Genomic DNA, 112,745 nt, shown 5'->3' on the forward strand with positions numbered 1-112,745 from the left:
TTATTATAAGGCGGGACAACGATATTGGCCACGGGCTACCATACACTCCAAAGCAGCAGAACCACACTCGTACATCTTACTTACATCAGATGCAAAAAAGATTCGTCGGACCCGTATGCATTTACGCCCACGTCGCCAACATGAGTATGACCCAAACCCCAAGCAGTCAAATGGCAAGAGCTTAACGGAATGTCCTCAGAACTCAAAGAACATACAGCCAGTCACGAAAAAACCAGTGAATGACGAGACAGGCTACCAAGGAGGTAACGGTATTATTACAACAACACAACCACTAATTCAAGACTCTTTTCAAGCACCTGTGAGGCCGAGGACTGACTGGGAAGAAATTGGTCAGAATCGATACGCACAAACAGGCCGTCGAGATACCTCTACAACATCAGTGAGACATCACCCACCTACCCTAGAAAGGTCGATTGTACCTTTAGTGCCCTCTATGCAACCAGATCGTCACCTACACGATGACGGCCCTATTCTACAAGAAATTCCAACTAAATCATTGACTACACGTATCGAACCACGGAGTAATGCGGACACCAGCGCATTGCCAGCAATACCGCAACGTCATATACTACCATCGCCGTTTCCGTCAAGATGCCCTCCATTCACACAACATCCAGAAACGAACAGCGGAGAAACAGAAGTAACTACTCGTTCTGGCCGTATAGTCAGGAAGCCTTCGAAATTTTTATAAAAAAAAAGGAAGTTGTAATATTTGAGTATCGCGCCTTAAACTACTTAGTGTAATATTTATCGATAGATGGCGCTCGGAGAGTTACTATTTGACTTCCGTTTCCGGCTTCCGGTTTAAGTGATATATATAGCCTTGTAAAATATGAGAATGGACTCTCTCCTTCATAACTATGTAATAAAGAAATGCTTTTATAATTGAACTGGCTCGTTATACTTCAAAACACATGGAAAATAAATTCACAAAATTATCGTTGCTCATAACTCTGTGTAATCACTTGGGTCTTTGATTTTCACAACTTCAAATACTTCAAGAACGTTCAAAACATCATCTGACAATATAGTTTTTACGGTATGAGTTTGCAATTCATTCAAACAATCCTTTAGCGAAAAAGAAGTTTATTAGTATTAAAATAACTAAATAAAGATCGGTTGACATTAAAAAACCTAAGAGGATGAAAGTGGACTCGGTGAAAAGGTGCGTAGTCTTCATCTCCCTATATAAAATATTGACTCAATTACCTTAAATCCCTCATTTAAACTTAGTTTAACTACATTTGAAAGAACTTCAGCTGCACTTTTGATGAAAATCTCTCCAGTACTGAGTAAAAACTGATGGTTTGTTTCCTTTGGGGACTTTGGGGTGTTTGGGCATTCGTCCTACAATTTCAAATAACTATTAGTAATTATATCTTAATGATTGGGTTTAACATTTATAGTTACCATCGTTTCTATTCTTTGATAGAAAACTATAGTTGTGCTCTTTTAATAACTGTTCCATTAATATTTCATAAATAAAACCGAGCACTACGTTCAAAATAATAAATACTAATTCGTTAGAAACAAATAATCTTTCCTGCGTGTTCAAGATTCCAAGCTGGAGAAAAGAACCAAAGCAGACTTATTAGCAGACGAAGATTTGAAAAAGTTGAAAATTTTCCACGCTAGTTGTCAGTTTTTAACTATGTCCAAAAGTTTGAGGTTGCCAGTCATGCTGCCCTGCAATTTCGACTCCAGAAGTACACTTTTATCCTCCTAGCACAACCAAGGTTAAAATATTTGGAGCTGTAGTTGTATCGACAAATGGGGGTATCAATTTTTACAAGAACGTTTGTAAATTAATTTTTAAAAACTTATTTGGCAATTGATTTAACAAAATTTACAAAAGCACACAACCTACTCTGAAACGAAGATTCCTTTTAAAAAATTAAAACAATGGGATAAACCATTCTTAAGTTAAAAATTCGCATAAAATAGTTGATTTTGCCATAGCGTGAAGCCCATTAGAAAATCCCATAGCATTTGGTTGAAAAACGGGTTAATTTTTCCATAGCGTTACGGTGGGGGAAGGATGAGGTTTTAATGTTAAAAATTTATCAATTTTTACTCGATTTAAAACAATAATCACGTTTAATCTATGTTTATAAAATTCAATAAATTTGGATCAAAATTGATCCGTTTTGAAGTTTTTGTCAATTTTGAAAAATATTGCTTTTTAACATCCATTTTATCTTTTTCCTATTTTTTTGGGTTTTTACTCAATTAAGTCAATTTTTACTCATTTTGATCAAATTGACCAAATTGTATTTTAACCTGATTAAATTAAATTTCTTAAATAAATTTTAAATTTTTTTTACGTTTTTGAAATTTTCAAAACAAATTATTTTTAAAACTTTTTGAAAAGCCTTCAGATTCCCATGTTATTTTCAATAAAAAAGTCCCAATCAATGTTGTCAAAACCGTTTTCGTTTGCCATGGCAAAACAAAAGCCCGTAGCAACTTTTCCCTTGCAGGTTTTTCAAGTTACATGGATGTGTACATTATATCAACAAAATCGGTGATTATCACCTCGGGTCGTCTCCTTGTAAGTTTAATAAGCTTGTGATCGGTGTACATATTAAAGTGAATAGCCCTTTAGTCCGTTCATCTTTTACACCAGAGTATTCGTGTACCACGTTGGTTTATTGGAAAAAGAATGAATCTTCGGGAATGCTTTGTTAGGCTTAATCTAGGGAAATGTTTAACTCAGAAACCCTTTATATAAGAGATCAGATAAAATCGTAACGTAAAACAGTTTTAATTAAAAATAATTCAACATTAGTGTGCAATAGCTTTTCAAAAAAAAACGGCGGAAGAAATATTAGATTGGCCTAAGCCTCAGGCTCCAGTTCCGAATCTTCGAAATCCCCTTCGTCTTCCACGGTCGCCTCCTGGTATTGCTGGTATTCACAAATTAAGTCGTTCATGTTCGACTCGGCTTCGGTGAACTCCATCTCGTCCATTCCTTCCCCTGTGTACCAATGCAGGAAAGCTCTCCTTTTGAACATAGCTGAGGATTACACAAATCAAAATAAGAACAAGTCTGTAATTTTGTTCAATAAGTATGGCACCATTTACAGGAAATGTTTACTGAGAGCTAGAAATAACAAGAATACAGCGTACTGCCAATATGATTATACCAAATAATGTTCAGAACAACGACAACTGTTTTTAAACCTAAATTTATAGGTCAACCCAAATCCATAAGTTTAGCAATTGAACGAAAACCACGAAATCATTTTGTATAAGATGATCCGCGAGTTTCAAACAGTTAGGTATGAAATAAAAAAGCATTTCTACTTACCTGAGAATTGTACACCTATACGCTTGAATATTTCTTGTATTGCCGTAGAATTTCCGACAAATGTGCCCGACATCTTAAGACCTTTCGGGGGGATGTCACACACCGCCACTTTCACGTTACTAGGAATCCACTCGACGAAGTAGCTTCAAGAAAACTAATATTAACGTCAAAGGAAATAGAACAACTGCATGAGCCTTTGTCTGGCACTAATATAGCTCGTATCTACCCCTTCTCTGAATCGAAGTTCAGAAAGCGCACTTTGGGCGCCAAACACAGTCTATAACTGTAAAAGGGATAGTATGGTATACCTGCTGTTTTTATTCTGAATATTAAGCATTTGGTCGTCAACTTCCTTCATGCTCATTCGTCCTCTGAACATCGCAGCGCAGGTCAAATACCTTCCATGTCGAGGATCGCAAGCCACCATCATGTTTTTGGCATCGAACATCTATTGGTTAAATAAAATGGTTAACTAAAACCTGTTGGGCAGTCGATTCTCCAAATAAGGAAACGAAACCATTTAGTGGGATAGATATTTATCAAGATAATCATTGCTTTAACAAATGAATGCCTCGGTAAATATCTAGAAAAATCTCATTTGAAAAGCAACAGTTCATGAACAATGTACCTGTAAAGTTAACTCCGAAACCGACATAGTTTTATAACCTTGACTTGTCCTCGCTGTGAGAGGAGCAAAACCCGGCATGAAAAAATGGAGACGCGGGAAGGGTACCATATTCACTGCCAACTTGCGCAGATCCGCGTTGAGTTGGCCTGGGAACCTCAAACAGGTGGTTACGCCGGACATTGTCTGCGACACCAAGTGATTCAAATCGCTGTAGCTGGGGTTGGATAGTTTCAGAGTACGGAAACAAATGTCGTAAAGGGCTTCGTTGTCGATGGTGAAAGTTTCGTCCGTGTTCTCCACCAACTGATGCACGGAAAGCGTAGCGTTGTAGGGCTCCACCACGGTGTCCGATACCTTTAAAACAAGGAACAGCGCGGCTTTAACGAAGATGAAGTAAATTTAAATAAACCTACTTTTGGTGACGGGACGACCGAAAACGTTGCCATGATTCGATCGGGATATTCTTCTCTTATTTTCGACACCAGCAGAGTCCCCATTCCGGACCCGGTTCCGCCACCCAATGAGTGGGTCAATTGGAACCCTTGAAGACAGTCTACACTTTCGGATTCTTTGCGAACAACGTCCATTACGTTATCCACAAGCTCGGCTCCTTCTGTATAATGACCTTTAGCCCAATTATTACCAGCTCCACTTTGACCTTGAGGATATACAAAAAAGTCATGGGAAAAATAATGAATTTAAATAGCTACGGTTAACAAATCCTTCAACCGCTCGTTTCGGCGATGTGTTATTCACACAAGTCGTGTGCAGGGAGTAGGAAAGGTAAAATTACCTTGAACCAAGATTTAAAAGGTTATGTAACCAATTATTTTGAGAATAGATAAAAGGTGAGAAATTTCAAATTATGAACAGTGGCATTTATTGTTATTAGAACAGGGTCACTAATCTTAGTGAAGACACTGTTCAATCATTGCACTCTGCACCATTCACTGCACGGCGGCTCAAGCTACGTGGCCCTAAATAAAGTTTAAATTTGCAGTATTAACAGATTCTTAATTTAAGGTCTTGAATCCCATTTTTATGAACCCCCTTTTCAAAAATGAAGGAGGTGCACTGCACACTTTCCGACACTTAGGAATATGGATTAAATAAGACCAGCAATACGAGAATAGTACCGACTGCATATTTGGGAGTTGTGTTTTGAAATCCAATTAAATGCTTTTTATTTGTATGGTTTAGTCTGAAAGTTTTTCATTTCACATCTACCACACGGTCCCAGATCAAGTTGCTTTAAATATGTAACGTAGAAAACTACGTTACAGTTTGAAAATTAACTAACCATGAATAAAATTGTCTGGCCTGAAGAGCTGCCCGTAGACTCCGGAACGTACGGAATCCATGGTGCCAGGCTCGAGATCCACAAGAACGGCCCGTGGCACAAATCTATCAGCTGAAATTTTTAAGTTGAAATTTAGTTTGTTAAATAATTGTTTTGCAAATTGCTAAAAAACTGATACTGAATTTTAACAAGAAGCCGCTTGAAACTACGCTACAAATTATAGAAGTTAAGTGACAAAAAAAGACATATAGACCTATTATTTTCAAATAATTAAACATTTAATGGTCTTTCGGACTAAGTTTAAATAAAAGGTTATCAAATATTTTTCATGCGATGTTATTGATTAAAATCAACGAAGTCAAATTTATAATCATTTAGCGACTTATTACGATCAAGTAAAAGATATGAACCACTAAAAATAACTGATAATGGAAATCAAAGAACTGAAGTATCAGAATTAAAACAATAATATTCTCAATTAAAATTCTTTAAAAATGCAATTTAATTAATTTAAAACGGCACAGTTACCAGAGGCCTCGTTGTAATAGACGTTGATCCTCTCCCTTTGCAAATCCGAAGTTCCCGTGTACAGTCCACCGGGAGTAATTCCGTGTTCTTCGGATATTACTTCCCAGAACTAAATTTAGTTCAATCAAATTAATTATAAAATGGTTCTATTTGCTATAAAACATCCGCGATGCAACATTTAATATTTCTTAAAATCTTTCCAGAGGTCTTAAAAATATTTAACTGAGCTATACTTTTAAATTCAATATAAAAATTACGCTAATGAAGGGGAGGTAGCATAGTAATTTATATTTTAGGGCTGAATCGCCATATTTGACTTGCTTTAGGTTCTAAAACGGCTAAACGGGCCCTTAAATAGGAAAGGTGATCCCCTTACATGGTCTACTTAGCCTAACTTCCATGGAATGGCTACTACTAGCGACTTCAAATTTATCATTCGGAGCCCATCTTTCTTGAAATATACAAACCACCAATTGGAGCCAAATCCCGTTTGTAACAAATATTTTCTCTTTTAACTCTTAACGCATCAGTAACATTAATAACATAATTAAATTACATTAATATGAAGGTTATTTAATTCAATGAGATAGTCGAAGGACATTTAATCGAATTAATAATTGAAATGTTTCACCAGCAAACTTATAATACCACTGAAAATACCCGAGTAATTAACCTTCCCATTATAACAATAGAAGAAACACTACAGCGTTATCTAAGCGAAAAACCGGATATTCAGGTTAAGGTGGCGTAAGACCAAGGTACATAAACTTAACAACGACATTTTCGTACCTTCGATCCAATTTGATTTCCACACTGTCCAACTTGCACATGCACGATTTCTCTCATTTTGAAATACAGAGTTTAACAAATAAATGTGGCGCGAAAATAGAGAACTTATTTATTCTAATGGCCCTTCGCGGATAACAGAATAAAACGAATGAACAATGCCAAAACCTTTTATACCGTCCGTAAAAAAATGAACTAAGGTGGAACGTTAAAATGACTAGTTGCGTAATTTTTTACTGATAGTCATATAAAAAGTATAGACTGCAAAGTTTGATTAGACATCATTGAGAAGTTAAAAACGATTCAGTCGCCGTTGACTGTCACGGAAAAATTTACGCTTCTTCAAAATTTTATTAAAAATTAGTTTTATCATTTAAGTTTTCTTTTTCGTAGGTTGTTTTTAACCAAATCCGCGGGTTAGGTATTTTTTCTCATTCCCTAAATTTTAGGGGGGGGGGGGTTCTCAAAGGAGGACCTATTCCCAGAAATTGATAATTGGGTCCCTAGATCCCACAGGTCGGGGACGCGGGCCAAGTTTCGCGAATACCTTAGTTTAAGTGGTTTCCCCCTTTTGAAGGTCGAAGTGTAGTCCCCTTCCTTTTGTTAATAGAAACTATTTTCTCAGGAATATCCCCAATAAAAAGACCGTGCCGATGGTCAAATAATTTACGTCGATGTTTTCCTTTTTTTGAGTGTTCGCGATATTTTTGGAAAAGCGTAAAAACTTATTTCTCTGTCCAAAATCAAAAGACTCGAAAAGACCAGATTGCCTATAGTTGTAAATCTTAAATTCCAACATGCCAAATAAAAAAAGCCTGCCATTATACATATATGCCATAAAGCCTTTCGCGCTATCATCTACGAAGACCCATCGTAAACCTAAAAATAATATTTTTTCAAGTTTACCTCCATAATTATTCAGCATCCCGTCATAATTGTTTTTTTAGAAGCTCGTTATAAGCGATTGTAATGGGTGGGACAATTCAGTCCGCTCGTCCATTTGATTAATCAGGTGCCAAAGTAGAAGATCAGTCTTGGTGAAAGAGTACGTCGAAAACGATGAATTGCAGTTGATACCCCGTCGAATAAGTCGTTTCTTTAAACTGTTATATTTATATTTTTATTGAGTCATCTAGCTCAAATTTTATTACTTTGAAATTTAACTGGACCGACGGAAACTTTCCAGGTTTTTGCTCTCTCGTCAAGCCTCCCAGGCCTTGCTCTCTGACTCGACTCGTCTCGTCAGATCTTCAACTCTCTCTTTTTTGTCAAGTCTCCGGGTTTTGATCGCCAAGATCATCCGGGCACATTGGGTCATGAGTCGGTCACACCAATCGCTGACCGTGGGGAGGTTTTGGGTAACCAATCCGAACAAGAGGTTACAATTAGAAGTTTAAATTTATGACGGAGCCGGGAGTAGTGGCTCACTCCTGTAATCCCAGGCGTCCGGGAGGCAGAGTTTGAGGATGGCCGTGTGAGGACGACCACTAATCCCCCAACGGGTGGTTGTCATACTTCCGCCACGGGTGTTCCAACCCTATCCCCAAGTATCCCCCCGTTGGCGTGGCCGTAACACATATCTCGCACCTGATTAATCAAATGGACGAGCGGACTGAATTGTCCCACCCATTACAATCGCTTATAACGAGCTTCTAAAAAAACAATTATGACGGGATGCTGAATAATTATGGAGGTAAACTTGAAAAAATATTATTTTTAGGTTTACGATGGGTCTTCGTAGATGATAGCGCGAAAGGCTTTATGGCATATATGTATAATGGCAGGCTTTTTTTATTTGGCATGTTGGAATTTAAGATTTACAACTATAGGCAATCTGGTCTTTTCGAGTCTTTTGATTTTGGACAGAGAAATAAGTTTTTACGCTTTTCCAAAAATATCGCGAACACTCAAAAAAAGGAAAACATCGACGTAAATTATTTGACCATCGGCACGGTCTTTTTATTGGGGATATTCCTGAGAAAATAGTTTCTATTAACAAAAGGAAGGGGACTACACTTCGACCTTCAAAAGGGGGAAACCACTTAAACTAAGGTATTCGCGAAACTTGGCCCGCGTCCCCGACCTGTGGGATCTAGGGACCCAATTATCAATTTCTGGGAATAGGTCCTCCTTTGAGAACCCCCCCCCCCCCCCTAAAATTTAGGGAATGAGAAAAAATACCTAACCCGCGGATTTGGTTAAAAACAACCTACGAAAAAGAAAACTTAAATGATAAAACTAATTTTTAATAAAATTTTGAAGAAGCGTAAATTTTTCCGTGACAGTCAACGGCGACTGAATCGTTTTTAACTTCTCAATGATGTCTAATCAAACTTTGCAGTCTATACTTTTTATATGACTATCAGTAAAAAATTACGCAACTAGTCATTTTAACGTTCCACCTTAGTTCATTTTTTTACGGACGGTATAAAAGGTTTTGGCATTGTTCATTCGTTTTATTCTGTTATCCGCGAAGGGCCATTAGAATAAATAAGTTCTCTATTTTCGCGCCACATTTATTTGTTAAACTCTGTATTTCAAAATGAGAGAAATCGTGCATGTGCAAGTTGGACAGTGTGGAAATCAAATTGGATCGAAGGTACGAAAATGTCGTTGTTAAGTTTATGTACCTTGGTCTTACGCCACCTTAACCTGAATATCCGGTTTTTCGCTTAGATAACGCTGTAGTGTTTCTTCTATTGTTATAATGGGAAGGTTAATTACTCGGGTATTTTCAGTGGTATTATAAGTTTGCTGGTGAAACATTACTATCTCATTGAATTAAATAACCTTCATATTAATGTAATTTAATTATGTTATTTTTGTTACTGATGCGTTAAGAGTTAAAAGAGAAAATATTTGTTACAAACGGGATTTGGCTCCAATTGGTGGTTTGTATATTTCAAGAAAGATGGGCTCCGAATGATAAATTTGAAGTCGCTAGTAGTAGCCATTCCATGGAAGTTAGGCTAAGTAGACCATGTAAGGGGATCACCTTTCCTATTTAAGGGCCCGTTTAGCCGTTTTAGAACCTAAAGCAAGTCAAATATGGCGATTCAGCCCTAAAATATAAATTACTATGCTACCTCCCCTTCATTAGCGTAATTTTTATATTGAATTTAAAAGTATAGCTCAGTTAAATATTTTTAAGACCTCTGGAAAGATTTTAAGAAATATTAAATGTTGCATCGCGGATGTTTTATAGCAAATAGAACCATTTTATAATTAATTTGATTGAACTAAATTTAGTTCTGGGAAGTAATATCCGAAGAACACGGAATTACTCCCGGTGGACTGTACACGGGAACTTCGGATTTGCAAAGGGAGAGGATCAACGTCTATTACAACGAGGCCTCTGGTAACTGTGCCGTTTTAAATTAATTAAATTGCATTTTTAAAGAATTTTAATTGAGAATATTATTGTTTTAATTCTGATACTTCAGTTCTTTGATTTCCATTATCAGTTATTTTTAGTGGTTCATATCTTTTACTTGATCGTAATAAGTCGCTAAATGATTATAAATTTGACTTCGTTGATTTTAATCAATAACATCGCATGAAAAATATTTGATAACCTTTTATTTAAACTTAGTCCGAAAGACCATTAAATGTTTAATTATTTGAAAATAATAGGTCTATATGTCTTTTTTTGTCACTTAACTTCTATAATTTGTAGCGTAGTTTCAAGCGGCTTCTTGTTAAAATTCAGTATCAGTTTTTTAGCAATTTGCAAAACAATTATTTAACAAACTAAATTTCAACTTAAAAATTTCAGCTGATAGATTTGTGCCACGGGCCGTTCTTGTGGATCTCGAGCCTGGCACCATGGATTCCGTACGTTCCGGAGTCTACGGGCAGCTCTTCAGGCCAGACAATTTTATTCATGGTTAGTTAATTTTCAAACTGTAACGTAGTTTTCTACGTTACATATTTAAAGCAACTTGATCTGGGACCGTGTGGTAGATGTGAAATGAAAAACTTTCAGACTAAACCATACAAATAAAAAGCATTTAATTGGATTTCAAAACACAACTCCCAAATATGCAGTCGGTACTATTCTCGTATTGCTGGTCTTATTTAATCCATATTCCTAAGTGTCGGAAAGTGTGCAGTGCACCTCCTTCATTTTTGAAAAGGGGGTTCATAAAAATGGGATTCAAGACCTTAAATTAAGAATCTGTTAATACTGCAAATTTAAACTTTATTTAGGGCCACGTAGCTTGAGCCGCCGTGCAGTGAATGGTGCAGAGTGCAATGATTGAACAGTGTCTTCACTAAGATTAGTGACCCTGTTCTAATAACAATAAATGCCACTGTTCATAATTTGAAATTTCTCACCTTTTATCTATTCTCAAAATAATTGGTTACATAACCTTTTAAATCTTGGTTCAAGGTAATTTTACCTTTCCTACTCCCTGCACACGACTTGTGTGAATAACACATCGCCGAAACGAGCGGTTGAAGGATTTGTTAACCGTAGCTATTTAAATTCATTATTTTTCCCATGACTTTTTTGTATATCCTCAAGGTCAAAGTGGAGCTGGTAATAATTGGGCTAAAGGTCATTATACAGAAGGAGCCGAGCTTGTGGATAACGTAATGGACGTTGTTCGCAAAGAATCCGAAAGTGTAGACTGTCTTCAAGGGTTCCAATTGACCCACTCATTGGGTGGCGGAACCGGGTCCGGAATGGGGACTCTGCTGGTGTCGAAAATAAGAGAAGAATATCCCGATCGAATCATGGCAACGTTTTCGGTCGTCCCGTCACCAAAAGTAGGTTTATTTAAATTTACTTCATCTTCGTTAAAGCCGCGCTGTTCCTTGTTTTAAAGGTATCGGACACCGTGGTGGAGCCCTACAACGCTACGCTTTCCGTGCATCAGTTGGTGGAGAACACGGACGAAACTTTCACCATCGACAACGAAGCCCTTTACGACATTTGTTTCCGTACTCTGAAACTATCCAACCCCAGCTACAGCGATTTGAATCACTTGGTGTCGCAGACAATGTCCGGCGTAACCACCTGTTTGAGGTTCCCAGGCCAACTCAACGCGGATCTGCGCAAGTTGGCAGTGAATATGGTACCCTTCCCGCGTCTCCATTTTTTCATGCCGGGTTTTGCTCCTCTCACAGCGAGGACAAGTCAAGGTTATAAAACTATGTCGGTTTCGGAGTTAACTTTACAGGTACATTGTTCATGAACTGTTGCTTTTCAAATGAGATTTTTCTAGATATTTACCGAGGCATTCATTTGTTAAAGCAATGATTATCTTGATAAATATCTATCCCACTAAATGGTTTCGTTTCCTTATTTGGAGAATCGACTGCCCAACAGGTTTTAGTTAACCATTTTATTTAACCAATAGATGTTCGATGCCAAAAACATGATGGTGGCTTGCGATCCTCGACATGGAAGGTATTTGACCTGCGCTGCGATGTTCAGAGGACGAATGAGCATGAAGGAAGTTGACGACCAAATGCTTAATATTCAGAATAAAAACAGCAGGTATACCATACTATCCCTTTTACAGTTATAGACTGTGTTTGGCGCCCAAAGTGCGCTTTCTGAACTTCGATTCAGAGAAGGGGTAGATACGAGCTATATTAGTGCCAGACAAAGGCTCATGCAGTTGTTCTATTTCCTTTGACGTTAATATTAGTTTTCTTGAAGCTACTTCGTCGAGTGGATTCCTAGTAACGTGAAAGTGGCGGTGTGTGACATCCCCCCGAAAGGTCTTAAGATGTCGGGCACATTTGTCGGAAATTCTACGGCAATACAAGAAATATTCAAGCGTATAGGTGTACAATTCTCAGGTAAGTAGAAATGCTTTTTTATTTCATACCTAACTGTTTGAAACTCGCGGATCATCTTATACAAAATGATTTCGTGGTTTTCGTTCAATTGCTAAACTTATGGATTTGGGTTGACCTATAAATTTAGGTTTAAAAACAGTTGTCGTTGTTCTGAACATTATTTGGTATAATCATATTGGCAGTACGCTGTATTCTTGTTATTTCTAGCTCTCAGTAAACATTTCCTGTAAATGGTGCCATACTTATTGAACAAAATTACAGACTTGTTCTTATTTTGATTTGTGTAATCCTCAGCTATGTTCAAAAGGAGAGCTTTCCTGCATTGGTACACAGGGGAAGGAATGGACGAGATGGAGTTCACCGAAGCCGAGTCGAACATGAACGACTTAATTTGTGAATACCAGCAATACCAGGAGGCGACCGTGGAAGACGAAGGGGATTTCGAAGATTCGGAACTGGAGCCTGAGGCTTAGGCCAATCTAATATTTCTTCCGCCGTTTTTTTTTGAAAAGCTATTGCACACTAATGTTGAATTATTTTTAATTAAAACTGTTTTACGTTACGATTTTATCTGATCTCTTATATAAAGGGTTTCTGAGTTAAACATTTCCCTAGATTAAGCCTAACAAAGCATTCCCGAAGATTCATTCTTTTTCCAATAAACCAACGTGGTACACGAATACTCTGGTGTAAAAGATGAACGGACTAAAGGGCTATTCACTTTAATATGTACACCGATCACAAGCTTATTAAACTTACAAGGAGACGACCCGAGGTGATAATCACCGATTTTGTTGATATAATGTACACATCCATGTAACTTGAAAAACCTGCAAGGGAAAAGTTGCTACGGGCTTTTGTTTTGCCATGGCAAACGAAAACGGTTTTGACAACATTGATTGGGACTTTTTTATTGAAAATAACATGGGAATCTGAAGGCTTTTCAAAAAGTTTTAAAAATAATTTGTTTTGAAAATTTCAAAAACGTAAAAAAAATTTAAAATTTATTTAAGAAATTTAATTTAATCAGGTTAAAATACAATTTGGTCAATTTGATCAAAATGAGTAAAAATTGACTTAATTGAGTAAAAACCCAAAAAAATAGGAAAAAGATAAAATGGATGTTAAAAAGCAATATTTTTCAAAATTGACAAAAACTTCAAAACGGATCAATTTTGATCCAAATTTATTGAATTTTATAAACATAGATTAAACGTGATTATTGTTTTAAATCGAGTAAAAATTGATAAATTTTTAACATTAAAACCTCATCCTTCCCCCACCGTAACGCTATGGAAAAATTAACCCGTTTTTCAACCAAATGCTATGGGATTTTCTAATGGGCTTCACGCTATGGCAAAATCAACTATTTTATGCGAATTTTTAACTTAAGAATGGTTTATCCCATTGTTTTAATTTTTTAAAAGGAATCTTCGTTTCAGAGTAGGTTGTGTGCTTTTGTAAATTTTGTTAAATCAATTGCCAAATAAGTTTTTAAAAATTAATTTACAAACGTTCTTGTAAAAATTGATACCCCCATTTGTCGATACAACTACAGCTCCAAATATTTTAACCTTGGTTGTGCTAGGAGGATAAAAGTGTACTTCTGGAGTCGAAATTGCAGGGCAGCATGACTGGCAACCTCAAACTTTTGGACATAGTTAAAAACTGACAACTAGCGTGGAAAATTTTCAACTTTTTCAAATCTTCGTCTGCTAATAAGTCTGCTTTGGTTCTTTTCTCCAGCTTGGAATCTTGAACACGCAGGAAAGATTATTTGTTTCTAACGAATTAGTATTTATTATTTTGAACGTAGTGCTCGGTTTTATTTATGAAATATTAATGGAACAGTTATTAAAAGAGCACAACTATAGTTTTCTATCAAAGAATAGAAACGATGGTAACTATAAATGTTAAACCCAATCATTAAGATATAATTACTAATAGTTATTTGAAATTGTAGGACGAATGCCCAAACACCCCAAAGTCCCCAAAGGAAACAAACCATCAGTTTTTACTCAGTACTGGAGAGATTTTCATCAAAAGTGCAGCTGAAGTTCTTTCAAATGTAGTTAAACTAAGTTTAAATGAGGGATTTAAGGTAATTGAGTCAATATTTTATATAGGGAGATAAAGACTACGCACCTTTTCACCGAGTCCACTTTCATCCTCTTAGGTTTTTTAATGTCAACCGATCTTTATTTAGTTATTTTAATACTAATAAACTTCTTTTTCGCTAAAGGATTGTTTGAATGAATTGCAAACTCATACCGTAAAAACTATATTGTCAGATGATGTTTTGAACGTTCTTGAAGTATTTGAAGTTGTGAAAATCAAAGACCCAAGTGATTACACAGAGTTATGAGCAACGATAATTTTGTGAATTTATTTTCCATGTGTTTTGAAGTATAACGAGCCAGTTCAATTATAAAAGCATTTCTTTATTACATAGTTATGAAGGAGAGAGTCCATTCTCATATTTTACAAGGCTATATATATCACTTAAACCGGAAGCCGGAAACGGAAGTCAAATAGTAACTCTCCGAGCGCCATCTATCGATAAATATTACACTAAGTAGTTTAAGGCGCGATACTCAAATATTACAACTTCCTTTTTTTTTATAAAAATTTCGAAGGCTTCCTGACTATACGGCCAGAACGAGTAGTTACTTCTGTTTCTCCGCTGTTCGTTTCTGGATGTTGTGTGAATGGAGGGCATCTTGACGGAAACGGCGATGGTAGTATATGACGTTGCGGTATTGCTGGCAATGCGCTGGTGTCCGCATTACTCCGTGGTTCGATACGTGTAGTCAATGATTTAGTTGGAATTTCTTGTAGAATAGGGCCGTCATCGTGTAGGTGACGATCTGGTTGCATAGAGGGCACTAAAGGTACAATCGACCTTTCTAGGGTAGGTGGGTGATGTCTCACTGATGTTGTAGAGGTATCTCGACGGCCTGTTTGTGCGTATCGATTCTGACCAATTTCTTCCCAGTCAGTCCTCGGCCTCACAGGTGCTTGAAAAGAGTCTTGAATTAGTGGTTGTGTTGTTGTAATAATACCGTTACCTCCTTGGTAGCCTGTCTCGTCATTCACTGGTTTTTTCGTGACTGGCTGTATGTTCTTTGAGTTCTGAGGACATTCCGTTAAGCTCTTGCCATTTGACTGCTTGGGGTTTGGGTCATACTCATGTTGGCGACGTGGGCGTAAATGCATACGGGTCCGACGAATCTTTTTTGCATCTGATGTAAGTAAGATGTACGAGTGTGGTTCTGCTGCTTTGGAGTGTATGGTAGCCCGTGGCCAATATCGTTGTCCCGCCTTATAATAAACTTGGTCTCCTGGCTGAAACTCGAATGGAATAGGATTCTGCAGTGCTTTTTGAGTCTGAATCATAATGCCTTGTCTCTGGTGCAGTACCTCACGAATCTTTCGAATTGGATAATCTGGCTGCAGGGTAGTCTTGGCGACGGTATTTGGAGTTCGTAACTGGCGGCCCATGAGCATCTGTGCGGGGGTAGGCAAACGACCAATAGGTGTAGAACGGTATTCCATTAATACGTAATGTAGATCTCGGTCATCTTGTTTGGCTTTGATCAATAGGTTTTTTATTGTCTGTATAGACCTCTCAGTCATACCATTAGATTTAGGGTAGTATGGACTGCTGGTAAGATGTTGCACTCCCCATTCTTTTAAAAATTCTTTAAATTTATACGAACCAAAGGGCGGCCCGTTGTCCGATATTAGTCGTTGAGGAGCCCCATATCTCGCAAAATGTGGCCTTAAAAATCCTATGACGGCCTCAGCTGTTGTTGTGCGCAGCTCCTTCGCCTCTATAAATTTAGAAAAATAGTCAACGAGTAAGATTAATTTTGCACCTTCGACTTGAAAGAGGTCCGTCCCAACGGTTTCCCAGGGAAGCTCAGGCACTGGGTAAGGTTGAATCGGAATGGCTGGATTAGCAGGGTCTCTTTTCCGACATATAGGGCAGGCACGAACAAAGTCGGTGATGTCTGTAGTTATCTGTGGCCAGTATACATGCAACTTTGCCTTAGCTAAACAGGCTTTGACACCTTGATGAACTGCGTGGTGTTTTCTCATAACTTCTTTCCGCATGATAGTTGGTATGACTAAACGGTTGCCCCGGTAGATCAGTCCATCAGCCTCGTGCAGCTCCTCTTTAATTGGCCAATAAGCAGAAACGTCCTTAGGCACCTTTTTCTGCGAAAAAGGCCAGCCATGCTGAATATAAGTAGACAACATTTGGTGTGTTGAATCTTCTTTAGTCGAGTTCTGTAGAGTTTTACGTTTCTGTTCTAAAAGAACAGTTAAAGCATGTATGGCCACATGGGGCCCTTCCATTTCCTTGGTATCCATGATCATGTGTGCGAGGGGCGCACGAGAGAGCGTATCTGCTATTGGAAGTTTGCTTCCTGGAACATATGAGAGTGTGAAATTATAACGCATTAAACGTAAAACCATCCGCTGTAGGCGAGGCGACAACATATGCATAGGCTTATGGACGATAGAAGTAAGCGGTTTATGGTCAGTTTCTATATTTACGAGTCTTCCAACTATGTAATAGTGAAACTTTTCACATGCGAATAAAACTCCCAGAAGCTCTTTCTCTATTTGCGCATAATTTTTCTGGGTCGGGGTTAGAGTGGTCGATGCATATTCTACTGACCTCTGGTCTTGTAAAAGTGCCGCACCAATGCCGTTCGAACTTGCATCAACAGTAATCTTGCACGGACAATTTGGGTCGAATATTGTGAGAATTGGAGCGCGTGCTATTAAATCTTTCAGAGAGTCGTACACGATTTGGATATTGGAGTCCCAGATGAACAGAGCGTCTATCCGTAGGAGAGCTCGAAGTGGTAAGGCCTGTTCAGAGTACGAAGGTAAAAATCTAGTAATAAAGTTCACCACACCGAGAAAACGTTGGAGGGCCTTCTTGTCTCCAGGTGGTGGGAGGTCAACGATCGCTTTCACTCTATCAGGGTCGACCTCGATCCTTTCAGGGGTGATTATATGACCCAGGTACTTAATTCGCTGCACAGCCAACTGTATTTTCTTGGAGCTGAAGGTCAAGCCATTCGTACGAGCTCTTTCCAATATTCGTATAAGTAGTTTGTTATGTTCAAGGGTAGTACTTGCGGTAAGGAGGAAGTCGTCTGTGGAAATATAAGTATTTTTAAATCGCTCCGGTGGAAAAAGCTGATGCATATCTGCTGAAATACTTCTGTAACTGTACATATCCCATATGGGAGGCGGAGGAATCTAAATGTACCAAAGGGAGTAGCAAAAGTGCAAAGGTAAGAACTTTCCTCCGTTAATTGTACTTGCCAAAATGCACTTTTGGCATCGAGGACTGTAAAAATTTTGTTTCCATGCAAGTCAGAGAATATTTGTTGGCCAGTCGGACTTGGAAAATGTTGACGCTTTATTGCTGGGTTTAGTTTCCTTGGATCTAAGCAGATTCGAAGGCCCCCTTTCGGCTTCCTTTCCACGACCATAGGGTGAACCCATGCAGTTGGTCGTCTTACAGGTGTAATAATACCCTCATGCAGCATACTTTGTAACTCTTCCAGAACTGGTTGTTGAAGGGCATTTGGAAGTCGATGCGCAACCGAAATAGAAGGAACTGCGTTATTTTTAAATTTAATATTGTACTTAACCGGGAGCTTTCCAATCGTGTCAAATACGTCTCGAAAGTCATGTATTATTGTTTCTGGGTCTTGTGTTGGTAGGACCCCACTAGCAGACGAAGCATGAATTGAAAGTAGTTTGTGAGAAAAATCTTCACTATAAATAGCAGCCAGGGAGTGAGCTCCAGTGAAGCGGCATAATGCTGCCCAGTGGCCTTTGCGAGAACAAGCGTGACAAATCGATTCCGAGGCTGGACAATGGCCCTGTCGGATGTGCTGTAATCCACAATTTAGGCAACGTATTTGAGGACCTCGGAAAATTGGCGCACGATGATACCTTCGAGGAGTAGACAGCGACCTAGCCTGTCTGGAACCAGTAGAGCTAGGCGGAACATACGGACGACTATATGTGGAAGGAGCCAAGGTAAGCCGTGGACGAGATGGCAAAGGTAAGCGATGTAGTACATGTGGTTGGAAATGACGAGGTCCGTGATATAACGCATCCACACCAACAGCAGTACTCGGTGTGGGACCACGCAACAATTGAGCATGACTTGTAGAGGTCTCATCAGCTTGACAAAGAGCTATGGCCTGTTGAAGAGTTAAATTTTGTTTAGAAAATAGTATTTTCCGCAGGTCTTCTTTGTATATTCCAGCGAGTATCTGATAACGAATCAGCGAATCCGTAAGGGTACCAAATTCACAATTCCGTGCCTGTGTACGAAGATCAGTCAAAAAAGTGTCAAATGGTTGGCCTTGGTTTTGTTTGGTGTGAAAAAAAAAACGTAACGATGAGAGTTAGGATTGTTGTATGGTTCGTAGTAAGCATCGAATGCAGCATATATATCTTCTAAAGCAGGGTGCTCTTGACCCACATGGTTGGCAATATGTAAATTATCGTAGATCTTACGGCCAGCCGGGCCTATAGTGTATAAAAAAGTGGCTACTTGCGTGTCTCCCTGTTATTTAGCGAGCTTCGCAGCAGTTGCAAAAATCTTGAAATTGTCTTTGTAATCTCTCCAGGCAGCAGCAGGATTGGAACCAGTCGGATCGAAGTGGTCAGGGCCTCGAAATTAAGAAGAGGAAAGTGACGACATGACGAGTAAAGGTGTAGTCCAGAATGCAAGCAGTTTGCAGATGAGAGGGGAACTTCTGACACTATGAAGTATAACGAGCCAGTTCAATTATAAAAGCATATTTCTTTATAACATAGTTATGAAGGAGAGAGTCCATTCTCATATTTTACAAGGCTATATATATCACTTAAACCGGAAGCCGGGAACGGAAGTCAAATAGTAACTCTCCGAGCGCCATCTATCGATAAATATTACACTAAGTAGTTTAAGGCGCGATACTCAAATATTACATGTTTCAAAGTAGAGGTGCTGACTATACTCATTTAATTAGAGAACCCAAAAATAATATGAAAATTTTAATTTCAGGGTTTTGAGTTGCTGAGCAATACTGAAAAATATCAGTTAACGCAATGCTTTTTAAGAAGGTTTCTTAATGCATCATTAATTAAAGTGGTGGAAATAGCATCTTTGGCAGCCAAGAAACCTGAAGAAAATAGCAAGCATAAGCTACCACTGTTAACAAATAAACAAGCTTCGCAAAAAGAACGTTGTGTAATCCATCACATTGGAGGCTACATAGCTAGGGAATTAATTTTGGCATATAGTTTGAGGTTGCCAGTCATGCTGCCCCGCAATTTCGACTCCAGAAGTACACTTTTATCCTCCTAGATCTTATTAGCATTTAATAGAAATAATGGGTCCCACACTACTTCATTTGGGCAGTCGCGAAGGAAAAGGGTTTTCCTTTTTTGGCTCTTATTAAGCAATCGTGAAGGTAAAGAATTTTCCGTTGTTGGTCCTTTACTATCTACAAAATGTAAATTGCACACATAATGATGCGATTTTAGAGTTTCCACAGTAATAAACTCACGGTTAATAATTTTTATCCATTTTTTGGTTACACTTAAATATTTATTATTCCTACCAGGTTTAGGAACTATGTAAAAAGTTATATTCCTATGGCACCTAGGATCACTACGGCAATTATCAAAGCAGCAGTATTTCCCCATTACTAATACCTAATATTAACTACAATTAAAACGCATTCTACTTAAACTATTTAAAAAATCATATTGAATTTCTTTTGTCTATTTAAAAACCGTTACTGCACTAGTGACTTTTTTTTACTGCCTGCAAAATTCAAAATTCCAAAGCAGACAAAATTACAAAAAAAAAGAGTTGCTCTGGTTGTTAGAGTCCGTATTGGGGGAATACAATTTTCTATTCCAGGTTGCGTAATCCTCATCCTCCTAGGGTTGTGTAGCCTCTATTGATTATGTCTCTACTCTATCATAAAAAAATAAAATGGCGTATCGCCACAATGCACTAGCTCGTGTTTTACCTAAGCCTTGGCTTACACTTCGATTATTAAAATTTTTGTACTTTCCTGTTTGTTATCCGTGCGTGGTCGAATGGTTAAATGTGAGATATCTGCGGTAAATGCGGTTGAGGGATAAAGGAGTTCGAATCTCATCAAAAGTGAATTTATATTTAAGATTTTAATTTGATAATACATATTAATTTATATGTTGTTTACCTTATCTATACAAGACGAATTCATATTATTTTAATTATTATTATTATTCAGTGGCGTAAACAAGGGGGTTTTCGAGGTCCAGACTCCCTGTCCTTGGACCTAGCTTTGGCTGTACTACAATTTCACCCCCTTCTCGACCCCCTCTTAACATTCACATACTTAGACCCCCTTTGTCGAATTTCTAGCTACACAGTGTTGGGAAAAATTCTTTAATTTCGGTATTTCAAAAAATACTGAATAGTGAAACGATAAAGTATTTAAAATAATAAAATACTAAATATTCCTACGGTAAATGATTTAAAATATAATACTAAATACCCACATCATAAAGTATTTAAAATAAATAAAATTCTTTATTTTTGTATTTTAAAATACTAAAATACTCAAAATGCTGTGATTTCTTGAAAAGCGGTAAAAATGAAAGACTGTTCGAAAGATTGAAAATATTCCACTTTTGTGCGTGATCTAAAAGGCAGATTGTCTCGTAAGTCTAGAGTCGTCGCTACTCCAACGCCACCACGTGCGATAAACGGAATTTTTCAGCTAGGCTAATAATAATAATCTTCCTTTCGCAATAGAAACAAGACTTTTCTAAGGAGCCTATTCAACCGAATCCCATTTAAAAGAATTTTTCTAGAAACCATTTCAATTTATAGCCATGGTATGATTTTTCTTAAATGTCTGAATTTATGAGTTTCAAGGATATAACAGGGTACGTGACGAATTTAACTTTTTACAGACTATAGTACACTTCACTTTAGAAAATAGGAACTTGTAGGTCATCCATCACACGGGACGTTTTAAAACTAATTAATTGGGAATATTTTTGCGGTATTTTCAAAAATTTATTATTGTTTGTATGCAAGTACAGAATGTAATTTTTTGGGGGTGAAATACAAATTATTGGCTGTTACTGAACATCACAATGAATATTGTACCACGGGTTACATGCTGTCACATTGAGTAGTATAAGATAGGTTAGGTTAGGTTAGGTGACAGGGGTTCCCGGAAATAGACTGCTTTTGTTCTCCACCCAAAGCCCCTGTTTTTATACCTCCTACGAAATTTTTTGATATTAGTAACTAATAAAATAGCTCTTCGTCAGTTTTACTTCGCCCAATTTTATTGTTTTGGTAACACATAAAGTATAAATTGAAATCAGGCCAATTTGGCGAGTTTTTCGATCGCACGGGAATCGATTGAATGGGATTCGGTCGAATGGGCCAGGAGCGTTTCTAATGCAGTTAAGTGCATATTTCTTAACGTTTTTAACTGGTAAAAATTAGAGATACCAATGCCCACCTTGCCCCACCCGAATGACATCCCTGTACATATGATACATTCTGTAACCCTTCAGGTTCATTTTCCCCCGCATACTTAATTTTTTTTTATTTATCTGTGTTTTAATTACTTTTGTTATTACATATTTCCCCGCACTCTTGACCCTCTATATTGACAGTTATTGTTAAGTATGCTTTAAGCCCCCTATATCAAATATCTTAGAATTCAAAGACCTATTTAATAAAAACTAATTCCAGTGTTAAATATAATTAAAATTAATGTTAAACTAAAAAACCTAAATAACTTTTGAACGTTACATACAAATTAAATATAGTTTTTAAATCTTATAGAACTTAATCAACCCCCGCTTTAAAATTAAAAATTAAGATAATTAATTAAACAGTGTACCTAATAAAAATTATAAACTAAATCCCTGCCTTCAGAAATGTTAAAATTAACACCCTTGAGTCACTACCAGACACCCAGTCTTTAACAGCTGCTAACACCTTAGACCAAACACCTCAGTCAGTTGTAAATAATCAGGAAAGGTTAAATGTAATTTTGGACTCAATACTTTCCGAAATGGTAGTCAAACTGTTACAAGATCATCAAGATGCCCAACTTGCCATTGCATTTTCCAATCATTAGGAAAATGCAAATATAATTCTTATTTGCATTCACAACACTCTAGTACCTGTTGAAAGTCTGATTGATCCTGAAAATCTTTACCCTGGTGTCACATCAATTCCACTTTCTAACCCTAAAACAAAATCATTGATATGTCAAATCTTTCAAAATAAAACTGGTGCTAATTATTAAATACTTATCTTAAGCTTTAAGATTGATTTTTTCACTTTTCAAATATATTATCATCCTTTCATACGCATTATTTCAATCTATTTATATTTTGTAAACCACTCTATAAACTCATTGTTCATTATGTACCTATTTCATTTTTCACAGCTGTTATTTTTTTTAAACTCTAATCAGCTGCCTTTTTTATCTAATAAGAAGCCTCCATCTACCCACCAGATTTTGTTTCGAAAAAAAGGCGCCCATTTCGAATTTTTAATTATTCTAATAAATTAAAATGTTTTCTTTTAAAATATTTTTTTTATTGGCGAAGAGCAATTAAATTACATAGGAAAATATATTTGAAAGTAATCGAGGAATAACATATTATTGAACCAGTAAAAAATAACTCCAATGATTTTCTTATCTTGTGATATTATTCTTTGTTATTAGATAAACTAGAGTTTTTAGTTCCAAAAAGAGAATCCTTGACCACGTGATTTCATTATAAGCAAATTTGTTCTACAAGTATGGCCCCAAGGCTAAAGTTAATTTTAAAAATCAAATCAATTCGTAGAAAACTGAAATTATTCTTGATGTAAATTTCTTTGTCCATTCAAGTTTTCCACCAATTGATTTAAAATGTGATTAGCCCGAGCATGTAATTGAGCATTAGTGAGTTGACATGGGGGATCCTGTTCGCTTAGGCCATCTCGTTCTTCTACCATTGCCTCGGGCATTGCCACACCCTCATCAAGGTAGAAATTGTACAAGATGACACAAGCGAATACAAATTTGCAAACCTTATATCTGGGGTATACAGCAAATTGCCTCCGTAATCACTCAATGATCCTTGATACTGTGGATCTCTCCACCATGTGGTGATGATCATTGGCCGTCACCCACTGTATACTTCTAGTCTCGTAAAAATGCAAGTAAATGAGTATCTATAGAAAATACCAATGATTAGAAGTGGCAACATATGAGCATTAAAGAGCAACACAAGGTGGGAAAATGTTAAAAGAAAAAACTATTTTACAATGTTTTACACTCCGTTATTTGCCCTATGCCAATTTTTTAACCTCCGATGGTACATCTCCCAAAAACTGACCCTATACACCAAATTTTATCTGGTTTTGTGTTGCACCCCTAGTTCACGAAAGGGGTGAGGTAACTTCCTTCCCAGATAGTTTCTTCAACCTATGCCCGATCGCTTTTCTTACTCATTTATTAATCAAAAACTTAGCCTAGATGAAATATCAGTTTTGAGTATGAAAGAGTAGGATTAAAATATGTATTCCAAGAGGTTGTACAAAAGTTAACAAAAGTGTTTGTCATATAACCAGTGATAAAGCACATAATAATAGTTAAAAATTTTTGCATAGTGATAAAAAAATATATTCCTACCTGGGAAGCTGCAGATACTGGTCTCAATGTTTCATGGTCAAGGTCGGGCCTTAACTCTTCCAAACTCCGCCATTTTTGTTATCAATATTTCGCGTCGTTTACGCCTTTACGAGACCTCCTGAGCACTCGTAACTTTACGAGCGAAAGTATCTCGTAAAGTTACGAGCTTGTTTTCTCTGCACACCATTTTCGCGAAGTAAATTGTAAGTTCATTGGCCACGCCCACTTCCTCGTAAATTTACGAGGATTGTAAAGTTACGAGAGTGAAAAAACGTCTCTGCGCCGGGCCCTTAATCTTTAAGGCAAGGCTAAAATTAAATCCCTCGCATAATAGTGCTAATGAAAGTGTTTTTCTCTCTGTCAAATGACCGTGGTGCAATACAGATCTTTCCCAAAACTTTAACGAGCTATGCGTGGAACAAAAGACAAGACCAGCAATATTCCCTCAGCTCACAGCAACCCCATGAAACCAATTTATTTTTGTTTTCAACCACGCCCAACAAACCCCAGAACAAAACCGAAGGACAGTGCTCCAAAAGGTCCGAAGATTTTGAGATTTCTGACAGCCCGAGGAAAGAAGAGTCTGATTCGGTCCGCAGAGAGAAGCCATGTCAAAATCAAACCACTATTCTCAGGCTGCACATTACCATAACGCTGAAAGTCGTTGACCGCTCGCGTTACTCTGCTTACCGAGGGTATCCTATTTGAATGCCGGTCTCCCTAAAAATGGCAATCACACAGGGTTGAGAAAACGATGCTTTCAATATAACAAAAACAAACTTTTGAAATAAACCAACGTTTAAACTATGGATTAAGCCACGCTATACCCTCCTAAATTCTTAGTAAAAGCACGAATGCGCATAGAATTGAAAATGTATTTTGGCTTGCCCAACTTGTTAATTTTTAACGACGTGTGTTTGAGTGAAAAATTGATATTTTTAATCGAACTAACGATATTCGTACGTTGTTGATGACGCTCTATAATTTTCTCTTTGATCTAGCACCTAGTGGTAAAAAAAAATTATATTTTGAAAATTCTTTATGCACCATTATGCTCAAAATGCTACGCAATATTCAACGGCACCTGCCATTGAAAACTCTTAGGATATGCGTCGCTGCGGCGAAATTACTTGGCGCCATTTTAATTTCCTTTATAAAGAATAAGTGTAACAAAATGCATATTATATGTAATTTTGCCCCAAATCAATCAGAAAATAGATGGGAAAATTACATAACGAATCATAAGTAGCATCAGAGATCAAGGTAACGGTATGGACTGCAGCATATGGACCCTCCATCTCTGAAGTGTCAAGAGTTGTGTGAGACATCGGTGCTCTAGAAAGGGCATCCGCAATTTTCAATTTTGTGCCTGGAACGTAATTCAAAGCTAAGTGGTACCATAGTAAACGCATAACCATTCTCTGTAAACGAGGTTAAAGTAGTTACATTGGTTTGTGAACTATTGCGGTTAATGGTTTATGGTCCGTTTCAATGTTCATGTGCATGCCCACAATGTAGTAATGAAACATTTCGCATGCGTAAACTATACCAATTAACTCACGTTCAATTTGGGCATACCGCCTCTGAGTCTGGTTGAAAGTCGTCGACGCGTATTCTATAGGTTGTTCATTTTGTAAGAGAGCCGCACCAACGCCATGTGCACTGGCATCAACAGTGATCGTGCATTGTTTCCCAGGATTGAAAACTGTGAGAACAGGAGCTTTGGATATTAAAGATTTTAGAGAGTCATATATTACTTGAGCATTTGGTGTCCATACGAAGTCAGTTCCCTTTTTAAGTAATTCCCTTAAGGGTGCAGCTTTCTCCGAATATGAAGGGAGGAACTTCGTGACATAATTCACCATTCCGAGGAAACGCTGTAGAGCCCGTCTGTCCTGTGGCGGTTGGAGCTCAGTTATAGTCTTAATTTGCTCAGGGTCCATTGCTATTTGGTCTGGGGAAATAATGTGACCCAGATATTTTATCGTAGGGACAGCAAGTTGTAGCTTCTACTTGCTGAACGTTAGATTCGCTTCCTTAGCCCTTTGCAAGACACGAGTAAGCCTGTGATTGTCTTGCGGGATGTTCATGGCTGTGATGAGAAAGTCATCTGTTGAGATGTATGTACCTCTAAATTGTTCCCTGGGAAAGATCTGATGCATCACCTCCTGAAAAACGTCTGAGGCCGAACATATGCCATATGGCACACGACCGAAGCGGAAAGCCCCGAAGGGAGTGGCAAAGGTACACAGATGTGAACTAGCCTCAGTCAATTGCACCTGCCAAAAGGCACTCCTGGCATCTAGCACAGAGAAGATTTTACAACCGTGTAAGTTCGAGAATATCTCTTGTGCAGTTGGTAATGGAAAGTGTTTCCGTTTTATCGCCGGGTTCAATTTTCGAGGATCCAGGCAAATTCGAAAACCTCCTATAAACAATCCCCGAGGTTAGCTGCCCCATATATTAACTGTAACGAAGATCCTAGATATAAACAATCCCCGAGGTTAGCAGTCCCCTATATTAACTTAAGTCTTTTCGATATTAAACTTCTCCGAGACCATCCTTTAAATTAAATATCCCCGAGGAAAGTACTTGGTCGGAAGTGATAACGTGCTGTAGCATGCGGAAGCGAATAGGAAACTGATTGTTGTACCTAACTTAGAGTGTTAGGCTGTTTGCTGCGTCTCATCTATTTATATCTGGTACAAAGCATCTCCGTGACTTACACTTTTAATAACAAGTTCGCCAAGAAGGCGATAATATTATTTCGTGACCATATTCCATTTAAGCAAATATTACTTCTGGCCATACACGTCTTCGATAAGAAAGTGCCACACTTATTTATTATAACAAAAGCAGTTCTCCGAACTGTAAAAACTGCTTAGAGCTCTTACCAGTTAAGGCCTTAAATGTGCAAATATTACTTTTAATCTAATTTTATATCTACATTTATTTAGTATTGTAGTAAACCATACATTCAGGCGCGGACTTGAATTACTTCTGACCATACATGGTTTTGATAAGAAAGTGCGAGACTTATTTATTACTTCTGACCATACACAGCTTCGATAAGAAAGTGGCACACTTATTTATTACTTCTGACCGTACACGGTTTTGATAAGAAAGTGCCACTTTTATTTATTACTTCTGAGCATACACGGGTTCGATAAGAAGTGCCACTTTTATTTATTACTTCTGACCATACACGGCTTTGCAAAGAAAGTTCCACTTTTATTTAGTACTTTTGACCATACACGGTTTCGATAAGTAAGTTCCACACTTATTTATTACTTCTGGCAAATACACGACTTCGGTAAGAAAGTTCCACACCAGGCCTTTAATCACGCTATCGCAGTGTTGTGTACACATTTCATTAGCGAGCCTAAACGCTGAACATCTTACGAAAAGGGGGAAGACAATTATCGAATTTTCCCCTTCCGACGGCAGTAGGTGCAAAAGCTCTCTCTTCTCTCTCCGTGGTGTGTTATTCCAGTTAAGCGATACAGCTCTGCGTGATTTGAACCTGTAAGTGCGACTTTGTCACCACTACTAGGTAACTGTGTCTCATTTTCGTTTTCTCCGCACCTTTCATACAGAGAGGTTACTTCGTTGGACTCTCTACTATTTTAAAAAGAAAATTCACCTTTCTCGAGCCCTTACGTGTACTAGCAGTTAACCTCATTTATTTTCTCCGTTTTCTCCGCAGAGCTTTTTTATAGGTTAACCGATACTGCTCTTCGGGATTTGGAGCAGTAAGTGCGCCTTTGCGACCACTACAAAGTGACGGATTTACAGTTTTCTCCGGCACTTCTCTTTCAGAGAGGTTACCCGTAGACCTCTCTGCAATGTCGAACGGTTCTCTCTCGCCTTTACGGGCACTACTAGCTAACCATCTATTTATTCCACTATTGAGTAAACTCAAAATTTCTTGCCCCCCCATATAGAGGGTCACGAAATAAAAAGGGAGTTGGATAGAACCTTTAAAGGAGAGTTCAAGTGTCACAGATCGGACACCATTTTGAGAATACAAATACACTACTAATGGGAAACCACTTAAAGGGTGTTAAAGGTAAGTTAAAATAGGCCATTAAATGGGATAAAATACACCTTATTAGTGTGGTTTTTGACAATCCTTTAATTGCTGAATTAGTTATTAATTATCACCCTATACGATATTATTTAATACAATTTAAGTTATTATTTAACACCCTTTAGGTTATTATTTAGCACCCTTTAAGTTATTATTTAACACCCTTTAATTTATTATTTAACACCCTTTAAGAACTTATTAAAGACCCTTAAAGTTATAAAAGTACACCTATTGGTGTTCAAAAACCCCCTTAAAAATTTTCTTTCGAAATTTTAATAAATATGGAAACATTTTTTTTTACGTGATTAACATTAATCCTAGCCTCTGGCCCAATTTTGATGTACCATTTTAATCAAAAACCTCTTTTTTTCAAAAAACCTTAAGCAAGAATTTCTAATTTCAGAGACTATCTCAGGAACCGGATCTCAAATTGTATAATAAATTAATTTAAATTATTGGGTATGAAATAAACTGGTGAGCTATTTAATTGACTCTTCGTAGAAACACGTAATTCCCAAACCCAGCTAATCAAAGGCGGGTATTGAAAGCAGGAAGACCCTTTTCAAAGACGAATGGAAACCTGTTTTCACCGCGAATACTACAATCTTCGGCCGGTATTTCACAATAGCCAGAAATTATCCTTTCTTCTACCGCCTTTTTCCGTAGCCTTCAACTTTCAAGTTCGTTTATAACTCAAGTCATGTTGGGATCTTAACGCGTTAAAGTTTTCACCGATCACTTTGGAAAAGGCCGCATTTATTATAGTTTCATAAAACTATGAAGGTTGTAATATTTCAATTTTTCTTATGTTTTTTTCTACAACTGGGTGTCTCAAACAAAGTCAATCAGAGTAAGTAACATTTATTTTATTGACTTTCTATGATAATTAAAGCAGGAAATTATTTGATTTGATGGTGGTTTTGCCATCAATTTTTAATATGAAATTATTTTATTCCCATACATACGCGTTTTTAGTTCCATGTTAAGCTCTTTGATTATATCTGACTTTGCTGATCAATATTAAAGCAGGCTTCTATCCACCTAAGTAGACCATCATTTTAACTGTACGGATAACAAAGTAGATAAAACACGTTCCATTCCCTTTCTCTTATCTGATCAGATAAAATGTTTTAACGTGATCAGCTGCTTAATTATCAAGTTCCTGTCTGCTACAGCTTTAAGGAATAATATTGCATTGTCTTATTAGTTAATAATAAAAACTTTTAGACGCACGCTTTTTTTATTTCAGGCTAAAGTTACTTTTTAATAAACAATCCCTTACTTTAAATAAAGCTTACGTTTACTTTATAATCTTATATAAATTCAGGTAAAGAAAACGGTTGTTTATTTTATGTTTTATTGAAATTACTGTGTCCGAGCTTCAGATTTGGTTAATCTAATTTTGCTACCGTTTGAAAAAAAATCTAGATGTTATTGTATAAAAAAGAATTTAAATCGTTTTATATAAAATTATTAAAAAATAAAGTTTAATAAGAATATTTGATTAAACATTTAAATTATCAAGCAATATTCATAATTGAAGTTTACAATTAGTCTGAATAAAATATGAAACACCTAACGTCATCTCTCTAAATGTCTGTACCACCTTTTTGCACAGCTTAGGAGGGAAACACTGCTTCGATAGCATAAAATGAAAACTTAAAAGGCCAATAATATAATTGTTAGTAAAAGACCGGTCGTATATTATTATTACTGATTATTTATATCATTTAAACCACTTTATTTAGTGCAGGGCTTCTATACTTCTTGATTTCGCTTATATTGTGATCAAATAATGTGAAAAGTCTTCGAACGTTTCCTTTAAAAGATACCCTGATCTAATTTTGTCAGTTTTCTTTCAGATTCATACTTCGATAAACGATCTCGCAGATGGATTTTTCCTGATGACGATAAACCCTCAACAACCGACGTCGGTATTAACGCTTGCCATCAGGATGAGGGCCAATGTGTGCGTTTCTCATCTTGCCGAGCTCGCCCTTCAACACTGTCGGTTTGCGAGTATATCGATTCAGAACCAATAGTATGTTGTCCGCATGATGTCTTGGAAAAGCCCAAATTTCAGAAGCTTGTTGTTCCTGGTAAGAACAGTCTTTGATGATCTCAACTAATGCCATTATGAATAGCATAAAACAATAAAGCCTCTTAGTTTTTCCCTTTGCATTATTGATGTACTGGTGTGAGTTACTTCACTAGCATGAAGTCGTTTGCATGAGCTAATTTGAAATTAGTTGATCTTAAAAGTTTGTATTCTAAACAGGTTGCGGAGTGAAATTCGCTAAGAGTGTTGGTGGGCCGACTCTGTCTTTCATTCGTCGACGATCACTGTACGCAGTAGTCGGAGGAAGGGTGTCTTTGCCAAATTCTTGGCCATGGATGGTAAGATTACACGGATATTAGTTTTGGGGCTCGAGCTGACTTTGGAGAATGAGTATGTTGAGACAATCCTCGGGCATCACGCTCGAATTAATTCCCGTCACAAAAGTGGGAAGGAGAAACGTTACCGGCTTGCGCTTTAGTCGCAAGACGAGAGTGGCTTGGAACCAATGAGATACCGGATTGATTTGATTTTAATTTTAGAGGTAAATAAATTAATGTTAGAGCGTGAGGGAAATTTAGTGCGACCCTTACAAAAAATTATGGCTGTATATGGCTGCTGGTCTGAAATTTAGCTGCAGTTGGTCTGCAATGAACTGAAATGGAGTACAGTCTAATTACAGTCCAAAACGTTACCTGCAAAGTAGATGGAATTGTTTGGATTTACAGTTGAGATTTCAAAAACAATTGAGACTAGTAATCGAGCTACAATCACAGATTTTTGACTGCAATAACACAACGTCTGTAATGTGACTGTAATTAGGCTTCAAAAAAGTTTAAAATTGCTATGATGAATTCTGCAACTTGACTGTAAATAGCCTACAAATGAAGTCTTAGTATGAGCTTTAATATGACTCAAAGTTGGCTGCAAAATCAGTTCCTATATTATTAAAAGATTTTGATGGCTCACAAACGACTGTAATGAAGCTGCATTTGCAGATTATAAAACTGCGAGCATTAAATTAAATAATGTTATGTTGTATTTCTTAAAAATCACATTTGCAAACAATATTGAAAATAATGAACAAGTTTCATAAAAGCTTATTTTAAAATGAAATAATAATCAAATTGAAAAGAAATATTCAATAGTAAAAATTTACTTAACTGGAGAAGAACTAAAAATTTATTGTATTCAAAAGCTGCAATTCTACTACATTTTAACTGTCGTGGTGCTGAATTGCGACTGCAATTTGACTACAGAATGACTGTAATGGGACTGCATTTGCGTTGAAATGTTACTAATACAAGTCTGTTTCTTTACTTCATTTTTACTGTAAAGAGGCTGTTATTTATCTGTAACTGAACTTTCACAAAACTGTAATGAAGTTACATTTTGCTGCTGTAGTCTGTAAATCGCAGACTGCAAAGTGGCTGAAATTGATCACTTTTCAGCCAAATAACAATTCCCTTACACACTATTTACAGATTACAAAAGAATGGTTTTGGCAGTCTGTAATATGACTGTCCTGTAGCTAAATTGCAGCGATGAAATTTTTGAAACATAGTCATAAAAATGGATTCTTGGTATGTCCGGAGCTTACGTTATTAATAACGTAGGCACCGGACATACTAAAAGAATAATTAACCCATGTAGTGGTAGAAGCAATTACTAAATATTATTAGGGTTTCACTTCAAAGGGTGAGGACAATCTGGGGTACCAATATTGGGTTTCAGGCTCCTAGCCTGAAATTTTAATCGACTATTGAACGTCCTACTGTTTACTCTCTTTAATTTCAAAAGAACTTTTCATTTTGCAGGCAGCTCTTTTCAGGAAGACGAGTACGAATTACCGATACCATTGCGGAGCCTCAGTTATCAGTGAGCGTTATTTATTGACCGCTGCCCACTGTTTCGCTGGAGGAGGGCGATCCCGGTCAGTCTCATTTTATATATTACAATTTGGATAGTTCTTTTAAAGGAATCAGTTTAATTAATATTTTTTCTTCGATTAAATAAAGGCACGGTCACACGATAGTTATAACGTGTTATCAAACAAGTTGCGAAAATTCTTGTTGTTAGCTCGTTTTGCCGCGGTGGTTTGGAAGAAAGTAAGAAACGCGTAGTGGATACAGAATTATCTAAGTTCAATTTTTGTTATTCAACAGGGTACATGAAGAACAAAATGTGATTGGATTTTTAATGGTATTTAAAAACAATCTTAACGTTAGTTATTTCTAACACCATTTACACCTGGACTGCAATGAAAGTAGGCGTTGTTGTTAGGCTAGTGTCACCGCTACCCCAACGCCACCATCGTTATTTAGAGGCAACTATCGTCCACAAGGGAATTCGGGCTGAAAAAACGAGTTCACTTCGCGCTCCTTTCGTTCATAGCGTCGCCCTCCTCTCCCGACATTTTACTCGGTCGCCGTCGTGACCAATTTTCGCCCGTTATTTACGGCGTCAAGGCTTAAGTGGAAACCACATGGCAAAGTTTATTGAAATTCCACCTAAAACGTTTTGGGAACTTGTTGAAGGTATGTTTAATTATGAATTATTAATGCGACGAGCACACATAAAATCGTTTAAACTGGTTGTTCGAGTATCGACTCTCCAAATCTTTCTAACCTACCACAAGCCTTGACCTACTTATCACATTGGCACGTTCCAGTTTTACACTGGGAAACTTAATTAACTTAATATTGTCTTGAATATACCGCTTATCGTTTTTGCATGCACCATAAGAGCACCGAATAGCTGGCATTATTGTTGCCTAGGGCCCTAGGCTTAACCACTTAACGGCCGAGAAGTTGCAGACCACCGAAAATGTATTTAGACCCCCGCTAGAAATCAAGAGAAACCCCGAGTCCGAGAAAAACAGCGGAAGAGAGCGCGAACCGTTCGCCTCCTAAAGAAGAGAGATCAAAAAAGGGGGGATTGCTGCATGTTTGTGGATACCTTTCGCGGATTTTCTCCACTTGGTGGTGTTTGTAGCGGACACTCTAAAATCGGAGTTATAACGTTGGCATTGTAGTCCAGGTGTAAATGGTCTTAGGTTATTTAGAAGGCCACCGATTTCAAAGGTGTGAAAACAAATCAAATTTGTTTTTTTTAAGCGTTTGGGGAACATGTAACGTGACCTTTTAGATAATTAGTCATAATAATAATAATAATAATCAGCTAGGCTGATACCCAAGGCACCACCTTAGGCCCAAGTCATCTAGCGACTTATAATGCCTTTAAACAGGTGGCCGGGTTACAATGCGTAGGAGGGTGGTGGTGAGCCCTTCATGCCACGCGAGCCAACAGCTCCCTACACTAACTATTACCGTTAACCTCTACAAGTTTTTATGGGAAGGGAAAAACGAAGAACTCGGGGAAAACCCCTTTAACCAGTGGGGAGAGAACTTTCAAAACTCAACGCAGAAGGAGTAGTTCCGAGTTTTCACCCAGTGCCACAAACTGGGATCGAACCCGGCTCTTCTTGCTGCGAGGCGAAAGCGCTAACCTCTCCGCCACCCCATTATAGTTTTATATTGTACACCTGAATCGTTGAAATTATTTTTAAATACGATTTTACTAGACATCTACTGATTTCAGTAATCGTGTAGTGAAGATGCTTGTTGTAATCTCGGTTCGGCTGCACTGGTTTGAGAAGAACGCGAAGAAACTTCGGCCGGAAGTTTATTGATATTTTTGTGTCTAGCCAGGGTACACGAAGAATGAAAAGAGTGATTGAACGATACTACAACAATGACCAAAAGCCCATATAGAACCGCTATATAACGCTTTATCCAAAAATAGAAGCTTGCCATCCTGGCGAATGGCTAGCTGCATAAAAAGCTGAATCCATTACCGTTGAAAAAATATCCATTCCCATCCCTTTTCCGTAAAACAATTTGTATATTAACCTTTCTTATTCCATTGGGCATAAAGTTAAAAAATTTCTGCCCATTGCAATTTATTTTTGTAATTCCATTTCCCGATTAAATTTTTTGGTATACTTAATATGATTAACCCCTATTCCATGGTTGTAAATGGTAAAACCGTTTTCATACAAATGCCGTATTTTCTAATATTTCCGCAAAACATAATATCGTAATTGTAAATGTAAAGGTAGTATTCAGTGCCTTGAGAATTTGGTGTAATAATTGCGGCGTAAATTCAACAGGGTTTTCTTAAGGTTTGCACAGTGACTTGTGCAGCAGAATCCTCTTTGAATGGATAAACTAAATGATACGTTCCCGGTATAGGTGCACGCGTCCCAATTTTGCATTCTTTGGTAGAAATCGAGGCACCTACAAACATTTTATCCTAAAAAAACAGTGAGCAGCACTACTCGCGGTCAAAACATAAATTTGGTTGGAAAGTCCAACGTTATTCTTCTTTTAACTTAATGTCGTTTCAGAAATTACCAAGATTACAAAGTTCGTGTCGGAGCTCATGATCGTAACAACGGGACGATGCTTGCACTGTCCCTGATCATAATTCATGAAAGCTACGACAGGAGAATGCACTACTACGACATAGCCATTCTCAAAACAAACGATGATATTCTTTATTCAACTTCCACTCGTCCAGTCTGTTTGCCGCCTAAAGGTCTCACCCCGCCTGCAGAGGACAACGCCATTGTTACCGGATGGGGAGATACTTCCTTTGGTAAATATCTTTATCCAAAAATGAAAAGATGGTAACTAGTCCAGTTGTAGGCCATTAAGACACTAGTTCTTGTCAAAGATGGTCGGAAGTTTCGAGCGTTATTTTGAATTTCCATTATCTATACACCATCTGGCTAGATCTGCCCAAATGCCCAAATCCGAGGAACCTACTTAAAAACCAACCTTAAATCAGAAGTTTCAGAATCACCCAAAATTCTGGTAATTTCAAAGATAATAGAATCTCCAGACACCTCCAAAGGTTAGGATCTAACGAAAAGTTAAAGTTTGATTAGTTTTATACCAGTCGAAAAGTTCTCGCAGCTCGTCAGTCTACCGCAAGAAATTATCAAAAACACATTGTCTTTGAGCCACGATAAATGATATTGGATCTAATTAAATCTTTATCTTCAGTCCTAGAATTTGTGCATGAAATAATATTATTTTCGATGTGTAGAAGATAAGCCTACGGTGGTTGCCTCGCTTGCCTTTCTCTACGTCCATTTATGGGACTCCATCTAATACAATTTGCAACGTCTTGGGATAGTTCCTAACGCGTACATACGCCCGAATTACCGTCTCATTAAAAAGCACATCGAATGTAAATAGATGAATGACCTACTAGGAAACGACGTTGTTTAGTTTTTACATAAGCCTGAGTTGCCGATCCAATTACAAGCAAACCGACTGCAAATAGATATGTTACCGTCTCTTAAACAACGTTGGCCCGTTTTACCACGAACACTACTTCTGAACTCTATCAATTTAATCAATGATATTTTGCTTAAGGTAAACGATTTTTAGAAAATAATTGGTGTTCTATCAAAATAGAAAAACAAATCACACTAGCCGTATAATCGTCTGAGTGATGACGCTTGACAAGGGGTCTCGTACCCGAAAGCTCGCAATGTAAATAAAAGAAAATATGTTTTTATAAAACAATTATTCTTAATTTATTTTAAACACGCCATGAAGTATCCGTCGTCGTATATACTTTTCCAACAAATCACACTTATACCTGCTAGTCCATGCAGTCCTATTTACATAAATCACATTAAAGTTTAAATGAAATGAAATAGTAAACAAAACGCAATGCATATCTTTCGACTTATTTTTTAATTATTCAAATCGAAAATATAAGATTAATTAAATAATTCGTGTATTTAATATGTAAATGAGGCACGAACATGCATATCCAAATAATATTTATGATATAAATAAAGGAACTATAAAATAAAAAAAAATCGAATGTTATAATAAATTATAAAGTACCCATTATTCAAATCATTGTCAAAAAACTCAGTTCTCTTAAAAGTTTTAACTGTAGTTCAAATCAGAGTTATCACCCTCGTCTTCCTCGTTTTGTTTTTAATCACGATTATTTTACGAACTCTTAACTTCCTGTTCTTTTAACTCCAGTTTCTTTATGTAACCCCTTCTGTCTAAAGTGTGTTTTACCTAAGATTTAATAACTTCTTCAATATTAAATAGCTTCACGATATTATGGCAATGGGCGAAAAGCTTCTGCATTCAATAGATAAATCTTTCAGTTAGAGGTAAATTTAAAAAAAATTTAACCGAATTCCCACTTATAAATGTAATTTAGCTAGTCACTACATTATGAATCAAAGCTTGAACGTTATTGGTATATTTTATTGCTTTAAACTTGCTTCCCTGCTAGTCAAAACAAGGCCTACTTTCAATTCTATTCCAATCCTCAACTTATAAGTATATTATCTTAAATTACAATGAAATGTCAATGAAAAAGCTTACCTAAGAAGATTATCTTGATACTGTACAATTTATCTCTAATAGTTACGAAACGGGACCAAAGATGGCGCTCCGGTTGTTGTTTTAAAAATTTAGTCGTTTTAAAGTCAGCAAATGAACTATAATTTTCAGTCAGCTTTGATTCGGCATACTAACTCTAAAAGTCCTAAATGCGTTACTACCTATTTCGTCCCTGAAACGTTAATGACTTTTTAAATCGGCTTTTGGTCTTCGACTCCAGACCGACTTTTCAACTACAACCTGACTCCAAAACGACCGGCTGTGCTACAGGGGGGGGGGGGGGGGAGGGAAAGGGAAAGAGGAGATATTCGAATTTCGAATTTAAACCCCTTGTCTATGTTCAATCACCAAATCGTTATTTAACTCAATATAAAAACACAAATACACAAAATGCAGAAAATTATTATTGTCTTTCATTTATAGCGAGGGGAATCATTTTATCGCTGCGTTTCTCGTGATGGTTAGGCCACCATTTGGTCAGTTATTATCCGTATTTAAATTCTATCGGTGGGGATTTTAAACGTAACAATAATGCTTTCTTTGACCATAGATTCATTAACAAAATTATTTCTCACGATTTATATACCATAGCATCCTGTCCGGCATTTTAGCTTGGATGAGCGAGTACAAAACAAATTGTAATAAATACTACAATTAAGCGAGATAAACTTAATATTTAACGGAAAATGATTCTCAAATGATAACGGCGAGGGTAAATATGATTGTTAAAAAAGGTTGACCTAGCAGTAAAAACATACGAAGCGGAATGAGCTCTAAACCTCGAGGGGACCTATTTTAACATTTCCTCTTTCAATAGCTTGGGATTACACCTTTTACCAAAGAATTTCTCTCTACGCTTTACTGGCTATTTTTGTTTTACGATGACAGTTTGTCCCGTTTTAAATAAGGATTAAAATAAGGGTGTTCTTATGACGATGACGAACTTTTTACACGTTGGCGAGGGCGTAGGTACCGTGGAGTTTGGTCTGAAACGTCTAGTTAGACGAGGGAATCGGGCTATTTCATCAGGCTTTCTTATGTTGAGGTTAACGGTAATAGTTAGTGTAGGGAGCTGTTGACTCGCGTGGCATGTAGGGCTTGCTACCACCCTCCTACGCATTGTAACCCGGCCACCTGAATAAATGGCTTTAAAAGTCGCTTGATGACTTAGGCCTAAGGTGGTGCCTTGGGTATTAGCCTAGCTGATTATTATTGTTATTTTTATTATTATTATCTCGGAACTGCTACATGTAGGTAGTCAGTGACCAACAGGCGGCGTGAGGATGGAGAAGACGTTGCTTTTCCCCGATTCATGGGTGCTGTAACTAAGATTTTTTGATTGGAATGCTCTGGTTAGCGATGAGAATTTCGTTCGTGACATTGCGCGAGGGTTTCAGAGAGGGGTTTTTTCATTTAAGTTAAGTTAATAACAAATTCGAGCGCGACTTTATCGTGCACTCTATTATCGTCAGCTTTCATGGTTTCGACATGGCTTTTCTCACACTCGGACTGTCGGAAGCTTCTCGCCGCAAATAGAAAATCAGAATTCTGAAGTCTTGAGGTTTCTCGTACGGGTTTGTTCCCGGGATTGTTGGGCGGAGTTGAAAACCAAAACCAATTCGTGATTACACTTTTTACAGGGCTCATTGGTTACTTTTGAACTTATGTCTTGTAATGCTACTGATGACGTGGTTTGATCCGGGAAAATTCTCTCGTGGTTGGCTCTACGTGGTTGTGGGGGTTGAGAGGGTTTCAGGGCTACTTGTAGTGTTGTTTCCTAACGGAAACGTCTGGGTGCACCCTTGACCCTGCAGGATGCAGGATTACCTTGTGGTAGGTCTGAAGCCCGCGAATATAAAAATGGTTTCATAGGATCGCTGTGAGCTGAGGGATTTTAGCTGGTCTTGTTAATTAAGTTAACGTTAATGGCCAATACTATGTAACAAGTGGGAAGGCTTTAGTTTTTATACCTTAGAATTCTAGGACTTTTGTTATATTGAATTTTAGGAATACCCAAAAATAACTATCAGTAAATAGCTAAACTAGTTCCGTAAATACGCACAACAAAATGGTCAAGACCAGTTCGTTTTTACTCCTCGAGTGCTTGTTAACTATTGGTCAAGAGTGCGGGAGAATAAGCAACAACAAAAGTAAATAACACCAAAATGTAAGTATGTGGGGGAAGGTGAACCTGAAGGGTTTCAAATTATCAGATTCAATGAGAGCCCCTACAAACAAATTATAAGATTACCCTTAAACATTTTGGGAGCCGCCACTGATGGTGGAGAGGTTATCAACACTTTGCATTCCTGCTATAATATATTATTTTTTTTAGGTGGTAAAGACAGTAAAGAGTTAAAAGAAGCTCGGCTGAAAATATTCTCCAATCCAGAATGTAACGAATCTTACAGGACTCTTAAGTCAAGCGCGACCTTACCAAACGGAATTACTGGAAACATGATTTGCGCCGGTGACCGAAGCGCAGCGAAGGACGCTTGTCAGGTAAGGAAGCAAAAGAACAACAATGACTTTGAAACGTGTTTCGTAGAACCTTAACTCGGGCTAACGCGAACAGTTAATTTTACCGAAATTTAGTATAGTAGTGTAATTATAGCAACGACTTAATTTCTATCTTCGCCTAATTTGTCTAAATAACGAAAATTGGTCTTAAACAAAACCAAACTATAAATAAATGGCTAAGATTTCAAGTTTTAATACATTATAAATGCAAAATACTTTTTGAGGCGATGAAATGATTGTTTTTAAAATCCCTATTTAGAAACTGATCCTTGTAGATTCCTTGTACAGCCCAAAATGCGTATCATTAGCGTTACACTTTCCACAACCCTTTACGAATAATGTCCAGTCTATATAGAATGTGACAATATGTGATTATTGTGCAACGTAAGTTAAAAATATTTCAAACCTTTAAAATAATTTTAAATCAAAGAGTTTACTTAATGTATCAGCTCATTTATTAAGAGTTAGTAGTAACGCTTTGCAAGACCTTATAGTTTTTATTAGCTTCGTCCGAAGAAACTGTTGTAATAAATAAGTAAATTATTGAATGGAAGATATTATGCTCAAGCACGGTGATTCACTCTTACCTCTACCTCTCTTTGAGATACGGTAATATCAAGAATGTATTTATTTAAACTTGGGGATAATGACAAAAAATCCACCCGTCGCATCATAAGGCGCATCCCAAAGGGTGCTAGAACTACGGCCTCCACGGTACTTTCGACGGTTTTAAACAGAGTATGCCGCGAAAACTCACCGGAATCTTGGAAGGCCTTTTCTGCTTTTCCGCCGGTTGTTTTCAAGTTCCCGTCAGTGGCGTAGCGTGGGTCATTGTCGCCCGGGGCGGAATCACAATTCCAAGGACGATAGGAAGAGAGGCGAAGTAGAAGGGATGAACGCGCCAAAATCATCCTTGTAAAAAAGGGCAATTTTTCCGCCCTCCTAATGGTGGCGCCTGGGGCGGTCCGCCCCTCCGCTCCCCCCTCGCTACGCCACTGGTTCCCGTAAAGTCCGACGCGAAACCAGTGTCTCTTGCCGCCTCGGTTAAAGCCAATATAAAATCTTTTGATGGGAGTTCGGCCATCCCTTCCGTGCCGCTAAGCCGAAACTTTCTCGTAAGCAGGGCACCAAGAAGAACGACATCGGCAAAATCGTTGAAGCTAATTTGGCAGATGGGGATGTCAGTGGTGCAGTTCGGGTCGTGTCCTCTGAGGACTCCTTCGCTCCCAACGACTCATCCACTCTAGACATCCTTATTAGCAAGCACCCCTCCGGCTCGGGCCATCAGGATTTATCATACGAACCCGACGATATTTCATTTGTCCAACCTCACGACGTGACGGATTCTCAAGTTCGTTCTGCGATTATGGCTTTCCCGAAAGCCTCGGCGGCTGGTTTGGACTGCTTAAGTCCTCAGCACTTCCAGGATTTGATTGGGCCCGGCACCGGTCCGGTTGGCGATTGTCTGCTAAAATCTCTCAGCCGCACTTGCAACCTTATGCTCTCGGGAAGCGTCCCATCCGAGATCTGTCCGGTTCTATATGGGGCTTCTCTTTGCGCCCTCAAGAAAAAGGATGGCGGGATCCGTCCCATAGCTGTTGGTTGCACCCTCCGTCGGCTTGTCGCGAAATTGGGCTATTCTCATATCATGCCTACTCTGGGCCCTCTCCTACGTCTGAAGCAGTTAGGTTTCGGTATTCGCAGTGGCGCTGAGGCAGCGGTCCACGCCGCTATTCGTTTCGTAAACCATAAGCATGGCAACGCTAAGGTCTTAGTCAAGGTGGATTTTCGTAACGCGTTCAACATGGTTCGTCGGGTTCGCCTACTAGAAACCGTTTACAACGAACTCCCAGACCTTTATTTGTATCTGCGTCAATGCTATCAGGCTCCCTCCCATCTTGCCTTTGGGGAGGCGCTGATTTCCTCCGAAAGGGGCGTTCAACTGGGTGACTCCCTGGCTCCAGCGCTTTTTTTGCCTAATCGTCGACCGCGTCGCCTCTCGTAGGACATCAGAGTTCAACGTCTGGTACTTGGATGACTCCTCTCTAGGCGGCAACCCCGACGCGGTCCTCGCTGATCTTCGTGTACTTCAAGAATTGAGCACAGAAATCGGCCTCGAGCTGAATCCGTCGAAATGCGAACTGTTGATACATTATCCAGGTGATTTAGACGAAGCCCACTACAAATCCATGTTTGCACCAGTTGTTCCGGGAATTGCAGTTATCAGTCGCGACAAATATGTACTCCTAGGCGCTCCTCTCACGGATGAAGCTATCTTCGACTGACTGGCTACTTAAACGAGAGCTTTGACAACTATGGTCACTAACCTCGAACACGTTTCCGCCCATCACGGATTTTTCTTGTTAAAGAATTCCTTGGCGATCCCAAAACTTCTATATCTACTCCGGAGCTCCCTGGTTTGGAGGGACGACGTTGGCCTTAACCATTTTGACAATACTCAACGCCTTGCGCTCCAGGAAGTCACCAACACTCTTCTAGAATTGGGCGGTGCCCCGTGGGTGCATTTCTCGCTCCCCGTTTCCAAGGGCGGACTCGGATTCCGACACGCTTCGGACCTAGCCCTTCCTCTCCTCTTTTTAGAGTGTCTCCGATCTAGTGCGCGACATACTCCCTGTGGATATCTCCGTTTCCGAAGATTCAGTATTTCGCGACGCCCTTCTCCAATGGGAGATTCGCGCTTATTCTCGTTTACCGTCTCCCGACCTTTGGCGTCACCAGCGTACTTGGGAAACCCCTTTCGTGGATAAATCGGTCGCTTTCTTATCTGAACTCGCTTCCGGCGACAGGGAACAGGTCCGGCTTCTCTCCGTGAGCACGAAGGAATCCGGGTGTTGGCTGAACGCTTTACCGTCCCCCTCGCTTGGTACGCTGTTGGATGACGACTCTTTTCGGATAGCTGTTGGTCTCAGGTTGGGTGCCCCGATCTGTGTTCCACATTCATGTTCGTGTGGCAGCCACGTCGATTAATTTGGCTCTCACGGGTTAAGTTGTAAAAAGAGCTCCGGCCGTCTTTCTCGCCATGCCACTGTAAACGACATTCTGAAACGCGCTCTTGTTTCAGCCGGGGTCCCATGCCAACTGGAGCCAGTGGGCCTGTCGCGCGATGATGGTAAACGGTCCGACGGTTTAACTCAGGTTCCGTGGTCTGGAGACAAATCGTTAATTTGGGATTTTACCTTACCGACCCTCTCGCCCCGTCTTACTTGGCTTCTTCTTCTTCGGCCCCTTTCTGGGCTGCAACCAGGGCTGAAATAAAGAAGAAAAACAAGTATTCCGGCCTCGAGCATCGCTACATTTTTAAGCCCGTTGTCGTGGAAACTCTCGGTGCGTTTGTCCGCGACGGCCTAACCCTGGTACATTCCATCGGTCGCCGGCTTCGCTTAGCAAGTGGCGAGATCCGTTCCGTCGGGTACCTCAAGCAACGGATTGGTATCGCCATCCAACGCGGAAACGCGGCTTCGGTGCTGAACACGTTCCCTCCCGGGGCCTCCCTCGAGGACTTTCTATCATCTCTTTAAATTTCTTGTAATTACTTCACTATTTGTTCAATAAAATATCCGTGTTCTTTTATGACAATGTTAAGACTATCCTTGAACATCATTGGATAGTTTTCCCCGAGGGAAAACGACACCGGCACGAGCTTCACGCGTCAGTTTTAAGGAAATATTAAGATATCGGATTAATTTGATAGAGCGTGAGAGGGATTGGACGCAACGCTAAATTTGGTCTCCCTAATAATAATTGAATAATTCTTGGTTATACAAAAATGTATCTTTTTCAGGGCGATTCCGGTGGTCCGCTAGTGTATTATACCGATGGACATTGGACTCTGATTGGTATTGTATCATTTGGCCACGGATGCGCGCAAGCTGGGTTTCCAGGTGTGTACACCAAAGTGTCGTCCTTCTTGGATTGGATTGCGTCGAAAACGCAAAACATCGACGGTTCCGCTAGAATGGTCTAATTCGTTACTCTCATTCCAAGTAAATCATATTTTTCAAGTTTACTATAGGTATTTACCACGTACACTCGGATCAAAAAATCTTGACGCCTGACTATTTGGAAATGGAATTTACGGTAATTTATTTTGTTTAAGAGCTAGAAACGTGATCTCCGGTTTCATTGAAAGAGTTGGATGACCCCTACCATTTACAACATATTTTCACTTTGAGTAAGATCTATTGTTTGACCTACTATCACCTAAAAATTAGAAAACTAAAAATGTTTGAAAACTTAAGTGCTCGAATTTCATGTTCCTAAGGGTCAATTTGAATAGGAAAAGTGTCTGAAAATAGTCAAAAAGGTTACAGCCATGCAAAGATTTTACGGAAATTGGCTTGAAATTAATATCAAACTGACTAACACCAGCACATTGTTTAGGTAAGGGGTTAAAAGTGCGACCAAGTAGCTAATCATACTTGACACATAAATGTTAGAAACCATAAACATCAGGAACTGATTAATTTACTATAACCCTTTAAAATTATTTCATAAATCCAATATCGTGGCCTAAAATCTAAATTCATGTACAGTGTAACTATAACTCAAATTTAAAAAAGATACGTGAGTTTTCCTTTTTGTCGCACAAAATAGGAATAATATTTATGGTTTATCTTTAAGGGGTTTATCTCTCTATTTTTTACCTTTATAGTTTCATTTATTATTTTATTTATACGTTATAGTAAATTAATCCGTCCCAGACGTTAAGGCTTAACATTGATATAACAAGTTGGCAAGCCAAAATATACCTCTCCTCGGAAGAGTTTTTAATTTCAGTGAAGCATAACTGTATCCGTGGTTCTGCGGTAGAACGCTCACCTGTCGTGCAAGAGGGCTCGGGTTCTGACGTGTCGACGTCTTTATCTTTTCATTTTTTTTATCAATGTATAAAGTTCGTTTTTATTCCCCAAATGAATGGTATATAAAGAAAAGTACAGCAACCCTAAAGCACTTCTGGCGATGTAATCTAAATGCATAGTTCCTCCTTTTTTGTAAATAAATATGTTTTAATCGTAACTTTCGCATAGTATTAATTTTCTCTACAACTTCGAACTGCATGATACAACAATAGCGACGGGATACGGGATGAACCAATAGATTAGATTTTGCTGTTCCTGCTGACGACTGCTACAACTGCTAGTTCTTACTGAAGATTTCTACAATTAACAACATCTTCAGCACTACTCAAGTAATCATGCCTTCTACCGGAACATTTCAACAGTTTGATGGATCTAGTGAAACATGGACCTTATATGCAGAGAGAATGGAGCTGTATCTGAAAGCGAACAAAATTACTGATGAAAACTTAAAAGTTGCGACATTACTGACATTACTTGGACCGAAGACATACGCCTGCCTGAGAAGCTTGGTAAGCCCTGCGAAACCTGCAGATAAACAGTACGACGATTTAGTCACCATACTCAACAATCACTTTGATCCTGCACCATCTGAAATCACCGAACGCATCAATTTCGGTAACCAGAAGCGAGCTAACGGCGAATCAGTTGCGACGTTTATTGCAGAATTACGTCGGCTAGCCAGATTCTGCAACTTCGGGACTAATCTCGATACGATGCTCCGAGACCGATTAGTAGCTGGAATCGAAAACGAAGATATACAGGGACGATTTCTTCTAGTACCAGCAGCAGATTTAACGCTACAGAAAGCCATAGAAATTGCCATAAGTATGGAGTCCACTGCTAAAAACCTTTCAATTCTGAAAGACAAGCCAACTACAGCTGAACCAGAACAGATCAATGCACTTTCCTCCAAAGCTACTGGACGACGTGGTAATAAATTCCAAAGTAGAAATTCTAAACCCGTTTATCGTTCTAGAAATCAGTGCTACAGATGTGGAAAGCCTGACCACCGAGCCGACAAATGTGAGCACATGAATACCCATTGTTCCTACTGCCAAAAGAAGGGTCATTTGGCTCGCGTATGCTTATCTGCGGAACGAGACAAGAGAAATAAGAATGACAACAATTTCGAAAAACCAAAGTACCACAAACTACACTCCTTAGAACAAGCGTCAAACCAGTCCGGAAGCTCGACTCACCAGGATAGTAAGAAGAATGACTCTAATGAATACTCATTATTTCAACTTACCACACTAGACCCAACGCCGAAACCATACCTATACGAGTTTCAAATCAATGGCGAGAAAGTTACCATGGAGCACGATTCCGGAGCTGCCTACACAGTAATGTCCGTCGAGACATATCAGAAGCTTGGAGAGAAAACCAATTTACCAGATTTGCTACCAGCGCCCACGACACTTCGATCTTATACGGGATTTCTTGTTGAAATCAAAGGATATGCCATAGTCAATTCTACTTACCAGAACGTAAGCAAGTCTCTTCCCCTTTTAATTGTCTCTCATCCTGGTTCAAGCTTGTGTGGCCGAAACTGGATCGAAGCCTTCAACCTAGCTCCACGACAAAATCGTATACACTGGACCACTTCCGACTCTACCGATGTCCGTATTAATGAAATACTAACGAGGCACAGTAAACTGTTTTCACCTGGTTTGGGAAAAATCAAGGGAGTTCAAGTTCACCTGCATAGACAAGGCGACGTCAAACCTCGCTTTTACAAACCGAACTCTGTACCGTTTGCGTATCGAGAAAAAGTTAATAGCGAATTAGACCGACTTCAATCCGATGGAATCATAGAATCAGTTGCAACGTCAGAATGGGCTGCACCGATTGTCGTCGCGCTCAAGCCAAACAACACAGTCAGAATATGCGGAAGTTTCAATCTTACGGCCAACATAGCTACATCTACCGAGCAATATCCTCTGCCAAAAATCAACGAACTCTTTTCTAACCTAAACGGCGGTCAACGTTTCACGAAACTTGATCTCAAGGATGCCTACAATCAAATAGAGCTTGATGAAGAGTCAAGAAATCTAGTGGTAATAAATACTCAAAAGGGACTTTTCAGATATACCAGATTTCCGTTCGGAGTCTCATCAGCTGCTGCTGTATTCCAAAGACACATGGAACAAATTCTTGCCGGTATTGAAAGAATAGCAATTTTTCAAGACGACTTGCTTTTGACTGGTAGAAGTGATGAAGAACATATCAGGACCTTAGAGAAAGTTCTCTTTCGTCTGGAAAATTCTGGAGCAAAGTTGCGAAAAGAAAAGTGTGAGTTCATGGTCGAGTCAGTCGAGTACCTGGGACACGTACTTGATGCTCAAGGTCTACACCCATCGCAGAAACACCTGAAGCCTATTACTGAAGCGCCGATTCCGAAGAACCTTCCTGAACTTCGCTCATTTCTGGGACTTGTAACGTACTACGCTAAATTTGTCCCAAATATGTCTACATTATTGGCACCGCTCTACAAACTTACACGCAAGGGTGAAGAATGGATATGGGACTCTAGTGCTGCAGATTCCTTCCGTCGAGCCAAGGGAGTTTTAACTTCGCATTCTGTTCTAGTGCACTACGATCCAACTAAGCAAATTACTCTTGCTTGTGACGCCTCACCCAGTGGAGTTGGAGCTGTTCTTTCACACGTTGAACCTGATGGCCATGACAGACCTATTGCCTTTACCTCACGAACTCTAAGCAAAGCCGAGCAGAACTATAGCCAAATTGAAAAAGAGGCTCTCGCTCTAATCTTTGGGGTTACCAAATTCCGTGAGTACATTCTTGGAAGAAAATTTACATTACTTACAGACCACAGTCCACTTGCTACTCTACTGAATCCTGCAAAACAAATACCTACCACAACTGCTGCGAGAATTCAAAGATGGGCAATCACATTGGCTGCCTATGACTACGTTATAAAATATCGACCTGGTTCCAAGAACGGAAACGCAGACGCTATGAGTCGACTACCATTACCGACACCAGATATCATTCCACCGCAACCATCTGAATATATTATGCTACTTGACGCCTTGCGCCAGTATCCAATCTCATTCAAAGACATTGAACAAGCTACTCTATCCGATAACACTCTATCTCAAGTTCTGAAGTTCATCGAAGACGGTTGGCCACGGAAATCTCCGACTGATGACATGAAAGCCTTTTTCAGTCGTCGAACAGAATTGACTTCAGACTCTCATATTATTATTCGGAATAATCGAATTTTTATTCCGAAGCAGTTTCGATCTACTATCTTAAACGAGTTGCACGTTGGACACTTTGGCATGACCAAGACAAAACGACTAGCCAGAACTACAGTCTGGTGGCCAAACCTCGACGCTGACATCGAGAAATTAGTTTATTGTTGCCATGAGTGTCAGCAACGAGCAGCGATGCCTCCGCAAACAACTACTCATTGGCCTAAAACTTACTTTCCTATGGAGCGAGTACATGTTGATTATCTAGGACCTATTGGCACCAACATGATCCTGGTATTTCAAGACACGTATTCTAACTGGTTAGAAGCTATTGCAGTCAAATCATGTTCATCGCAAGTTACCATTGACGTTCTCCGAGACATATTTTCACGTAACGGACTACCTTCTTGCCTCGTAACTGATAACGGTACGAACTTTACCAGTAACGAATTTGTCACTTTCACGAATCGAAATGGCATCAAACATTTGACAATAGCACCCTACCATCCGCCATCAAATGGACACGCGGAAAAAGCTGTCTCAACCATCAAGAAAGGACTTGCAAAAATTAAAGAAGGTACTATAAAATCACGCCTAGCTAAAATATTGTTTTCTCACAGACGTCTGCCAAACGAGGAAGGATATACACCCGCCTCGCTGTTTCTCAATAGAGAACTCCGTAGCCGATTCGACTGTTTACGGCCTCCACTGAAAAGTAACGAGCGAGAAAAACAAGAAAACATCAACAGTTCCTTTAAACAAGGTGATACCGTCTGGACTCGAAACTACGGTAAAGGTCCAAAATGGTACGAAGGTACAATCTTAGCGCCGATTGGAAATGCAATGCTCTCGATTCAAACACCTGCCGGAAACCTGAGACGACATGTCAATCAGACAAGACTTCGTTCAATTCCTTGTTCAACGACGGCGAGTAACAACTCTGGTCAGACAGTCGTGAATACCAGCGTTCAAGTTTCAAATCAGCCACAACCAGACAACCCACCTGATCCAGTACCCAGAGCAACGCATCAGCCTCCACTTCCAAATTCTAGCCATCACCGCGCCGTAGCAGACATAAAGACCGCCTCGGTTCCACAAACACCTAGACGGTCATCCAGACAACAAAGGAAACCGGAAAGACTTCAGTATGACTAAAATTTTCTTGGGGAGGAAATGTGACGTGTCGACGTCTTTATCTTTTCATTTTTTTTATCAATGTATAAAGTTCGTTTTTATTCCCCAAATGAATGGTATATAAAGAAAAGTACAGCAACCCTAAAGCACTTCTGGCGATGTAATCTAAATGCATAGTTCCTCCTTTTTGTAAATAAATATGTTTTAATCGTAACTTTCGCATAGTATTAATTTTCTCTACAACTTCGAACTGCACGATACAACAGGTTCGAATCCCAGCCGATTAATAAATTATACTACACCCAATGACAAAAAGAGGGCGCTTTTGGAAAAACCTTTTCCCTAAATCTAAGAAACTGGGTACGCAGTGATTACCCTTTGCCCCGCGTTCGCAGGCCTGACAGACAGACAGACACGGTGGTTGTATAACCCCTCCTCGGGTACAAAGTCCCCTTGGAGAGGTAAAAAGTTAGATTTGTTATTTTGCCTCACTTTTAACACCTTAGCTTAAAATGTGCTAGCGTTACTCATTTTTAAACTAGTTTCAAACCAATTTCCGTAAAATCTTTGCACGAATGTAGCTTTTTAAAAAAAATTTCAGACACTTTTGCAAAATTTTTAAATCAACGTTAAGGAATATGAAAATCGAGCACTTATATTTTTCAACATATTTCGTTTTCGCGTTTTTAGGCAATAATAGGTCAAACAATAGATCTTACCAAAAGTGAAAATATGTTGATGGTAGGCCTCTTCCAACTCCATCAATGAAACTGGAGTTCACGTTCCTAGCTCTTATTCAAAATAAATTACTTAAACTTTCGTTTCAAAATTATCACGTGTCAAGACTTTTCGAACAGAGTACGTGTATATACGTTTGGTATTTACCACACTTTTGGTCGTAAGAATAGTTGGCACTCACTGAACCACTGTCATTTTCTGTGGACCTTTAATAACAAAATAAATTTATAAATAATTTCATCATGGCATTGCATCAGGATTGATAGTATTAAAAGAATGCATGGTTTACAAAACGTTTGTTGAAGACTGTTTTTTTTTAATTATTTGCTTAAGAAACACAAAAGTATTTTGTATATTTTATTGTTAGAACTAAAATACTTTCTTTGAATTAGGATATCAATTTAATTCAATTTTATACAATTATTTAACTTTTATATAAAAATAAACCGTGACCATGGTAACGGGAACAATTTCACACGACAACTAATATTTAAAAGAAACGTGGAATTACCTAATTTACCCTGTTACAGTTTGTCGCGACTAACTTGCTAAGAATAACTCGACCTCATATTAAAACTCAATCAACAATTTAATCAACTAAAACTTAAATTAAAAGGAGAACATGATGAGTACGGAAAGAGAACTGACCCCGATTACAAAACTTCTTGCTTATATACTACTAAATTTGTTCTTTTTTGACAATTTATTACTTATGCTTATCCAAAAAAGTTCTTTATCGCTTTTCTACGGTTTAACTTTATTTTTTTTTATAAAAATTTAAGTTCAGTCTGCAACACAGCTATAGCAAATTCTATGGGCGATTTTTGGCAATTTGAACAAGCGAAATTGATATACCTGTTAACTTTGTTTACCCTTTACTAAACAAATAAATCCAAGCTCACCAAGCTAGAACTGATAGGAAAGCTATCCCAGTGTTACAACATTCATTCACTTTAAGCGACGTTATTTTCTCAAAATTTAAAAAATTACATTAATTTATCTTTTTTCGATTTTCAATGTAGGGTTAACTGGAACGTGTGTCAATGAAACGACCTTTCCGAAATTCAAGCCTTCACTCGGAGCCAAAAATTTGAAGTGTTGTATTAATGTCACTAATGAAATAAACTGCTGCATAACTGCTAATTTTTCAGCTGGGCACATTCTTTGTCCTAGCGGGAAAGTTTCGTTACCTTACTTAATAACTTATTTCAATCAACAATCCAGTTGTTTGAATTGTCACAACTAACATAACCTTAAATATGACAATTGTATATTTGACTTACTACATCACTTCTTCACCGATTTACACGCCCGGAATGTAATCTCCTTCACACCCTTTTTAACATTTAAAACCAAGGCTTTCAATATGAAAACTATTCCTTAAGGCTCGTTTTCATGAGAGTGATTTGCGAGAGATATGTTTAAGAGTCGCGCTAAAAATGTTTTGGCATTTTCATGGTAGCAGAGCAAGGGTGATTTGCACAAAATCGCTTTCTTCTAACCAGACTATACTTTATCGCTCCTCGCTCAGCGGTTTTTACGTGACCTTTGCCACGTCGCTAGTAACGTGTTTGGTTTCAGCTTATGAGAATGTACTTGCATTTCAAAATATTGCGCAACTCAACCGGGTTGAATAGGCGATCCTCCCGAGAGATTGCCATTGTTTGTTTGGGTCTTAAGCAGTTTACCAAGATAGAAAGTGTAATTAAGAAACCCACAAAAGCCTTATTAAAAAAGATATATGAAAAGAGAAGAAAGCGAAAGCGAAACGGATTGGAAAACAAAGAAACGTTGATCGAGCTGATTAAAAAAAATCATCGTTCAATTTGGGAGAAACGGACTGAAGAATATAGAAACAGAGACTTGAAACAACGCGCATGTGCGAAACAAACAGTTAATTAAATAGACCGAAAATATGTTGGTCGTTGGGAGCATGGGCCAAATAATGATAAATCCAGGACATGACTCAATGCGAAAAACCCGACTAACAGCGCTAACACCCGACCACTATTGCCCCCCTATTGGGAAAAACGCGTGATCGCGGACCTACGTCATTTGGGGGGCAAATTTTTTAGGGAGAGTTTTCAAAAATAATACACGTGGTCGTACGTAGTCTAGATTATCTTTGGTCGTAGTAAATATCCGGGAATATTTATTCACAGTTATCGTATATAGTGGTTATTAAAGTAAGTACTTATTTTTATACGTACTAAGTTAATAATTAGTATAATATATATAATTATATAATATTAAACATATACTTTCCTAGAATCGTTAAATTAATCTAAAAATGAGGGACCAATATGGCAGGATTTTTGGATAACAACCGCCACTTATTTCCGAATTCCAACTTAGTCAACACTAGATGGCGTTCGGGAAACCGGAAATTTCTACTTGATTTTGCTCCCAATTTTTTTTTCCCTACTAAAATGGCCGCCTGTTACTTTTGGTGGACGACCGTTTTAGTACGTGTGAAGTTATCAGAGTCATGTCCTGGATTTATCACTATTTGGTCCATGTTGGGAGTAATAAATAAGTTATAATTCAGATTATGAAAATTATTAGTGGACGAATTAAAGAAAATATGGAAAAACTGAATGTCTAATTTAGAGGCCATTTAGAAAATGTCACAATAACAAAAAGTGGACAGGAGTTTGATAAAGAATCTTTCAACTCACGAGGAGACGACCCGAGGTGGTTCTCACCGATTTGGTTCAAAGTTGGGGGATTGTTAGACCTAGATGTAACATTAAACCCGTTAAAGGGAAAAGTTACGCTGGGCTTCCGTTCTGCCATGGCAACCAAAAATGTTTTTGACAACATAAAATAAGAAAAAGTCTATGTAAAATAATATGCGGAAATGACAAATTGTAAGGCAAAACTTCAATTAATCAAAAAAAATAATAAGAAAAATAAAAAACAAATAGTAAATTTAACATTTTTGGATTACTTTGGACAAATAGGGGGGGAATAAAAACCATTTTGGGTGAACTCGAGCTAATTTGAATTAATACGTCGAAATTTTAGGTATAATACAAAATATTTGTAAAACTTATATGCCGTGATAACTGCCATATATTTTCGCCGATAAATCTTAAAATTTCTACATTACATTATCTGAACGTTGTAAACAGATTTTTAGAATTTCGATAGAAAAACGACGCCATTTTATAAAATGGCGGATACAAATATAAATCATGGTGCAATAAGTTAGGTAATTTGTATCCGATTAACGTAAGATTTTCTACGTTACATTTTCTTCCCGAATGAATTCGTACTATAGATTTTTATAAAAATCCGACACCATTTTGGAATATGGCGGATATCAATAAAACTCATCGTGCGATAAGTTCCGTAAATATTCGTCGATTAATCAGAAATTTTCTACGTTTCATTATCTGCCCGAGTTAATTAGACCTATGGGTTTTCCAATAATAATCAGACGCCATTTTGGAAAATGGTGGATATAAATATAACTTATGATGCGATAACTGCCGAAATTATTTGTCGATTTATGTGAAATTTTCTACATTACATTTTCTGATCGAATAAATAAGCCCCTTACACTGTGATAGAAATATGACGCCATTTTACAAAATGGCAGGTATCAATATCTCATAATGCGATAACTGCCGAAATTATTTGTCCAATTTCTTGAAATTTTCTACTTTACATTACCTATTAAAGATAATAAATCCTATTAATTTTATTAAAATTCGAGGCCATTTTGGAAAATGGCGGATGTCATATAAGTTCCGTAATTATTCGGCGATAAATCTGAATTTTTCTGTTTCATTAAATGATCGAATAAATAAGTCTTTTCTATTTTGAAAGAATTCCGAAGCCATTTTGCAAAATGGCGCATGTCTGAGAAGATCCGTTATTATTCATCAAACATTCGGAAATTTTCTATTGCTGACCGAGTAAATTAGTTCTATTTCTTTTGAGAGAAATACTCCGTTTTTCAAAATAACGCACATTAATGTATCCCTTGGTGCGATAAATTCTATATTGTTATTGTTAAAAAAATTATAGAAACTTCATATAAAATGGGTAAATTTTAATACATTTCGGCCAAATCCAATAATATTGGGTAAGTTCTTATATCATTGGATTAATAGAAAATAATTATGGTTAAATTTATCATTTAGGCATAATTTGGGTAAATTGAAACATTATTAAATTTAGTTCAATTGGCATTGTAGAATTATTGTTAATTCAGAAAATTGTTGTAATTCAGGAAATTTTGGGTAATTTTGAAAATTATTGGTAATTTGGGAAATAATTGGAAATTTGGGAAATAATTGGAAATTTGGGAAATAATTTGTTATTCTTGGTAATTCTTGAAACTACTAGTAATTCTGGAAACTATTGGTAATTCTGGAAATTATTGGTAACTCGGGAAATTATTGGTAACTCGGGAAATTATTGGTAACTCGGGAAATTATTGATAACTCGGGAAATTATTGATAACTCGGGAAATTATTGATAACTCGGGAAATTATTGATAACTCGGGAAATTATGGATAACTCGGGAAATTATTGATAATCGATAATTTTTCTAATAACAATCAAGAGATATGTGCTATTTTGCATACGGCAGATTTCAAATTAATGTACAAATAATTTCGGCAGTTATCGCATTATGAGATATTGATATCTGCCATTTTGTAAAATGGAGTCATATTTCTATCACAGTGTAAGGGGCTAATTTATTCGAACAGATAATGTAATGTAGAAAATTTCACGTAAATCGACAAATAATTTCGGCAGTTATCGCATCATAAGTTTTTTTCAAAATGGCGTCGGATTATTATTGGAAAACCCATACACAGAAAAAAAGGTGTTAAGGTTTAAAACATCTAAACATGTTTTAAAGCCAAACATAGTGTTATGGTGATGTTTAACTCTGAAACGTTAGCGTATACGTACATCGAATTACCCATTTGATCTTTTATCTGGTGTTTCAAGCATAAACACCACACAATGACCCATGTCTCCAAATAAAACGTCACCCCTTTTTAACATATATCTAAACATCGATGTTCTAAAGGTGTTTTTATCATGTTTAGTTGTTACGGTATATAATTTTTCATTTATTTTTTTGCTAAATGTAGAATATAATAAAAAAATTATAATTGTTATTTTCAATGTGCCAACCCCTGAAATCGACCTTAACCTATTGAAAAAAAAACAAAAAATATTTCAAGAAAAATATAAAAATTTATTGGACTATCTATTGGATAACTAATATCACTGTTATTAATTGACTGCTATTCTAATAACGTTATCAAAAATGTATACCATTGCAACAATCGTTCTAGTTACTCTCAGGGCCGGACTGGCTAGTAACTGGCCCCACCGGTTATGCAATCGTGTTGACCCCATTTCCCATTAATGCCAAATATTTCCTCTTTGTCCCCCAATTTGAGTTAGCCCCGATCTGACCAGCGATCGCCAGTTAGCCGCCCGGGCCAGTCCGGGCCTGGGAACTTACTCTAAAATTTTTATGGGGAAAACTGACCATTGGAGTTCCAAAATATTTATAAGCAGGAAAAAGGGAATACACGGGAATTTTAGCGGTGGCGTCGATTAGAGTTTGGGCAAAATTGGGAAAAACCAATCTCCGCTCCAAAATCCAATAAAAGGAGGGATAAATAAAGTCACCGGTGTGGAAACACTGAATTCACGCTTGGCGCCAAAACTACACAAACAGGAATAATCAGCATCGCATTCTCAACGTGTCTCATCGTTGCTTTTTTTCGTTAAATTGAAAGTATAACAATTAATTCAAGAGAAGATAACTGATTTTAAGTAAGTAAACCTTATGTTTATTCTTTATTTATTTCATACCCTTAAGTGGAACGATAAATTTGAAAAATAACAGTAAATAGAAAATTCAGCTTTTAAGCCTTGGTTTATTTTTATCATTGTGCAATTAACTGTCTTATTACGTTCTTATAGATATTTATAAAGGGAAACCAAATTTATACATTTAAACTGTAATATAAAAACTAATTAACTTTGGCAAGTTAACCAATGTGAATAAGAGAAGTTGAGTGCTAAGATTGATGTGACTAAGTGATTAAAATCCAAACAGTGGGTGAATTGAGTCAGATTGGGAAATAAGTAAAGTTAGGTGTAATAATTTATGCGGCTAGGTAATTAATATCCAAACAGTGGGTGAATTGAGAGTCAGATTGGGAAATAAGTAAAGTTAGGTGTAATAATTTATGCGGCTAGGTGATTAATATCCAAACAGTGGGTGATTAGTTAAAAATTATTTCCTTTCAAGGATATTGGTAGCTGTCATATTGAAATATACCATAAAGCAGTGACTTAAGAGTTACATTGGGAAATTAGTGAAGTTAGGTGGGAAATTTTATGCGGCTAAGTGATTAAAATCCAAACAGTGGGTGAATGGAGAGTCAGATTGGGAAATTAGTGAAGTTAGGTGGGAAATTTTATGCGGCTAAGTGATTAATATCCAAACAGTGGGTGAATTGATAGTCAGATTGGGAAATAAGTAAAGTTAGGTGTAATAATTTATGCGGCTAGGTTATTAATATCCAAACAACTGAACGGTATAGTAAAAGAAAAAACAACTTTTCTTGAAAAGTACCTGGAAATAAGTGCTTTAATGTTTCCTGAAAAAGACCCTGTGAGATGAAAATCATTATCCAGGAAACATCTTTAATTAAAATATTAAATAACCGGAATCATATTTTTCAGAATTCGCTAGGAGAAAACGAAGAGATTTAAAATTTTGTACAAGTTTCGGAAAAAAAATTATCGACTCAAGTTAGAGAGAAAAATAAAAGCAAGCATATTGCCAAAAATTCCAAAACTGCTGAAATTTCTATTATTCACCTCAAATCGGTAAGTACAAGAGTTTTCTTTTCATACTCTGCATACTTACATTAAAATTGACTTAAGTCAATTTCTACCAGGCTCGTAGCCATAAAATCTTAATTGAGGGGGCAGTATACGTTCCTCTAAGAGGGCCAATTTTCTCTCTCTATGAAAGCCACTAGAGTAAATTTTATTTTAAATGTTATATCATTATAATATAAATAATACAATCACCGTTGACGCGACACACGTCAGCTTTACTTACCGAGAAAGCGAAAAATGTAAAGCTTCAATTTAAAACCAAAAGTAAAACTTTGTCTTTAACTCTATATGAAGCAGATGCTTCTAGAGATAGCCTATGATATAAAATGGGCTAGGAATAGACTAAAACAGTCTAAACCTGCGACAAAACATTGCACATGGATAGTCATCATTATTCTTAATTAATTCAAATGTCAATTAATAATTACGGCGTATGAATGAAAACTAAAATAGAGAAGAGGCAAAGAATAATTGAGGGGGCAGCTGGGGGGCAAATTGAAATATCATTGGGGGGGGGGCAATGCCCTGTGTCCCCACGTGGCTACGGGCCTTATATCTACTACTATATAACTTATTTATAATATATTTTTATATAAACTAGAGCCCTCCAATAGAAGCACAGATCCTATCACCGCAAATTGTTTTTATAAAAAATAACATGGAAGACCTCAGCAATGGTTTTATAGTAGCAGAAAACATAACAATTGATTGTGAAACTAGTAATGTTTTAGACTGCATTTTTTTCTACTAAAAGTGTATTATGTTTTTGACTTTAGTTACCCGCCAGCCTTGATACAGGTTCTAGGCTTTTCCAAGAGTTTTTGCTATTCGATAATACCAAATTTGAAAAAAACTTAAAATACTTTAAATTTTTGGAGCGTTACAATCTTAAAAATATGTAAATTTCACCAACCATACATTAAAAATGTAAATGCCAAATTCTGTCTATTTATTTGATTTAATTGAGAAGCGTTGATATATAAATACTTCCACTTTTACTATAGGGCATATTTAAAGGTAAAAATACACATATAAATCAGAGACGTCATTTCAGGATTTTTAAGGAACTCTAATATCTTGGAGGTCTCACTCCAGCGCCCTGAAAAACAGGTTTTTGTATAGGGCAAAAACCGGTCAAATGAAATGTTTTGGATTCTTAAACTAAATATGTATTTCACAATGGCTAGTGATTTCAAGATAATAGACAGACCATAACATTTTCGACAGGATGTTTTAACTCAAAACTTGCCCTATCCAAATGACGTCCCTGATATAAATCTGTAAACATATTCTAAAAATGGGTATATGCATTCATAAAGCTTGGCCTATGAAACTGTAAACATGTTTTAAAACTAGGCATATGGAATGGTAAACATGTTTTAAAACTAGGCATATGGAATGGTTAACATGTTTTAAAACTAGGCATATGGAATGGTTAACATGTTTTAAAACTAGGCATATGGAATGGTTAACATGTTTTAAAACTAGGCATATGGAATGGTAAACATGTTTTAGATCAAAATATGTGAACGTACTAACATGTGTTAAGTCAAAACGCTTAGGACTTAGACATGCTCAAATGCTAAATATGATAAGCACTGAACATGTTTCAAAATGAAACACCAATTGCACTTAAACATGAGTGTTTTAAAACATGACAAAAATTCTGTTGCATTTTGGTGTTTCGTTAAGTGTTTCGTATCCAAACACCCTTTTTTCTGTGTAGGTCTAATTAACTCGGGCAGATAATGAAACGTAGAAAATTTCTGATTAATCGACGAATATTTACGGAACTTATCGCACGATGAGTTTTATTGATATCCGCCATTTTCCAAAATGGTGTTGGATTTTTATAAAAATCTATAGTACGAATTTATTCGGGAAGAAAATGTAACGTAGAAAATCTTAGGTTAATCGGATACAAATTACCTAACTTATTGCACCATGATTTATATTTGTATCCGCCATTTTATAAAATGGCGTCGTTTTTCTATCGAAATCTAAAAATCTGTTTACATCGTTCAGATAATGTAATGTAGAAATTTTAAGATTTAACGGCGAAAATATATGGCAGTTATCACGGCATATAAGTTTTACAGATATTTTGTATTATACCTAAAATTTCGACGTATTTATTTAAATTAGCTCGAGTTCACCCAACATGTTTTTTATTCCCCCCTATTTGTCCAAAGTAATCCATAAATGTTAAATTTACTATTTTTTTATTATTTTTTTTCTATTAATTGAAGTTTTAGAATTTGTCATTTCCGCATGTTATTTTACATAGACTTTTTCTTATTTTATGTTGTCAAAAACATTTTTGGTTGCCATGGCAAAACCGAAGCCCAGCATAACTTTTCCCTTTACCGGGTTTCATGTTACATCTAGGTCTAACAACCCCCCAACTTTGAACAAAATCGGTGAGAACCACCTCGGGTCGTCTCCTTGTCAGTTAAATGACATTTTTTCCAAATACTGTTATTTTTAACGGGTGGATTGTCACGACGAGAGATAATTTTTATTGTACGTAATTCATTACGTAAAGGTTTGATTTTAAAATTAATATGCTTTTAATGTTCGTATTACATCTTTAAGTTATATTCGCGAAGATACCTGTGGTGGGAACGACAACATTGATTAATCAGTTTCTACAATAATAGAGCCAAAAGTATTATATAAGAATGATTTATATTGTTCATTTATTATATATAATATCAAAGATTGTATTATTTATTTATAAATTAAATATTTATATTTTGGTTTCAAGGTTATATTTATCTCCGAAATAATAATTTAATTAATTCCAAATGACCACTAATGCAACACTATTTAAATACTTAATTAATATTAAATTTCAATGTTGTATCTACTTTAATTTTTACTTTATGGGTTTATTTTCCAGTATATTTTAATATGGGATGTTTTAGTTGAATTTAAAAAAAAATTCAAAATTTTCTGTAGGGTTGTTTTTAATTTATATTTCTGTTAAAGGTTATTCCTATTGGTAGCCAAAAATTCGAGATTACTGAACCAGATGTAAACCAAAATAAAGAAGTTACTAGTACGCCAAGTTCTAATTTAAAACAAACCCTGTATCAAAGCCCAAAAAAAAGGAAAACAAAGCGGATATACAGGATTTCCTTTTGGCTGAAATGTCCAAAACTTGACACGTAAATAAATATTGACTTTAAGTAATTCTTTATATTTTTGATGAAATAAATGCGTGTAAAAACGAGCCACAAACATCAGGTTTCTTAATGTTTGTCACTGAGCTTATGATGACCCATCAGCGATGATCAGCCATGAAACGAAATTGTCAAAATGACATTGTCAACATAATTAACAATTACGTAGATGATAAACTAGGGTCCACAAACAGTTCCAAGTTGTAAGATACATATTTTAGCGTTTTAACAAACTGATTCCTCGTCTTAACTGAACGTAATTAATATTTACCTCAACGTAAGATCCAACCTCAAGCCTGGAAGAATTGGATCACGAATAACTATTATTTTCCTTACCTGTGGACCAACTATTGAAAAGCCGCCCTTTTAATAAAGGCAAAAAACGCTTTTCGAATGTTCTCGCAACAAAATATCGCCGTAATGAAAACGAACACTATCGCGATTTTCTTGTAGCGATTCGCAAGCGTGAAAAAATCGCCCGCGATATCGTGGGATTTTTTCCACGCTTTTGCTTCCGAAAATCGTCCGAAAAATCACAGCCATGAAAACGGGCCTTTCGTTGGCAAAATAATAATGCATAATAAATCGAAACATAAAATCAGTAACTACAACTAAAGAATATCTTATTAATTTCCTGATTGTGGATTAAATATTTATCCTAATGTGTTATTTGTCATTTATGAAGAAATCTGACAGTAAGAAAATATCCATAGACAAGGGTACAATTGTCATACTTATGGCATTTATGTAACTTTTGGATATAATTGTATCACGAGTTTACGCACCGTACGAAAATGGAATGAGGCATTCGTGGAGTTTGACTCTTTTGCCAGACGCAGTGAGGAATCTCGTGGGGTCGAACTTCTTAGGCTCACACCAAACCTCGGGATCCATGTGAATTCCCCAAATGTTAGTCAGAACGACGGTTTCCTTCGGAATGTCGTACCCCGCTATTGTCGTATCTCTCTGCGCGCTAACACCAACAAACTTAATTCAGTGAATTAGATTTAAAACAAGAAAAACGCCACAGTGGAGGTATAAACGTGTTTCTGATGTTATTGAATTCACTAGCTTTATATCCGTTGTTTTGAGGAGCTAGGGTATTCAGCTATTTCAGTTATGCTTTCTAGCGAAAGTTCGTTTAATAGCTGTTCTGACAATACAGATAACAGTAATTTTGAGCATGTAGTTCTAACAAAAATATTTGCAACAATCTCTACAAATTTTTAATTATCTATCTTCGATATAAAATTTTATGGGTTGCCTTTGCTAAAGACTATAGTACCCACTTGTACGCCAAAATTTTACTCACAGCTAACACAGATTTCAAATGTACTTTTAACTTAAGTGCATTTTTTAAAATAATGAATCCATCCAAAGTACTTTAAAGGCGGATTAGAGGGTTAGCAGGTCGTTTATTCAATTTTGCACAAAACTTTATCCCAAATTGACAACAGATTTGAAACCTGAGATAGAGTACCCGCCGTGATCGACTAACGGAGTTGGAGCTGCTCAGGATTTTGTAAAAATTAATTAGGTCAAGAAAGGATCGATGACTGACCAAAGGAGCTATTAATATTGTCAAAAAGAAATTAATTTTTACTTCCGATCCACCTCAAGTTCAAACAGTAAGCTCCGCCCCCTAATTATAAACCGTCCTGGTAGCTCATTGGTACCTAGCTAAAACACGATGGAAGCGCCAAACGGAGACGTTTTTCTCCCCTAATCTCGTTCCTGGGGAACACAAGACTATGATGCCCGTCGATCATCTGAAGTCTTATTCGTGGGGAAAACATAGTAATTTTCCCTAAGAGCTTTGGTATTACTTTACGCAAATAGATGGAAAACGGGAATACCTTTTCTTTTTATACTTTTAAATTAAAAATATCATCTTGAATATTTTCTACGCAATTAATAAATCATCGGTTATTTGGAGATCTTACCATCTAGATACGCTTAATGGAAGCAGGGTTTTTCTTCTTTGAATCTCCAGAAGCACAGCGTGGTTGTAAGGCAACGAGTCCCTGTCTTTGAATGACACTTGTTTATCGGTTCCTAGAACGTTCATTATCTCTCTGTACGCTTTCTCTTGAACGTCTTGGTGCCTCGCCAGCAATAGCAAAGCCCATTCCAAAGTCACTCGGCCAGTTTCACTTCCGCCCAGCAGGAAGAATTGAGAAGTGCCATTTAGGACATCCTCTACATTAGGTCAAATAAAAAAGAAGTTGAAGAACAGCTAAACTTACTATATATGTATAATAGAAATATCAAACCAAGGAGGGCAAGATTTTAATTAAACTAAAACTATTTGCTTGGTAGGAGCTCTGGACAAAACGATTTATACTTTAGGTTTAACCTCCACTTCTATCTGTTGGTTTCGAATTTTTATCGTTTAGTCTATTGTTCGTGAATTTTGCTCGTTATTTGGATCTCATATCAATGAATTTTTGTCCTGCTCGTGAGAGGAGCTCAGACCTATGAACTTATTCTCGTGAGAGGAACTCACACCTATGAAATCCTTCTCGTGAGAGAAGCTCAGACATATGAACTTATTCTCGTGAGAGGAGCTCACCTATGAATCTCTTTTCGTGAGAGAAACTCTAATCTATGAATTTCTTCTCGTTAGAAGAACGCACACCAATGAATATCGTTTCGTAAGAGGAACTCACACCTATGAATTTCTTCTCGTGAGAGGATTTCACACCAATGTATTCCATCTCGTGAGAAGAACTTACCAAAGAATTCCTACTCGTGAGAAGAACTTACCAAAGAATTCCTACTCGTGAGAAGAACTCACCTTTGAACTTTTGCCTGAAAAGATTACCTACTTGTGAATCCATTTTCGCCCTTTCGTTTGGCTACTTCGTTTAAAAAATAGTCCATAAAATCTGACAAAGAACCACTGTTTAAGGACTCTTCGTGGTCTTGAATTTCTTTACTAAAAATAAACCACAGTGAACCGGTAAATTAAGTTATGATTAGTGATAATTATAAGAAATAAAGAATTATCCCTCACGTTAAAACATTTTCCAAGTTGGTAATGGACGACTTTGTCTTCTTCAAATAAGGATGGAACTTTAATAGCAATGGCTTCAGCAGAGGGAAGTAAAAGCCAACGGACACTGAAGAGAAGTAACGCAGGCTGTGAACTTGATATTCGTGGAGCACATTCGCCACTGGATCCCCTTCGGCGTACGTTTTCCCGCATATCATCGAATATATTACATTATCAATAAACAAGGCGATTAAAGATCTGATGTTGATATCACTCTGGCCAGCTGCAATCGTTTCGTCAAGCTTAGATACAATGACGGATATTTGGTCCTTTACGAAAAATGGGTCGAATCAAAAACGTTTACTGAAATAGTTACATAAACGAAGAGCTACCCTTATTTTGGAGCTAGAAACAGAGGCATTTGTAATTTTTTAGCGAAAATGAGGGGTTATTTTCTTAAAGAGGAAACGGAAATGAGAGGATCGCCGATTTCGCTAATTAATTGAATTCGAAAAGTGAGGAGCACCGATTTCAACTCTCAAATTAAGCGCAAAAGAGAAGAGCGATGATTTTACCTCTCAAATATACCGTGAGAAGAGAGAAGCGCCGTTGTAACCTCTCAAATTAAGCGCAAAAGAGAAGAGCACCGATTTACCTTTCAAATAATGAGTGAAAAGAGAGGAGCGCCGATTTCATTTCTCAAGCTATTGGGGAAAATTAGAACCGTCTTTCACTGGTTAGAGAACATTAAAACAACGCGTCTAAGTAAACAAATTTAATAGTTTATTTTATAAATAATAGAGTTGTAAGTCGGAAAATGCCGCTTGAAATTTTTGCCTCATTTTTTTTAATTCAATAGTAAAACTAAACCTTAAGACTAGTCAAGAATAAAAACACTTAGAAACTAATATGTTTCAATTTTTTTTCCGATTTGCGGAAATTTTTCCGTATTTAATTTTTCCGGTTAAGATGTCAGAAGACAGAGGTTTATTAAAATATTCTTTGCGCTCACGATTTGCATGAGCACTGCAAAATTCGAGGTCTCTCTCAATTTTAGCTCGCGCTTGTAAGCATGTTAAAGCTAGACAGTGACGTGGAGGGCAACATTTTCAAGCTAAGCTCCTGCCCTTTTAGAAAATCAACTGTTGTCGGTTAGTATGAGTAACAGGATTTATCATAAGTATGAGATAGAAGCCCTTTTTTTTAATAAAACCTTGTTCATGGGATATGACGCCACATCCAACTCCGTGACTAAAAATGCGTCATCAACTTTATAGAAGGAAAACGAAAGTTAATGAAGCAGATATAAAACCAGCAGAATTCCTCGCGCGTTTCTGGCTTTGACAATTTATTGTTTAGCTCTAGCCTTGCCATCACGGGATTTATAGTAATCTTTGCAATGGCAAATGAATTTTCCATTTTTGGGGTATCTATTGTGTTTTCCGTGTAAAACAAGGTCTCATTGATTTTATGTACTAAAATGTTATACAGAGCCATACTTATTAGTGTTAATGTCCTCATACCATATATATCATAACTTTATCCACACAGAGTGAGGAAGAAGGCTTTTCCGTAATAAGAGGTCAAGGAGAGTTGACAAATTTCGAAAGTTAAGTTTACCTTTATAACTTGTTCAATTTTTTCTTTTCCCATTCCAAGGTCCCTCAGGAGTGTCTTATTAAAGCGCGTGTGCTCCAGCCACTGCATTCCTCTCATGTTAACAACATCTACATGAAAAAGAACTATAATTTTCAGGGTTTCAGCTTGTGGTAGTTAGTCAAGCCACCACCCTTCCTGGAAAAAAATCCCCCAAAACTGGAAATAATGGAAGTTATTTCTTCCAAGCGGTGGATTTTGGAAGCTGATGACTAGAATTGGAGAATCAGACTATAATTTAAAATTCATATTTGGCTCTCATTTATTTAACACTCAATCATTTACGGCCACCCCGTTTTCCAGTCAAAGAAATGTTTCGTACAAAATTCCGTTGGTGAAAAAACAGTTGGTGAAATTTACCTTCCCCCTTTATCTTGAAAACACTTAATACCTCTGAATTAATAATAATAATAATAATAATCAGCTAGGCTAATACCCAAGGCACCACTTTCACAAAATTCATATGCCGATCATATAAAAACACTGTTCTTTATTTCATTATTTATATCAATTTAATATCTTAAATGTAAATTTTAATTTTTCTCTAGGTATGAATCTACAACCCTAAACGCAGATCTAGGAATTTATGGGTTAAATTATTTTACATTTTCCGGTGTTCCTTGAATTGTCAGTTTATCAAACAGCTGCGATAATAATGTGTAGAAGTAGGCAAGGCGAACCCATACTGTAGGTCACAAGATTAACCAAATGTGTTATTATCAACTGTTTGAAAAGAAACTAACATACTGTCATATTTTTCATTGAATTTGAAAAACCCCTTCGGTCTGGCTGAAAAATCGTTTTTCGAGAACGCGTCCTTCACTGCCTCAATGTCTCCCAGCACGACGGCATATTTGGAACCCAGTTGAAGCCTAAAATGAATAATTGAAATAAATATTTTACTTCGGATAAAATTGGTATCCTTATACCACTGTTCAGACGGAGTTTATATCTTAATAGACACCCTTTGGAAACAATCTACGCTATTACAAGTTTCCACATTCGCCTCTATGAACGGTAGTTTAAAATGGCAGTTGGTGCGAATTCCCTTCTCGTATCTCCCTTTCCCCTATCTTGTGAATACTTCCCCAACGCCGTTACGTTGTCTAATCCGTGGTAGAGAAGACACGGAAAAGACCAAATAATTACGTTTTGGAAGTTAGTCTTGATATATAATAGGTGCTTCTATAAAATACGGGAGGTCATGCGATAATGTTTTGTCTACGTCACTTAGACGTAGCTCTTCAAGGTAGAGAGCACGCGCTGCCGTCGCGAGACCCTTCGGAATCTGAAACCCGCGTGCAAGTAAAGCACTTAAATAACTGGCGCTCGTGACGCAGATACAAAAATTTTATACTTATATTTTTTATTGTTTTATTTTATAGAAACACCTATTAAAATAAGGAAGGGAGTTTTCACAAACAGCCTTCAAACTCAACCAATTTTTAAACTAAGATTGCTAATTTCCCCGACTTAAGAATAAACCGAACTCGCCACCGGAAGTGGTTACCAATACACATTTCGGGACGAAGATGATTAGTGGCAACATGTAGTTATCGTCGATTTCTTAATACCCTAAATCTTAGCAGAAGAACATTGTCACCAGGAGTCTGAAATTAGGCAATTTTAGATTATCTTAAATATTTTACGCCATCTAGTGTCAATAAAAGCATTAAAATCGAGCCTTTAGTGACATAACTAGTGGTTAGCACTTTCGCCTCGAAGCAAGAGGAGCCGGGTTCGATCCCAGCTTGTGGCCCTGGGTGAAAACTCGGAACAACTCCTTCGGCGTTGAATTTGCAAGTTCTCTCCCCGCTGGTTTAAGGGGTTTTCCCCCGAGCTCTTCGCTTTCCCCTTCCATAAAATCTGGTTTAGGCTAACGGTAATAGTAAGTGTAGAGAGCTGTTGGCTCGCGTGGAATGCAGGGCTTGCCACCTCCCTCCTACGCATTGTAACCCGGCCACCTGAATTAATGGCTTCAAAAGTCGCTTAATGACTTAGGCCTAAGGTGGTGCCTTGGGTATTAGCCTAGCTGATTATCACTCTAAATATTGGTTTCCAGTTTAAAAATTACTGAATTTATTATTAAGGAAAATGACTGATGAAAATATATGCGCCATCATAGTCTGGTTTTCCCCCGGTACAAGAGGGGGAAATAAATGTAAACCACGTGTAACCTATTAGATACTGGGCTGATTTCATATTTGCAGGAGGAAGACACTTACAGTTAAGCCCCGTTTTCGAATAAGATTGTAACGGTCAAAGATTAAGACTTTCAATACAAAATATCTAAATCTTTAGCAACGACATTTTCGAACGCGATTGAGATTACGATTTTCAATTCGAAACTTAAGATATTGCGATAAATTTTAGAAAATCTCTCTCCTAACTCAAACAGATATTTCACTCTTAATCCATTGAACGCGTGACGTTACATATATTTTACAACCAATCAGATATTGTGTAGAAAAGCGTCTGTTCTTTTACCGCGAAATTCTTTCAAGTTCTTGTGTTAGGTAGCAAAATGCCCCCTAAAAGTAAAAAAACGTCAACAAAAGAGTTAAAAGCTTTATTAAAACTACAGGCGAAAGAAAAGAAAGACATTATAAACAACAAGAAAGTTAATACAAGTTGTACAACCCAAAGAAGCTTTATGGAATAGGTCACTACAGGAATACAGAGATGTAGATTTAAAGGCTGTCATGTGGAAACAAATTTCTAAAGAAATGGGAATCTCAGGTAAATTTTAGGAGAATAATTTAGTTTAAAAGAATGAAAGAGTACAGTTCTAAATTTATTAAAGTGGAAGATTGCAAAAGACTATGGAAAACACTATATGATCAATTCCGAGGCTATTATAAGTCCATTACTATTTCCAAAAGTGGTGATGGGCTAGATGATGATATATTTGACGACGTTCAATGGCCTTTCTTTAAATCACTTCTTTTCTTGAAAGACGTTGTTGGAAGTAGAGAGTAACTAAGAAGTTTTAATAGTTTGAATTCATAATGTAATGTTTATTTCTTACATTTTCTAGGACATCATCAAATTTTGATATCCCAATGGATGAAAGTTCAGAAAGTTTTTCCTTTGACACTTCCAAAAATTGCGATGTTACTTATGAAATTGGTGGAAAAGAGTTTAATATTGTTGATGAAAATGATGATATCTATAATGAGGAATTCATGAAAGGCGATGCACTTCAAAATGAGGATATTATTACCACTACTGCAAGCACTATGGCTAAAACTACCGCGCAAGACAAGGAAAAAGGAATCAAGCCACTTAGCAGTACCAGTTCTAATGCACCCAAGGGAATAAGTGGTATAACGAAGAAAATAAAGTTTAAATCTGATGACGAGCCAGTTAATTTTTGCCCACCAGAGATTTTAGAAGCTCTCAAAGTGACAACGAAGTAAGAAAAACTTGTAAAATAATAACAACAAATTAACCAATTAATATTTAGGGAATTAAGCCAAGTGGATGTGGAAAACTCAGAATTTGGAACATATGCAACAAGGCTGTTGAAGAAAACACCAGCAGAGAAGAGACAAGAGTGCGAATTTGAAGTAACTTGTTTTATGATGGCCTATGCTAATTGTCAAAAATAAGAACTTTTCACCTAGAGGTTATCATTTTAAAATGTATTTAATAGTTAAAGGTCAGTTCCTAGTTTAAAATGTATTACGAGTATTTATTGTAAAAAGTTCAGTTTCTAGTTTAAAATGTATTCAAAACTTTGAGTATTCATTGTAAAAGTTCAGTTCATAAATAAAAATTCCATTGTTATTTTAAAAATAAATAAGTTATAATTTTCATATCTTAACAACACTTTTGAGGCTACATTTCAAGTCCATTGCCATTCTACTTCACCGGCTTTACTAACAAAATAACGAGTAAACGCTTGTCTTACATCGAAAGCCTCGACAGTGTAGTTTCTTGCAGCTGTCGCCCTGTGTGAAATAAAAGCCTCAGCTGGTTCGTTTATTAATTCTTGATGCCAACTTCCCGGAATTATATTTCCCAATGAATCTGTCGTGTCAGCATACCCACTCGGACAGTAAAATTTATTTTTCCTGCCTTCTTCCTCTTTCAAAAGATAATTGTGTAAAATAACACAAGCCTTTACAACATTGTCTACATTTTTCGGTTTCAGAAGAAGTGGCCGACGAAATACTCTCCAGCGAGCTGCCAAAATTCCAAAGGCATTTTCAGCACATCGCCTATTGAAATAAATATAAGTTAGGCTGTTTCTATTCTACCAAAATTTGGAGTTTTGGAATTACAATACATAATGCTACGTTTATTAAAAATAGAAAAAGTTGAAAAACGTCCAAAAATATTCCAGGGCTATAAATGAAAAATTGAACACCTTGCACGGCTTAGCCTGCAGTTGAAAATTCTACGACTAGTGTCCAACTCTCTGCCTGGATATGGACGCATAAATTGGGGAAGTAATTGGAACGCCTCGTCTCCGACTAGTACATGAGGAACGTATATATCGCTGTTTGGCAAATATGATTGTTTTGGAAAATTAGCTTTGTTGTTTTGAAGAGCCTGCCCAAACTTCGAAGCCTTGAAAATGCCACCATCAGAATGAGAGCCATACGCTCCAACATCTACTACTAAAAACTTGTAGTTTGCATCGACTACAGCCATTAACACAATTGAATTAAAACCCTAAAATGAAATTTAAAATATAATATAATATTTTCAAATTTTCGATTAAAATTTAAAAAATAAATAAATTACGGGTAAATAAATTGTCTGAAGGCACTTCCAAATAGCCATACATGTTTCCTTAACTATGTTATGAACTGTTGGTACCGCTACTCGAAAGGCAAATGCCATTGAATGATAACTATCACCTGTTGCCAGATACCTTTTTCATATAATATAGAAATTAATGAAACAGCAAGAACACACTAGCTTCACTAATGTAAAGGTATTATTAATAAAAGTATTTAATATTTTTCTCAAGATCAAATCACACACCGACTAACTTAAGAAAAATAAAAGGCTTAAAAGCGTGTGCCAAAGATATTGAAACTGCCCGTAAGTGTGAGATTTTAAAATACCTTTATATTATGGAAACTGGCACATTAAAACTTACCGCCGAGTTAGAGCTAGCCTTTCTCCTGGTTCAATTGAATTTCCTCCTGGTGGATACTTTTTGATTTCAAAATAAATAAGTCCAAGCAATTTATCAAACAGCTGTGGGGACATTCTTGTGTAGTTAGCAAATTTAGAATGGTCGTGTTTTCTCATTGCTGGTAACTAAAACCAGAAAACAAAGTGCCCACTTGGATTAAACAAGTGCCAAGTTACTAATACACATTGGTTTACTTAAGCCTTGTCTACTTACCAGAGTCTTGAAGTGACTTTCTGTCTCTCTATTTTTCCATATAGGATGTACTGGCCAACGTTTTTTCGAATAAGTTCGCTTTTTAGGAACATTTTTAGTATTTAAATATAGTAGTTGAATTAAAAGAAGCTGCCGTCTAATCAATAATACACGACGTCGTCTTTTAACAGAAACCGAGACAGCCATTTTTTAATTTTCTTATGATCGGCCTCGACCCTCAAAGTTACCTTTTGATTTCTATGCCCTCAACCCGAGCGCTCGACCGCCAGGGAGATATCGTGGGAAATATTATCTGATTCGAAAACGCGGTGCGATTGAGATTTTAGATTGGAGCCAAAAAAATTTTTTAACGATTGGAATTACTGAAAATTAAAATCTTAATCTCTAAGATTTTTTTGTTTAATCTTATTCGAAAACGGGGCTTAAGCGCATAAAGACGCATTCGGAGCAAGAGTTAAAATCGTCTCAACGATGTTATTTTCCCGAAATATAAATAAATATATTCTTAATACTGTATAATAGACACGTGACTTACCCAATAATGTTTCCGTAAGTCTTCCTTAGTTGCATGAAATGTTTGTACGGCGTTTTCCCCAGGAATGGAATGTACCCGACCAATGGAAGTCCTTTGGGCCCCGGAGGCAAGCGATACCTTTTCGCATTTCGACTTTTAAGGTAGAGATATCCGATCGCAAACACAACAAAAGAAATGGTAAAGGATTTGACGTCCAAGTATCTCCAAGAGCTATCGATGTCTATTGCGAATCCCATCTCTCACTACCTGCAAAATTGCCAAACCATTTAGCAAACTTAATTACTTTATTACGACTTAAATGAGAATTGTAATAAGTAATAGAGTTTCATTTATAGGTTGTATATAATTTGGCGGATAGCCAGTCAGATTGACCGTGGAGCTACGAATTACTAAGTATATCTATATGAAAAATACCTAAAAATCTAAATCATTGATGTACAACAAATTACTGAATATGTCTTGTCCAGTACTTTGCTGTATCTTTTTTTTATCTAACGTTAATGTAAGTCCACGAACATCTTTTGTTCATAAATCTTATATAACTCTTTCGGTTTTATTTATAGATAATCTAATTTTTAACAAGAGCCAATCGGTTACTCGCAATTTATAAAATAACACTACAAAATTTAAGTTAACATTAGCTGAAAACTATTCGTGAGTTCTGAACCGTTCAACCAGTCCCCATGCGCACTATTCGACAAAAAAAATTCTAGAACTACCCAAATGCAAACTATTCGCAGACAAGAACCTCTTGTTGAACCGTTCGGAACCGTTCTAAATGGTACCTGCTCAAGACCAAGTACTGGCCGGAACTCAAGGTTGAAATCTCTAAAATTCGTCTGCACATCGGGCTGCGTACGTCAAATCGTACGATTCTAATTTGAATGACAACTATTCGTACAAAAGTTCTGAACTATCCAGAACTTTTTCGTGACGTCACAGCTTAGTCCTAGGCCGTTCTCTTAACGGTTCAGAACTCACGAATAGTTTTCAGCTTTTATATCTAATTTTGTAGTACAATTTGAATCCCCCGATTGTCACTATACAGGTTGTGTCAAAAGATTATTGTAGGGGGTGAGTTGAGAAGTATGCCTGGGTTTCCCCCATTTTCCTACGATGGGTTATAAGAGCGCTAGAGAGCTTCAAAGTGTAGCCTACTAGCCCCTGAAAGTAGGCTGCAATAAGCACAAAACCAAGCAGCAGGGAAATGCGATTTGAGAGGTACGATGAATTTGCGAATGCGTGGGAATTGAGATAAATAACACAAAACAAATGAGTAAGTAATTAAACACCGAAGAACAAAGTAGGAGTTACGATAAATGTTCGACGTTTCTTCCTTCAACTCCTAAGCAATGACGAGAGTGTCGAAGGAGGGAATCACGTACATGTTGAAATACACCCGGTGTGTTCCGAATTTGGACCCCCTCTTCCTACCCATCTGCGTGGAAATCGCTGGTTCAGTTCTTCCCGGACCGCTAAGGCAGTGTGAACAGAAGCCACATCGTGCTGCAACCACATTCGTCGCCAAGTCACTAGTGGTACGATATGCAGAAAATTAGGCAAGACATCTTGCTGGAAAACCAGGTTCGAAGTGAGTCGTTGCGGCAACATGTAAGGGCCAACCAAGACTTCTCGAACTATTCCAACCCACATGTTAACCGAGAATCGCTCCTGAAAACCTCGTGTAAACGTGGCATGCAGGGTTTCGAAAGCCCACTCGTGCCGGTTGTGGGTATTGAATGGGCCTTCCCTTCCCAACGTAGCTTCGTCAGTGAAAAGGACGCTTTAAGAACCACCGTGTGAAATCCACTCGCAATGGCCAATCCGCCGGATTTAACGCTTATACTTTCTGTCTTGGAAAGGGGTACTGAAGATTCTCAGTACTCCCATTTCGTGTGCTTATTGACGGGTTGTCGTTGAAAGCCTCTGGCACCTATTCCTCGAACTTTACTTTGCGGGCAGCCTACTTTCAAGGGCCTGTAGGCCACACTTTGAAGCTCTCTCGCGCTCCTTTAACTCATCGTAGGAAATTTCAACTCACTCCCTGCAACTCCTTAAAATGTTTGAATAACCTTTTCAAACACCCTGTATAATAGCTACCCAAAATCGGTCCAAATAAGAGATTTCGTAATTTTTTAAATTATTTCTGCTAAAATTTCTTTAAAAACTTAAATGAAATAATAAACTAAATAATTAATTGAATAATAAATTAAACAATAAATTAAATAATAAATAAATTGGATAACAAATAAATTGAATAATAAATAAATTGGATAACAAATAAATTGAATAATAAATTGAATAATAAACAAATTGAAAAATATATTAAATTATAAATAAATTGAAAAATATATTAAATTTTAAATAAATTTAAAAATAAATTAAATAATAAATAAATTGAACAATAAATTAAATATTAAATAGATTGAATAATAAATTAAATGATAAATAAATAAAATAATAATAATAATGGGTTAGTTTAAATTAAATTAAAAAAAATAATAATAAATAAAATAATATTAAATTAAAAAAATAATAATGAAATGAAATGAAAAGAATGTTTAATGTTTATTAAAACAATACATGGAGTATCAGCAAGTTAATACACGCTTGTTTCAAATAAAACACATAGAAGGATTATATAAAAGGGTATCGTTCAATATATTTAACAACATTCGAAAACAGAAAAAGAAACAATAAAAAACAATGAATATTCTGTTAAATTGAAACTACATAAAAATGAAATAATAGTTATGTAAATTTTAAGTTTTTAAGGTCGGAAATTTTGCAGGAAAATATATCAATCCTGGAAGCAAACTTATTAGCTGTTTTTTGAATTCGGTTAACGGGGTCCAATGAACAAATTTTAGTTTTAAACAAACTTGTGTTTCGAATTGCGTAGTTTGGAACAGACAGATTTAAATGTGATAATATCATAATAGGTTAGGACAAGGAATTATATTATTAACTAATTTGTACAAAAATGCAAGTTCCACTTGTTTACGAGAATTATACCATGTGTTTAAGCCAAAATCTTCGAGCATATTTAAATAATTGTATTTACGAGTGTTTTTTAAAAAGAAGAAATAAAGATTGTCGATAAATTTTCTTTGAATTGCTTCAATTTTTAACAAAAGGTAGTCGCTACAACCACCCCAAACTAAGGAACCAAACATCGCTCTTGAGCGAACAAGGGCCTGAAATAGTAAAACAAAATGACGAGAAGATCTTATATTTCTCGCGAGTTTGAGTACTACACCCAACAAGCGTTTACAGGAACCTCATTTGGTGCTATCATGTCGAGATACAGCTATTCCGTTTAAGTGATATGAATTCCTAATCGTATTGGTTTTCCTACTAAACGATACAAGTACCGATTTAGTTGGGTTTATCGGCAAATTGTTAATTGAGCACCAATTATTTAAAGAGCTCAAGTCATTTTGAAGTAAGTGACAATCTGTGATGTTTCTTATTGTACGGCCAATTTTGTTGTCGTCGGCGAATTGATAGATATTAGCGTGAATAACATGAAATTGGAGATCGTAAATGTATAAATTAAAAAATAATGGTCCTAATGAGGATCCTTGCGGTACGCCACACTTAACAGGGTAATTAACATCTGTGACAAAACCATTACATTTTATAAAATTAACCCGATTACTTAAATAGTCTCTTACCCAATCCAAAATGAAAACATGCAGGCCGTACCGTTTGAGGAGAAAACTGCGCGACACTCTATCACATGCTTTGGCCAGATCTAAATATATTACGTCTACCTGTTGGTTATTTACTATTTTTGGCACTAAATTATTTAGGAAAGAAACTTGGTTGGTTTCTACACTTTTCCCTTTGTGAATCCGTGTTGACATGGATTTGGAAAAGTGTTAAACCATGTTGATAAGTGTTCATGTATAATGCTATCGAAAATTTTGGCAAAAACACAAAGTAACGAGATTGGACGATAGTTTTTGGGGTCAGCAGCGAAACCACTTTTAAAAATGGGACTTACGATAACTTTTTTCCACAACGAAGGAATTTTTTTTACTTTTTAGGGATAAATTAAAAATATGTCATAGTAACGGTACAAAAATGTCACCACACCCCTTTACGATGAAGGGAGGTATTTTATCAATACCAGTAGAAAAAGTAAGTTTTAACTTTAAAACTGAATTTTTTATATCGTCTTCTCGCAGAATAATTGAACTATAGTTATTTGAAAATAATTTAGTGGTATCGTAATCGAATTCTTGATCAAATTTAACAGTGTCAACTGCTATATTAGAAAAATTATTTAAAAATGTTTCAGCGAGCTCAACGGGGCTGGTAACAAATTTACCGTTACATTTTAGTCGTATATCCATTGGTTTACTTTTGACATTGCGATTAACATATTAATAATAAATAAAATAATAAATAAATTAAAAAATATAATAAATTTAAAAATAAATTAAATAATAAATTGAATAGTAAATTAAGAAATAAATTTGTTAGTAAATTGAATAATATATTAATTAATAAATAAATTGAATAATAAATTAAATAATAAATGAATTGAATAATATATTAATTAATAAATAAATTGAATAATAAATTAAATAATAAATGAATTGAATAATAAATTAAATATTAAATAAATTGAATAATAAATTAAATATTAAATAAATTGAATAATATTTTAAATGATAAATAAATTTAATAGTAAATTAAAAAATAAATTTATAAATAAATTGGATAATAAATTGAATATTAAATTAAATATTAAATTAAATATTAAATAAATTGAATAATAAAGAAAATAATAAATTGAATAGTAAATTAAAAAATAAATTTATTAGTAAATTGAATAATATATTAAATAATAAATAAATTGAATAGTAAATTCAAAAATAAATTTATTTGTAAATTGAATAATATATTAAATAATAAATAAATTGAATAATAAATTAAATAATAAATGAATAGAATAGTAAATTAAATAATAAATGAATTGAATAATAAATTAAATATTAAATAAATTGAATAATAAATTAAATATTAAATAAATTGAATAATATTTTAAATGATAAATAAATTGAATAATAAATGGAATAGTGAATTAAAAAATAAATTTATAAATTAATTGGATAATAAATTTAATAATAAATAAAATATTAAATAAATTAAACAATAAATTAAATAATAAATTCATAAATAAATTGGATAATAAATTGAATTATAGATTAAATAATAAATTGAATTATAGATTAAATAATAAATTGAATTATAGATTAAATAATAAATTGAATTATAGATTAAATAACAAATTGAATATTTAATTGAATAGTGGAATGAATAATAAATTAAATAATAAATAATTTAAAAATTGAATAATTAATTTAATAAAAAGTTGTTACAATCTTATTTTAACAAAAATAAGTTTGTTCTGCCTAACATAATTTGAGCGTGGAATCGATATGAATGTAAAAATATAAAAAAATATTGTAAAGTTTTTAAAAGTTTTTAAATAAACGCTAACCCCGCTTGACGGGTTAGTTAAAAAAAAGTTGAATACAAAATTGAAAGATCGATTGGATAATAAGTTGAATACAAAATTGAATAATCAATTAAATAATAAATAAAATGAATAATTTTAAATTAAATGATAAATTGAATAATAAATTGAATAATAAATTCAATAACAAATTGAATAAAAAAATTGAATAATAAATAGAATAATAAATTAAATAATAAATTTAATGAAATGAAATGAAATAAAATATTTACTTTAACGTGCATAACAACAGTGCAAAGTACACCAAAAAGGTTACACACAGAGGTTGAAATATATATATACAATGGTTAAATACACTTTGCTAAAGAAATATACATCATGAATGATACTTGAATAAAACATATTAACACACTTTAAAATTTCGATGAAGAGTTATAATTGGTAAAATAATGTTACAAGTGTTCAAATAAAATAACAATTTTGATAAAGAAATATACAAAATAGAAAAATTAATAATGTGAGAATCGTAGTATTATATGATTATTTGTTTTCTGTAAGTTTCAAAATTTCGGAAATTTTACAGCTAAAAATGTCTAACGTATCAGAGTAGTGGTTACAGGTGTTCTGCATACGTAGAATAGGAGAAACTATGGGGTCTTTAGAGAATGTAATTTTTTGTCGGCTAATATGATTGGGGACGTGAAACATTAAAGAACTAGTTAAATCTATACATTGTAAATTTGAAATGTTTTTTTTGTAAAAACAAGAGTTCACGTTTTCTTAAAAAAAGTAAAACGGTATCCATGCTCAAGAGGTTTAATAAATATTTATAAATATATGGCTTTTTGTATAAAAAATAAGTGTGGGAAAGCTCTATCAATTTGCGTTGTACGTTTTCTACATTCTGGAGTAAGTAGCCCGCGCACCCGCCCCACGAGAGCATACCATATTTGAGTTTTGTTCGCACTAATGACAAGTATAGTGTTTTGAAGCATTTTATAGACCCGAGGTCACGGGATAGTCGCAATAATCCGTATAATAATCGTCGGGACCGGCCAACCACACTCGAAATTTGCTCCCGAAAGAACAACCCCTCATCCAATAAAATTAAAATTAACTAATTAATAATAAATTTATAATTAATTAATAATTAATTTAATAATAAATTTAATAATAAATTTAATAATAAATTGAAAAATAAATTTAATAATTAATTGAATAATGAATTTAATAATAAATTGAATAATAAATTGAATAATGACTTTAATAATAAATTTAATAATAAATTAAATGATAAATAAATTGAATAATAAATAGAATAATAAATAGAATAATAAATAGAATAATAAATTGAATAATAAATTGAATAATAAATTGATTATAAATTGAATAATAAATTTAATAATAAATTGAATAATAAATTGAAAAAAAAATTGAATAATTAATTGAATAATGAATTGAATAATAAATTAAATAATTAATTAAATAATAAATAAATTGAATAATAAATTTAATAATAAATTAAATGATAAATAAATTGAATAATAAAATGAATAATAAATTGAATAGTAAATTGAATAATTATTTAAAAAATAAATTGAATAGTAAATTGAATAATTATTTAAAAAATAAATTGAATAGTAAATTGAATAATTATTTAAAAAATAAATTGAATAGTAAATTGAATAATTATTTAAAAAATTAATTGAATAGTAAATTGAATAATTATTTAAAAAATTAATTGAATAGTAAATTGAATAATTATTTAAAAAATTAATTGAATAGTAAATTGAATAATTATTTAAAAAATAAATTTATTAATAAATTGGATAATAAATTGAATAATAAATCAAATGATAAAATAAGTTAACTCAAGGTACAACAAAATACATAGTTTTTAGAAAACAAGGTAAAAATATTTTCGAAGAAAAATAGATACTTATCAATAAAAACCTTTAAATTACAGATAAAACAATACAAATACCTGATACTGGGTTTATGGTTCGACACTTTAACCTTACATGGAATGAACCTAAGGCTATAATACCTCGCACAACTGTTCTGAAGTATGCCACTCTCTTTTACATTCATGGAGAACACGACTAACAACAAACAAGATCGATTAAAAATAATTAAAAACCGTATTATTCGCTCGATTAATAATGTCCCTTACCTTCCACATATAAAAGGCTTTTCTTAAAAACCAATATACTAAATGATAAAGGCGGTTAAACTTTAGCATGCAAGATTCGGACTTCCCTGCTAAGGTTATTCTCATAGCGAGAGAAAATTATATAAAGTAAGAACCACTGTATGTACAAAAATAAGATTGGTTAAAATACTAGACGACTATTTTCGCGTCCCATTCGGGAGCTTTATAAGAAATTTAAGGTTACACTGCCGTTAAACAACAAATACTTATTATAATTTAATGATAATTTATCACGTTTTACGTTAACTTAAAAATAGCAGTTTCTGTAAATATGAAACAACATTTTTAAGATCCCCCATGCAACGTTATTTTAAGAGGTCAATTACAATAAAAATTTTAAAAAATAAAATGCATTTTTTTAATGATTTAACCTTTATTCCTTTTATTAAAATTTTTAATTCAATATCACGATAAAAAGCTCAGACGTTGGCAGCTGATTTAGGCCTTTAATTCCATTATCATTTTTAATGATAATATCAAGTACAATCTGTTACTATAAAGGATTTTATGCAGCTCTTACATGTAGCTACAACTCAATGCTGGTAGTGAATGCTTGTTTATTTTTATAAAAACGACAGTTCATTATATGGGTTATTAATTTTATAACTTTTATATTTATTACTATTTGATATTCAATCTTACTATAATTTTATAAGTTATTATATTTATTACTATTTTATATTTAATCTTAATATAATATTATTTAATATATTTATTATTATTTTATATTTAATCGTACCATAATATTATTATTTATTACATTTATTACTATTTTATATTCAATCTTACCATAATATTATTAGTTATTATATTTATTACTATTTTATATTTATTCTTACAATTATATTATTATGTATTATATTTATTACTAATTTATATTTAGTCGTGCCATAATATTATTATTTATTACATTTATTACTATTTTATATTTAATCTTACTGTAATATTATTATTTATTATATTTAATACTATTTCATATTCAATCTTACCATAATATTATTAGTTATTATATTTATTACTATTTTATATTTATTCTTACAATTATATTATTATGTATTATATTTATTACTAATTTATATTTAGTCGTGCCATAATATTATTATTTATTACATTTATTACTATTTTATATTTAATCTTACTATAATATTATTATTTATTATATTTAATACTATTTTATATTTAATCTTAATATATTTTTATTATTTATTACATTTTTCACTTTTAATTTTTATTCTTACTTTAAAATTTTAATTTATTATATTAATTAAAAGTACGAAAATGTCTACAGAAAAACAAAGTTTGTACGTACCAAGGCAACACCGTAAAATTGAACGAGAAACACAATAAGAGAAAGCGCAAAAATACGATGTTATCTTTCTAGATGCATAAGATTGAATGTACGTCTGGAGGAGAAAACCGGTAATTCCGCAATTACTTAAGCAGGACTGCTGGGAATTAGGCCCCTACGAATATAAGGTACCAGAATGATTAACCCGAGCTCTCACAATTCCACCTAACAAAACTTGTTTAGTCTTGATATTGTGTAAGCGGCAGAGAAGATTAAAAGTAGGAATAGAAGCCCGTTTAAAAACCTCTTACCCACGTCCTTTTATGTAGTTGTAACGGGAAGTTACAGATAGTTTCAATTCCTCGTGAAGTTTCTAGTTTTAATATTTTTTCTTCGTAAAGGGTAAGTTTATTACAAACTGTTTTTACAATTACAATTCTACGCCGCTGTCAGAAATAATAACACCAGTGAGGGGCATTTATCCAAAATCCAAAAATCCCTTCTCAGCTCAAACCCCGCTCATGCCAACTTGATATGTTTATCTCTCAAGTCTTTCTAGGGAGATGTTTTTAATGTTTAGCACGTTTTAAACGTGATTACTTCTAGCTCACCTCTTCTTTCGCTCAATGTTCTAACGAACGTGCATGCTCTTTCATTCGCTTTTCGATTACCGCTAAGGTTCTCTGCTCACATCAATGAAAAAGAATAGATTCCACTCATTTCATCAAACAGCTCAGCGAAAATAGAAATTTAGCTACCGTACTTTAAACCTTCTTATATTTCAGCAACACAGTACAATTTAAATATACTAAAATTCCGAAATGCTAATCACCATCCGCTTATCTAGGTTTGGAGAGAGTTCAAAAGTGAAAACGACACTCTTTTCTCTGTCTCAATCAATTACTAAGTGAACGGCTCATTTCTGGGGTCTCATAGTTCCCCTCTTCTGCTCATTTAAAGTTCCACGTAATCGTTTTAATTTTAAATTTAGAGCTACATAATCAGTTGTTTTGCGAGGCGGGAATGTATGCCAGAGTTACGTGACGGAAGACACAAATTTTTCAAATGATTCTGTTTTAATTATTCTAAATCTTGAATTTCTGATTATCCGTACATAAGTAGCTTAATACTAATATAGCTATATACTAATAAAAATGTTTATCTCACTCTGACTACAAACGCTCCGATCCACTCTAAAAAGAGTGCACAATGCCCATCTCACCTGAGCAACATATCATTATGCAGATGAGTTTCGTAAACGCAACGTTTCCTTATTTGAAAACATTTAAAATTAAAAATGCAAATTTCGGTCTTAGAAAACGTTGTTCATGTATATATTTGATCATGCCTCGTTGTACAACACGTGCGCTTACGACAACATTAAAATATGGATAATATTTATTTCACCATCACTTTCACGTTTGAATATTCTGAATGATAGTAACATAAATAAAAAAAGTATTGCAATTTCGCTCCTTAACGAAAAAAGTGCTCGCGGTGTCAACTTACGCCCTACAAATAAAACTAACTTAATCACGTGACTATGTAATTCAGTGACTCACACTCATGCACAAAGGGGGGAAGGAAAATATAGCGGCATTTATTGAAAGGTCTATTAGGATAAAATAATAAATATCAACAACCCTATACATGTAGGAGATAAATAGATATATTAAGTTCTTTAGTTCTTTAGTTCTTTATTAGCTTAACAAAAGGTCAGAGACCCATCACGTCAAGACAGTGAGAAATGAGATATGTACAGTCAATAAGCAAAAACAATATACATACAACGAAAAAGGGTAATACAATTGTAAAATAAAATAGCTTGAGAGATTATGGACACTAAAGCCCCATTTTCATGCTCGCTGGTAGCGGGTAAAAATCGACAAAATCCGCTTCCGTTACACACTTGTTCACTTTCCGCGTCTATCTGTTTCAAACAGATATTTTAGATTAATTTTCACGCTTGCGAGTGGCGGATGCGGATTTTGACGATTTTTATCCGCTACCAGCGAGCATGAAAAATGGGCCTTAAGTCATAGAGTTCGAGATAGTTCGCCCACTCCTTCCGGAATAGAGTTTGCACGGGAATGCCCTTAAGATGGTCTGGCAAGGAATTCCAGTGATGTCCTGGGTGCTTCCTCGTAGTATGTCATAGCTAAACCCCACCTTGAAACGGCGGCCATGACATTATTTGACGTCAAAGATCACGAGGCAAAACGAAATAACAACCTGAGCACCACGCGCTTTTTATCGTCGTAGCCGACGTATACTTGTTACCATAGCCACGAACAAATTCCATACCCACGAGCGAACAACGAATTACAAAATGTTCAACCTATTTTGAGAAATAGAAAATAACACCTAATTGACGATTTCAAAATTACATTTTGACGCGCGAAACGTTAGTTTACGTTACGAGATATACCAACCAGGCTTATTTAACTGATTTTATACCATAACATGAATTTTAAGGTCCAACAATATGGGCTGGAAATTCACTCGCATATGTGCGGGGCGTACTTTGTAAATACCTATAATTTCGAATTTTAAATTACTTATGTACACTTCCACGTCCGTCAGTAAAATACCGAAGAACCTTCAAATCGTTCATTCCACTTTTGAAGTGCCTGACCTGCATCCACGCGCTCTCTCCGACATTTACTCCTCGCTTTTACTGGATAATAACCTCGGCACACAAACTACCAAAGTCGGTTATAGTCCTAGGCTTAGGAACTTAAGCCTTGAAATCGTGCTACAAAAATGATTATCATATGGAGTTAATCTTAACTCGTTTTCCAATATCTTCGAATCAGACACAAGTTTTTACATTCTGCTGTTTAATTTGTTACTAAACATTTTTTTTGGGCAGTGCCGTCTTTACAGCTGTGGGCGCCCTTGGAAAAACAAATTTTGGGCCCTTACTACGGCACTTCCCATAGGGTACCTTGAGGCGTAACGCAAGGATTAAACCCAAGAACCGCGACCGAGTAGAAAATTAAAAAATATTTTAAACTAAACTAAAAGCCATTGGCCAATATATTTTTTACAAAACCACGTGTTCATAGAAAAGATTTTTTACAATTAAGTTAATGCGGTTATTTTCATATGGTCAACTAACATACCTTTACACTACCTCCATCGTACAATAAAAGATTTGATTTAGGTAGCGCTTCTTCATTTTGAGAAGTCTGAGTAACAGTACTACCAATAGCTGAAGTTGATGTTGATTCTTCATTTTGAGGAGCAGAACTACAAGAAGCTGAAATTGATCTTTCATTTTGAGGAGGCTGAGGTACAGTACTATCAATAACTGAAGTTGATCTTTCATTTTGAGAAGTCTGAGTAACAGTACTACCAATAGCTGAATTTGATGTTGATTCTTCATTTTGAAGAGCAGAACTACAAGAAGCTGAAATTGATCTTTCATTTTGAGGAGGCTGAGGTACAGTACTATCAATAACTGAAGTTGATCTTTCATTTTGAGAAGTCTGAGTAACAGTACTACAAATAGCTGAAGTTGATGTTGATTCGTCGTTTTGAGGAGCAGAACTACAAGAAGCTGAAATTGATCTTTCATTTTGAGGAGGCTGAGGTACAGTACTATCAATAACTGAAGTTGATCTTTCATTTTGAGAAGTCTGAGTAACAGTACTACAAATAGCTGAAGTTGATGTTGATTCGTCGTTTTGAGGAGCAGAACTACAAGAAGCTAAAGTTGATCTTTCATTTTTTGAAGGCTGAGGAACAGTACTACCAATAGCTGAATTTGATGTTGATTCTTCATTTTGAAGAGCAGAACTACAAGAAGCTGAAATTGATCTTTCATTTTGAGGAGGCTGAGGTACAGTACTATCAATAACTGAAGTTGATCTTTCATTTTGAGAAGTCTGAGTAACAGTACTACAAATAGCTGAAGTTGATGTTGATTCGTCGTTTTGAGGAGCAGAACTACAAGAAGCTGAAATTGATCTTTCATTTTGAGGAGGCTGAGGTACAGTACTATCAATAACTGAAGTTGATCTTTCATTTTGAGAAGTCTGAGTAACAGTACTACAAATAGCTGAAGTTGATGTTGATTCGTCGTTTTGAGGAGCAGAACTACAAGAAGCTGAAATTGATCTTTCATTTTGAGGAGGCTGAGGTACAGTACTATCAATAACTGAAGTTGATCTTTCATTTTGAGAAGTCTGAGTAACAGTACTACCAATAGCTGAATTTGATGTTGATTCTTCATTTTGAAGAGCAGAACTACAAGAAGCTGAAATTGATCTTTCATTTTGAGGAGGCTGAGGTACAGTACTATCAATAACTGAAGTTGATCTTTCATTTTGAGAAGTCTGAGTAACAGTACTACCAATAGCTGAATTTGATGTTGATTCTTCATTTTGAAGAGCAGAACTACAAGAAGCTGAAATTGATCTTTCATTTTGAGGAGGCTGAGGTACAGTACTATCAATAACTGAAGTTGATCTTTCATTTTGATAAGTCTGAGTAACAGTACTACCAATAGCTGAATTTGATGTTGATTCTTCATTTTGAAGAGCAGAACTACAAGAAGCTGAAATTGATCTTTCATTTTGAGGAGGCTGAGGTACAGTACTATCAATAACTGAAGTTGATCTTTCATTTTGAGAAGTCTGAGTAACAGTACTACAAATAGCTGAAGTTGATGTTGATTCGTCGTTTTGAGGAGCAGAACTACAAGAAGCTGAAATTGATCTTTCATTTTGAGGAGGCTGAGGTACAGTACTATCAATAACTGAAGTTGATCTTTCATTTTGAGAAGTCTGAGTAACAGTACTACCAATAGCTGAATTTGATGTTGATTCTTCATTTTGAAGAGCAGAACTACAAGAAGCTGAAATTGATCTTTCATTTTGAGGAGGCTGAGGTACAGTACTATCAATAACTGAAGTTGATCTTTCATTTTGAGAAGTCTGAGTAACAGTACTACCAATAGCTGAATTTGATGTTGATTCTTCATTTTGAAGAGCAGAACTACAAGAAGCTGAAATTGATCTTTCATTTTGAGGAGGCTGAGGTACAGTACTATCAATAACTGAAGTTGATCTTTCATTTTGAGAAGTCTGAGTAACAGTACTACCAATAGCTGAATTTGATGTTGATTCTTCATTTTGAAGAGCAGAACTACAAGAAGCTGAAATTGATCTTTCATTTTGAGGAGGCTGAGGTACAGTACTATCAATAACTGAAGTTGATCTTTCATTTTGAGAAGTCTGAGTAACAGTACTACCAATAGCTGAATTTGATGTTGATTCTTCATTTTGAAGAGCAGAACTACAAGAAGCTGAAATTGATCTTTCATTTTGAGGAGGCTGAGGTACAGTACTATCAATAACTGAAGTTGATCTTTCATTTTGAGAAGTCTGAGTAACAGTACTACCAATAGCTGAATTTGATGTTGATTCTTCATTTTGAAGAGCAGAACTACAAGAAGCTGAAATTGATCTTTCATTTTGAGGAGGCTGAGGTACAGTACTATCAATAACTGAAGTTGATCTTTCATTTTGAGAAGTCTGAGTAACAGTACTACAAATAGCTGAAGTTGATGTTGATTCGTCGTTTTGAGGAGCAGAACTACAAGAAGCTGAAATTGATCTTTCATTTTGAGGAGGCTGAGGTACAGTACTATCAATAACTGAAGTTGATCTTTCATTTTGAGAAGTCTGAGTAACAGTACTACCAATAGCTGAATTTGATGTTGATTCTTCATTTTGAAGAGCAGAACTACAAGAAGCTGAAATTGATCTTTCATTTTGAGGAGGCTGAGGTACAGTACTATCAATAACTGAAGTTGATCTTTCATTTTGAGAAGTCTGAGTAACAGTACTACCAATAGCTGAATTTGATGTTGATTCTTCATTTTGAAGAGCAGAACTACAAGAAGCTGAAATTGATCTTTCATTTTGAGGAGGCTGAGGTACAGTACTATCAATAACTGAAGTTGATCTTTCATTTTGAGAAGTCTGAGTAACAGTACTACCAATAGCTGAATTTGATGTTGATTCTTCATTTTGAAGAGCAGAACTACAAGAAGCTGAAATTGATCTTTCATTTTGAGGAGGCTGAGGTACAGTACTATCAATAACTGAAGTTGATCTTTCATTTTGAGAAGTCTGAGTAACAGTACTACCAATAGCTGAATTTGATGTTGATTCTTCATTTTGAAGAGCAGAACTACAAGAAGCTGAAATTGATCTTTCATTTTGAGGAGGCTGAGGTACAGTACTATCAATAACTGAAGTTGATCTTTCATTTTGAGAAGTCTGAGTAACAGTACTACCAATAGCTGAATTTGATGTTGATTCTTCATTTTGAAGAGCAGAACTACAAGAAGCTGAAATTGATCTTTCATTTTGAGGAGGCTGAGGTACAGTACTATCAATAACTGAAGTTGATCTTTCATTTTGAGAAGTCTGAGTAACAGTACTACCAATAGCTGAATTTGATGTTGATTCTTCATTTTGAAGAGCAGAACTACAAGAAGCTGAAATTGATCTTTCATTTTGAGGAGGCTGAGGTACAGTACTATCAATAACTGAAGTTGATCTTTCATTTTGAGAAGTCTGAGTAACAGTACTACAAATAGCTGAAGTTGATGTTGATTCGTCGTTTTGAGGAGCAGAACTACAAGAAGCTGAAATTGATCTTTCATTTTGAGGAGGCTGAGGTACAGTACTATCAATAACTGAAGTTGATCTTTCATTTTGAGAAGTCTGAGTAACAGTACTACCAATAGCTGAATTTGATGTTGATTCTTCATTTTGAAGAGCAGAACTACAAGAAGCTGAAATTGATCTTTCATTTTGAGGAGGCTGAGGTACAGTACTATCAATAACTGAAGTTGATCTTTCATTTTGAGAAGTCTGAGTAACAGTACTACCAATAGCTGAATTTGATGTTGATTCTTCATTTTGAAGAGCAGAACTACAAGAAGCTGAAATTGATCTTTCATTTTGAGGAGGCTGAGGTACAGTACTATCAATAACTGAAGTTGATCTTTCATTTTGAGAAGTCTGAGTAACAGTACTACAAATAGCTGAAGTTGATGTTGATTCGTCGTTTTGAGGAGCAGAACTACAAGAAGCTGAAATTGATCTTTCATTTTGAGGAGGCTGAGGTACAGTACTATCAATAACTGAAGTTGATCTTTCATTTTGAGAAGTCTGAGTAACAGTACTACCAATAGCTGAATTTGATGTTGATTCTTCATTTTGAAGAGCAGAACTACAAGAAGCTGAAATTGATCTTTCATTTTGAGGAGGCTGAGGTACAGTACTATCAATAACTGAAGTTGATCTTTCATTTTGAGAAGTCTGAGTAACAGTACTACCAATAGCTGAATTTGATGTTGATTCTTCATTTTGAAGAGCAGAACTACAAGAAGCTGAAATTGATCTTTCATTTTGAGGAGGCTGAGGTACAGTACTATCAATAACTGAAGTTGATCTTTCATTTTGAGAAGTCTGAGTAACAGTACTACCAATAGCTGAATTTGATGTTGATTCTTCATTTTGAAGAGCAGAACTACAAGAAGCTGAAATTGATCTTTCATTTTGAGGAGGCTGAGGTACAGTACTATCAATAACTGAAGTTGATCTTTCATTTTGAGAAGTCTGAGTAACAGTACTACCAATAGCTGAATTTGATGTTGATTCTTCATTTTGAAGAGCAGAACTACAAGAAGCTGAAATTGATCTTTCATTTTGAGGAGGCTGAGGTACAGTACTATCAATAACTGAAGTTGATCTTTCATTTTGAGAAGTCTGAGTAACAGTACTACAAATAGCTGAAGTTGATGTTGATTCGTCGTTTTGAGGAGCAGAACTACAAGAAGCTGAAATTGATCTTTCATTTTGAGGAGGCTGAGGTACAGTACTATCAATAACTGAAGTTGATCTTTCATTTTGAGAAGTCTGAGTAACAGTACTACCAATAGCTGAATTTGATGTTGATTCTTCATTTTGAAGAGCAGAACTACAAGAAGCTGAAATTGATCTTTCATTTTGAGGAGGCTGAGGTACAGTACTATCAATAACTGAAGTTGATCTTTCATTTTGAGAAGTCTGAGTAACAGTACTACCAATAGCTGAATTTGATGTTGATTCTTCATTTTGAAGAGCAGAACTACAAGAAGCTGAAATTGATCTTTCATTTTGAGGAGGCTGAGGTACAGTACTATCAATAACTGAAGTTGATCTTTCATTTTGAGAAGTCTGAGTAACAGTACTACCAATAGCTGAATTTGATGTTGATTCTTCATTTTGAAGAGCAGAACTACAAGAAGCTGAAATTGATCTTTCATTTTGAGGAGGCTGAGGTACAGTACTATCAATAACTGAAGTTGATCTTTCATTTTGAGAAGTCTGAGTAACAGTACTACCAATAGCTGAATTTGATGTTGATTCTTCATTTTGAAGAGCAGAACTACAAGAAGCTGAAATTGATCTTTCATTTTGAGGAGGCTGAGGTACAGTACTATCAATAACTGAAGTTGATCTTTCATTTTGAGAAGTCTGAGTAACAGTACTACCAATAGCTGAATTTGATGTTGATTCTTCATTTTGAAGAGCAGAACTACAAGAAGCTGAAATTGATCTTTCATTTTGAGGAGGCTGAGGTACAGTACTATCAATAACTGAAGTTGATCTTTCATTTTGAGAAGTCTGAGTAACAGTACTACCAATAGCTGAATTTGATGTTGATTCTTCATTTTGAAGAGCAGAACTACAAGAAGCTGAAATTGATCTTTCATTTTGAGGAGGCTGAGGTACAGTACTATCAATAACTGAAGTTGATCTTTCATTTTGAGAAGTCTGAGTAACAGTACTACAAATAGCTGAAGTTGATGTTGATTCGTCGTTTTGAGGAGCAGAACTACAAGAAGCTGAAATTGATCTTTCATTTTGAGGAGGCTGAGGTACAGTACTATCAATAACTGAAGTTGATCTTTCATTTTGAGAAGTCTGAGTAACAGTACTACCAATAGCTGAATTTGATGTTGATTCTTCATTTTGAAGAGCAGAACTACAAGAAGCTGAAATTGATCTTTCATTTTGAGGAGGCTGAGGTACAGTACTATCAATAACTGAAGTTGATCTTTCATTTTGAGAAGTCTGAGTAACAGTACTACCAATAGCTGAATTTGATGTTGATTCTTCATTTTGAAGAGCAGAACTACAAGAAGCTGAAATTGATCTTTCATTTTGAGGAGGCTGAGGTACAGTACTATCAATAACTGAAGTTGATCTTTCATTTTGAGAAGTCTGAGTAACAGTACTACCAATAGCTGAATTTGATGTTGATTCTTCATTTTGAAGAGCAGAACTACAAGAAGCTGAAATTGATCTTTCATTTTGAGGAGGCTGAGGTACAGTACTATCAATAACTGAAGTTGATCTTTCATTTTGAGAAGTCTGAGTAACAGTACTACCAATAGCTGAATTTGATGTTGATTCTTCATTTTGAAGAGCAGAACTACAAGAAGCTGAAATTGATCTTTCATTTTGAGGAGGCTGAGGTACAGTACTATCAATAACTGAAGTTGATCTTTCATTTTGAGAAGTCTGAGTAACAGTACTACAAATAGCTGAAGTTGATGTTGATTCGTCGTTTTGAGGAGCAGAACTACAAGAAGCTGAAATTGATCTTTCATTTTGAGGAGGCTGAGGTACAGTACTATCAATAACTGAAGTTGATCTTTCATTTTGAGAAGTCTGAGTAACAGTACTACCAATAGCTGAATTTGATGTTGATTCTTCATTTTGAAGAGCAGAACTACAAGAAGCTGAAATTGATCTTTCATTTTGAGGAGGCTGAGGTACAGTACTATCAATAACTGAAGTTGATCTTTCATTTTGAGAAGTCTGAGTAACAGTACTACCAATAGCTGAATTTGATGTTGATTCTTCATTTTGAAGAGCAGAACTACAAGAAGCTGAAATTGATCTTTCATTTTGAGGAGGCTGAGGTACAGTACTATCAATAACTGAAGTTGATCTTTCATTTTGAGAAGTCTGAGTAACAGTACTACCAATAGCTGAATTTGATGTTGATTCTTCATTTTGAAGAGCAGAACTACAAGAAGCTGAAATTGATCTTTCATTTTGAGGAGGCTGAGGTACAGTACTATCAATAACTGAAGTTGATCTTTCATTTTGAGAAGTCTGAGTAACAGTACTACCAATAGCTGAATTTGATGTTGATTCTTCATTTTGAAGAGCAGAACTACAAGAAGCTGAAATTGATCTTTCATTTTGAGGAGGCTGAGGTACAGTACTATCAATAACTGAAGTTGATCTTTCATTTTGAGAAGTCTGAGTAACAGTACTACAAATAGCTGAAGTTGATGTTGATTCGTCGTTTTGAGGAGCAGAACTACAAGAAGCTGAAATTGATCTTTCATTTTGAGGAGGCTGAGGTACAGTACTATCAATAACTGAAGTTGATCTTTCATTTTGAGAAGTCTGAGTAACAGTACTACCAATAGCTGAATTTGATGTTGATTCTTCATTTTGAAGAGCAGAACTACAAGAAGCTGAAATTGATCTTTCATTTTGAGGAGGCTGAGGTACAGTACTATCAATAACTGAAGTTGATCTTTCATTTTGAGAAGTCTGAGTAACAGTACTACCAATAGCTGAATTTGATGTTGATTCTTCATTTTGAAGAGCAGAACTACAAGAAGCTGAAATTGATCTTTCATTTTGAGGAGGCTGAGGTACAGTACTATCAATAACTGAAGTTGATCTTTCATTTTGAGAAGTCTGAGTAACAGTACTACCAATAGCTGAATTTGATGTTGATTCTTCATTTTGAAGAGCAGAACTACAAGAAGCTGAAATTGATCTTTCATTTTGAGGAGGCTGAGGTACAGTACTATCAATAACTGAAGTTGATCTTTCATTTTGAGAAGTCTGAGTAACAGTACTACCAATAGCTGAATTTGATGTTGATTCTTCATTTTGAAGAGCAGAACTACAAGAAGCTGAAATTGATCTTTCATTTTGAGGAGGCTGAGGTACAGTACTATCAATAACTGAAGTTGATCTTTCATTTTGAGAAGTCTGAGTAACAGTACTACAAATAGCTGAAGTTGATGTTGATTCGTCGTTTTGAGGAGCAGAACTACAAGAAGCTGAAATTGATCTTTCATTTTGAGGAGGCTGAGGTACAGTACTATCAATAACTGAAGTTGATCTTTCATTTTGAGAAGTCTGAGTAACAGTACTACCAATAGCTGAATTTGATGTTGATTCTTCATTTTGAAGAGCAGAACTACAAGAAGCTGAAATTGATCTTTCATTTTGAGGAGGCTGAGGTACAGTACTATCAATAACTGAAGTTGATCTTTCATTTTGAGAAGTCTGAGTAACAGTACTACCAATAGCTGAATTTGATGTTGATTCTTCATTTTGAAGAGCAGAACTACAAGAAGCTGAAATTGATCTTTCATTTTGAGGAGGCTGAGGTACAGTACTATCAATAACTGAAGTTGATCTTTCATTTTGAGAAGTCTGAGTAACAGTACTACCAATAGCTGAATTTGATGTTGATTCTTCATTTTGAAGAGCAGAACTACAAGAAGCTGAAATTGATCTTTCATTTTGAGGAGGCTGAGGTACAGTACTATCAATAACTGAAGTTGATCTTTCATTTTGAGAAGTCTGAGTAACAGTACTACAAATAGCTGAAGTTGATGTTGATTCGTCGTTTTGAGGAGCAGAACTACAAGAAGCTGAAATTGATCTTTCATTTTGAGGAGGCTGAGGTACAGTACTATCAATAACTGAAGTTGATCTTTCATTTTGAGAAGTCTGAGTAACAGTACTACCAATAGCTGAATTTGATGTTGATTCTTCATTTTGAAGAGCAGAACTACAAGAAGCTGAAATTGATCTTTCATTTTGAGGAGGCTGAGGTACAGTACTATCAATAACTGAAGTTGATCTTTCATTTTGAGAAGTCTGAGTAACAGTACTACCAATAGCTGAATTTGATGTTGATTCTTCATTTTGAAGAGCAGAACTACAAGAAGCTGAAATTGATCTTTCATTTTGAGGAGGCTGAGGTACAGTACTATCAATAACTGAAGTTGATCTTTCATTTTGAGAAGTCTGAGTAACAGTACTACCAATAGCTGAATTTGATGTTGATTCTTCATTTTGAAGAGCAGAACTACAAGAAGCTGAAATTGATCTTTCATTTTGAGGAGGCTGAGGTACAGTACTATCAATAACTGAAGTTGATCTTTCATTTTGAGAAGTCTGAGTAACAGTACTACCAATAGCTGAATTTGATGTTGATTCTTCATTTTGAAGAGCAGAACTACAAGAAGCTGAAATTGATCTTTCATTTTGAGGAGGCTGAGGTACAGTACTATCAATAACTGAAGTTGATCTTTCATTTTGAGAAGTCTGAGTAACAGTACTACCAATAGCTGAATTTGATGTTGATTCTTCATTTTGAAGAGCAGAACTACAAGAAGCTGAAATTGATCTTTCATTTTGAGGAGGCTGAGGTACAGTACTATCAATAACTGAAGTTGATCTTTCATTTTGAGAAGTCTGAGTAACAGTACTACAAATAGCTGAAGTTGATGTTGATTCGTCGTTTTGAGGAGCAGAACTACAAGAAGCTGAAATTGATCTTTCATTTTGAGGAGGCTGAGGTACAGTACTATCAATAACTGAAGTTGATCTTTCATTTTGAGAAGTCTGAGTAACAGTACTACCAATAGCTGAATTTGATGTTGATTCTTCATTTTGAAGAGCAGAACTACAAGAAGCTGAAATTGATCTTTCATTTTGAGGAGGCTGAGGTACAGTACTATCAATAACTGAAGTTGATCTTTCATTTTGAGAAGTCTGAGTAACAGTACTACAAATAGCTGAAGTTGATGTTGATTCGTCGTTTTGAGGAGCAGAACTACAAGAAGCTGAAATTGATCTTTCATTTTGAGGAGGCTGAGGTACAGTACTATCAATAACTGAAGTTGATCTTTCATTTTGAGAAGTCTGAGTAACAGTACTACCAATAGCTGAATTTGATGTTGATTCTTCATTTTGAAGAGCAGAACTACAAGAAGCTGAAATTGATCTTTCATTTTGAGGAGGCTGAGGTACAGTACTATCAATAACTGAAGTTGATCTTTCATTTTGAGAAGTCTGAGTAACAGTACTACAAATAGCTGAAGTTGATGTTGATTCGTCGTTTTGAGGAGCAGAACTACAAGAAGCTGAAATTGATCTTTCATTTTGAGGAGGCTGAGGTACAGTACTATCAATAACTGAAGTTGATCTTTCATTTTGAGAAGTCTGAGTAACAGTACTACCAATAGCTGAATTTGATGTTGATTCTTCATTTTGAAGAGCAGAACTACAAGAAGCTGAAATTGATCTTTCATTTTGAGGAGGCTGAGGTACAGTACTATCAATAACTGAAGTTGATCTTTCATTTTGAGAAGTCTGAGTAACAGTACTACAAATAGCTGAAGTTGATGTTGATTCGTCGTTTTGAGGAGCAGAACTACAAGAAGCTGAAATTGATCTTTCATTTTGAGGAGGCTGAGGTACAGTACTATCAATAACTGAAGTTGATCTTTCATTTTGAGAAGTCTGAGTAACAGTACTACCAATAGCTGAATTTGATGTTGATTCTTCATTTTGAAGAGCAGAACTACAAGAAGCTGAAATTGATCTTTCATTTTGAGGAGGCTGAGGTACAGTACTATCAATAACTGAAGTTGATCTTTCATTTTGAGAAGTCTGAGTAACAGTACTACAAATAGCTGAAGTTGATGTTGATTCGTCGTTTTGAGGAGCAGAACTACAAGAAGCTGAAATTGATCTTTCATTTTGAGGAGGCTGAGGTACAGTACTATCAATAACTGAAGTTGATCTTTCATTTTGAGAAGTCTGAGTAACAGTACTACAAATAGCTGAAGTTTATGTTGATTCGTCGTTTTGAGGAGCAGATCTACAAGAAGCTAAAGTTGATCTTTCATTTTTTGAAGGCTGAGGAACAGTTCTGCAAATAGCTACGATCTCTTTTCCGCTCTTCGTCCATACGCCAATATCAGGCGTAACAGAGAACCTGCGTCGAATCCCACTTCTGACGCCGAAATGTGAGGATGTTCGTGGGTACAGAAGTCTATTAATACACTTGTTCTGATAACAGGCAAATTTATTCCACTCTCCAAAGAAATACACAATATCAGAAGGATATAAAGGGGAAGGATGCCTATATGCTATAATGCTTTACGAGTGTAACAACAGTTCGACCAACCTCGAATTTCGTAATTTTTTCTAATCGGCGGACAAGCATATGCCGTAATGGTGGCATACGATGTCGTCAGAATCGCTAGCTCGCGTGACTCACTGACGTCGAAAAAGACGCAACAATAGTTCGCTATGGCGGCGAATATTAGTAAATCTGTTCAAGTTGATTTAATTAGGCGGGATAAAAGGTTTAAATATACCCAAGTTAAAATAAAGCCAAGTCAAGTTAAATGTTTAAGTAAATACGTGCAAACAGACTGCTTTAAAGTTCAGGAAAGTGATAGTAAAAAGAGGAAACTAAACGATTCGGTAAGCCTTGGTGCCTTGTGTATAATAACTAATTTTCTAGCTTTGACGCTTTCTCAAACTAGTCTTTAACTGTTCGGGTTTTAATAATTTAATAAGAATAAAATCCTGCCAACTGATAAAAACAAACTGACTATTTTGATTGACTGGCTAGAGAAATTGAAAAATGAAGGCAAAATTTTGTTTTTGTTTTCTACAAGAAGATGGCCTTTAATTCCGAAGATGTAAGTTGATTTGACCAATATATTATAACTTATTATAACTTATATTTATGTACAAAGTTCACTATAAACAAGTACCAGAATATGTCTCTGATCGGTTTACGCGTGTCTCCTCCATTCATAAGTATGGCACTATGAACAGTGCCGTTGCGTGCTATCTTGATAACCTGTCACCCCTATTTCGAAAGGTCAGTCCTAAATATATGGGAATCTCGTTGTGGAATTCTCTCCCAGCAAACTTCATATCTAGTACTCGGATTTCGATTAATTTTTATCCATGAATAAAATAAGCCCGGCGTTATTTAAATAATATTTATTTAAATAACCAATAGTTGAATAAAAATTATAAAAAGTTTGAATAATCGCGAGTGAATAAGCCTATTATTTAAATAAAACGAACAATTATTTAAATAAATGCCACTTTTTTCCAAATAAATGCTTGGTTGCGTAAAAACCATAATTAAATAAGTCAAAATGATATCCTTTTTACCAACGTTTGTTAAATAAATCGGAAAATTTGTGAATAATGAATAAAAAATTCCGAGCACTATTCATATCATCAAATACATCTCTCACTGTCTTTAAATCTTTTATTCGAGATTTTGTTTTAAAATTTTAATATACAACCTAATTTTATACATTATGTAATTTTCTTTCTATATTTTTATCTTTGGACCCAACTGGAAATCAGTTGTTACAACTGAGTTGGATATCCGCAATAAATCCATATTATTATTATTATTATTATTATTATTATTATTATTATTATTAACTTATTATTATTATTATTATTAACTTATTATTTTTATTATTACTTAACTTCCCTTGACATCATTTGTATAACTGAAACCTGGTTTAACTCTACTCATTTCAATTCGGACTATTTCCCCAGTAACTTTAACATTTTTCGCTCCGACAGAGACAACTCTAATAATCCTGATATTCGAGGTGGAGGTGTTTAACTTCCCTCATTATTGGCCACGTTTATTTCTCCCCATGTGACAGTGACACACTCTACGAAACCTTTAGCTCCCATTGGCAACTCCACACTAATAACTTAAATTTAGGCACCGATATAATTATTCTCGGGGATTTTAATTTACCGAGGGTTGATTGGTCGTATAACAGCGCAGTTGACTGCCTTCACTACACTGAGAAAAAAGCGGCCCATATTTTTGACGTTTGCTATTCCAACAACCTTCGCCAAATCTCTAATTTCAAAAACACGTGCGGGAATACTCTGGATCTGTGCTTAACTAATTAAATGTCATTAATTTGAAAATCTCGCGCATGGCGACCCCCTTTGTTGATATCGATAAAGCCCACCCACCTTTTTCCTTGGAATATTCTTCTGACCTTGACAAGGCTATTCCTGTTACCTCCAAATCGTACAATTTTGCCAAAGGCGACTACCTTAAGCAATATACCTACATCCGTGACTATGATTGGTCCCCATTCTATAGTGAAACCGATGTAGATATATGTGTTGACACGCTGACCAGCGTTGTGATCACCGCCATGGACACCTCAATCCTTAAATTTGTACACAAAGGCTGTAAAAAATTCCCTAATTGTTATTCCGCGGAATTATTAGCGGCTCTAAGGCGCAAAAAATATTATCATCAAAAATACAAACGGACTCGAAATCCCCGCGACTTGGATCTATTTCGGCACTTTCGTTCGTGTTCCAAAAATTTGTTACAGAGAGACAGCGAGGAAAATACGGAAACCATCTGCAATATGGCTCTTCAACACCCAAAAATGTTTTGGAGCTATATAAATAATAACATTAAGGGGAAATCCATGGACATTCGGCTCAAAAAAGACTGTAATTTGATGACTAACCCTACCGATCTCGCGAATGAGTTTCTTCGTGTTTTCTCTAAAATCTCTGTTGACAACATTCCGGCCAACCAAATTTTCGACTACGATACAACTGTTTTACATTCAGATGCCTTTAATCACGTTCAAATTTAGTCATTGGATATTAAAGAGGCCATATTGGGCCTTAAATTAACTTTCTCGACTGGCATTGATAAGTTTCCATCATTTATAATTAAAGGTTGCGGGGACCTATTTCTACCGCTTTTAGAATACTTATTTAACCTCTCCATTAAATTTAATAAATTCCCCACTTTATGGAAGACGTCTATCGTTAGCCCAATTTTCAAAGGTGGTTTGGCCGAAAATCCAATAAACTACAGGCCTATTTCACTCCTTCGCGTATTCGCGAAACTTTTTGACCGAATTATGCGCAAATATATAGCTAACTGGTTTAATAATTTTCCAAATTCTACCCAACACGGTTTCTTAAAGGGCAAAAGCGTGGAGACAAAGCACGTAAATTTCTTTAATCAAAAAGAAATTGACGTAATCTTTCTAGACCTAGAAAAAGCTTTTGATCGCGTGTCCCATCCACTTCTCTTGAAAAAAATAGAATATCTCGGTGTCCATGGTAATCTACTACGCTGGTTAAGCGACTATCTATCTACTCGTGCAAATCTCTTAAAATGTAACGGTGTTGTCACTGATGTAAGATACGATACAAACTGCGGGGTACCCCAGGGTAGTTCCCTGGGACCCCTTTTATTTAACATTTACATCTACGACCTACAATTTTTAATTCAAAATTCCACTCTCTATCAATTTGCAGACGATAACAAGCTACGCAAAACTATTAACAACGTGACCGACTCTTTAAATTTTCAAGATGATCTCAACAAAATTTCTATATGGTGTTCTAAAAACAATTTATCCGTTAACCCCTCCAAATCCACTGTAATATCTTTCAGTAGAAAAACTCAATTAATTAGGTCCGTCTTCAAAATTAACGGTGATACAGTCCCGCGCAAAGACTCGGCCAAAGACCTCGGAATATACCTTGATAAAGGGTTATACTTCCGAGATCACGTCCATCATATTGTTAATAGCTGTAGAAGGCTATTAGGTGTTATCTTAAAACTTGCCAAAAAATCAATTCCAAATTTCACTTTATTCTTCTGTATAAAAGCTTAATTCGGTCTAAACTCATGTATGGTTCGTTGGCGTGGGGAGGCTGTAGCGCTTATCTACTTTTAATTATTGAATCAGTACAAAAGAAATTTATCGAATATTTACATACTGACTTTATAAAAAGCCATAGATATAATTATATTACAATAAGTGTGACACTCAACGGCTGACTAAGTAGTAACAAATTAGTGTGATCAGAAGTAAAAAATAAAAGTGACACTGATCGAAGAAATTTCCGATGCTTTCAAAGTATGACTAGAAGTAACAAATAAGAGTAAATATGTTTATATGTGTGACCGTGGATATATTTTGGTTGCGATACCGGCGTTGCAGGTTGCTGTGAATAGCTCAAACAAACTTAACACATTAGAAGGATTGTGTGTATTCCGACCGTCGTACGTCTTGTTTTTTTATCAAATCCTTATTTAATACCAGTGTGAGAAATAAGGCACTATCACAGGCCAATCGCCAGTTTACAAATTAGCTGGGCCAGTTTAAAAATTAAATGCTTGGGGTGTTAGTGGCCCTGGTGACCACTTAATTAATTCAAAGTTTTTTCCCTTCAAGATATTAATTCATTAAAAAATACTATATTAATCCCTAAAATTGTTTGGTCTTTCCTTCTAGAAGCGAATTTAGCAGTTAGCCAAAAGAAATATAAACAGTCTCTCTCTCAGTAGGCTTGTTCGGGTCGGGTCTATAGCACAATTCAAGAATAGATAATTCGACCATAAATTATGAAAGCCGGATTTTTAAGGTTAAAAATAGTAAGTGGCCAGTGGCCAGTTTTTTAAATAAACTACCTAGGCTCTACTGGCTACAGGTCCCGTTTAAAAAAAATCCTTATTTCTCACCCTGTTCAGCCTCTCTTCAGATTTTTTTTTCTTATCCCAATTTTCTTCCTATATTTTGTGGGAGCACTGCAATTGGCTTTATGATAAAATAATCAGAATCACATAAGAAATTTTTTAAATTTCATTAAGACGTGATGTAAAATTCAACTTGAAGTATCCAACGAAAGATTTTTTGGCACGGCAGGCAGATTACAAATGTTGATTTTCCCCAACTAGAATAGATTTTTGTTTTTATTTTCTAGACATGGGATCTTGTGATAATTATGGTTTTTGGCATGAAAGCCATAGTAACAGACTTCACTAGGAAGTATCCCGGTTATTATTTAGCAACTCTCCGTCTCAATACAAGTTCACCGCTAATGGAAAATTGTCTGGGGTTAATTTTGCACATGCACGGAAAAACCGGCTAACTAAAGTTGAAGTACACCGTCATCACCACTCCAACAAGTATTACAGAAGTGAACGGTTGGAAAGGCGTAGCCAGAAATTTGTCAAGGGGGGTCAAAGTACGTGAATGTTAAGAGGGGGGTCTAGAAGGGGGTGAAACTTTAGAAGAGTCAAAGGTGGGCCCAAGTGCGGTCTGGACCCGGAAACCCTCCCTTGTCTAAGCCACTGAACGGTTGTACGTGAACCATAACTTTTCAAAATTCAATCATGGTCGTGTAGTTAAAAAAAGCATTCGAGAAAAATTATTAAAAAAAGCCATTCATCAAAGTATAATGAAAAAATAACAAACCTTAGATAGCATTTGATTATTTATACTAGTAAAATTTTGTAAACATTTCATAAATTCTTAAAATATCACATTAAAAATCACAAATAAAATCTCTTAAGTACTTTGGTTTTATTTTCTTTCTTCTTGAAAACAGTTAAGGTTCGGTCGCAGAGGATGAAGTTTCAAATGACGCTTGCATCACAGTTTGATTTTGGCAGCTGGTTTTTTTTAAGTTTAGCAGTTGGTTTTGATTTTTAGTTTTTACCAAGAATATATTTATTTATACTCAGGGAGAATGAATATGTCGAGATTATTTTTAGCGTTTCTCCAATTCCACCCGTTGGGCCCCCCGGTATGCTCCTCCGCTTTAATAAAATCAAATAATACTGCAATCTCATTGGTTCTTAAAAATTACGTTTTTCGACGAGATTAACGCTGCTGCGAGGACGCAAAAAATAAGACCGCCTCTTTTTCTCCTCCCCCCCCTTAGCGTGACGGGATTAGAGCCTCAACGTGTCCGTCGATAGTCTCGACATATCAGAGATGGGCAAAAATTACGAGCGCTCAAATTTGAAAATAACCTAGTAATGAACGAGCACTTAAAATTCGAAAGTCGGTTGATCTTGTTCAGAGAGAGAGATAAACTGAGCAAGCTCAGGGCGAACGCAGAATAGTTTTTTCACTGGCGGATAAATCACGGCGCGGTGAGCGAGATCGGCCGATCAACGGGCTAATCTTTTCACTTTTGAGCGATAATCCCTCTAGCGGCGCGGCAGTTTTTCAGTTGAAAGCGATTGACGGAATTGGATGTTCAATTTTGAAAACCAGTAGAGGGCGAATCTTGATCACGCTGAGCAATGGCGTGGTTTTTTCCTCGAATATCGTTCACCGGGAGGCGAACCTTCATTGAAAATATTTGGTTTTCTCATCGATTTGTCTATTATTTTTTTAATAAGTGGGCGTTCGAATAATTGTTTACACAACGATTTGTCTATTCTAAAATTGGAAATATCTAGGCGGTAATAGAAACATTACTGTTATACTTTATATATTTCACACTTTATAATTATTAAGCCTAGTTCACACTGTACAATTAATTGGGCCACTTAATTGTATCCAGCTATTTGAAAGGCTGATAATTGTATAGTGTGAACGGAAAAAGTGGGAACAATTGTTACAATTGTCCTGTTCATTGTATACAATTTTCTTCCTTACAATTAGTTTGATACAATTAAGTGGGCCAATTAATTGTATAGTGCGAACTGAGCTTAGAATACAGTGGCATATTTATTGGTTCTTTTAGTGATTGTTGTCCTCCCCCCCCCAATTCGTCCCGGAAACGTTACAAACTTACAATGGTTAACTTGTTCTTTATCATTGTTCGGAATGAATCGGAACCAAGCTTTAACAATGCAAAATATACGATAAAATATTTCTGGAAACAAAAATGTAATGTACACAAAAAATAAAGAAGCCCATGGACATGATTTTTAAAGTGCTTAATAACGCCATTACGGGATATCAAATGCCACCCAAGGAAACCTTGAACTCCGAAAGGGAAGCTAATTTTGCCGCTAGAAGGCACAGCTGACAAATTTTTGTTATCGGTTAATCACTGTTAATTTTTATTCCAAATATGCAAACATTACATAAATGATAGCGTTTTTTTTTTTCATTTGGATAAACTGTACCCTTTTCAGAGGCGGACTGACCCGGTAGGAAGGTGGGCGCTATACCACGGGGCCGCGACCACAATTACCTTTTAGTTCGACATGGGGCCGCAAGTCAACAGTGCCCACCTCACAAAAAAGGCGCCAGTCCGCCCCTGACCCTGCTTGTAATGCTTTTTACCAGTGTCCGTTTTATTTAATAATAATTAGCTAGGCTAAAACCCTAGGCGCCACCACAGTCCCAAGTCAGCTAGCGACTTTTAATGCCTTATTTACATTACTGGTGGCCGTGTAAAATTGTGTAGGACTGTCGTTGCCAACTAATCAACCATACATTTTATATATAAAATCAATTTTAATTTAAAGTTTTACGAGGGTTCAGTTCCAGGTTACCCAATATCTACGGGAGGGGGCGGGAACTAATCGTCATTTTAGTATCGTATTATACAATATTGCGAAAACGTGGTACACACCGATGAAGTGGACAAGCATTATGCTTTGTATACAATTCTGTCGGTTAAGATGTGTGGCAATTTTTTTATGAAATAGTGGAATATAATTAATTACAATCGATACTATAATTTGTTTTTAAAATATATTTACAGCGTTTATAAATCATAACTTATGTAACTTATGAGTTAAATAACCTGTAATATGTTTAAAAAAATGCTTGTACCATTTCTTTAGCAAGTTGCGCTCCAAGATGTAATGATTGGTTTTATCGCACTTAATAATATCCTATTGGTAGAAATAATACAATAAAAAGTCATCAATGGCGATATCATCCATGGGTTTATATATTTGAATGAAAATAGACCTTCGTATTATCTACCAATTCAGATAAAAGAAAGCTTAATCGGCGTTCAATTTTTAAGCTCCCAATTGATGAAATTAAGTTAGTTCAAATTTATTTAGACATAAAATTTGATGAGGAAAAATTTCACTACTCTACTTTGTCCCCTCTTGCTAAGTGGGTTCTGAAACTTTTGTTACCCTAGCAAAAGTAGTCTTGAGTTTCTTAACGAACCAGCGTGGAATCTTTGTTATTTTTAGCTTGATGACCACCCAGTTTTCTTTCTTCATTTTCTCATCTTCTTATTGGTCAATTTACATCGGGTCAAAGCTTATTAGAGGTAGAATGTGGTAGCATAAAATCTCTAAACCCAGTGGTTCTGAAGTTAGATTTTGAATGACCTTGAAGACATGGTTCAAGGACATTGAAATTTTCATCGTCCAATGGCCCCTGGGCGTGCTATGTGACATGAAAAATTCAAAATCATAGCTAAAACCGATTTTGATATATTTGCCCTGGATCGTTTTTTAGTGGACACCCTGTATAACAATGGTCGATGCCCCGTAAGATGCTTGTTAAATAAAAATCTTTTCAAACAATTCCTTCAAGATTTCAATTTGGTTCAAAACGTCACAAAGAAAAACGTTGTTCACGGTTTTACCTTCGATATTACTTAAATCCACAGCCAGAACTTGCCCCTGTTCAATTTCACAGCGGGGGCACCACCCTAGCTACTTTTCTTCGGGCATATATTGGGCAAAGTTGTTGTTTACTCAGGATTCGAAGGTTTTTACCGTAAATAATAGGTTTTTTACCATATTGTCCCAGACATCTTGTTTTTGCACGGCTTTCGTAAAAACGTTGGCACGCGCCTGCTAATTACCCACCCGTGGAGGTTTGTACGGTTCTAGCCAGCGCCTAAAGTAACCCACGGGCGTAGCACTGTATGCCAACATACCCTTGTTAGGGCTAGAAAAGTCAAAGAATGTACTGCATCAATAGCCTTCATAAATTTTGGGAATCGGAGCCCAAGAAATTGGACATTGCCAAATGTACGGTGTTCGGTGGTTTCGCTTTGTGTGGTAGATATTTTGTTAAAATTAGGTCCGATAACGGCCAAAAAATGAATAGGTTAAGATTCAGCGAACCTATATTTTCCGTTATATCTGTTAATATTAATTTTAAGTATGGTTTTCGGGATAATTTACGTGGTTTTATATTTTCGCCTAAAAGTCGAAATAACGTTGTCCGATTTTCATGAAAGTTATATTTTTGAAGAGTTGTGGTTTTCATATAAGCTAGTTTTGCAATTACGTTTTATTATAAACCTACTTTTTTGGAGCAGTATACAAACCCCCGCAACTTCCAACATTGTCAATCCGTGTGTTTACAGAGGTTTATACGCGAGTTTTCTTTTCGCATTTTTCAAAGCTGTTCTCACACTCGACCAGTTGCGTACCTAGACCCTTTGACACGAATTTGCCGCCCTTCCAATTTCCAAAAGTATTATCGTTTAATTGTTAAAACAGTAAAAACTACAATACAAGGCACTGTAGGCACACCACAACGGATAATTGTGTTCTAAAGGCTAGTAACCCTGCTTTATTATCTACAAATTATTTGAAATATTACAGCAAAAGTAAAAAAACACTAAGAATACGCATTAATTCTGGCCAAATGAACAAAAAGCTAGTCTCACTACGAGAAAAGGATAAACTTTAACCATTACTAAAAACAGGCAATTTTCTTTACTTGAATGAAAAATGTCGCCCTACAGAAAATGCCGCCCGGGGTGGACAGCCCCCTCCGCCCTCCCCTAGGTACGCCACTGCACTCGATGGAAAATTAACAACGTAAAGTTGAGCGTTAACGGTATATCGAATGTGAAACAAAATTCCGCGTGGCGTTTATCGTAGACACTCCGTCGAGTGTGAAACCAGCTTAAGTCGTATGCCGCGGTTTCAAAGTATGACCAGAATTAACAAATAAGCGTGAAGCTTGTTTTCCACTAGCGCGCGTCATAATGTTATTTTCTTTACGTGCGTAAAAACGTTTGAACGTTTCAAAGCTGAGAAACGCATCGTTGCGCGCGCCAGTGGAAAACAAGCTTGACGCTTATCGGAGCAGTACGCACGTCGCTCTCAACGTGTGACGAAAAGTAACAAATAAGTGTGACACTGATTTTAATCGGGTTTTCGACAGGATTGTGTGTATTCTGACTGTCGTACGTTTTGTTTCAAAACGAAGGGCTTTGTAAATATCGGCCTGCATAAGCAAGGGGTCGGCCTTATTCGGCCCGCGGGCTTTGACGGATTTCGGGTGGCCAACCCCACTCATCTCTAAAAAATCGGAAGAAAAGTACTTCGGTACTATTATGTTGAAATACGCTTACGTGATATATTTAGTTATATAGCAAAGAACAAAAACCGTATGTGACGGTACCATGGACACATTAGGACAACACAAACTTTCAGGACAAATAGTGGTTTTCCTTAGAGATGTAGACAGGCGTTGTTTAATTTATTTTAGTTACTTGCAAAATGCTATTTCTTCAATTGTCTGATTTTTTCTTTTCGTTGAATATCATTAGTCCTAAACAATTTCGTCTATATTTCCTCAAATAATAAAACTAGCTTTCTAGAGCATTGTGGGAGTGCTTAATAAGGCTGCCTACACCGACAAAAAAATGTAAACAGAGCCACGCGAGTCCGTCCGTGTAAAGGTTTGATATACGTTTACGTTAAATTTCGCAAAAACAAAATTTACCAAATGACAATAAATTTTGAATTTAATTTGCCTATATATATTGCGATATCATTATTAATCGTTTCCAATCGACGTTAATCGCATTAATTTTAATTAGGCTTACGTTAAATTTAACATGTGGCAACATTTTGATGAGGGGGTATGAGTCTACCAGGGGTTGAGAGATACACAACATTGGACAAGTGGTGGTTGAGTCCAAAGAATGGCTAGATCACGCGTAAAACATCTCACGCCTGTATTGGCTACAGGCCTGGTGTCTACACCATCCGCCCACCCTTTATTTAGGTCGCGCTCGCGATAGCAGTTGCCCAACCCACTACGAACGATGATTTATTCTTGAAGTGACTACATGGATATTGGTCAAGCTGATTATTATTAATTTTTTTATTTAATATTCATAATAAATATAAATATAAATTATTTATAATAAAATATATATTTTTTTAAAGTTATATATATTTGTTAATGTTATATATAATTTAATCTTTATTATTACATTTTATATGGATAAGTTTAATTCCATCTTTGCAGGCGACCTGCGCAAATGTATTATAATTCTTCAAACATTTTGTATTTTGTTAGGCAGTTAGTGTGTTGTTACGCACTTTAAAAATTATGTCCGTGGCCCATGGACTACTTTATTTTTTGTGTACATTACATTTTTGTTTCTCAGGAAGAATGAATATGTCGGACATATTCATTCTTCCTGAGTATAAATAAATACATTCTTGTTTTTACACGTTTTTAGCGACTGGCACAGATATACTTATTTTTAAAAGGAGAAACAACGAATTTTAAAGTGCACAAGAACATTTTTAAATTAAAATTATTTTATTCTTCGTACCCCTGAGGACGGTCCGATAACGTGTCCGACACTAGTCGTGTGAAGAATGATTTAAAATAAAATTTTAAAAAAATATCTGAATTAAGGGCTTCAAAAGTCGCATGATGACTAAGGTGGTGCCTAGCTGATTATTATTATTATTATTTTATTATCTTTTTCGAAAAAATATAAAACAGAAAGGAAGTTATTTAAAAAATATTTCAATTTGTTTTATGAAATCGCCAAAGTTTCGCAGTTTTGAACGATTAATTGGCAAAGCGCGACCTTAAATCGACTCTTTGTGCTACAGGGGTAATAATTAACTGTAAGGTCTATTTTAAGTCGGATAATGGTCGGCATACCGACCATAAATAGTCCCAAAAAAGGATTTACTGTTTTAGTGTCGAAAAACGTTCGGACGTTTTTAGGTCGGCATTTGGTCGTCGACTATAAAGCGACTTTTCGACCGTACCCCGACCCTAAAACGACTTCATGTGCTACAAGGGAAGGCGTAATTGTACCGCGGAGATCTCTTGGGACTATGTTTTTTTGGGAGTAAATTGGTTTGCAAAAGTGTGTACTCCCGCCCTTTTAACGGGCCTTTTTGAGGTTGGTTGGACTGCCTTTAGAGTAGGGAACCCTTGTGTCATCCTTTCCCTTTATCTCCTTCGAACAATATCATACTCTGGTCGACTTTATCAAAACCCCGCCTCTCGATCGACTTCTCCGCGACATTAACCGGATTCCCTCCCAAAACTACCCTTTTTTTGGGTCCTGGTCCGGGACTGTGAGAGTCCCAATTCCAAAAACGTCCCTTCTTAACTCCCAGAAAAAGGTCAAGATTCCTCAGCCATTTCGAGACAGTGAAGCCGCTTCAACAATTAAGTGAATTAAAATAAAATGATCGGAATGTGTTTGGAAGAGTTTAAAGTGTACAATTTACAAGCTTATAGATGCTCTTTCAAATTGATCGATACCAGCATTTTTTCTCAAAACCTATATGACGTAAAATTATGAAATAGAAAATCGAAGCATTTTTTAAGTATTGGGCAATTAATTTGTTCTCCGGTAGGTCGCACACAAAAAATTTCAATGAGAAAGTTGAAAAAAGAAGTAAGAATAACAGTTGGTTTGGTCGAAATACGCTTATTTTCCTTTGAGGTTTTAAGTCATGACTAAAACAAACTAGTAGTAGTCGACAACAGATTTTTCCCTTAAGTTTTTGATACGATGCATGTTTGTGATAGTATAAAAATTATTAAGGTCCTAAATGTAAGAATTTAATTCCTCTTGATCGTAGTCTATTATCTATACAGGGTGTCTCAATTTGCTCGATCAGGCCATTTTTCTCAAAATGTATTTATGCTAGGGTTCTGAAATTTGCAGGGTTTATTTGTTAGGTATGGAAGGCTTTGGTTACTAAATTTCAGAAAAATCGAACGATTTTGTGCCATTTGGAAAATTTATTTTTCACCGGTAGGTGTCACGCAAAATGTTTCAATATAAAAGTTGGAGGGCTTAGTCGAAAGTGTAAAAATAATTTGGTTCGGTTGAAAAAGACCTATTTTTCACTGAGTTTGGAGGTCGGGGGAAAAACAAGTTGTACTAGCGTAAACAATCGTACATAATCACAACACACATGTACATTTATTTTAGGGAACTTATGCTTTCAGCTATGTAGTTAATAATCAGATCTGCAAAAAGTTGTTGTTAAAGAAAATTATTACGTTCAACACCTAATTAGACAAAGTAGACAAAGACCGCGTCTTCCATTTCGACGTGGTTACGAGTAAGATCATCAAACAAAGATTTGTAGACCAAAAATTACGCTTATTTTTCTTTTGTTGTTTTTTAACGTGAAATATCAATTGTCCAAGTAGTATTTAAAGCGTTTACATTTCAAAGTTAAAACATTATCTCAACTTGGCCGATTGTTGTCCAGTATGCCTCTTTACACTCGAGATCAGCGCGCTCATATGTTAGAATTATTTTACGGAGAAGGTCGTCGTAATGCTACTCTAGTAAGTCAGTTATTTAGACGAAGATTTCCCAATTGCAGACCAAGTCATACGACGGTTCTTAGAGTGGTCCGCGACTTCGACAACTGGGGTAATATCAATCCGAGGTTTCGTGGTCGTGGTCTCCAGGACATCGACATGGAAAACACCATACTTGCCTACTTCGTCGCCTATCCTCGAGCGAGCGTCAGGACTGCCAGCTTTGACTTAGGGTTGGATCGAAACTACGTTTGGAGAACACTCAAAAGATACCATTTTCATCCTTATCGAGCAACACTTCACCAAGGACTGCATGACGGTGAAAGACAGCGCCGACTAAACTTCTGCAATTGGTTTTGCCTCATGGCTGACGCACACCAGGATTTTCACGATCAACTACTTATGTCCGAGGAATGTTCATTCGGAAGAGATGGGCCTTTCAACCCGTCAAAACCAACATATGTGGGACTACGAGAATCCACACTGGGGATTTCCTCACCGCCACCAAGTGCCGTTTCGCTTAAATGTGTGGGCTGGTCTGTTAGGTGACAGAATTATTGGCCCGTTCTTCCTGCCAAATCGTCTGAACGGTCAAAACTACTTAGAGTTCCTTCAAAATGAAATATCCAACGTGTTGGACGACATTCCTCTGGCCGAGTACAGACGCATCTGGTTCCAGCAAGATGGGGCGCCACCTCACCAATATCGTGACGTGGTTGCATATCTAAACGATGCGTTTCCTGGAAGATGGATCGGAAGAACTAATCCTGTTCGTTGGCCTGCAAGATCCCCTGATCTAACACCACTCGACTTTTTTCTTTGGGGATTCGTAAAGGACTACGTATACCAAACACCTGTGACGAGCGTTGAAGATTTACGACAAAGAATCATCGAAGCATGTCGCCGGGTGACTCCAGAAATGGTTCGGGGAGCATTTCGCAATATGCAACATCGTGCATATTTGTGCATTGCATCAGAAGGTGGCATTTTTGAAAACATTTTTTAGAAGTCATTAAAAAACATTCGTCACTTGGGCTAATTATTATTTATTTTTCGAAATCTTATAACGGAAATGCATGTTACCTACAATTCGTTAAAGGCTATTGCCTGCTAGTACAACTTGTTTTTTCCCCCTAGCATAAATACATTTTGAGAAAAATGGCCTGATCGAGCAAATTGAGCCACCCTGTATATACAAATAAATTGGTCTTCTATCTAAGACCAGACGTTCACGAATTTGTTCGTATAATTAACAGATATTGCGTTTGGGATGTTTAAACAAAATAAAGAAATTGGTAACCAAACTTCGGTTAACCCCATGAACCTAGAGTGCATATTGGAAATCACTTTCTTTAAAGGCCTAAAAAACGGATAACATTAATATCAGAAAGCGCAATTTTCGCGAACATTTTCGGGGTTACTCTGGGTATATTCAGTGACCAAATAAAGCTGGGACTCGGTGCTTCCTTTATTTTTGTTTGACGATATCGTTTAGTCACAGCTTGTTGAGCGTTTCTTGTTTCAGTCGCCAGGGATTTAAGACGATTGTAGACCATTTGACCGAAATCCCATTCGTCCGAATGTACCATTTAACCGAATCCCAATCGACCGAAAACCGCGTTTTGCGCGGTTTTCATTCAATATAACGTTAGTGATAAATTTTTATATATCGTAGGGTACGTGACGATAGTATATTTAATTTGGACAAAACTATGTCTTAAATATTTATTATTTCGTACCGATGTGTATTTTTAGACCTTTTTCGCTTGAAATTCGATATTTTCCGGGTTTAATTTTTGAAAAAAACCTTGATAAGACCCGACGTGAAATAGTTGCCTACCATATCTAACCTAACCCAACCCGAACTAACCTAACCTAACCTAACCCAACCCGAACTAACCTACCCGAAGTGAAAACGAACCAGATTTAAATTTCCCGTTCAACCGAATCCCGCTATGTTGGGCTATAAACGGAAATACGTTTCGGTTCAATGGGATTCGATCGAACGGGATTCGGTCCAATAGTATACAACCATTTAAAACATGGCGGGGATATCTGTCAACCACGCCTGTGACGTCATGCCATCAAAAACACCATATCTTTTAATAACTTGTTTTTCAGATGTGTAATATAGCGTCAAAATTGAAAACGCCAAAAGCAGTATAGCAAAAAATGATGCCATCGATCACTCACCGATGTTTCCGATAATCGTTCCTGAACGTACCATCTGGTGACGAGACAAAGAGCACGTTTTAAGCTTAGTGTGAAGTCCACTAAAATGCGTGGTTATTCTAGAAATGGTTTTCAGTAATACCAAGATTTTATAACTACATATACACTCTTTTACGCGCGTCTTTCCCCCCATCAAGGACCCTCCCACGATTTGCTCCACAGGCAGCTGCCATAGACGTACTGCACGTAGCTCTACCGTGGAAAGTTCTTTCCCCCAAAACCCGTTCTCTCGCGTGTAGCACGGTATTGGCGACTCCCATGAAATACGCGCGTAAAAGAATCTATAGATGGTTGGATGTCGGGTGCTTTTGACCGCCGCCGAAAATTCCGATCCACCTCAACATCCCTTTCCCCGCTTTAACATTGTGGCACGTGAGCGCCATCTAGGATTCTAGGTGATTCAAATTATTAGGTAATTATATTAAGAAAATATAGTTATGCAATTTATTGAAAATAAATATTTATATATAATGTTTTATTTTTGTCATAAAAGTAAATTAATTTAATAAATTATTTTCAGTATTAATTGAGCCCACCAGGAGCCGCTAGAGGTGGAGGATTAAAAACATTGACCGATATTAAATTGTTCCGCCTTAAAAAAGCTGGTTCTCTTTAATTTTCCTAATGTTTTTAATTTTTTTGGTCAAAACATTATTAGCCTGATATTTGTTAGTTTTTCAGACTTTTCAACCTTATTTACAGTTGAGAAAGCGATCCAAAAATATTCCTGCTCCTGACCACATTTGTAAATTTTCACGAGTTTTTACTTATTTACAATAGATGGTGTTGTTGGGAAATTCAAATAAACTTACTTACTTCTTTTCTGTTCAGACGGGGAGGAAGACAATCGGAATTTTCGTAGTTCAGGCGCTTCTATTGTCGATACAGGGTCGATATCCAAGATTATAGTTGAATAATCTTCTTAAAACGTTAGGATCATAACCTTAATTTTATCAGTCAAAAAGTGACCGTTTGCATTTTAAACCAGGGTGAAATTTTACTTCATTACGGAACACATGGACCCGTCCATTTGAGTAGATCCCCATCAGCTCTTCAAAGACAATTGATTTTTGAAGAACGTCAATAGTCTGAGTGGCCGTGTGCCTTTTGGCCTGGGCAGAAGTTCTTACAGTCGCTGATAGAGTCTTTTTCGTCATTTTCACGGGTTTCTAAAGAGCGGCTCCATGGTCTATTAAGTGTACATTTAGAACCACTAAATATTTTTTTATTTGTATTTATTTCCTTTGAACGTTCCTAATCCGTGAAACCTGAATGTCTATAAAATATCGAAACGCTTTCGCTCACTGTTATTTCTATATTTAGGTATATTTCTTATACAAAACGTCTAGAAGACCATTCGAGATTTCGTATGCAATATGCGTATTGGTATATGAGAAGGGAGAAGACCCTTTTACAGGGGTACCGCCATTGTGTGTAAATATTTTAGAATCTACTTGTTACTAGATGGCGCCATTAGTTCACAATCAGAAATATCAAAAATTATAAAACCCGCGAAAGTCTAATTTAAATTGTGGTTATTTAAAAGCTGAGATTTTGTATAACTATTTTTTATAAAATATTTTATATAAACTTTCAGCTTGAAATAGCACTTAAATTATTATAATTATATAATAAATATAATATATTTTTTAATTTAGCGCAAAAATATCCACGCTGGCGTCATCTAGTGTAGAAATACGAAATTAAAATTTTATACTCGATGGCGGTTTCTAAATGTTTGTTTTCCTGTATGTAATATACGAATTGGTTTATTAGACACACAGCAAATAATTTTTTTTAAAAACAATTTTTAAAGAAAGATTTAGACAACTGAAAATAAATAAATTTGGCCAACCATTTATTACATAGTAGAGATTTATTTAGCTGTTTAAAAAGATTAGTGAGAACTTTACTTGTATAGCAGGGCTGCCAAAATTGGCGGACTTTAGTAAATGGCGATTTTGACAATCGGAATGGCCATCTTGACCTTCAAAAAAATACTGAAATTCCATAATAAATAGAAACTACTATAAATCGGGCGATTTGGTTTTATTAAAACCGACTCTAAACATAACCTAAATCGCTGCCTACGTTAATCAAGGCCCGAGTGCGCTCATTGGGAAGGGGGAGATTTTAGAGAAACGCGACGACTTGTTTTTTTCGCTACTCTTCCGTAAGATGGCTCTCTTTCCTGGCCCAATTTGAATTAGGTAAGGCGGGAAAAGGTGTAAGCTTAAATACTTGTATAAATTATTGTATTGACTATTGAGCGATTGGAGCCCTGTTCTTATTAAAATAGCATATTATTAAAAGGAAACTTAAAAACACCACATAATAAAAATCATTTTAAGCCATTTTTATCCTTAATTGTGGATTTATTACACTTTTAAACCTTTCTGGATTAAGGTTTATAGTTCAATTTTTTTTAATTTCATAGACATCTGAAGTGTCACGTGCATGATTGTACAATAGTGGTCTTAAATATTTTTAGAGTAGTACTTTTGTAAGTTTTAAACTGGCATTTTGGTGCTGAACTAAAACAATTTGACTACAAGTAGAAAGCAAGACTACCATTACTATTGGTAGTCGTGCTTTCTACTTGTAGTTGTTTTAGTTGGCCCATTAGTGAAATTAGTAGCCTGCTGGGGTACTTAAGACCTCCATTGTCCTGTTCTCTTATTAACTTCAGCAAAGGCGCATTTGAATCTGGCTCAATTAGTTTTTTAAACAGTCGTAACATTCTGTACGCTCCTCTGCCACCTTTACAAGAGAACCACCAATTAATGCAATTGTACAGTTTCTTTTAGTTGAATTTTGGGAAGATATCTAATCACAGTTTTTTTGGTTTGAGTTTATATCACGCAAACTTGAAATATCACATTTGTTAATCACAGTTGGTATTGCATGGGGTAGTAGGCGTTTTTTTAGCATGATAATACTAAAATATTCCTTTGTAAAATGCAGGCAACACACTTTAGATTCTCTGTTGGCAGCAAATTATTTTATTTACTGACTGACATCATCAGTCTCTTTTATGTACTCACTGATATCATCACAGTCTCTTTTATTAAAAATACTGCAAATCCCTTTTCATTGCAACGCTTTGTCTTTAGGTACAATGTGAAAACTAATAGGGTTTTCATTATTTTCAGTCCGGTTTCTTCTATTTCTCTTCTTTTCACTTTCATTGCAACCAGGTATAATGCATACCACCATCGTGAAGCCTTGGCATATTAATTATTATATTAAAATTGCACTACCTTTTACTCCTAAATGAAAATACAGTTATATTTTATCACGTTACAGTAGATCAATTAAAAATTAGACGAAGAAATATTACCTTACCTAAGTAATACTGGATGTCTGGGCGTCAAAATAGCGATAGAACGCTAATTTACGTATAAAACGCTAGCAGACGACGCAACCTAACTTTCAACAGCAAACGGCGGGAAAACTAGAATTTAAAATGTGTGACGTCACGCAGGTCCAATAAACAGCGCTCGCGGTGAGAGAATACGGCGACTTAAATTGCCAAAAAATAATAGGAAATGGGAGTCGCGCACGGGCCTTGATTAACGTAGGCAGCGCCTAAATTAAAGTTTTATTTAGGAACACTTGTATTTTTAATACAATGCTTAGTTTTCTACACGATAAAACAAATATATTGGCTTAATTTTGAAAGAAAATGAATATTCTGAAGGCTTATGGTGCTGTTATAATCAAGGAGGTTGATTTTATGTTACGTAATCTGGATGCGGGGTCTTTCAAATTATTACTTCGCGTTACGAAGGTTAATGACCGTTCTCCGCTTACCAGTTCCTTTCTTTATGCTGAAACCTATGAAACTTCATCTTTGGTTCGAACAGTATTGTAGTCTGTTGAGAAAACTATTTCAACTGATCGCGTCTGACTTAACGAAGGCTATAAAATTTTTTTACGAAGAACTTGTTTACTGCAAAAACTATAAAATTCTGACATTTCACTGTTAATAAGCCAATAGATCGCCATGAGTGTTAAAGGTTTGGCTTACACTACCCCTAACTTTAATAATAACGCTCAAATGGAAAGTGCATAAATTAATTTAACGCTATCGTACATGAAATTGCCAAATAAAATACAATCGGATATATTTATTTAAATAATTTATAGTAATATTAACTCAGAAATTTTAGTATTAACCAAGTGGTTGTTGCGGATTGAGTTATTTGAGTTAAGAAACCTT

At 36.0% G+C, this 112,745-nt stretch overlaps 4 protein-coding genes across 4 annotated transcripts; 2 read left to right on the forward strand and 2 right to left on the reverse strand.

Annotated features, from left to right (window-relative positions):
• Window positions 1–2,827: 2,827 nt before the first annotated feature.
• On the reverse strand, window positions 2,828–6,660 carry LOC149945798 (tubulin beta-2 chain-like). The gene is made up of 8 exons (XM_090175994.1): window positions 6,577–6,660; window positions 5,788–5,896; window positions 5,260–5,370; window positions 4,373–4,617; window positions 3,960–4,313; window positions 3,640–3,779; window positions 3,332–3,474; window positions 2,828–3,037 (listed from the first exon to the last, which is right to left on the reverse strand). Exons 1-8 carry the CDS (start codon window positions 6,631–6,633, stop codon window positions 2,859–2,861), a joined length of 1,338 nt encoding a protein of 445 aa, XP_090032120.1. The 5' UTR covers window positions 6,634–6,660; the 3' UTR covers window positions 2,828–2,858.
• Window positions 6,661–9,088: 2,428 nt separating this feature from the next.
• Window positions 9,089–12,891, forward strand: LOC149945799 (tubulin beta-2 chain-like). Its single transcript, XM_090175995.1, has 8 exons — window positions 9,089–9,172; window positions 9,823–9,931; window positions 10,349–10,459; window positions 11,102–11,346; window positions 11,406–11,759; window positions 11,940–12,079; window positions 12,245–12,387; window positions 12,682–12,891. The coding sequence occupies exons 1-8, from the start codon at window positions 9,116–9,118 to the stop codon at window positions 12,858–12,860; spliced, it is 1,338 nt and encodes a 445-aa protein (XP_090032121.1). The 5' UTR covers window positions 9,089–9,115; the 3' UTR covers window positions 12,861–12,891.
• Window positions 12,892–28,995: 16,104 nt separating this feature from the next.
• On the forward strand, window positions 28,996–50,360 carry LOC149945800 (trypsin-1-like). Its single transcript, XM_090176706.1, has 8 exons — window positions 28,996–29,068; window positions 30,081–30,317; window positions 30,497–30,615; window positions 32,092–32,207; window positions 34,683–34,933; window positions 39,056–39,222; window positions 43,043–43,244; window positions 50,233–50,360. The coding sequence occupies exons 1-7, from the start codon at window positions 28,996–28,998 to the stop codon at window positions 43,223–43,225; spliced, it is 1,146 nt and encodes a 381-aa protein (XP_090032832.1). The 3' UTR covers window positions 43,226–43,244; window positions 50,233–50,360.
• Window positions 50,007–78,929, reverse strand: LOC149945801 (cytochrome P450 2J3-like). Its single transcript, XM_090174644.1, has 9 exons — window positions 78,853–78,929; window positions 69,841–70,086; window positions 64,688–64,812; window positions 63,905–64,011; window positions 62,306–62,613; window positions 62,118–62,227; window positions 61,233–61,488; window positions 60,075–60,262; window positions 50,007–50,379 (listed from the first exon to the last, which is right to left on the reverse strand). The coding sequence occupies exons 2-9, from the start codon at window positions 70,074–70,076 to the stop codon at window positions 50,207–50,209; spliced, it is 1,503 nt and encodes a 500-aa protein (XP_090030770.1). The 5' UTR covers window positions 70,077–70,086; window positions 78,853–78,929; the 3' UTR covers window positions 50,007–50,206.
• Window positions 78,930–112,745: the final 33,816 nt, after the last annotated feature.

The sequence above is a fragment of the Leiobunum rupestre genome, chromosome 5 (genome assembly GCF_980474605.1).
Source record: "Leiobunum rupestre chromosome 5, qqLeiRupe1.1.hap1, whole genome shotgun sequence".
In the NCBI taxonomy this organism is placed as follows: domain Eukaryota; kingdom Metazoa; phylum Arthropoda; class Arachnida; order Opiliones; family Sclerosomatidae; genus Leiobunum; species Leiobunum rupestre.

Excerpts from the sequence above, each read along its gene's own strand:
- LOC149945799 (XM_090175995.1), top strand. The coding sequence starts at position 9,116 with ATGAGAGAAATCGTGCATGTGCAAGTTGGACAGTGTGGAAATCAAATT. Across the intron at positions 9,173-9,822 it reads GAAATCAAATTGGATCGAAG|TTCTGGGAAGTAATATCCGA; the intron begins GTACGAAAATGT and ends AACTAAATTTAG. Across the intron at positions 10,460-11,101 it reads GCCAGACAATTTTATTCATG|GTCAAAGTGGAGCTGGTAAT; the intron begins GTTAGTTAATTT and ends TATATCCTCAAG.
- LOC149945798 (XM_090175994.1), bottom strand. The coding sequence starts at position 6,633 with ATGAGAGAAATCGTGCATGTGCAAGTTGGACAGTGTGGAAATCAAATT. Across the intron at positions 4,314-4,372 it reads CGGTCGTCCCGTCACCAAAA|GTATCGGACACCGTGGTGGA; the intron begins GTAGGTTTATTT and ends CTTGTTTTAAAG. Across the intron at positions 3,475-3,639 it reads ATTCAGAATAAAAACAGCAG|CTACTTCGTCGAGTGGATTC; the intron begins GTATACCATACT and ends GTTTTCTTGAAG.
- LOC149945801 (XM_090174644.1), bottom strand. The coding sequence starts at position 70,076 with ATGGGATTCGCAATAGACATCGATAGCTCTTGGAGATACTTGGACGTC. Across the intron at positions 64,813-69,840 it reads ACTTACGGAAACATTATTGG|GCTTCAACTGGGTTCCAAAT; the intron begins GTAAGTCACGTG and ends TATTCATTTTAG. Across the intron at positions 50,380-60,074 it reads CCTCATTCCATTTTCGTACG|GACAAAGAATGTGCCCAGCT; the intron begins GTGCGTAAACTC and ends CTTTCCCGCTAG.
- LOC149945800 (XM_090176706.1), top strand. The coding sequence starts at position 28,996 with ATGAAGGTTGTAATATTTCAATTTTTCTTATGTTTTTTTCTACAACTG. Across the intron at positions 29,069-30,080 it reads CTCAAACAAAGTCAATCAGA|ATTCATACTTCGATAAACGA; the intron begins GTAAGTAACATT and ends GTTTTCTTTCAG. Across the intron at positions 34,934-39,055 it reads ATGGGGAGATACTTCCTTTG|GTGGTAAAGACAGTAAAGAG; the intron begins GTAAATATCTTT and ends TATTTTTTTTAG.